The sequence below is a fragment of the Rhinolophus ferrumequinum genome, chromosome 3 (assembly GCF_004115265.2).
Source record: "Rhinolophus ferrumequinum isolate MPI-CBG mRhiFer1 chromosome 3, mRhiFer1_v1.p, whole genome shotgun sequence".
Taxonomy (NCBI): Eukaryota; Metazoa; Chordata; class Mammalia; order Chiroptera; family Rhinolophidae; genus Rhinolophus; species Rhinolophus ferrumequinum.
The window spans coordinates 21,315,449-21,437,344 of NC_046286.1; the positions used below are offsets into that span (position 1 = coordinate 21,315,449).

Here is a 121,896-nt window from a genome sequence, read left to right on the forward strand (position 1 = left end):
AATCATGACGTCTTTTAGGTTGATTTTAGTTGACTGATCAACATACTTTTATTATATAGCAATGGTATCTGAATTGTCTGGATGGCACTGCTCATTATTAGAAGGAGCACAGTTCTGCTCATATGTCATTTTCTCTTATTTTCACGAAGTGGGTCTTAGCCTTCAGGGAAGACTAAGTGTCCATATTGATTTAATTTATATCATAGGAAGCATAACTATAAAATGAGAGTGTTACAAGAAAAAGCTGGTCTATATGATTTTCATAAATCCTTTATGGATCAAGGTGGAGAATAAATAAAGCACGTATTTATTTAAATGACTAAAAAACACATTTTGATAAATTGAGATGATGTATGTTCATGGTTCTTTTAAACTATAAATCATCGCACAAATGTAAAGCATTGTCACAACCTGAGGAAAGGCTGTTTGTGAGCCTCCTCTGGGCTTGACCTCACCTATTTCTGTTTTTTTTGGAGAAGGAGAGTGTAAAGCACAGGCAGAGGCCTGGAAAAAGATAGGTTCAGTGGCAAGTGCTAGTTTTGATTGGGTCCCTCTGAAGTTCAGATACTTTACAGTCTCATTTCTATCAACCCGATAATTTATGTATTGTTTATCCAAACAAAGCACTCACACGGTAGGCTTTCTTCTGGCTGGTTAACTGTTAACTTGAGAAAGGAGTATTGACAATGGCTAACGCCTAATGTGTAGTTTTTTGCAGTACAGAAAGATCTTGCCGCTACATTAATCCACAATTTTTTTCTACAGCTTTTTGAGGGTGACAGTTTTCATCTTTTTTGTAGAAATAAAGAAAATGAATATTGGAGTTAATATGATTCACCCAAGATCTCATCCCTCGTAGCGGCAGAGGCAAAACTTCAATGCAAAATGATAAATTCTTTACACCACCCCCACATGAGAAATAGTGTTTGGCTCATTTCCACTGAGGCAAAATGTTGTTCAATATTTCACTCATCATTCACACATCTATTAGGAGATTGAGAAAAACAGAAAAGCAGATGAAACTCAAATTGCTCATTTGTAACTTCTCTGAATGGAGCAGATTAAAATCTTTGTAACGTGAAATTTTGGATTGCTCACATCCTATTACAATCTGTGGAGCTGAATAAATGATTATAATTAATATAAAGCAGGGGAAAGTGTTTTTTCTTTCAGCTACGACTGACTAGTTACCAACCTTCCCACAGATAATGATTATAATGATGGGTGAAATAATAAAAAAAAAAAAAAATGAAAAACTATCTGAAGGTATTGGAGAGTGACCAAAAAGCAAGCAGAAACTGAAGAGAGTCTATGCTTGGAAAGAAGGAATAACAGTGGGTGAGTTTTCTGTTTTTATGGCTTTGACAAGCATAGTCACTTTTCTCCACTACATAGAACAGATAAAATTTAATGTATAAATTGATCAGCTAATGTTTAGAGAAGTCTGACTGTCTTGAGCAACCAAAGATCAGAGTTGGGGTGACCATGGTAACTGGAAAGTGAGAGGGGGAAACCTTAGAAGGGGTTGAGTGAGAGTGCAAACTCCAAATTTTGCATATAAACTTTATCCATATCTCTGGCTGATCCCTTAATTATGCACGTACAGTTCAGCTCCCAAGCAGCTCAGTAAAGAATGACATAACTGAAAACAAAATTTCAGCTGCCCTCCACCACAGAGAAAATCAGACGCTATAGACTGAATATCTGTGTCCTCCACCCCAAATTTATATATTTAAATGTAATCCCTAAGTGATGGTATTTGGAGGTAAGGTCTTTAGAAAGTGGTGAACGGAATTACTGCCCTTAAAGAAGAGACCTCTTGTCCCCTTCTAATATGTGAGGACACAGTGAAGACCATCATCTATGACCAAGGAGGTGGGTCCTCACCTGACACCAAATTTACTGATGCTTTATTTAATCTTGGACCTCCCAGCATCCAGACACTGTGAGAAATAAATTTCTATTGTTTGTAGGTCACCCAGTGTATAGTATTTTTGTTACAGCAGCCTGATTGGACTAAGACTCAAGAATTTGGAGTTTGATTTCACTCAAGCTGACTGAACACTAAACTAAAACAAAACAAAAAATTAACACTCTTTGGAATAATATAATAGAATCCAGAGATCCTATCACTCATAATGTCCAGGAGGTAATTCAAAGTCACTAGGCATATGAAAAGACAGACGCACATTTAAAACAAAAGGCACTCAAGGGGACTAACTCTGAGATGACCCAGGTGTTGGCATTAGTATACAAGGGGTTTAAAGTCAGCTATTATAACTATGACCAGGTATGTAATGGAACATATATACTCAAAGAACAAACAAATAGGAAATCCCAGCAAAGAAACTACATAATAAAAAAGAACCAAGTGGAAATTCTATAGCTAAAAAATACACTATCTAAAGTTGTATTTCACAGTATCTTGAGATGATAGAATCTTAATAGTATCTTGAGAAGGTAGAAGAAAGAACCAGCAAATTTGAACCTAGATCAGAGAGTGCCAAACCTATACAGAGAGTGCCAAAAAATGTATACACATTTTAAGAAAGGAAAAAAACTATTAAAATTGTAACAGTCAATGTACAATGGTAACAAAAGATAGCAAGGCATGTTTGACTTCTGTAATTACAAGAGGTGCTCAAAGTGGTTACCATCAGTGTAATTTTAATAGTTTTTTTTTCCTTTCTTAAAATGTGTATACATTTATTGGGCACCCTCTGTATATTATCCAATTTGAAAAACAAAGAGAAGCAAACAATGGGAGAAGAGCAGAACTTCAATTATCGGTGGAACAATACCAAAAAGTCTAACATCTGTAAAACTGGAGTATCAAAGGGAAAATGGGGCAAAAAATTTGGGGGAATCAATTTTGAGGCTAAAAATATCCCACATTTGGGGAGTTATGTTTTTAGTCAAGATTCAATAAACTGCAATCAAGATAAATACAGACATATAATAATAAAATTGCTAAAAAAAAAAGGCAAAGAGAAAATATTGAAAGAAGACAGAAAAAATGACACATTACATACAAGTTAGTACCAATTTGAGTATTGCTGATTTCTCATAAGAAACAATGGAGATCAGAAGAAAATGGATCATTTTTAGAGTCCTGAAAGAATATATTGTCAATCTAGAATTCTATATCCACTGAAAATGTCCTTAAAGAATTAAGATGAAATAAAGACACTTCAGATTAAACTAAGAGAATTGCTGCCAACTCATCTTTCCTGAAAGGTGAAAATTAATGAAATCAGGTAGGAATGAAGAATACTGGAAATAGTAAATATGTGAGTAATATAAAATACTATTTTTTTACCTTATTTCTTTAGAATACATATGAATGTTTAAAGAAAAATTATAAAATGTTGTTGTGGAGTTTACAACATATGTAAATGCAATACATATAAAAACTATAACATCAAGGACCAGAGAGGTGGCAAATTGGACCTGGGATAATTACAAAGGTCTTATGATGTTTTACATGAATTGGTATATTTACCCTAAATAAACTGAAAATTTAAGGATGCATATTGTAATCCCTAGAACAACGACTACAACTAGCCAATAGACAAATTGGGATTATAAAACATATTTATTTACTCAAAAGATGGTGGGAAAGGAAAACAGAGGAACAAAAATAAAGTAGCACAAACAAAACAAATAATAAAATAGAAGACTTAATCCAATCATATCGATAATTATATTAAATGTAAATGGGCTAAATGTTCCAAATAAAAAACAGAGGATGGAGGATAGAATTTTAATGGTAACAAGAAATTAAAGATATTTAAGGTGGTGACTTTGGTTCTGAGACAAAGATAGAAGTTGATTATGTAGACCAATCAGGAGACATTAGGAGACGGGAATGGTTGGGGTCATCCAGAAGGCTGGCTGACACAGTGAATAGTGATCTACTGATTGAACTGATGTGTGCCTGACACTCTGCTAAGCACTTTATTTACATTATCTCATTTAATCTTGGTAACAAGCCATGGACCATTTTTCTCACTTAAGATGGTGAAATTGAGGCTTATAAAAGTTAAGTAACTCATCCAATTCTACAAAGCTGTAGGTGGCAGAGCCAAAGTCCAAAGCCAGACCTCTCTAATTCCAAAAGTTGTGAAAAATGGTTCACACTGAAAATGAATGAATTGTACTACTCCAAAAAGAAATTGATTTAGACGGTCTTAAATTTTGTTTATGTTTAGTGTCAAACTCATTTGTATATGGGAAAGAAACTAGAAATTATATCAATAGGGAAGGCTTAAAATTCTTTAGGAGGATAAAGAATTCATTCCCTATTTTCCATTTGACAAGGTGTTTTCATTTTTATCTCTCCTACCAGTTAATGTTTCAGTCTTGGCAGATCCTTGGAAACAACGAAAGTCAAGAATTCTGCCACTGATTTCCCTTAAAGTCAACACAAGTTTGCTGATCCTTTAGTGTGCAGAAGGCACTGTGGTAGTTGCAGGAATTGAGAAAGCAAGTTTCTGTTGTCCAAGAGGTCACAGTCTCCTAGGGATTAAGGTAATACAAAAATAATCATAACACAAGGAAGTGTAAGCACCATGGAGAGGCACACAGGGAATGCTTACTGAGGTTTGAATTTTTACACAGATTAGTCACATCTTTAAAACACATTTGGTGTTTATTAAAATAACCTAGTGTGATAACCCTCTGTAAGTCAACAGATTAAGATGAGGGAGCCAGGCCTTCTTTATTTTTATTTTTGTTAAAGCAGTTGGAAAACTTGTAAAGACAGTGACTTGCTTACCATGGCAGATTCAGTCTCTCAGTCAGGAACCCCAATTTTCCACTAAGGTGGCACAAAATGGGTTTCTGGAATGCAAGAATGAAGGAAGAGCGGCTAAGTTTCAAAGTCCAGCTAGCCTTTCCTGAGAATGTAGGAATCACAACAGGACAAACAAGAGAGGGCAAAGTGGGTAGGTCAGTGGAGCTTAGGGATTGCCTGGGTTTAGAGTTAAGGTGATAATGCTGGTGTAGAAATGAAAAGGACAAGGCAGTAGGTATTCAGACCCACCCTCACTGATTGGGAAGAAAGGAGCCTTCCTAGTAGAGTTGAAATGATGAAGAGTCCCTCGCTCACTTACCCCAGGGAAACTGTCCTGTGCACAGTTGGAACTAGGAGGAGTCTGTGGAGCCACACACCCAGGGTGCCAAAAAAACTGTATGTACATTTTTAAGAGATGTTATCTACGCTCAAGCAGTAGTTCTCTGTAATCAGAAGTGTCTGGATGTTGATGGTAACCACTTGGAGCACCTCTTGTCATTGCAGAAGTCAAATGTGACTTGAATTCATCTTTTGTTATCAGTATATATTGAGTATTACAATTTTAATAGTTTTTTCCTTTCTTAAAATGTGTATACATTTTTTGGCACCCTCTGTACGCCTTGCGTAAACTAGTTTCAGACCAAAATTTAATTTGGCCACTGAGCATGCTCAGCTTTCAGTCTTCTATAGAAACGTGGATTCTGTGGCTCCAGATTTTAGCTTCGGCAGCTGGCAGAGGGTGCGGTGGGGTGGAATAGGGGTGGCAGAGGCCACAGGTGGAATCTGGTGTTTGAATACACTTGAAGGGGAAAGTGTGAGGACTAGCCGGCAGCCTGGAGGGGAGTAAGAGTAGACCCCGAGAAATAATCCAGCAATGTGACTGGCTTTGATCTGGTCGGCAACCCTTTTGGAAGGAACCCGTTTGCTTATCCTGAGACAGTGCGACACAAAGAGTTACAGGTGAAGGGGAGCAATTCAGGATTCTGGCCCTAGTCCTTGGGTATGAACCAGGTCGAGAGAACATTCCTTCCAGGGTCTTCCCAGCTACTCCTTCTTGGTTCGCAATCTACCCTTTTCAAGGGACTGGGTGTCGGTGCAGACAGCAGGAGCCGGATGGAGGGCGCTCACCAGGCAGGCTCTGCGCGACCTGCCCCACCTCCCCGGTTTATGCCTCCACACCAGCCCAGACTACTCGCCAGGGGCAAGCTCCCATTTACCAGCACATTTTTACGTTTGGGCTCCTGATGGGGTGCATCCACACATATGGGAATCTCACAGATTCTCTGACTCCTATGCTTTTGGTGGTATGGGGAGGAGGATTTCCTTTCATTAGATATATAAACAATGATTACTGAAGATGTGGTCCCAGGTTACAGAGCCTGCAGGCGGTGCCCGCGGACCAGAGGCCAAGGCAAGGGCCCGGCCGCGGTGTGGGGCTCACACTCCGGGCGCTTCTGTGAACGGTGGGCACACCACTGGCCAAGAAAGCAGAGCCAGGGCTGTGGAGACTCCTCAAAAGCACGCGGCATCCCGTAGCTTGGAGCGCCCACTGCGCACAAGGTACGCTTCGGGGCGGTCCTGCCTGACCCCGGAAGAGAAAGTTGTTTTGGGGAAGGGGAGCAAGGAGAGGAGAGTTAAGTAAAACTAAAAATCACCGTTGTCCTGCTCCCCTCAGACTGCGTCTCCTCAGCCTGATCTTTGTACCAGTCTCCCATCGAGTCTGACTTCCTCAGAGGCACCGATGCTCCTTAAGTCCCAATTTGAGTTGGGGGACAGCGAGCGCTGGGCCCACAGGTTCCTCGCCCCTCTCCGGATCCAGGTCGCCGGGAAAACCCGGAGCGGAGCATCCCCGGGCCGGGAGACGCCCTCGGCGCGCGCTCACTGGCGCGCATGCTCAGTCGCGCGGCGGCAGCGAGTAGGAAGCTCTGCGCGGCGGTAGCAGCGGCGACAGCAGCTAGACTGGAGGGTGGGAGGGGACGCACCGGTTGGCGGGCGGGGGCGCTGGGACGAGGCTTTGGCTCCCGCCCGAGGTTCGTGGGAGCGTTTCGGACCGCGAAGCTCCGCGCGAGCCGCGAGAGAGCCCGGGAGCCGACGAGCGCGGAGTGGGCAGCTGGCGGAGCGGAGCCGCCGGGCGGAGCGGGCTTGGAGCCCGTGTCTCCGCGGCTCGGGACCCGGCGGCGGGGCGGCGATGTTCCAGTGCATCCCCCTGTGGCGGTGCAACCGTCATGTGGAGACCATCGACAAGCGCCACTGCTCGCTGGTCTGTGTCCCAGAGGAGATTTACCGCTACGCCCGCAGCCTTGAGGAGCTCCTGCTGGACGCCAACCAGCTCCGCGAGCTGCCGGAGGTGAGTGGCCGCCTCACCTGAGCGCCGCCCTGGGGGAGCGCCGGGAGCCTGGCCAGCCCTTGCCCCCTCCGCACCCCGCTCCACTTGTCCCCTTCCCTCTCCACTTGTTCCCTTTTCCTTCTCCAGACCCGGCCAGCAGGTCCCACAGGAACCACCTCTACCTGCATTCACCTGCTTCTTTCTCCTTTTACCTCCCCCCCCCCTTCCCCGCTGGTAAAAGTTTCTTTCCCATTTTATACAGACGACTTGATGTTTTCCAAGTAGTCACCTAGAGCTGGCGCGATTTGGGGAAACATTCTCATCTGGCTGAGGAGTTTAGAGACCACGTCTAGGTACTAAGACCTGGCGCTTGTGCCGGGTCAGGTAGGGAGCCAGGTGGCTCGGGCTGTTTCCTGCTGGAAGGACCGAGCCCGGCATCCCGCTCCCGGGGCCAGGCCCCTCACCCCACATTCCCCGACCACTAGGCGAGGAGTGTCTCGTATTTGGCCAGGGCAGGGCCGGGAGGAGGCAGGCACTGCGCGAGTGAGCCGCGCTATCTCGGCATCTTGCGAGGAATGTGCTCCGGGCCTTAGCGCGGGTGAGGAGGGCTCGTCAGAGCTGTGGCTTGGCCGGCCTGCCTTGGCCCCCGGAGCGGCCGCGAGGTTGGGGGTGGGGTGCGGGAGGACAGCAGCGCCTGGAGAGCGGGGGGCAGGTGCCCAGGTGCCCGCCGCGTGGGCCCTGCCCGCGTGGACCTGTTGTGTGGAAGCCGCCGCGGTGACTGTCAGCGGAGGCTCTGCCCGGCGGGCCAGCCGTGCAGCCGCCGCTCCCGCAGCCGCCGCTGTCAGCCTGCTGACTTCTGTCCTAGCAGTGATGCGTTACTTCTTTAGAGTTGTTTACACAAATCGATCATATGCCGTGGGTGAACTTGTCAAGCCACTCGTGCTGACGGTGCTTTCCCGGAGGGTCGGGGACTGCAAACTTTTAACCTTTCGAGCGTGTCTCAGGGACTTAGCTTGAGTGACCCTGAAGGAAGAAAGTATCGCAAATCCAGGGGTGTGCAGGAAGTCAATGTGCGAGAATCCAAAGGTGTGCAGGAAGTAGGGAGGCTTCTGGGAGTGGAGGAGAGGAGCTGAAGGCCTGAGCGTTGGGACGCAGATAGGGTTCTTGTCCTTTCGTTAACCCAAAGTCAAGACATTGTCACAAAAACACGAATCAATTGTTCTGGCTTGTTAGAATGACCTGATACGTTCTCCATCGCTGACGGTGTTTTTAAAAGCAGAACTCAGTGTTTTTCTCAATATTTAAAGTGTCGTTATTCTTCTTGGATTAATTTTCCTTGGTTCATGTGGAATTGATTGGATGGTTTGCTTTATGTAATCCTGGGGATTATCCTCACTGGGTTCTTTGCAAACCCCCCACCACCCCAGACTTTATTTAGCTCAGAGGCAGAAAATTCATCTAGTTCCCTCAGGCATTTATTATTTTGCAGGCATTTTCAAACACATGGTTTTGTCTGGACGTTAGCGTCCTTAAATTTGACATAAAAGTCATAATCTCACTTACTGCCTTAAATTGTAATAAGTTTTAGGTTGCTATCATCAGAAATATAAAATGTGTAATTTAATACTATTCAAGGGCTTCAGACTGAAGTTATTAAAGATTGAGTGAAAAGTTGTTCAACTAGAAGTGTTTCAGTGCTCTGTGGTATTTTTGTTTGTTTGTTTTTCTTTTGTAGAACTGGAAAATTTCCTTTGGATTGGCTTTTCATTCCCTTCTGCAGAGGTTGTGGGTTTTCCTGTAATGTTGGGGAATTCAACTTGGTATGGGAATTATGGGTTTTGGAAATGTCAGGTATTTCTACTGGTCCTAAATTGAAACTTCTCAGGAGCTCAAAACACAGTCTGATAGCACTCTGTAAATACCATAAATAACACACTTTTCAAAGGCTAAAGGTGGTCTTGCTTATGGGTAATTATTTCTCCTACAGCTCTTAAATTAGTTTTGTAGTTTTTAAGGTGGTATGAAATCTGATTCTGACTTATTGTGTGCATTGGCAGCATGAGTGTGTACAAGTCAGATACAAACAACCACGTTGAAAGCACAGATAGGTTATTCACAGTTATAGCCTTTCCTTGGGCCATCCGTTGCTTCACCTTTTGAGATCTAACTTATCAACACTGCTCACTGCTGTCCTCGTCCCCTCCCACAACCTCTGTCTCCTTACCTGCCACATCACCAGTCGCTCTCTCTTGTTGACAACCCTCCAAAGTCCTTGTGGTGGTGGCCATACCAGCTGTAATTTGTTTGGAAGCACAGCCAAAGGGGGTGTCCTTTACCCCCTACCTCAATAGCAAAGATAATGAAAAGTATCCCCTTTCCTCCACTGAAAGATCTGCAACCTCTGATTTGCTCCAACCCCCTCATTTTACAAATTGAGACTCAGAACTGAAGTGACTTTCAGGGCTGCCCAGCTGGTTAGATGCAGTCACTGATCGTCCCCTTGTACGTGTGTCCACCAACTGTAACAGCTCTGTCCTACCTGCCAGGAATCTGGCCTCACCCCCATCATACCCTCAGTTATTTAGCCCCTCCCCGTTTTACGCATGTCATTAAAACTGGTCTCAGTCAAACATTTATTGACCCTCCATTATCTGCTAGTTGTTGGAAACAGAGATGAAGGAAGGGATGATTCCTATAAGCTATTCACAGCTGTGTGGGGACACAGATGGCTTTAATATGGATGAGGTGACTGTGGGGTGGAGTGAGCACTACACTTACCAAACCTGATGGTTACTTACGGAATCTAACCTTCCGCTGAACCTGCACCGACCGTCCTCCGCAGTGGTTCCACCTTGTGACAGCTTCTCAGTGCTGCTGTTCCAGAGGGAGGGTTTAGAACACTCATCTTTAGTCGGGCCCCGGTTGGGTAATAGTCTCACCATCCCTTTCCCGGTCACCTACTCCCCTCACCTCCTCCAGCTCGATCCCTTTGGGATGGGTGTTAACAGAGACAGTCTGACTTCAGGTGCCCACGTGTTTTTGCTCACTTTTGTGAACACAGAGCTGGGCATCCAGTAGGTCCTGCTCAATAAACAGCTGTTTATCTGTGGAATGGATGTTGGTGAGTTTGATACAAATTTCCCCCTGCTTCTTTCTTTTCCCTTAAGCATGTCACTGCTCCAGCATCTATGCTTTTCTGATACAGTCAGAAAATATTACAGTCGAAAGTGCCTTCAGAAGTAACGATCGTCTAGTGGTGAAGTTGTTTTGTCTTCCTCGGCAAGATCTTGCCTGCCCCTCTGTACTTCCTCTGTGCGTTTGATGTCATCAGTTTTTCCCCTCAGTGTGCACTGGTTCTCGAATACCTTCAAATATGTACATTTTACTGTCATCTCTCTAGCACCGGTGCAGTGCCTCGTCTAATAGGCAGCAGATGTTTCAAGTGAATGCTTTCAAACCTTTATAGCTCACACGTTGGTTTCATTGTGTCACCTCCTTTTTATTAGCGTTCAGTTCGAGTTCTTTCTATGATTACCAGGTGACATTTCAGATAACCTGCCCCTGCCTGTCATCCTTTCTTACATCCTGCTTTATTCTTTTTCCTCACGCATAGAACACGTGTCACTCCCTAACTCCAGAGTATATACTTGCTCACTTTTTCTTTGTCTCCCCAACTAGATTGAACCTAAGCTCCATGAGAGCAGGAAGGCTAATGTTTCTGGCTGAACTAGGACAGTATCTGGTACCTAGTGGGTACTCATGTGCTTGGTGCATGAATGATTCCTTGCGTGCTGTCCTGGGTAGACCGCCCGTTTCTGAGCCATCACAGTGCCGCTTCCGAAAGTCCGACTCCTGCTGTACACCAATCTATTGGAATTAGTAGTGACAAAGTCCGTCACAACTCGATGATCTTCTCTTGCCAGTGTTTGTTCTCTGTCTCTTCTGTGCCAGACATTTTTGACTTTATATTTTTGAAATAATTTTTAGGCACTGTAAACATAATTTCTCTGACTGTGACTTCGATATCTCCAGCTGGGATCTGTTAAAGAGTATATCCATCCCCACTTGGAATAAGTCCCTTTTGCCTTAAACCCACTGTGTTTCATTTGAGGTCTTGTCTTCTGACCTGGCTTGTCTTCTCACTGGTTCCATTTCTGCAGGATGAGAGACACATTCTTCCTGTCTCACAGGTCCATGGATTTACCTTCTTCTCTCCATTCATCTTGTCACTAAATCTTATGTCTTGTCATTTCTTCCTTCAAAATGGCATCTTTCTGCTCTCATCTCTCGCTCCCACGTGGCTGGATTCCTGCTGTCCGTTGCTGGTTGTCTTCTTCTGAGGCTCTTAGGGCTTGTCCTGAAGGAGCGGGGAGCCGGGGCGCTCAGATCAAGTCAAATGCTGCTTCATCACTTGGATGCTTTCTTCAAGCCTTGGTTTCCTTATGTGTTATAGTCATGCCTCCTTCATAGGGTTACTCTGGGGATTAAAGAGAGAGTGTATGCAAAGCACTTATGGTTAGGTCTAAGATGGCTAAGATCTTTCTGGATACTGTGACAAGACATTTATTGTAAACCATTGTTTCCTAAACTGGAGTTTGAGGACATTTTTCTGGGAGGTTATAAGTTATTTTTTAAAACCAGAATTACATTGTTCATATTCTTTTAAAGAATTTTAAAAATCATAGATTCTGTACTATCTCAAGGACTTTACAAATGAGTCGTGCCATGAGGTTTTATTGCCTATGTTTGATTGAGTACTCCTTTGATTGTCTGTAGCTAAGGGGAAAAACAGATGTGAACTTGATGCAGAAATCATGTGTTTGGGTCAAATGATGGCTGGAAATTGCACGAACAAAGGTTTCATGGCAGTTTGTTAGAGAAGAGTGATGAATAGCTGAAGGGGTCAGAGCCCACGGCGGTGCAGGCCTGCAGAATTGCCAGGAACCTGCCCTGAGGTAGTGTTGTACTTAATACATTGTGGGCAGCCATGCACTGTGTAAAATGGCATCGTCATCATATGTCACGTTAAAGATTTTTAAATTGCTTCCCCTGATCGTTTTGTAAGAGTTCAGCATAGGGAGTACATACCTCGTTTTAGGTTTGGACATACTTAAATAACATTATAATAAAAATAATTTAAGGCAAAGCTTAGGAGTCAGGGATCCAAGAGAGTCCTTTGGCTTTATAGTGGTGATCTGTGCATTTCCCAAGTTAAGGAAACAGGTCTCATTTCTCAGATATACTGTTGTTATCACACAATTGGGCACTTGATTGTTTTCTGATTCTTTTATGTGTTGGTATAACCTCCTTCCTCCACTCCTGTCCCTTTCCCCCTCCACCTCCTACACTTTACAAGCGAGGAAACTGAGACCTAGAGAAGTGGTAAACTTAGAGCCTCTTTAATTAAGAAACATTTAATGAGTATCTGCTGCATATTAATAATAATTGTAATAGCCATCACTTACTGAGATTTTACTGAGCTCCAAACATTGTATTAAGTACTCTACATAAATTATTTTCCTTAAACTGAATAACAATTCACTTTAGCCATTATAATTTCAGTTTTGCAAATGGGGAAACTGAGACTTAATTGAGAAAATTATTCGAGAGGCTTGCTTAAGAAACTTGGTCAAGGTCAGGGAGTGAGCATTTGATTCTAGCTGTGCCTGTGCCTGTGGCACCTGGGCGCCCCCCGGGGAGTGAGGGCACCTAGCAGTGAGTGCCACGCGTGCTTAGGAGGGAGCCTCTGCAGAGCCCAGTGAGGTGTCCCTTTTAGGTGCCACATGTTCTGTGGGGAGCAGAGGGAAGGCTTTAGAGGCGGTAAGATTTACACTAGACTGAAGGGGGGAAGCACGTTGTTGTCAAAACCAGTCCTTTCTAGGTGGCTAGAATGAGGGGGTGCCTGAGCGGCCGGGAGTTTTGCTGAGGAGATAGATGAGCCCTGTCCTGGAGGCAGAGGTGGCCTGTGGGTGGTGTGGAAGCAGAGGGGCAGTACAGTTAGATCTCTGTTTTAGAACGATGACTCTGGGCCAGGGCAGAGAATGCATGCAGGGCAGCCTGTCAGGAGCCCGCTCCGCTGGGCAAGGCCAGAGGAAAGCGTACCCGCCTGTGGGGGCACGGGGGATGGCCCACCCGCCATGGTAACCCTGGGCGGCTCTGGTCCAGTGCCACTCTCCGTGTTGTGCTGGTCATCTGGGGGGCCCTTTGTCCGTTCTTGGGGGACACTAGTCTGAGGCGTTTATTTCCTTTCTTTGGACATGTTTTCCTCGATAGTGGGGTGTGCCTGAATGGAGGTTTTGAATTGCTCAGTAAGACATAGTGAGTTTTATATGTAGGCCTTGGCTCGAGGGGGAACGATGGACAGCCGGAGGTGCTACGGATGGGAAAAGTTTGTTCATTTTGGGGTTTCAGGTAACTGTGATCATCGAGCTTATAAAAATGCACCCTCAGTAGTACTGGTAACCCTGTGGGTTCCAGTTTTCTGAGTAAAATGTTTCTGGGCTGTGTGTGTACTGTCTCATGGATTTGAGTTTCATCACCCTCTGCTGATGCTTTGAAAGACTGATACTTAGAGCATTTTTGTTGTTCAAGAGTAACTTGGAAGTCAGTCATCGCTGGCGTGTCTTTTTAAGTAAGTAGCTCAATTCTTTGAGAAAAAGTAAAGCTGTTCACTTCTTAAAACTTTTCTAGAGTTGAAATGGTCGAGTCATGCTGGTAAAATAGCACAATGAGCCTGCCCTCCCCTTTTCCCGGGGGCTTCCAGTGAGAAGGGGACATTCCTCCCCGCATTGCAACCTTCCAGTGCATTATCGTCTCTGCCAGAATTTGCAGTTTCTGTACTGTCCTAAGTAGGTACTTGGGATTTCCTTAAAAAGGACCCTTTACCACAGACTTGAAATTTGGGGGTAAAGTGTAGCTGATAGTTGTGCAAAAGGGTCAGAAATAGCAATGTAAACATGTCCTAGCAGTGATGACAACAGTGGCAGCTCTGGTCTCGTGGTGCCATAGAGCAGAGGCGTAGGGCGCTGCGGGGGAGGGTGCAGTGCGTGTTGCAGGCTTCTCTCTCTGCTCACAAGTCTGGGGCAAGTTGGCTGGTTTTAGAACTCTGCCCAGGACACAAGGCGAGAAATGTGTGTCCTCTGCTTCATGCGATAGTTCTGAGGGACGGTGAGATCACGGGCCAGATCTCAGTAAATGCATAGAAGAAACTTTTGCATGTCCATTTACTTTCTCTTGGGTATTATTTAGTGGACAGGAATGGTAATTTACTATTGCATGTGGTATTTTAGAAGCTCTAATGGTGTGTGTGTGTGTGTGTGTGTGTGTGTGTGTGTGTGGTATAAAATACTTTGAACTCTGAGAAATAAGATGCAATATGAAAAAAAATGTATTTTTGCTCATCATTATTTTGAAGGACTTTCTTATCGAGGCTATAACTTCTAGATTCCAGAGAAGTTGACTCAATTGGAGGACATTTGGTATTTCTATTTCCAAGAACCGCAAGGAATGGGTTTGTCATGTGGTGGGTGGAAGGAGGTGTTGCACCTAATTACAGCGTGTTCCAGACTGATTCCTAGATAGCGCGGCTGGATGGAGAGGAGTCTGTCTACTGGACCGCCCCACTCACCTTTCTCTCCACCACCCACACCCACGTCCTGGGAAAAGATCAGCAGGAGAGGCTACCTGCCGACTTGCGGTGGAAAGTTGGAGCTGCAGTCGGATGGACAGTTGTGGTGGCCGGGAAGTAGTTTCCCCGCCTCTGAGGATGCGAGCTGGGCTCTGGCTGCTTGGTTTGGAAGATGCTTCACTGAGAAGATGCTGAGAGCTCTGAGGCTGTGAGTGCAACGGGCCTGGCTTTGGACGATGAGGTAGCCTTGTTTGTACCGCATGACAGGAGTGATACGTGTTGGATGCTTAAAATAATTCAAAGAATTTTTAAAAAGTGACGTTTTCCTTGATTCTCTCGAAGTGATACCAGCCATTAACAATTTTAGAAGGTATCCTGATTAATTTGTTTTTTCTCTTCGCAAACCATCTTATATTTATTATTGTTAAAAGGAAAAGAGGACCCCTGCTGTATAAATTGCCTTGCTACTTACTGTTTTTACTTTATACTGTGTCTTGGATATCTTCCATAGCAGTATGTATATGTGTATTTTAGCTTTGCTGCTGGTGCTGTAGTATTCCAAAGTTTTGCATATACCATCATCGATGTATTTAACTGTTTTCCTATAAGCAGACATTTAAATTGTTCCTAATGTTTTGCAATGATGAGCCAAGCTGGATTAAATGTTCTTGTACACATTACTTTGTACACCTGTGCAAATTGTTCTTTATGATAAACTCCAAGAAGCGTAATTGTTAGATGAAAGGGTATACACTTTACACATTTTAACAGGTGTTGCTAGATTGTCAAAAAATTTTTTTTTGGTAAATCTGAGTTGAATAGAGGTCTAGAGATTAGAAATCTACCCACTTTACAGCTAAGGAAATGAAAATGGGGAGAGGTAAAGTGATGTGTCAAAGCAAAAATGGAAACATGGGCTGTTAACTTCCCCAACTCCTGACGCCAAGTCCTGTGGTGTTTCTGGGGGCTGGAAAAGTAGGCCTGGAGCCTGGCTCTGTCCTCTCTGCTGCCTTTATCTTCGACTGTGACTCCTGCCCATCGGTCTGGAAAAGGCATCAGGTAGGCTTTCCGCAGTTAATCAGATATTTGTCCAGGTCTTTGGAAGTCTGACATCTGATTCTTACCTTCAAGTAGCCTACACTCTTTAGTCGGGGAGACGAATTTCACATAATTCCTCACGCAGCTGAGTGCCACATGGGTCTACAAGCCAAGAGTTGCAGTGGACCCTCGGAGCAGGCTTGTTGGAGTGTCAGGAGAGCAGGACTCTGGTTTTCACTGCAGGTAGCTTGTGTTACGGAGCAGACACCCACACTCGGGGTTCTGTTTCTGGAGCAGGGGGCAGGACAGGAGGCCGGATGTGAGGGGGCACGAAGCGTGAGCATCGAGATTGGTGTGATGACTGTGGACCTAGCTCTTCCCCCGTCCCTTCTACTAAAGTGTTGGCTTAAGCCCAATGTCTTGCTTGCAGAGAACGTCCGTATAATGGTTAGGAAACTGACCTCTTCGTGTGACACCTCGGACAAGTAACTCAGCCTCACTGTGCCTCAGTTTGCTCATCTGTAAACAGAAGGTAGTAATAGTCCCTACCTCATGAAGGGGTGTGAAGAGGAAATGAGTTAATGTATAAAATACTGGGAACAGTGCCTGTTATATAGAGAGAACCAAGTAAAGTTTGATCGTTGTCAGCGTTACTGACTGTTTTGTGGCAGAGGCCCAAACGCCTCGTTCAGGTCTCCTTCAAATCCTTCCTCAGTACTTGGTTGGAATGATCTTTTCTAAAACACTCACGTGAAGGGTGACTTCCTGCTGCAGTGGCTTTTCACACCCGCAGGATACGACCTGGCAATATTTTTGTCCTCTGCCTACCACTTCCGCCTTATCTCCCGTCTCTTTCCAACTTGAACCTTGTGTTTCAGCAACAATTTAGCTGCCCTTAGTTACCGATATATCATTTCATGCTTCTGAGTCTTCATTTTTCTTACTCTGTGTACTGTCACTTACTCTTTCTTTACTTTTTGCCTGGCTCATTGTTCTCCATCCCATGGGACCCAGTTTAGGAGATCACGTTCCTTCGGGAAGTCTTCCCTTACCTGTCTCTGGTCTCTGGGGAGACCTGTGTCATTACTCTTCCCTCTTTGTAATTATCTCTGTCCCCCATCAAAGCGAGTTCCTTAAAGCCACACACCTTTTCTTTGCATTCCTGCTGCCCTAACAGGGTGGTTGGCACAGAGCAGACGTTTAATACATATTTGAGCAGCATTCTTGGGGAAGTTTGCAGCCCTGCCGGGGAGCGGATTTATAAGTCAGTTTGGGCCAGACCTGTAAAGCAGAGCTTGACGATTACTCCGGGAAGAGCTGAGCTTCTGCACTCTTTGCATGAATGGGTGGCTTCATGCTGGCGTGAAGTCAGTGCCGGCCTGGGTGTCAGCCCCGAGTTCTTATCCTTGCTCTGTCCAACACTAGCATTGTGACCTTGGGCAAATCACATCATCTCTTGAGCCTCAGTTTCCTTATCTAAGTGATAAAGGGATGCTGTCAAGGTCCCTTTGAGTTCTGACATCCTTGGATGCCAATTTTATGCAATGTTCTGACTTGATGCGACAACCCTAACCTGAGGAGGATGGTCCCTCACTGGTGCACGTGCTCTGTGAGGTTGCTCTGTGACGCTTAGTAGAACCACAAGTCTAGGCTTAATTATTATAATCAAGGATTCAGTAATAAGGAGAAGCTGTTCCAAATACTTACCCTCTTGTGGTCGGTTGTTGATTCCCAGAACCAATTAAGGGAAAATGATCAGCAGATTTTCTTTGGTTAACACACACACACACACACACACACACTCACACTCACACACCCCACCCCCTGACACACCAACAACCTTTGAACACTGCATTTTTTCACCCTGTGTCAGTTGCGTTTTCCCAGCTTTTAGAAGGGGAGTAAAACAGGCAACTTGGCTAGGATTTTTTGTCTCCTTATTAAATGAACTCAAGCAATTCAGAGGTGGTTGTTGGAAACTTTCACTTTGGGTTGATTTGAGTGCCTGAGAGACACTCAAATCAACCCAAAGTGAAAGGATTTTGGGGATTTCGGATTAAGAGTGCCTATGGGTTAATAACAGACGGAGGTGGCTTTTAAAGGAGTCCATTAGAATGGAGGCTAGGCTTTCTCCTCTCCTGCTGAGCGGTTGGCCTCCTGACTAGATGTTGGTGTCAGGTTTCCCAGGCAGCACAGTTCAGGAGTGGGGACCAGGGATAGACCCTCTCTCCTCCTTCCCTTATTCACCTCGCATATTGGTGTGTGCTGACCGGGCTTCAGGCATACTTCTATGGAGCAAGGCAGGTATCTGGCCTTGTCCTTATGGAGCTACCATTCTAAGTAAATGCGACGGCCAGTAAATGCATAAGCAAATAAGAATTTGAGGTAGTAACAACATCTGTTAAGAAAAAAACAAAACGGGAATGTGGTAGAGCGTGCCACGAGGTTTCTTTGTAACTCCGGGAAGGCCTCCTGGAGGAGGGGCCATTTGCCCGGACGCAGTACGGCAGCCATGTGAATACGGCAGCGGTCCCTGCAAAGGCTCCGGGATGAGCTCGGTGAGTGTGTGAGCAGAAAGAAGGCCAGCGCCGCTGGAACACTTCGTATGACAGGGAGAGCAGGAGGAAATCAAGGTGAAGATGTGGTGAGGCTTGGAGAACCCCGCTGAGGAGTTTGGATTCTTTTCATCCATTGAAGTATGAGGCCGGGGGCCATTATCCCATAAGATGTCTGCTTTATGCTTTAGAAAGGTCCCTCTGCCTGCTGGTTAGAGGTTAGTGTGTAGGAACGAAGAGTACAAGGAAGTGGGGAGACCGGGAGAGGAGGCTTTTCACTGAAAGGGTCTCTGAAGGGCTGATGGTGGCGTAGACGAAGGTGGTAGCAATGAGTAATGAGTTACATCGCGGGGGTAAAGTCCACAAGACCTGCTGATGTGTTGGATTTAGGTGTTTGGTTTTATCAATTGGGGGGATGGCAGAGCCATTTACTGGCTTAGGGAGGGCTGGTACAGGGAATAGAACAGTGTAGGGACGGGTAAGTACTTGAGTTGGGGAAATGGCGAACGTTTTTGTGAGACCGAGAACTTAGGAGAGGAAGCCTGGCAATGATATTGTAGTAAAGACAGCAAACATTTTTTGAGCAGCATGCCTTGCACTCTTGTGAACACTTGCCATGATTCACCCATTTAATCCTCACAGCAATCATAACTGCCTTTTACATAAAAAGCTTTGTTTTACCATTGAGGACACTGCTGGGGCACAGAGAGATGGATTAACTCGCTAAGGTCACACAGCTAGTCAGTAGCAGAGCTGGGGGGTAAGGCTGAGGTGGGCTGGGTTGAGAGCCATTCTTCCTAACAACTGGGCCTTCCTTCCTCAAGGTCAAACGTGGGGAGACCATGCGGCCTGCACCGAAAGCCACCTGATGAGCCCGAAGTTGTGTCTGTTCTGTGAAAGGGACCAGAGACATTCATGATTGTCTTCCTTATTTTTGCATCATTAAGGAAGAGTACTGAGCTGAAATATCATTTTAAGAATGAGGTCACCAGATAGCAATGTGCTCATTCAAGCATAATCTTTCAGAGAAGGTTAGTGGTACCCATGCTTGGGTGCTGGATGCTTTACCTTCAGTAAGTCACTTGTGTCTGTATCCTAGCTCACCTTTAAAGGCACATCTGTTTGGGGAACAGAGGGAAGTCGTACTGCATATGATGAGCCCTGATTTTATCATAGCGGTACCACCATTGTAATTCTGCTCATCACTATTCTGCGGTTACACTGTTTGTCTGTGCTCAAAGCATGATAGCAAGGGATTATTAGCTGATGAGACAATTTAGACTTGACTTAAAGGTCAGTATTATAAAGAGGTTCTAATGTACTGTTTGGAACTGTGCATGTATCGGTTCTGCTGCAAATGGGTGCTAATAAGATTACGTTAATAGGAAATACGCATTTTACAATAGACTTGCCTTACCTGGTATCATGTTACAGTTGTTTCCATACCTCGATTCTCGGTAACTTCCTTCTAAAACGGCAAGGGGAGGGAGGGGGGAAGTAGTAACCATACACCCTGCACTTCTGGTAAGTAGTGATACACAGAGGCCAGGAGAAAGCTTACCTGGCCCCTGCACTTCAACCGTACCCCTCCCCACCCCGCTTCGGTGCCTTACTGTTTAAAAAGACAGTGTGTGTAAAGATGTTTTGTAAGGTAAATATAGCAGAGGGTTCTTGCTTGTGATGTGCAGTTTATAGGGTCTTTTAAAATGCATATGTTTGAAAGTGTTTTATTTCATTTTTCACGTTTAGGCCCCAAGTAAGTTTGGTCCAAGAGCCGTGTTAGGTAACCTGTGGTTTCAGTTCAAACTGGTAGTTTCCTCTTATAGAGCGAGGGTTCAGCCCTGGAGAAATAGAGGAATGTATGTATGTGGATATTCTTGACTGCAAATAACATCTCCATGTCAAATGCCTCGCAGAGGCACTCAGTGGTCTCACGTATCGGGAAGGCTGCGGACGGTGGTTTTAGGGTTGGTTAACCATGCTGGGCACTGGTGACTTCTGTGGGGCTTGAGGGGCCGCTTCCCTGCTGTCACCCCTCACAGGGGACAGCCTGAGGGAAAGCGTAGGCAGAGGAACAGGGCCAGGCGTTTTCTTCTTCTGCTTTTTTTTCCTTCTCCATAGTGGGAGGCAGAGAAGCAAGGAGGGCATAGAGTAGGAATAAAGGGGTTGGGAATGGGTGTGGGGTGCAGCGTCTGCTGCAAGAAAAAGGGAAGACACAGTGTGAGCCTGCCTGGTTCTTAGAGACACCCTTCTCTCCCATCAGTCAGTAGTAGCTGTTATGTCTCTGTCTAGTTTAACCCTCTGTCTTCTGCCAAAAACACAGGCACCATCTGCTCAGGAAAAGTCTCTAGCAGGAATGAGTCTGTTTCAAAGTTTTCTTATAAAAAACACACAAAAAAACCCAAAAAAAACCAGCTTGTACATGTCCACACTTCCCCTAGGTTGGTAGAAAGATTCAATTACCGAGTTTCCTTTTTTTCTAAGTTGTTCAGTTCTGATGTACTTCTCATTGTTAGCAGTGATGTCATGTGTCCCAGACCTCTGTGCCTTTGTTAGTGCTGTGTGCTCTGCCGAGAAGAGCAGATGCCGCCGCCTCTGTGAAGCCCTCCCAGCTCATGCAGTTGACGAGGGTCAGACGTGGCCCCGCAGCTGTTTGTTTCCCTTGGTGTCATCGCGGGCTACTTTATGTGTCTCTGTTCCCAGGTATCAGGCAGTTCCTTATGCACAGGAATTGCTTAAAAACAGTCTGTTGTGTTGAAAAACGATGTATTTTTTGTTCAAATGCATAAGCCCTCAGCTGTTTCTCACTGTGTCTCACCCCTCCCCTTTCGTGCCGCGGCGGACTGAGTTATTCCGAGGGGCTGCTGACCGACCGTCGGGCCTCAGTCTCGGTCCGTCTGCGGCAGTGTCTCCTGGAGGAGCCGTGTGTAGCCGCAGAGCCGGGCCTGTCACTCACACTTGCTTCTGTCCACCTGACGGGGAGGGCTGCGCCCCGCAGGCAGCAGGAGCCCAGAAGGTAGCACGTCGTTAGTCATGGTGACAGAAGGACAGCCCCTGTCCCTCGGGCCTCTTAGAGGTGTTCACCAGGAGTAAAAAGGCCAGAAGGCAGCAAGTGTCTCTGACGGGCCTGGGCTGCCCACACCCTGCAGAGCCTGCCCCCTCCTGGGAAGAGGGGAAGGAAGCCCAGGCTACTACCATTTTGAAGAGACCAACAGCAGCTCTTTCCTGACTGCCTCCAGGAGTCCAGACGGAGGACGAGGCACTTAGACAGCGTTTGTTTGGTCCTAACGTCAACCTTATGTGGGAGGGTTTTTAAAAGTCCTGTGTTACCCGTGGGAACATGAGACCCAGCCCAGGCCTGAGGTCACTCAGGTGGGAAATGACCTCGCTCCGCTCGGTGGGTCAGACTCCAGGGGCTGGGGCTGAGGCTTTTCGTGCGCTGCGCTGTTTGGCGGAGCCCGTCCAGGGGCGGCCTGGAGGCCTGCGTGCCGTTCGCGTGCATTCGAGGCCTGCTGTGTGTGTGAGGCACTGGGGATACACAAGTGTGTGACGGGACCTGCCTTTAGGGGTCAGGGCTTAGTGAGGGCCTCAGGCACCTGAGCACATGGTGTGGAGGCCGGGTTTGCAGCCTGCAGCAGGGCTTCCTGGAGTTGGAGGGCACAGCGGTGCGTTGTGGGCCGCCTGGGGTTTAAGGAGAGGGTGTCGGGGGACAGGCAGCCGTGAATGCCGAGTCAAGGCACTTGGCCTTTGCTTTGTAGGTGGAGATGTGCCCTCAACAGAGGCTGAGTCCAGCAGTGCCTCGTCAGACTCGAATTGAGAGAGCTCAGCCTCCTGGCAGTTTGTCATGGATATGAGGGGAACAAGGTTGGAGAGGGGGAGTCTGTTTCGGAGGCAGAAGGGGCACGATGGGTGGCTGAGTGGCTTGGACATGGAGAGGCTGGTGGTTGCGGGGGTCAAGGGTAACAGCTGAGTTTTCAGTTTGAGTGAGTGGGTGCCACCCTCAGAACGGGAGGAGCAAAGGCATGGATATGTGTGGATAAATAAAAGATGAAGCCTGGTGGCTTTAGTTTTCTCAGGGAAGGATGAGATAGGTAGTCCACAGTCCACGTAGTCCACGGGCAAGGAAGGGGTGCCTCTGGGGTGGCGAAGGTGGGAGGGCCCTAAGGGCATTGCTGGTCGGTCGGCGTGAACTTCTTGTGGTGCCAGACTCCTCCTCCTGTCTTCTTTCTTCTCCTTCTTCTTCTTTCTTCTTCTCCTTCTCCTCCTCCTCCTCCTCCTCCTCCTCCTCCTCCTCCTCCTCCACTTCCTCCTCCTTCTCCCCCCTCTTTCTTTTTTCCTCTTTCTTCTTCCTTCTCCTCCTCCTTTTGTTTTTCCTCTAGGGTCCTCAGCTACATGGGCCAAGGATAGAGAAAGGTGGATTTTTGGCCCCGGCTCCATCTCCAGCCAAGAGCGTAGCAGGATAAGAGGGTTTGAGTCAACTGAGGTACCCGATGCGGTTTAGGCAGAGAAGGGAGGGAGTTCCAGCACGGCGGTGGGTGGTCGGAGAGAAAATAGTGGGGAGAAGGCCGTGGGAGAGGTCACGGCCAGATCCGGAATATTGGAGTCGAACATGCGTGAGAGGAAACAGCCCTGGATGAGCTCAGTATTCCAGGGTGTGACCCGGGAGTGGATGGTGACACACAGTGGGTGTGGAGAGCATCAGCCTTAAGGACACCCCAGTTACTTGGCCATCAGGAGCCAGGGCCCTGTGGCAGGGCAGGTGGGCGGTGTAAGATGAAGAGGACTAACTGCAGACGAGCCCGTGGTGAACCGAAGGGCGCATGGCCAGCCCAGCACGGTCGGGGGCCTGTGGACCTGCTGTGACTGCCTCACTCAGTGCTTTTTGGTTTTTTGTTTTTGGGAAATCAAGATTTTTATGTGACCTCTTGATTTTTAGTTGTTGACGTCTTATTCCACGATTTACAGCGCAGGCTGTGGGCTGTATGACCCAAGTGTGTCGATTAGCTTTGGCTGTGGGCTGCCTGCTTGCGCCCTCTGCTCTCCAAACTCCTTGACAGTTCCTAGGACGGTGGCAGGAGGTAGGAATTGGATCCCAGCGTCTTGGTAACACCTTACCTTCCTGGTCACCCCATTCATCTTGGAAGATGGAGGTTTTAAAGATAAAGAGCTAACTAGCTAATTAGTTTTCTCAGTGGGAGCTAATAGGAGACGATAGTAATCTGACGCCTGTGGCTCGAATGAACTGCAGATGGTGATAAAACGTCTGCCGGCTCCTTTTCAGACGCCTGCATCCTGACTCCTTAGTCCCTCACTGGCGGGCTCTCTTAGTTTCTTCTTCTGCTGCTTCTTCGTTTATGTCTTGATTCGGACTTCCTCATTTGCTTACTCAAGCATTTTCTTTACTTCACGCTTTTTTCCTCATCTCTTCTTTCTGTATTTTCGGCTCCATCTCCAGTTCATTTTCTTACAGGGTTCAGCTCGACTTAGTTGGTTCAAGTCATGGGTAAATCAAATTCTTCTTTCGGTATTTATTCAATACAATTTCATATTCTGTTTTCTTTGGTTTTAAATTTGGCGAATTCACTGTGTGAGTGGTGGTTACTGTTAGTGAAACTTAGGCACTTGGCACTGCCAAAGGCATGTTGTGCTGCTCTTCAAGTTAATCACTCTGTGGGTTTTACTCCAATTTCAAAATACTGTTTATCCTCGGGTCGCCTACACATAGCTTTGACCGTCACATGAGTTTGCAAATCTTTGTCCTTTTGAAAAGGTATGTTTGATGTTTGGGACAGGCTAAGATCTAAGTCTAAAGAATAAGGTTCCCGATAGATCGATGTGGGAAATACCACAGTTCTCTGAAAAAAGGAGATGAAGCCCTGACACTGTCTGTTGTCAACACTGGTCCCCAGCGTATTTCCAGACAGGGAGTGCACAGGTGTTTGAACAGCGGGGCCTGCTTGGGTCTGTCACTGGTCCCCCTACATTTTCAGCACGCCTCCAAAGACTTTGCTTCCAGACACACTGTATTTAAGTTTTCCCATAATGGGCTACCAGTTAAGTTTTCCCATCTCCAAACACATTTTAGTTAGACTTTTATCTAATTAGTTCTTTGGAGCTAGACGTGCAGTGTTGGCCTTTGCAATACTAAAGTAGACTTGGAGATCTTCATTACTGTCTTTCTGGGCCTGCTGAGCTCTGGGAACTCGAGGTTAGGAACCATGGGGGTCTCGGTTCCCTAAGGGATGATGTTAAAGACGATGTGTGTGTCTGGATGCCGGCACGATTGTTGAACAGCTCGGACACACCTCAAGCTCATTGCCAAACCTGTGTATGTGCACCTGTTGTCTCTCTGTTGAAGAACCGGACTGCTTTTCTCTGGCCGGTCACTGGCGGAGGCGCCACAGTGGTTTACACTTGGCACTTGATCAGATGCCTCTGGGGCGTTCTTTGAAAACATAAGGATTCTGGAGCTCCAGCTCCAGAGATGCTGATACCTTTACCTGGGGGTGGGGCGGTAGGTGGGGCCAGGAATCTGTAGTTTTAGCAGGAGCGCAGGTGAGTGATGCTGGTCCCTGGGCTACTGAGAACGCTGTGTGGTGGGCATTGGGTTAAAAGGACCTACGTTCATGTCCTGCCCCTGCTGACAAAGCAGTCTTGCAAAGTTGCTTAAAGTTTCTGAGCCTCGGTTTTCTGAGCCTTCGTTCCGTGAGAATGGTGACGCCATCGAGGGAGGTGGTTGAGAGCATTGCAGTCGATACTCATAAAACACCCAGCTCTGTGTGGCTCGTATTGTTCATTCCCTCCAGGTGTACATAAAGGGTCCTCCAGCCTACTGGGAATCTCTGAGATATTCGTCAGAGGGAGTGTATACGTAACCCCGGGGGACAAGGATCACGTTATACCTTCCCCTGTGCCCTAGAGAGCGGGACTGTGCGGGGTGCCCCCCTGTTCTGTTTACCACTGGTGTCGGGTGCAGCATGTGGCTCCTCGTCATGAGAGGCCGCCACGGACCCCTCCGCGGGCCACAGTGTGAGCTGAGCCTTCGTCTTGTTCTTTCTTCTGTCCTCCCTCAGGGCTTCCTCTCCCGCCTGCCTGCCTGTGTACACACACACAGCTGAGCCTGTCCTGAGGAGCTGTGGCTGAGGCCTAGCTCAGGTCCAGTCCTCTCAGGTCCTTGGACAAACGTGGTGACAGTTGTCGATACATCTGGCCTGCCAAGGCCCAGGGACGGTCCAGCCTGTGAGACTTGGCCTCCGCTCATGGTGCTGTAGGGAAGTGAAGTATCAGTGTCAGCGGATAAACCTGGGTGAAGCTCTCCCTGCCCTGTGTCCACACACACAGGAGACAGGGTTCCCTGTGCACAGACAGCCGTCCCTGTGAAACCTTTTGTTTTGGCCGAGGTAATCTTGGTCTTCCTGGAAGATAGGCAGGCTAGTTTTTGCAAAATGTTTTATTTTTGTTTTTAATGCTAGCACTGAAAAATCATGCCTTGGTTTTGGCCCATGGTGCTGTCAAAACAAAACACTTCCTGTATCCAGGATATAAGCAGGTTTAACGAGTACCCAAGCCTGTTTCTGCCTTTAGTTTTCTCTCCTCTTTGTAACTTTTGAAGTGGAATAACGCTGCATTCTTTTCTTGCTAATCATTTAAAATTTTAATTGAAAGTTTTGCTTTTATAATGTGAGCTCCTTTGGCAAATGCATGAAGGTGTGTCTAATGTAATTCTAGTTTCAGAAGCAGTTTTTCAGTGAAAGAGGCTTTAATCTTCAATGCCTCTGATGCTGGGCTATTTATTAGATATTTTTAGCATACAAATTATGGTGAGCACGGTACCAACGGGCACATTTTTTTTCTTCTTTGGTATGTTTCCTTTTTCTTGGTTTGGTAATTATATTTGAGATAATTTAGGCTTGGACTACAAAATAGATGTTGGGTCTATCTTCTCTCCTTATTACACAGTGATAATTCTGTGTTCATTACATGACAGAATATATAGATGTATTTTAGAAAGCAGTCCTCTTGCTATCTCTGCCAACAGGCCCTTGAATCTTGTACGAAGGAAATGTGGGGAAGGAGAAATCATTGAGATGGAAATTCTAAGTGCCTGGTGACTGCAGATATCAGTGAAAAGCCCTTTTGTGTTCATTTTGAGTTACTAAAATCAAAATTGAGCTAAATTTGTAGTCATTGCTCTTGAATATAGCTTTATTACAAAAGAATATATAAATAGTATGTTAAAGTTCCGGTATTCAAAATTTTAAGTATTTTCAAGGTACTTTGTAAATGAGCTATTTCTTTGACAGTAACATCATGAGAATCTTTCCTGTTCTTTCTGATTACTCTGCTCCTTTTCTTGTGAATGCTTTTATATGCTGAACAATCTGAAACAGTTTGAACGCCCTCTAAAAATCCAGTTCTCTTGCCCTTCAAAAACATTTCAACACATTAGTTTCATGTCATAGATTAAGACAAAAAAGGTAGCTTTAGCCAGAATTTTAATTACTGCTTCAACTTTTAAGCTAAAAAAACTTATTTGGGTTGATATTTTTGATACTGGCAGGCGATTTTTGGGAGCAGTTTTTGTTTGGTTTGGTTTTTGCCTCTGACTATGAAAATGGTATTGAGCCCATTTTGGAAACCCCGTGACGTATGAAGAAATGTTTATAAAGAGGCAGAAGAAAAAAGTCACCCCATAATCCCATCTAAGATTCCAACCCCTAATTTCAAATCAGAGGTAGTGAATGTCTAATGCCTCACCTGCATACCAGCTCCTACTGCGCCTCGGGGGCATGTTTTACCCCTGAGCGTCCCAGCTGCCACCTGGCACTGTGAATGTCTGGCACACAGGCCTTTTCTCTGCTGGACTCTGAGCTCCTTGACGGAGGGGGCTACCTTAACTTTTGTATCCTAGAATCTAGAGTAATGGAGGTACTCAAAAATGGTTGCGTTTACATTAAATTCTATGCATTTTGATTTCACATCATCTAGTTGCATACTAGCCAGTGCTGTATGGTCAGTCCAGATACTCCTCGGCTTATGATGGGCTTCTACCCCAACAAACCCATCGTGTACATTGAAAATACCGTAAGTCCATAATACGTTTAATACACCTAACCTACTGAGCACGCCATAGCTTAGCCTAGCCAGCCTTAAACGTGCTCAGAACATTTATATTAGACTACATTTGGGCAACATCATATAACACAAAGCCTATTGTATAATAAAGCGTTGAATATCTCATGTAATTTAGTAGGTGCACCATGATAAACTTGAAAAATCGAAAGTTTTTCAAGTGGACCATCATAAGCCGGGAACCACCTATACTTAGTTTTTGAAATGTTTACAAATATTTTAAAAAGCATTTTATATTTTGAATGTATAATATATAGATATGATAAAACGTTAAGACAACACAGTGTGCAGTGAAAAGTAGGTATCTCTTTTGTCCCTTTCCAGGCCCGCACTTCCCTTCAGAGGAGAACAATGCTGTTTGATTATTTTGTGTCTTTCCAGAGATAGTTTGTGGCTATACGAGCATTAATACAATGATCTTTTTAAAAGCCTGCCTTTGGGACAGAGGGCGGTGGTGACATGTGAATGGAATGGCCCTTTTGGAGGCCATTCTAGCCGTATCTGTTAAAACTGAAAATCTAGCCCGACAATTCTAGTTCTGACATTCTGTTTTAAAAATAGAAATACCAGTGTGTCAAGATATATATGGAAGGATTTTTATTAATGCATATTTGTGGTGGCAAAAAAAAAAAGAAAAAAAGAAGAAAAAGAAAAAAAAAGGAAAAGGAAGTAAAGTCAGTGCCTGTCAGGGAAATGTTGATTTATTGTGACGCACGCAAGCTGTGGCCACGGCACAGTCCTTTACAAAGGTGAGGGAGAGCTTTGTCAGTCAGCTGTCACAGAGGACATTTCTTGATGTAGTTTTATTATATATAAGAAAAGAAAGATGCAGATACGTACACTATCTCCTTGTACATTATCTAGCTCCTTTTTACAGAAGAGTGATAAATTCTGTATATGACTCTGAGTGAGTGTGTGTGTGTGTGTGTGTGAGAGAGAGTGTGAGTGTGTGTGATGTTATGAGCACAGAGAAAGACACAGGGAAGTGAAAAATGCTTTCTAAATTAAGTTTCCTCTTCTTTGTAAACATGCCCTTGATTCTTTCCTGAAATAGGCATCCTGGTAATTGAAGTGATTTACCAATTCTACTTCCTTTCACTTCTAGCAAATGGCAGTGGGCACTTAAATCCTCACTTAATCTCATTTCAGAAATGCTTTTTATCTTTTGGGGTATGACTCATCCAAGGCAGAGCGGAGGAACTCATGTGGGGCAGGTAGCTGATTGCTTGGGCACAGCACCTGTCTTGGGTTTGAAGTTGGGGGGGACAGTGACCCTGCCAGGAATTGTGAGTATGGGCCCACAGAGGACTGGACAGGTAACTGCACTGCAGGCTGAGAGGCTGGGGAAGTGGCAGCAGTGACCCACCTGGGGGATGATCAGAGCCTGGATGAAAGCTCTGTAGGATCGGAAAAAGGAATTGTGGGAGCTGTGGGAAAGAGAGGCAATGAAAGGTCAGACAATAATGGGATGTCTTGCCAGAAAGGTGAGTTAAGTGGCAGAGTGATGAGATGGTGAAGGTCAAAAATGGAAAGGCAGTTGGGAGAAATGCTGTTCAGATCTCTTCTCTGGTTTTACATCTGAAAACATCTCTTGGTTGCCGTTCATCCTAAAAGGGCGCCTTGGAAAGTACTTGAAAAAGTCATTATGTCCCTGCCCTTTCTCCACAGAAGTGCCTAAGTGCTAACGGAGAGTCTACATTGAGCAGAACCCTAAATTGTGTAGTTTTGGATTCAGAAGTTCCCTTAGCTGCTCAGACACCTGAAAGGAGTCCTCACCCTCCTCTCTGCACCAAAGAAATATGAAGTCGCATGGAAGGGAGGAGCGCAGCACATGGTCTGCAAGTGTTTGAAGGATGTCTGCCACCATTCTCTGCCCTTGAATTTACCCGGCCTCCCTACCCACTTCTGTATAGTCTAGTGTTGAATTAAAATTTTTTAGTTCACTTATTTTGCCAGTTATGCTTCTATAGAGATGTTACATTTTGTCAAAGTCCTTTTTTAAATGCAGTACCCCAAATGAGACGATCAGCCAGGACAGAGAACCATCCCTTCCCTCAGTCTGGGCATAATATTTTAATGAATGCAGTCTTAGATCACATAAATGAATATAACTGTTGGATTCATATTGAGCTTATAGTTAATATGTCTAGTTTCGGAAATGCAAGTCTTGGACTCATATTAAGCTTTAGAGTTAAATCTGTCCCCAGGTCTGTCTTGTTCATGCATGCTGCCTTTGGGCCAAGTCTCCATTTTAGTTTTTTTGGATCCAAATGAAAGACTACATTTCTCAAGGCTAAATTTAATTTCACTGGATTAGCACATTAGCTCTGCTGTAGCTGCCTTTAAAGAGATGTCCCCCTTCGCCCCCCCAGATTTTCATACAAATTAATGGCTAGTTTCAGGACCCCTGAAAAATGAAATAAATGTGTCATCAAATGGAAAGAAGGTGGAAGCTAGAGACTGAATTTAGATTCCTGTTCTGCTATTTGCTGGTTTTGACCTTCAGTAAATTATTCAACCTCTTTGAACTTCCATCCCCATACCATTTTCTTGGTATAAAATGGAAAAACCTCTATCTCACAGGCTTGTTATAAAGGTAAGGGAGCATCTTACCTTTACAAGTACGAGATGCTTGTAAAGCATCTCGTACTGAGCTTTGTACATAGTAGGCACACTGCCAATGAATATCAGTTAATATCATTAATTCAAGTCTTCAACAGTGTGAAGTCGGGCATCATATGCTATGGTCATCCCAGCAGGCAGGTAAGGAGCCTCCTGGTCAGAATTCTTTGACTAGTTTTGAATCCCCCCGTTTATCCTTCAGCCCGTGTCTCTCCATTCTGGCCAGGATACCCTAAGAGGTGTCATCACACGCCTTGGTGGATTCGAGATGCTCTATTTAAGGACATAGGAAATTATTCATGATATATTATTATATGTAAAAGGCAAGACATTGAAGTTTATATGTAGGGAAATCACAACTTGGTAAAAAAATTTTTTTAAGTGAATTAAATACGACCAGGGGAGAAGAGAACCAGAAAACACATGAGAATGTGAACACTTATTTCAGGGGGACCATGGGCTACCACTTGTGTGTCTCAGTGGCCACTGCATAGAGGGTCTCTTTAAGGATCTGTTGACCTATTTGTTCTTTTTCCAGGTTGCCAGAGCTTGTTTTCTCTTAGTTGTTCAGAGAATACTTAAGAATCTATTACCTGCACCAAGCTTTCTTTGAACAATTGAAAGCCAAAAAAAATTTCTTTTCTTTACTTTGCGCCTGCTGTAATAAGCAGAGTTCACTGTTCTGCTTTCAGTGCCGAAAATCGTTTGTGTTAATGCTGTATATCATTTGAGTGCTCTTTGGGTTCCAGTGTGTCTGCCTTGGACCCCGAGCAACTTGCTTTGCTAGCATCTGTTTTTTCTCTATGGACAGAGACGAATATGACTCTCCTGGGCCTCAGTGGAGCAGTCACATAAATATTACCGGTTATGTTTTATGACGGTGATAGACAAATATAATCCAGGCTGGATTCATTATTATTATATTCATTTTCCTCCTTTGTTCTTAAAAGAAATGAAAACAGTTTTCAGGGACCCTGCAAGTATCCTGCAGGGATACTTGTGCCTCCTCTGCCTGAAGGCTAAGTGGCCTGGTTCAGGGACCCCATCGTGCCCGTCACCGAGAGCTGCCCACACTTTGAGGTGACAAGATTTATGATGGCGGCGCTTCTCCCTCATGTATCCTTATTTACTCTGAGACTATTGGATGGTCCTGAATACCAGCTGAAAAGTAATTTCTTGCTTTTCTTAATACATTCTCTGTACTCTTTCTCAGGCTATTGTGCCTTGATAATCTTTCACAAATTCCCTGTAGAATTCTCTGCACTGTTACAAAGATGGCTGCAAAAGGGGCATTTTTTTCATTCACTGCTCTAGTCCATGTTATCAGCTGCATTGTGAGACTGACTTTGGAAAGATAGTGGGGTTAATGCTTTGTTTTCTAATGCGAGCTTTTAAAGTGTGTGTGTGTGTGTGTGTGTGTGTGTGTGTGTGTGTGTTGTGAGATTGTTCTGTTTTTCTTCCTTTTTGAATGGGGCCCATCAAAAGTATTTGGGGTTTGTCAATGACTATTTTGAAATAAAACTTGTTAGAGAAAATATAATTACTGTACTTGTCACGAATTGAGAGACCGTTTCTCTTTGTTCTTACCCCAGCTGGATATTTCTAGGTTCTGTAAGAACAGCTCATCCACCGTTCAAGTGTCAGGTGGCTAGTAAGGAGTACAGATACTTGACAAGAAGAACATACCAATCAAGGGAGGAAAATTGCAGAGGAGTTGGGGAGGAGAAGCAATAGCGAAGGCTTCAGATGCCAGAGAGAGACCAAGGAATGTGGTTGAAACTTGCCTCTCAAGTGTTTAAACAGATGGGCAACGCTAAAATAAAGGCCCACAAAAAAACCAGAGAAAGTACACTTGAATGGGGTGTACCCTTGGAAGGAAAGAGGTCAGGGGGAAGTAAGATGAGATTTCTTCCATCAGTCTTCCTATAGCTTAGCCCAGGAAGGTAGTGTTGACATTTTTAGAGCCAGGAATGTTGTTGGCATTTCCATTTTCCTCATAAGTAAGTGACTTGGAGCAGTGAAAACATGTCTTCCTAGAGGTGGCCACAGAGGGAGAGACTCCAGTGCCCATGTGGCTGCCGGGCAGTTGGCCAGGTCCTTCTTAGACGCATGGACAGCGAGTGGTTGGTTCCCATTTTGACTGTGGTTCACTCAGGATTGTTAGACAAATGGCCACCTCATCTGTCACTGGCAAAATACTGAAATCTCATTGACTGTAACTAAATTCTCTCTCACTTCATTTATCCGTTATAGGTTCTTGTGGAATATGCTTCTTCTTAATGTGAGGGAAGGATGGCTGTACGAAGAATGCGTTTTGTGTGACTTCTTGTGTTTGCAGACGTTTAACCCACGCATGTACTCTTGGGAGGTGTGAACGCGTTCCCAGCGGTGGGAAGGCTGAGCCTGGTTAAGGTGTGAGCCTCCCAAGTGCGAGAACGGGTGTTTGAGCACATGCTGGCGGATGACACCTCCCTGTGGCGCCTTCAGCTCAGCCACAACAACCATACAAAAATAGATTGGATACTAGGGTGCGTCTCCAAGTTCCGACGTTAAGGGTTTTGGAATTCTCCGTTTACCCTGATCCTCGCTCACTGCGCTCGCCTGAGAGTTAGAGCTGGGGCCGGGCTGCTCCCGGTCGGGGGCATCACGGGGCTTCCCTCCGACGTGCCATTCCCGCTCACATTCGAGAGACAGAGCAAGTCGTCCATTAGCGTGGAAAATAGTGATAGGAGTCAGTTAAAATTCTATGTTTGAAAGGAGTTTGTAATTCATGAGGAGAGGACCTGAGCCCTTGGAGCACCTACTGTATCGCAGCGTGTGTCCTTTTGAAAAAGCCAGGTTGATGATACTGTCTTGCCAGACTCCTTTCCCCTTCCTTCCAGTACCCATGAAAAGTAGGGCTATGTTTTTCTACCTAATTTGGTCAGTGCTTCCTTTATTTTTCTTCTCATTCTCAGGGGGTTGGGGGTTGACATCACGTTCTAACTTTTTGGATGCCATCTTCTGACCCCAGATACCCTGTATATTGCTTTGCTGCTTCTTGCGAATACTGTACTTGGTGCTAGCTAGTTATGGGCCGAAGGACATGTCTGTCACAAGCTTCTATCTAAGAACCTGGGTAAACTTTGGGTGGAAGGCAGACAATGAAGGGAAATTGAACTTGTAGAATCTCAGGGTCAAGAAGGCACTTTCTAAATCAACCACCTATCTGATGTGTCAGTTCCCTTCATAAAACCACACGACGTAAGTAGTCATTTGGCGTGTGCTAGAAGAGAGAATTTACTATATACCCAGAAGTCCCTGTCACATTTTAGTTCAACAGATAGAAGGATATTTTTCTTCCTTTAGTTTCCTGCTATTGGGTCATATCGAGCAAGTCCAATTCTTTTACCCCTGAGACAGGCCTTCGCATATTCATAGGCCATTTGACATTCCCTGCCATCTTCTAACTTCCTTTCATTTTTCTCATGGGCTATGACCAAATCTCAACAGTAGCCTTGCTGTTCCGGTTACTCGGTACCGAGCGTGTTCCAGGATCACGTGCAATGCTCATTTTTGCCTGGCAAGCGTGCGCGGGGAAAGAGCGCGGGGACTTTGCTTAGACGTTGGATTTGTGCGGTTCTTAGGTGCACCTGATAATGGCAGTAGGTTCCAAGCAGAGAAGGGATATACTTTGGAGGTGGCGTTTGGTGAGTCTGTGCAGAGGAAGACCTCTTTGAAACGCGGTTCTGAGATTTGGCCGCCTTACCCTAAAAAATATACTTACACAGAAATCTGCTAATTTGGGCAGCCAGTCCGTCTTCTCTGTCCGAGGACCTGGATGCCATGTTAGCCTCTCCCGCTGCTGTGCAGCAAGCTCTCGCTGCTGACACTGTTTTGTAAGTTAACATTGGAAATTGGCAGACAAGTCATTGGTATGGAAAACAGGGAGTGTCATAAACATTAAAGATGTGCTTTCATTTCCTGGAGGTGTGGACACCGGGTAGAGGACACTCTCCAAAGTTGACAGTGGCTTCAGAAAAAAGTATTCAACCAATAGCACGGGAAATTGTACCATGTCAGCCTCCAGAGGTAGAGGTGCCAGTGAGGAGCTGGAAGACCTTCATGCGACGAGGAAGGGAGCTGAACTCATGTCGGGTGTCCTCTGACCAGCTGGTTTCCATGGCTTTAAAACCACGTCTACACCTGTGTCCCCCAGACTTGGCTGCCTATCAGAGTCACCTGGGGAACTTTATAAACCAACATGCAGCGGTCCCCTGCGGCCTGCTGGATCAAACTCTCTGAGGGTGGAGTCCAGGAATCTGAGGCTTGTGCATGAAATGTTATATCATGAACATTTAATACCACAGATGTACTGTGGACCACAAACCATTGTAATGGCTAAGACTTTTTAAACACCCCTCCGTTGGTTTTCACCTCATTGGGGACTGCCTGTCCTTGTGAAGAATGCATGCTTTAACTGTGGCCCTACCTCACAGGAGGTATCCCTGGCTTCCCCTGGGTGATTCTGATATGCAGCCAGAATGGAGGCCCAGTGATCACACTCAATGTTTCCAAAACTTGCTTGATCAAAAGAATTAGCTGGGAGCACTTGTGAAGCCATCAGATCCCCAAGCCCTTCCACTTGGAGCTTATGCCTTACCAGGTGTGAGGTGGGGCCTAGGAATCCATATGCTTAATGATTGCCCCATTAATTCTTAACGTTTGGTGGGTTTGGTTTTCTGCGTTCTCATGCAAAAGCTGCTCCTTCCCTCCATTTTCCTGACGAGGGGTTGTGGGTTGGAGATGGGGTAGCTTACCAAGCATAGATGCACTCTCAATATCCTGAGTTGGAACTTAGAATTCATTTTCTAATACTCATTCTAATAAAGAACAGTAAAAATAGTGTCGTGCCACTTCCCCGGACGACTGCACATCAAGTATCTGTGGTGGAGCAGGACTGTGGTCGGTGTCCCGAGGGCACAGTGGTACGTGTAACGTGCTTTAACCTCACGGGGTTTATTCATGTAGTGAAGGAGCAGAGATGAAACGCCTCGGAGAAGCAGTTCACATTTTATCCAGGAGATTGGGTAGAAAGGCTTCTGAGAGGTGGTGGCGTTGGAGGGTGAGTAAGATGTTGATAGCCAGAGAAAGGCATTGGGAGCAGTGAGGGCATGATGCCTAGAAGATGAGTCACTGGGGCCAGAACGTGGGGTGCACGGGCCTGTGGCTGTGGGAACTGGAGTTAGAAAGGCCACTGGTGTAGCTGTGGGGCAGAGGTGAGACAGGACGTTGGACTCGCAGCCAGAGAGGCTGGGTTTCAGGTGTGGCTCTGATGCCATACGTGTCCTGTTGCCTTTCTGAAGTTCACTTCTTAGTGACTGATTGCTCACCGGGCAGTTGTGTGGGTGCCGTGAGATAAGACAGGGCACCTATAAAAATGTCGATGATGTCATCAGAATGTGCCCCGGTTAGGAGAGCACTGCCTGTGAGGCTAAGGGGTTTGTACTTTGTTCCAGAACCAGGGGTCAGGCATCGGAAAGCTTTGAGAAGGCAGGTCTAGCGTGCTGAGGGTCACGTAAACCGTTGTAGGCTTCCCTGGAAGTTTAACACAGCGTGCCACGTTGTTCCTGGGCATGCGGGAATACTTTCCGAATGTCCAACTCTGACCTATAAATGAATGTTTGGAGCATAACCCACCGGGGAGTCGGAGGCTCTCAGTTCAAAGGCCAAGAAGACAAAACATGGACAATTTGTGTCACCTGCTTGCCTTCCTTTTTCATAATTAGAATGTCAGGCTGCTCGCACTGCAAGGGAGCCCAGAGATCTAGTTGAGTCGTTTGCCACCTTGAGTGCTCCAAGCTTTGCTACCTGTTCTTCACACGGCCAAGGCGAGTCGTCTCCTGTGCACAGCTGTCCCCTCCACCTTGTTTCCTTCTGTGCTCAGGACAGGCCCACCCCTGACGTCCTGATTTTGTTTTCACTCTCTGGATTACTGAGCTTCCCTGAAATCCTTCCTGCCCTTTCAAGTGTTTTTGGTTTTGTTTTTGTTTTTTTGTTTTTTTGCTTTATTTTGTTTTTAATGATTTGATTAGTGTGAAATGCTTGTTAACATATACTTGCCATGTCATGATAGTAACTTGGTACTTGACATACTGTGGGTTGTTGGACTTGCTACCTAGTCTTTAAGGTCTCTTCTTGAGGTTCCTTAATCATTTGGTCCCAGCAGTCTGTTGATTTATGTGTCTGATGTCTTTTTTTGTCTGTGGTCCTTCTCTGCTTTTGAAAAGGACACTTAAAATTCTTGTTTACTACTTAGCTCTGTCTTAACAATATACTCCCAGTGGCAGCAAGATGTTAGAAGTTGATCTAAATTTCGTACACTTGAAAACTCTTATAACTTGGATATATATGAGTGTGTATTATGTGGTGGTATAATAGTAATCATTATAGCTAACATTTATTAAGCATTTTTCGTATGCCAGGCACTGTTAATACTTTACCTGTCCACGTAATTGTCACTGCTATTCTATAAGGGATAGGTACTATTATTACCCTTGTTTCACACATGTAGAAACTGAGGCACAGAGAGGTTAAGCAACTGTATGAGGTCACACACCCAGCCAGTAAATTGAAGTGCTGGGATTACAGACTTTAGGTTCCACAATGCTTCCTTGCCTTTGCTGTTTGAAATAGACAGGTAGGGGCTTTGGACATGAGTCTGAATCCTGGCCTGACACATCTGTGTAAACTGGGCCCAGGGTATAGCCTCTTTGTGCTTCAGTTTCGTTATTTGTGAAATCAGTAGCTGCCTGGGTCAGGGTTGTTTTTAAGAATAAATGAGATAATAAATGCAGAGCCCCTAGCCTTGTACCTGGCACATTAGAGACATTTCTTATTATTTTAGAGCTACTTTTGTAAAAAGTCAAGTGTTGGATAGTTTTTGAAAATTAGACTTTCAAAGTCTACTCTAGTAATGTAGCATTATTAATTTAAAATTGCTTTAATCCATGCATATAAGATATTCTTTCTTAAAAGAAGTCTTTGATGCATCCTTAGCCAGGAACGCCAGGCTGTGGAGGATGCTTTCCAGAGAGCATTGTTGGCTGTGGTACCAGGTCAGGGTCGGGCCCCAGTGGTGATAATGATAAGTCATTAGTGAGCCGTGACATGGGTGATCGAATTCACACACATCTGGGTGAAAAACTGGACTCTCGGCTACAAGGAGGAGGCCAGGGAAGTGGGAGCACAGAGCTGTTGGGACCAGAGTGCTGCTATCTCCGTTTTAAAAATGCCCTGGGAACTTACGGGACTGGCTCATGCCATTTCGTGTGGTCACTTGGGAGTGATTGCTTGTTTTCTGGAAGTCCAGGAACTGAAGGAATGCTGTTGCCGCTCATTCTTTACTTTGGGACTCAGGTTTGGGAGTATCCCGTAGGATTTCTACATTCCCTGTTTCTCGAATCTTCTTTCTGATCACGTCACAAAGAGAGATTTCCGACTGAGAACCCTTGAGGTGACATGCGGGATAAATACTTAGTATATGTAGCCTTTATCCCGAAGAACCAGCTGGTCAGCAACGCAAGCATGCTGCCAGAACTGCTCTGAAGAGCTTGGTCACAAGGGAAGAATCATGTCTTTAGCTGCTGTGGTTAGCAAGTGAAGTGGCTTGTGTGGCCTGCAGGCCACCATCCAGCATTGCGGTACATTCTTATATTAAACGGAGGCTAGGAATGTCCGTGTGGACGCTTACCTCAGTGGCTGGTAAACAGCAACAATAAACTTTAAAGAATGTCAAAAAGAGCAGCTTCGAGAAGTGTCTGCGAGAGGGCCTTGCCTTTCCTCTTAACAAAGAAAGCAGACTCGTTAGACGTTAACATTTAATCTCATGGAACTGCAGACCCTGGAAGTCCAGCGTTTGCTCCTGGGCGCTCATGGGTTCTCGTGTTCCTCAGACAGTAGAGCAATTCAGAAAGTCTTCGACATCAGGCCTTGTGTTTTTGGTTCTTCATCTGGATTAATATTAGAATTTAATATTTGGTTCAGTGCATGGAACTGAAATGTGGTGATCAGCAGGAGCTCTGTTTTGTTTTTGTGTAACTGTTTGTGAGTTGCTAGGGGATCGCCTCAGTTTTTCCCATCTTGCTTTTCATTTAACTGTGTTGGTCAGCCAGTAGGAAACTGTGAATTCAGTGTGTGTGAGACATTTAAATATGAGAGAAGATTTATTTTGAAGATGCAAGGCCGCTCCTACAGGAGCTAGAAACACTGGGAACACAAGGCCTCCTGGGGGGAGAGACACGCTTCTCCTCAAGCTACTAAATTGCGCAAGTTTACCCTAAATTGTTATTATAGAAGTGTGAAAATATATACGAGTATTGTGGCTCATGTGTATTTAGAATATACTAGACAATGTTTTGGGGGCAAGTTAAACTCCACTCTGCAGTGGTCATTATATTTCTAAATGCTAGAAATCTGGGCCTAACAGTGACTTAGTCTGCAAAGACCAAGTTTCCTATTTAAATGGTTTGTAGTCTTGTGGGACTTCAGGAGGAAGGCATGGGATGCTTGGATTCTATGTTCTGTTAGTGTTTGCTCTAGTCAACTGCTTGACAATGCACGTCTTCCTCTTTTGGAGCAGTGCTGTGCCTATTCCTTGAAACGCTCTCCAAAATAAATTCAGTAGCACCGTGACTGCCCCTGCCAGGCTGAACCCGTGAGCAGTTTGTTAGAGATGGGTTCTTGGCTGCACTGTGTCCTATTAACTCGTTCGTCAGGCCCCTCTCCTGCCCTTCAAGCACTTGATCATGGTTTGAAATAGTTCGGTCGTCTTCCACGTTACTGAGACCAAGAGACAAAGTCCTTCTCTTTCCACTTTTACTTATGATTGGTATACCCTAAAAGCGCCATTAAATGTTGCCTTAGAAAATTACGGGCCATTCTTGCAATGATGGTAACCTGGTCACTCAGATTAATTTTCCAAGTGCTGTGTCATTTCTTGCTTGCTCCATTTCTTGCTTGCTGTCCAGAAAGATCAAACCTTGGCTAGGAGTATGCATTTATCACGTTAGGAGATGAAGGACGTTAAGTAATAGGCAGTCCAAGTTATTCTGTTCATCCCAGGGCAGGACTCATCCGTGCTGCCCATGTCTTTTTTCTTAACTGAGCCTGTTACTTCAGAAGAAGTCAGGATTGATCCAAAGGTTGATGTATTTCCTGTGAAAATTCTGAAGCCATCCTCCTAACACGGTTTCTCTGAATAATCTGTGCTTATTTGATGTCTCCTAGGAGTCTTTGATCTCACTGGCTGTGGCATGACTGACCATAAAACAGCCTAATTGACTTTTTTTTTCCCCCTGAAGGAACATAACAGATGTAGTTTATGATGACAAGAGACATTTATTATCCTTTCATAGCATTTTGTGCCTCATTTATTATGATTCACTTTCTCCCTCATATTTTAATTTCTGGTCTACCTGTCTTGTGTCAGCTCCTGGCTGTCCCCTGAGAGTAAGGACTACATCTCATTTGAAGATTTTTTTCGTCCACTTTCAAAACCGTGCACGTACCTAGTAGGCACATTATATATGTGGTGCTTGTTACTGCTATTAGCTTGAATAAATTGTATCGAATCCAAGACAATGACCACCAAACAAATGCTTTCCTGAGTACAATATATGAAAAATTCAACCTTATTGAAAAATCCTGTGTCAAAATGTAAGACCACTTTAGTAAATCTAATTGAATATCTGTTTGTTTCCTTATTGGAAGAACTTTTTTTTTTGGGTATGTAGAGTGGTTTTTTTTACCTCCATCCTTTCAAGTTTTGCTTGAAGATACAGTTGGTTCAGGTTTGAAGGAAAACAAACATCTCTTTCATGAGATAAATAGAATCTTTGGTTTTCTGGGGTTTAGAATCATCAATACTCAGGAGTTGGATGATCATCAGTCCCTGGGCTTAAGGTCTTTTTTCTCACCAAATTTACCTTTTAAAGAATGTCTTTCTCTAAATTCCTATTACATTTTTAAAAGCAAAATAAGGATTATAGTGTATATGCAATTTTTACATTCCTTTTTCATAACCCTAGAACACGTGTAATTTTCATATCATTAAACATTCTCCGGAAACATAATTTTAAATGGCTATGATTTTAAAAACATGATTTTTAAGTTCATTGCTTGAATTAATTATCCTGTGTTTAATCCTGAGAACAATGAAATTCTAAACAGCAATGGAAATGAAAGCTTATCGTGAGTCATAATATGGAAGAATGTTAGAAATAATATCCAGCAAATGAAGCCAGACACAAAAGAATACGTACCTCATTCCACTTACATAATGTTGAAGAAAAAGCACTGAAACTAAATAATTTTTCTTAGAGATGCATACAGAGATTTCAAAAACTATAAAGAAAAGCAAAGAAGTGATTACTATGAAACCAGGTTGGCGATTCGTATAAAATCCAGGTGTGAGGTAGCGGATTAGCGTCAGGAAGGACCTGCGGGGGCTTTAGGCGTCCTGGCAATGTTCACTTTCTTAACCGGAGTGGTACTTACAGGCGTTCACTTTGTAATTGGTTATAAGCTGCACATTTACACATGATGCACTTTTCTATACATGTGCTTACTTCAAAATAAGAAACGTTTTTTAAACTACTTGCTAACCAGGAAGGAAGACCCTAGACAGTTAGCACCAAAGAGGTCAAATTCTTTAACTCATCAGAGTGAATGAGAATGAAACCAATGGTACATCTAAAGGAAGAGGAGAAGTAAAGTGGTCATTGTGACTAAAACAACACATCAGTCACTGTAATGGTCCTGCCACTATGATACAGCCATCAGCCTTTATGGAGAGGTGCTCTGTGCTTGGCAGTGAACTTTCCATGGGTTACATTCTTGAATCATCTCAGTGTTGCCACTGATGCCTGTATCATTTAATGTTTGTTTTTTACACAAGGAAACAGAAGACCAGAGCAGTCAAGTGGTTCACTCAGGGATGGTCCCATTGCACACCTCTTTAACTAGAACACACTTAAAAAAGTGTTTTATTGACACTTATTTCATCAGTAGTTCTTATTTTTGAGTGTTTGCTCAAACCCTTTTGAATTCCATTTCTGGATGTGACATATGATTATTTTAATTCTCTGCTTTGACGACTATTGATGGGACTTTGGGTTATTTACAGTGTGGGGCCATCATGAATACTGCTGGGAAGCACGTTCTTGTGTGCTAGACTAACGGGCGGGAGTTTCTCTTTTTTTAAGGTGTATACCTAAGAGTAGAATTTCTCTGACCATGAAACAGAGTCACAGTCACTTTTCATGAGGCTTATAGAAAAGAACATTGTCAGATGATATAAATGGTTATACTTGAATGAGTATTCATCTTACCTCGTGCTGCAACCATTGGTTGCCCATATCTGTATCGAGGAGCTTGACCAAAGAGGCAGGTGAGCCCACTAGGGAGAGCAGTGGGAAGGTGGTAAGAGTTCTGTGGGATGGAAGGGGGTCAACATTCTGTTGAAGGGTCAGAATGTCTCCAGAAGGGAAATCCGTGAGTCAAGTTGGTGTCGTTATAGCATGGAGTCAGTTTTCAGGAGTTTCATAACTCCTGTTGTCCTCTAGGAGAATCTATAACCATGGATCATGTCTTCTCTACATTATGGTGGAGAACTTGGGGGCGGGGGAACAAGTGACTGATCCATATAGTAATAAAAAGAGGACATAGCTCTTTTAGGACTGAGATTTCCTTATGTCCCTTTCTAAGAAGGAGGGGAGTACTAACGCCGTATCAAAGGAGAAGGGAAAAGAATCTTGTCAAAAATGGAGAATGGGAAAAGGAAACATTTTGTTCAGCCAAAGCAAAGACTCTGTATCTACTGAAAACAATGGCGGCTATAAGAAGATTGTGGTGTCGCCTAGCAAGCCAAGGCAATTTGGGTTTCTTTGCTGATGATTGTACAGAATGTGCTCTAAGCGGGCCAGGGTGCTGTAATCACACATGGTATAGTTGAAGAATGGTGTCTGTGTGTTCCATCACATGACCGCTCTGTGCTGAGGCGTCCTGCCAAAACAGCTACACGGATTGTTCTTCATGTGCCCTGGCTAATCTCAGCGACAAGGCCGAGGGGGTTGGAATTGTGGAGTTTTCTCCCTGACTATCTGAGGAAGTTGAAAACTTGAGGATTTCATAAAGTCTTAGTAGCGTGGTGTCGGTTTCATAAGAAAATAGTTGATTTAAAGCATTTGGATGCCAAATTAAGATCCCATCAGGATAATGAGGGAAGGATGGAGGAATTACTGTTAGCATTTTGGGATCCTGTCAGATAGGGTTGTTCTTACATCTGGTTGTGCTTCCCAAGTTGAATAAAGTAGTGTTTGTGACAGGCTCTATTCGAGGATGTTTTTAACATGCAGAACAAAACTTAAACTTGCTTGCTGTCATGATTTCTACTGGATGTGGGGATTTGTGGTCTGTCGTGTCCACAGACATAAAACTAACTATCATTTATTCACCGTAGATCTAAGTACCTTATTGACTTGATTTCTTCTTGTAGTACTTCTGAGTGATCCCTGGATGTATGGAATTTGTGATGGTTTTTGTGCTGTTGCTATTATGCCTTTCCTGGAAAAGAAAGTGAGCTTTTCATGCTTGAGTAAACACATTGATGCATTATGAAACTGTCAGACTCTGAACAATTGGCATAAGCTCAATTATTCAAATATGTGACTCTTTTGAATGGCTTTTGTGTCAGCTAATGCTTTAGTACAACCAGCATAAAGAAATTTCAATACCTTTCCTTAAGAAATTAAATCTCTACTGTGTGATGAAAGAAACTCACAGGATTACAGGATGGGTCCTTTTGTTGATCACCTTCATTACCATATACAGCTAATTGGTACCATTTGATTTGCTGAGTTTCATACTAGATTTTATTTTAAAATATCTTTCTTTTTTGATAAAAAAATACTTTGAAGTTGTTTATGCATTTTCCTTATCACCGAGCATAACTATTTTCCCCTATGTTTTCTTCCTGTCAACATACACACCATGTGTTTTTATCTGCAATTTTGTTTTCTTTTTAAGTTATATTTGCATTGTAAATCTTTTTCAAGTACTGTGGCCTTTATAGTAACCATTTTTGTTGCTTCCTTACTATGGAATTGTTTATTAACATGCTAGTCATTTCCCTTATTTGACATGTATGTTTCCAGTTTTTCATTTTTACTGGTAATAATGTGGAGACAGTGTGCATTGTAGCTTGTTTTCTTGCTTTCAGTTATATGACAAGGACAGTGTTCAAAAGTATCATCATGTCAGTGGACTTGCAAACTCACATTTTTCACACCGCCCAACTGCTTTCCAAAAGACGGTGCCTTCTTTTCGATTATAGAAGTATACAGTCCTTTTTGCCAAATCAATTAAGTTTACTAAAAAGATGAAGCTCCTTAAATATTAGCATCCTTCAAAATTATCCTTTGGTGCACCCTGTTATCTTACTGGAGACTCTTTTCCTTTGTAAATTCAGTTTGTATTTTTAGCAAAGTAATAGATGAAAATAGTTTTTAAAAATACAATAAGCCATGCAGTGTGAGCGTGAAGAACTCAGCCGCCTCTGCCGTCCCGTTTCCCACTGCCGTTTCTGGCTGTGAGAACCGTCCGCTCTTGGATGTTTCTACTGATACTTGCGTACGCCTGCGACATGGCTCGTTTTTCCAGTTTGATTATTTTTTTTTTCACTTTATGGTTATCTATTGATTTCCTTCTGTGGTAGATGAGGCCTTAGCTCTTACTGTTTCTGTCCTATCCTTTCAATATTGACCTAGCACATTTTGGTTTTATCAATACATAGATATTAAAATATTTATAACTGTAAATATTGTTCATAACCAAATCTTACGTTGATATTATGATTATATCTTCATACACTTTATTTCTCTAGGAAATTAATAGCTTCCTTCGTTTTTTTCCCTTGCTTTGTTTTGTCTATTCCAGTTTCTAATTTATCACCAAACATTCCTGTTTCTAATTTATCACCAAACAAATCTTCTCATTATTTCCAAACACATCAGGTGATCCCTTAGATATGTTTTTTGTTGCTGTTGTTCAAAAGTTTCCTCTGAGAACCTTCACACTTTTTTCATTGTGGGCTGGTTGCTCTTAAGGCCTGCTTGCTGGGCTGGCATCTTGGAATTCCCTTCACTAACTTATCCTGGGCATTTCCATTGTCTCTCTGTTCTGTTGATTATCTGATTTGTGGGTCTCAGATCCTACTCTTTCTAGATTTACTTCCACATTTTGGTGGATTCCTAAGAAAGGTTTAAGGAAGATAAATTTTTTTGAGACCATGCATATCTGAAAATGTCTTTATTCTGTCATCATACTTGATCGATAGTTTGGCTGGTGGACAGTTTTAGGTTGGGAATGATGTTTTTTGGAATTTTGAAGGCATTGCCCCATTGCCTTCCTACTTTCAAGGCTGCTGTTGAATCCAATGCCCTCGGGTTCCCAATAATTTGTTATGATCACCTTCCTCCCACCCCCTGGTCTCTGGAGGCTTTGAGAATCTTCTTCTTTCCGTAGGTCTGAAATTCTATAATATTTCTTGGTACATGTCTTTTTTCATTCATTTTATTGGCCCTGTCGTGGGTCCTTTCAAACTGGAAATGAATGTTCTGCAGTCCCGTTTTCTCTCTCTCTAGTACCTATTAATTGGATGTAGTACCTTGTAGACTGGATCCCCTAATTTTCCTGTCTTTTCTCTGTCTCATTCCTTTATCTCACTGTCTTTTTATTTTTCCTTCTGAGGGATTTTGTTAACTTTATTTTCACTTCTTTTATTAGATTCTTTTATTGATGCTACAATATTTTTTAATTCCTAAGAGCTTATTTCTTTGAAGCTTGTTTTTTCATGACATCATGTTGCTTCATTTTTCTCTTATTTCTCGGAGGGTATGAATCATATTTTTTGGTTGATGAAGTTTTTTCTGCTCCCTGCATCACATTTGCTTCTTCTAAGTTGTGTGCACCTGTACACTTTCTTTTTTGCATGTTAGGGGCTTTCTTCAAGTGTCTGGAGAACCAAGGCTCTTTTTAAATGAGAGATGCAGGCACTTGAAGAAATAAAAAAAGATGATAGAAACTGTGTACATGGTTGGGGCTTGTAATGTGGTGCATCTGTGCAGTATAATCTGCATCTGTAGGTCTGTTCTCATGTCTGGGAGCCAGGTTGCGGGGAGAAGCAGGTGGGATTTCACTGAGCAGGCTGTGTGACTCAGTTCTTCCGTTTTCAGTGGGGTGCCTCACCCCTGCCCTCAGCTGTGCTTAGAGTCAACTCTTCTAAAAAGTTCCAGTTTTCTGCCTTGGTATGCAGGGTAGAGAAGAGAATATGGGGACCTAACTACACATACGCGTATCTATTTTTTCAAATAGTTCTCCTTCCTTCAGAGGTACCTGGACCTAATTTCTTATTGGTTATTCATTCCACAGGCTTAAATTTCAGCTTTGTTTTGATTGTTTTGTTACCATTTGTTCATTTGTTTTCTAGCTTCAAGACTTTTTTTGCACATCTAGTTTGCTTTCTTATTCCCTCTCATTTTCAATTGTATTCATGAGTGTATGCCATATTTTTATATAGTGCATATCCATGATTATATACATTTTTTTGTGTCATTTTAGTACAGTTTTTAAAGGGGTTGGGGAAAAAAGGAATGTGCTCAGTCTCTTATGGTTAATGGAAGTACCCAGTAAGGACTCTTTTTCCGATTTGTCAATATAATTTTTTTGTTTACCACACATTTGGGAATATTTATATATTTTCTGATGCAGAGTAATTCCTTTAAAAAATGTCTTTAAAATATTTTATTTTCATTTTCACATATGTTTGTTTAACATTGCAGATTTAACATCAATTTTCATGAGTAGAAAATAGACCACCTACTGGATAGCTTAAAGGAGTACTTATTATTTTCGCTGAGTTGCTTATTCATTTTAAAAAAAAACTTTTAATTTTGAGATAATTATAGATGAGTAAGGGAGTTGCAAAAATAGTACAGAGACGTCTTCTGTCCTGGTTAATCCCATGCTAACATCTTCATGTGACTCTAGTACAGTCTCAAAATCGGGAAAGTGATACTAATGCAATCCTCATTAATTCTTAAGAGACATTGTTTTACATTTCATATTGGACAAAAATTTTACGTTGCAAATACATGTGAGACCTATGTGCAACTATTTTGTTTTTCAGCAATTCTTCCAGTTAGTCAAATTACGAAAGCTTGGACTTAGTGACAATGAAATTCAGCGACTGCCTCCAGAAATAGCCAACTTCATGCAGCTGGTGGAACTTGATGTGTCCCGAAACGGTAAGAAAAAGACTCCACTGGAGCTGACCGTTCGTCTCTTCTGATGCTGGCGGTGATTTTTAATAAGTATAACTGAATAAAGTTACTGGAGGTGCTTTTCCTGAGGGTTATGGGAAAGCTATGACTAAAATTTGGGATGAAATTAATGCCATTGTTGGATAGTTTAGTCAACTGATAGGTGATTACCAAACGCTTTTTACAGCACAGTTTTTAAACGATAACTTTCTCAAAGTAGCTTCTATCTGACTCAGAGTTAGAGAGTTGTCTGGGAAATTGTGTCATCTAGCCCCCTCATTTTACCAAACGTGACTTGAAGGTGGGTGGCGTGGTCATTTGCCCGGTGCTTGGGGGCTGCTGAGGCGAGGGGACGCTGGGTTCTCCTGTGGCTCGGTTGCCTGGCGTGTTCCCATGATAATCTGCCTTCCTGCAGTGAGCAGACCTGCGTGCTATTCAGGCATGTGCTGCCTGTTTTGCTTACTTCTAATTAGGCCACTGGTGGGTCTGCCCACTGGAGTTCATGGTATATTTGTGAGTTTATTTTGATTTCCAGATTTCACTATAATGTTACTTCATTTTTATTGAACATTCTAATAGGGTATTGGTGTCCTGTTTAACCTTTCACGTTTGAAGGAGTACACTGGTTTAACCTTGTGTCGCATAGCACCCAGCGTGCTCCCTGAGTGGGTTGGTCCTCCTGCGTGTTATCGCCTGTTTGGTTAATTACGTTAAGTGGCAGCTCCCTGTGGTCCTATCTTTAGTGACGGGATTCACTTCTTGCAAGGACTCTGGTGTGATTTCCTCAGGATAGGCCCCGGGATCATCCGAATTATTTATAAAAATGGTAACCTTTTCCTTTCTCTCATATTACGTGCCTGTTGTTTTGAAGACAAATTAAAATTGATTTTTATTTAGTGCTTATTAGATAACTCAGATATTTTAATCACAACATAATCTATACTTTCTTTTTTCCCCCAGTAGCTGTGGTATGAACTGTGATATTAGCTGCCTTTTTAGTCTCGATGTGGCCTCTTCTTCATATCCTTAGTTATAGGGATTCTAGTCAGCTAGTCTTCAGATGATTCCAGAGGTTGATTGTTCTATAATTTATTTGTAATTTTGGTGTGATCCTGTAGGCATAGTGTTTACTTAATCTGCTATCTTGGACCTCAATCCTAATTTACATATCTGTTTTGTTTTGTGTTTTTAAACAAAAATTATTTTACCCCTTACTTTTAACAGCTTTTATATTGTTGTCATCTAACAGATCTCATAAACTGGAAGTTGTCTTTAGGCCAAGCCATATGTTTTTGGCATAGGGTCGGTCTACTTTTATTTTTCATGAGAATTATTTCTTATCTTGAAGAATTATTTCTTACCTGGAAAAAGTGGAAAAAAATTGATTTGGTGTGTGTGGGGGCATGTTTTATGGTGGCTTATTTACTTGTAGGGGACCCAGATCTGCCTAGGTAAAGGGGATTTGATTGTAAGGATGGGGGTGGAACTGACATTCCAAAAGCATTGTCTTGGGGCTCACGTATGACATCATCTTAGGGGTTTCATTGCCTCTGTCTGATAGTTGGTGTGTTTGCTTCTGTGTGTGGGTCCTCTGTTCTTCTCCCCCCGCTGACCTGCTCTCTTGGACCTGGCCCCTCTAGAACCAGTTCGTTGCGGTCTTTCTCCATGTACTTTCTGGCTTCCGCACCTACTGTGGCATCTGCTTGCCAGTGACAAATTTCTCAGTGAGGAATGAGTGACCCAGTCAGTTCATCTTTTTGAGCCAACCAGAAACCATAAGCTGCAGGTTGTTACACACTCTGAAGATTGGCTGCCCTGGGACAGGGGTGGCAGGCGGCACAAAGCGTGGCCTGCCCCTCAGCACAGACCTTGTTCACGAGCAGCTTCCCTGACACTCGTGTACGTGGAGCCGGTGTCTGACGCCAGAATTGCTTCTAAGGCTCTCCTGTGTCACACTTACGTAAGGCATACATAACCAAAACTGCTTTTTTTTTTAGCAATTGTCTCGGTTGTAAAGGGTGGCTGGCTAGTAACTCTAAGGAAACAGTGACTTTGTAAAATGGTCACTGAACTCATACAATCTGAAGAAATAAAATGGCGATTTTGAAATTGGCATTAGAAAGGAAAATAAGCAGGGGTCTAGAAATAGTTGAGAAGGAGAAGTATTGGCTCTAATTATTTGGAAGGAGAGAAAACGGAGGTTGGAAGTTCCAGGCCCATTATTGACTCGAACGAGGTGGGACGCTCTGTAGAAAGTCAGCATCGTCAGCCGCCAGTTTCACCAGCTGCCACATCAGTGATTTCTTTTCAGACGTCCACAGCTGGAAAGAAGGGCTACATGCCTGCTCCCATGTGTCCATTTATATCTTCCAGCAGGTTTGTAAAAGAAACTTTCACCGAAGTCACAAAAAAGTGTCCTCTCCTTGGGATAACTACCTGCCTCTTTTTTATCTTGTCCTTGTTTTCAACCTTTCTTTCTGCACGTTGATGGAGTTTTGTGATGGATCCTACAGATCTTTCACCTTCTCTATCGGGATCTTTTAGGAATGCTGAGGGGGACTTAACTGCCCCCTTCCACTGGCAGCACCTTGCACTGGCTCAGTATTGTGAGGGGTGTGTGTGTGCGTGTGGTGTGGATAGTGGACAGCATGGAGGAGGATGGCAGGTTCAGGGCTTTTTTCGACGTTGTGAAAAAACCTGCACAGACAGATGGCAGCAGAAAAGGGGCACCGTTTACTATAACCAATAGGAACATGGGTCTTCTGCTATTTCCAGGTGAGGCAAATCTCGCCCGTGCTACCTCTGTCATTTTTTTGCAAATGAAAATCACATTAATGTGCATTTCCTGAGTAGGTAAATACAGGTGACAAAGTGTGCCGTCTGAGAGTCAGTGTGAGCACCCCTGCTTTGTGGGTGCAGGCGTGGGTGAGAGTTTGGGGCTGCAGACGGGAGGCCGCTATGGGCCGCAAGCCTTCTCTTGCCCCAGCTGAGGCTGCCCACTCTGTGATCAGAGCTTGTTCATGGAGTCCTGGGGTAGGAGCAGTGCCAGAGCCAGGGCTGGACCTTTATCGGTTTCTTTAATTCCTGATTTTCCGGATAGCCTGGCTGGCCCATAAAGAAGGAAGGCAGGATGTTGGTATCACACCACTCACGTTCATTGGATCAGTGCTTGTCGAACTTGAACGTGCAACGGATCACTAAAGGATGCTGTTAAAATGCAGATTCTGACTCAGTCGGGCTGGAGTGGGGCTGGAGGTTCTGCATGGTTGAGAGTCTCCCAGGGAACGCCGACCCCGCCCGTCCCCTGACCACACTGTGTGGCAGGGTCGTAGACATCACCACCCGCAAGTCTGTTACTGATGTTCCTCCAGCAGCTTCGTGCAGTTCTGAGCACAAATTCGCTCGGCTCGGCAGCCCCACACTTTCCCACGTGGAAGGTGGGAAGCCTTCGGGATGTGCCTGGGGAAAGGTGAGGTGCTAGAGCTGACCTAAGCTCCAGTTGGCTTTGACTCCAAGGGCAAAATTAGACCTTTCCTGATGTTCCCCTGGCTCAGGGGAGGGAGCAAAAGCAAAGTTTGTGTTTCTCTCCAAATAAATCTGTAAATGAGGAGGAGAGAAGTTTTTACAGGCTCATTTCCTAGGCCAAGAAGAGCTGCCAAGACCTCCAAACCCTGACTTTTGTGGCTTTGTTTTCTGATATTTCAGGCATGAAGTCAAGGGAATTGTGTGTTGTGTTAGAAAAGAGAAGAGTGAGGTTAGGGAGGAAGAGCGCTTTGCCTGACGGGTTATACACAGGCGGTGGGGACGTTTTCTGAGGGAAAAGCAGAGAGGCTTGGCATGAGCACAGTGTGTATAATTTTGTCCCCGGAATGGCTAGATGTGCTCAGCAGAGAGGACTCTGGGTAGGAGCCTGCGCCCTGCCACTTCCGCCCCCCCCCCCCCCCCCCCCCCCGCCGCCGCCTGACTTTGGACAGGTCCCTCCTGATGGTGCCGGCCCTTGTTCTGTGAAGGAATGGGACGACGCCTGCTGCCTCACAAGCCAGTAAGAGGCCAGGAAAGTGACAGATTTCTCATGTCCCAACTTGGTGGATTATGTTTTAAAATCAGGCAAATAGTGAAACATATGGGATAAAAGAAACTAAGTGTTTCTCCTAACATAGGTTAAAGGATGGAGTATACGAAATTGGTATCTGAATGTGCTGTTAAAATGTCTTAAAAAAGCCCATAGGCTTTGAATTAAGGTCCGAAGCAGTTTTCTGTGGTGAAACACATATTCTTTAATGCCTGGACTTGATGTCTGTTTTCTCTGCTCACTGATTCTTAGCTGTTCGAGGAAAATTACTCTGGATATGTGAGAAGAGTTATTACCCTATAGTACTGTCTTGTTGTCCAAGAATCTAGGGCAGACTTTCTTAATGAATCATGAATCTGTCTGAAGGGTTAGTAATTTGAATTTTATAGTCTGTGCTGTAATTTGACTTACATCACAGTACTAGATGATTATGTATTTAGTTCGGTTTTTCCCAAAGTGTAAGTCAGGCATAGACCACTAGTACTGCTAGAGATGATTTTAAGTGGTACTGTAAAACAGCAGTTTTTCAGATTGAATTGTGGTGAGAAGTTATCCTTTTAAAAAAGATTCCTTTTGGATTGCCTTCTGTAAAATTTAATAACACTGTATTGTATTTGTCTTCTCTATCTAGGTGTGACAGCTCTTTTTTATGTTTATGATTTAAAGAAATGTGCTTCCTTTGAAAATACATCTTACTTAGACTTAAAAAGGCAATTTAAAAGAATGAGGTAAATAATACAGAACATACGTGCTATTCCACAGCGGCAAAAATTAGGAAGGTGCTTAGGGAGGCTTCCGGAACACTGATTAGTATTAGCTTCCCATGCCAGTGAGGTCATGAGATCATTTCACTTCTAGGACAAGTCGTGCTGCATGCAGAACAAATGGCCAGAGATTGCATACCCTGGCTAATTACTTCGCAAACTTGAGTTAACAAGACAGTAAAAGATAGTTTTAGTACAAATCATCGCTTGCACCCGGACAGCCCTTCGGAGTAAGCATATGAATAGCCTGTCTACCAGTCGGCTCGTCGTCCGCCAGGTCTCGAAGCTAGACTGTGATGAAAGGCCTGGGTTAGTCGTCCTCTGTACAACCACGAGATACGCGTCAGTGGTCTGTGGCTCTGGGTATTTAATCAAACCTAAAGCCAAATTTTGACGCCTGCTGAAATGACCTCGTATAACATCAAGTCTTGGTGTTTCTGAGTATGGGCATCAAAAAAAGCTGTTTCTGGCAAGCAATAAATCCAGTGTACCTAAAAGCCTTCTTAGTTAGTTATGAATAGTTAGCTTTTTCTTTCTTTCTTTTTTTTTAATAACTCCATATACCCATGCCACAAGTGTGGCAGAGGCCAGTTTTTACCTGTGCAGACTTCAGACTTGCCACAGTCAAGCCACTGTTCTCTCCTTTCGCACTGCCTAATTTGGGTCCAAGTTCAGTGCTCTGTGGAGCATGCTGCTTCGGTGGCTGGACTCAGTGTTACAGTAGGGGAGTTCGTGACTGTTAAAATATTACAGGAGGCATCCAGCGAGGGAAGCCCCACTGGAAGCCACTGTACCTTATGGTTGGAGAGCAGACTGTTTGCAACCCCGTGTTTGCCTTCTTGCCTTTGCAAGTACTGTCACTGTCCTATTATGAGCCCATTCTCTGTCTTAACTTTTACATTTTCTTTTGTCTGGAAGTGTTAATATAGAAAAAATTATAGTTGCCTTCTACTCACATTTTAATTCCAGATAACATTAATTATTTTTAAAGTGGAGGTGGAAAGAAAGTGGGCTTTTGTGATGTTTTCTAATCACCTTTCCATGCTACAAACAGTTTTTTTCGGGGAGCATTTTTAAAAGTTTAGAAACCATTTTAAACACTGAAAATGTTGGGATAAAGTTTACATATAGATCTCTCCTACCTGGTTTGGACTATAAAGAAACGTCAATGATTTTATAGCAAATAAACCTGAAAATTCATCACAATTTCGTGTTACAAATTGTTAAATCAGAAGGGAAATTTTTACAACAATGCTAGTGCTCAAAATGTTTTCGGAACTCTTTCAGATTTTTAGTGTCTTATTTTGCTTATCTTCAGACCAGTAGTTTCACTTTTCAGAGTGGATTGGTTATTATAAACAAACAAACATTATTCAGTTCCAACTTAGGTATGTAACCAGGACACTGAAAATCTCATGTTACTCAAAATCTGCTTCAGATAGTAATTTTAAAAATATAAAAGAGTAAACTGTTGTTACTTTTTCTTGTCTTAATATGGTTAATTTTCTCTTATCAGAAAATGGTGACTGTGCTGAATAAGTTGTAGGTTTATATAACTTTGTCTACTGCCTTTTTTTCTTTTTAATTAGCAGGTTTGTAATAGAGATGGTAACCTCTAGAGTTTGAGAACAGTACCTCTGACTATGTTTTTTAGGTCAACAAGCTCTTCAGTTAGTCCCAGCTTCTCTAAGTGCTTTGTCTGTTTTAAGTACCTGCTTATCTTCTTCCCTCCTCCCTCCCGGCTTCATTCATTCATTCATTCATTCAATCTTTACACGCTGTGTTCTGTTAGATGCTGACTTTCCAAAACAATGGTGGGTTTACACAGAACAGGCTAAGTTAGAGAGGCAGAAATGACTGCAGTGGCTTCTGCTGAAATAAAACAAAACCCCAACGTGTGGGATGACAGTTTCTACTTGCTTTTTCATTAGGCAATTTTTGTAGGTATCGGTTTGACAGTTTCCAACCCTGAACCTGACTGAGAATGAGCAGCCATATTGCTTCCTTTTGATTTCGAGGTTACCTATTTTGTCACATGAATCTGGCCTGAGCCGTGATGCAGAGCCTCCAGGCAGCTGAAGGCCGGGTGGTGACAGCAACAGGCTGCTGTGACTGCAAACAGTGCTCTGAGCTTATTAAGCTGGAACAGACACATCTTAGAAAGGGATGAAGTTGCCAGGAAGGAAAGAGTGAATAAGTAGTATGGAGAACTGCAACTTGAGGATTATATATAGAAATGATTTAATTTTTACATTAACCCTGTAAGTGTTGAATAAATCCTCAATCTAACATATCTGCTCAAAGCTAATTCTGAATTATGATTTTGACTTTTTATTCCATTTGAAAAGGCCTTGGACCCTGGACCTTTTTTTTTTTTTTTTTTAATGCTTTTGGTTATTAACTATAGCTCAGAATTATTCATATGTTTTACTTCAAGCAAAATTTATTGAGCAATTACTATAGTTGGTTAAGGCTCTTCTATCTGAAGTCTTCTATCCCTTGAGGTAAATCTATAGGCACAACAGATGTGTAAGGAACTGCACATTCACGCCTGTTACACTGTTACACTATATAAGTAAAGTACTCAGGGCATGCACAGGAGAGTCAGGATCTGTAACTGATTTGAAAGAGGCTTGAAGTTGGAATGGGTTTGAAGTTGAAATCAAGACGTGCTTAAAAATTCTCCTACTTTAGTTGCACATTCGGAGGGTGTTAAAGAGTGGATTTCTTAGTTGAGTGTCATTGTTATTGGAAATTTTTTTGCAAATGTTTGTAATAGATTTACAGATTCAACAGTGTCATTAAAAATGCAAATATCCCAGTGCTTGTCTGTTAGATATTCACTGAAAATCTTAAAATTCATCAAAAATCAAAGAAGCAGCACGCCGTATATAACAATAAGAACTAAAACTATATGAGTTGTCGTGGGATTCTTTCTTTTGTTGTACAGCTGACTCCTATTGTGTTGTAAAAGATTCGATTTGCCAGGTGAAACGCTAAGCTCTGTGCATTAGGCAAGATAGACAAAGTACTGATTTTTTTTTTAAGTGCCCAAATCTGAAGGGCTCACTCAATGAGCAACTTTATATTACTGCTCAACTTATAGTCCAGTGTGTGTGGTGTGTGTGTACGTGTGTGTGTGTTTGTGTGTGTGTGTGTGTGTGTGTGTGTGTGTCATAGAGTGGGGAGCTGGGTGGTGAGAGGCTCTACTCTATACAGTTAAGGATCCAGGCTCGTTCCTTTCTGTGACGCTACGTATTCATTCAACTAGTGGATTCCAAGTTCCTTGTAGGAGACGGAGAAAATGGGGGATTGTGCATGGGCGAGCTTATGGGCCATGTCAGGAAGTGGTCTACACATTTCCATTCATGTTCTATCGGCCAATGTTATGTCCCCAACTTAACGGAAAGGAGCTGGGAAATAAATGCAGCTAACTGTTCTACGTGAAGAAGAGAAACCTGGCTGTTGGTCAGGCAATAGCTTCCTCTGTTTCAACTGGCATTTAATGGAATACTGGAGTTGTATGACTTTATGTCACTGATCACACACAGGCCTAATAAACACACACACACACACACACACACACACACACACACGATTCTGTTGTACTGTCACAACCTTACAGCTAATGACACATTTATAAGAAATTCAGATGCATGCCCAAAGAGGGCAGGGTAGCCTTTCTTTCCACAGACATAGAATAACGTGATTGATGGACACCAATTTGCTAATACTTATCATAGAACCTATGTAAGTATGCATGATGCTTTGTTTTTATTTTACATTTTTGGAAACTGTTTAAAGTATGTTTTGAAAATTACAGTTTTGTGTTTGAGGAATGGTTGTTGAAGCACTTGTTCTAGGCAACATGGGATCCTTCAAGGTTTTCCAGGCAAGTGTCACCATCTTGGACAATTTACTTAATCTCTATGTGCCATGTGTAAAGTGGAGGTTACAATAGCACCTACCGTGTTTCCCTGAAAATAAGGCCTAGCCAGACCATCAGCTCTAATGCGTCTTTTGGAGCAAAAATTAACATAAGAACCCGGTCTTATATTATATTATACCTGGTTTTATAGTAAGATAAGAATTATTGTGACTCTTCAAAGAGACTGTGTATGTCAAGTACTTAGAACAATAGTACTTGCACAAGGATGAACAGCTGCTGTAATTAATCCTGTCTTTCATTTTGGGTCATGGAGATCTGAACGAGGACTGTGAGTGTGGGCAGAGAGGGCGGGGAGAGGACACAAGCAGGTGGGAAGGATAGAACGATACAGGTGAGGGAGGTGTGTACCTGAGGTGATGATGTCTAGATGCTTCGTAACCGGATGCCAGGCGCTGTGCTTTTCATCACATGTGTATTTCATCTAATCCACACACAAATCCCGTGAGATGAGTAGAAGCACCTCAGGATGAGTGATGAGGAAACTGAGGCCTGAAGAAGTTGTGATGTGCCCCCAAATCACACTTGTAGTCAGTGGTGAAACTGAAATAAGAAAGCCAGCGGAGTGGCACTTTTAATTATTTTTGGAGCATATTGAAGATGATAAAGGTAGGGCTGATGGTTTTAGTCTGTGTTAGAGGAAGGATGTAGATGGTATTCTAACTAGATACTCTCTGAATTTGGAGGTGAAAACAGGAAAAAGTCCTCCTAAGATTTAAACTCATACAAATCTACAAAGTGAATGAATTAAACCATCTGTAGAAGTGGCTCATCCTAAGAGGTGGCTTTTAAATCTTTTATGGCCAGAAATGGAATATCATCTAGTGAAAGATAGTAGGGCTTTCTCAGCAAGGTCTGATGTAATACTTCTAAGGCAGTTGTTGTGCTGTCTGGGCAAAAGATCGGTGCTTTGCCAGAAGTGTAGAACAAGGAAAGCCAAAAACGAAGATTGTTTGGGGTTTTACCTTCGAAAGAAAAATAGATTGGACCACATGAAGGTCACTGGTCCTAAGGAAGCAGGTGTAGCCCGCCCTTATGGAACTGCCTTTGTCACCTCTGATTGCTAATGGTTAAGAATGTCCCATGTTCTTTTCTCTGGGTGTGAATATTCACCAAGTGCTGTGGTGGGTCGGTTCATTGTCAATATGGACTTTGATACGATGACATGTGGACATCAGTACCCAGTCCCATCAGCATGTAGATTGGTCGCTTGATTCCATGTGAAGTTTCTTAGTGTGGCACACGTTTTCATGGCCTTATCTTCTCTGAGCAGACTGTCACTAACCTGGCAACTTGATGGCTCTTACCTGGTTAACCCGCCAAGGTTCATCTCACCTGTGAGGCTCTGTCTGGAGCAGCCAGCAAGTTTCCCTCTTTGGGACACTTCTTTGCAACATTGAGTAGCACCAGTTAGCAGGTTTCCTTTTTTTCTTGCTGTAGAAAAAGTGAATTACATTTGACCTATCCTGAGAAGACTAGGAAAAGCACCTTGAGAAAGGTAGAGAAACAAATTATTAGGATCATTTCTTTCCCACTTCTGTATTTTAAAGCATATGTTCACTGTTGAGAATTAATAGCAGTGAAACAAAAAAAAAAATTGTTGAAAAACCAAGAGATCTATGGAAATCTTTATCATCAGAGTATTTATTGGATGCTTAACGCTGTACCACCTATAAGACTAAGCACTTCAGGTATTATCTCCCCTAATCCTTAAACCGTCTCCAAGAAGTAAGCTTGTATCCTCTTACAGGTGAGAAAACCCAATCGCGAGTTCAAAACTTTGTTTTTGGTTGCATGGCTAGTGAGTAATAGAGCTGGTATTTGATCCCAGGTTTGTTAGACTCCAAAATCACAATTCTGTCTCCCCAATATTAAAATCTATATTCTACTACCTAGAAATAATCATCATTAATGTTTTGTGTATTTTTTAAATCTTCTTTTTTCCTTCATGAACTGTGTCACAAAATTGGAAATGTACAACACGTAGGTAGCTCTCTCTTTTATTCACTTAACATAGGTTGTGAACAGTTCCCATACCATTATTGTTAAATACTGAAGTGTTTTAAAAAGGCAGATTAATCAATAACTCTTACTCTTTTTGTCTTTCTGGAGAACATATGAAAGACGGACAATAAAGTTTGCGAACTTAATTGTCCGACTTTCGCATGTACTGATCTAGGACTCTAACTCCAACAGGAAGCCCTTAGGTTTCAAAGGTAGGGTTGGTAGAGAGAACTGACAAGACGGGAATTTCCAGAAGTCCATGATAAGTTAAAAGTCAACCAGACAGAGTGAAGAAAGAGGTGAGTCAGCAGTTTAGAAGTCTCTCCCTGATTTAGGATTCATGTGTTGAAATTAGTCAGGGAGGCACAGTTACCCCCTTGGGCGATAGTTACAGAGGGCCATTTGGAAGGAATGTGGGCAGAAGCAGACCGAGCATAAATGCTCAGCTGCCCTTAAGGTGCCGTGAAGCAGTCGGTTCTGTTTCCCTAACATATGTTTTGTTTGTGAAGGTGCTTGGTGAAAGTACCACTGCACAGTAATAGTGGACGTCTTCAAGTGTTTAACTTTGTCGTTCAACCTTTGTTTGACGGTGTCGCAGTGTTAAAGCACAGGCCTTCTTCCATTCAGTGAGGCTGATGAGTGCTGGGTCAAGACGAACAAGTGGGTCTGAGCACGTGAGACGCCCGTGGGAGGGCCAGGGGCTAATAACCTGACACATGCCCAACACAAAGGGCAGCGCAGAGCCCGGGGGAGGATGGAGTAACCCCAGAGAAGCCAAGGCGACTGACGTCTCTCTGCAGAGGCCTAAACTAAGTCGGAGGCAGCTAGTCCCCACAGGGACCGAGTGGGTCATTGGCATTCCGCACGTCCTCAGTAAAGGGACCGTGGCCAGTGTCACTGGCAGCAGCGGAGAGAACACAGCGTGGCAGGGACCTAGGCCACTCTGAAGTTAGCTGGAAGTTGAATGGAGTGCCTGGGAATGTGCTTTATCACAATCCCAGGGAGCACCTTTGCTCCAAGAAGCCCCTATGTGCTTTCCCTACACGCCTTTTAGATCCTCACTCAATCCGGGGCCTTGCACATTGGTAAAGAGAAGGAACAGTCAGCTCCTGCTGCCTCTCTCCATCCAGGGCCCCGCCTTTGGTTTTGGCACGGACTGGCGGCCTTTAGGTTTGCCTCATTGGAGCATGGCAAAGAGATCTCTCCGCAGGTCCCGGCATTTCCTGAGTAGATGCTTTGGTCTTCTGGAGAACTCCTTACTCCTGCGCTCTTTCCTATGCTAGCAACTGTTCCGACCTTCCTTGGGAATCCAAGCGGGAAGAGATAAGCTCATAGAAATGTTCTAAATGAAGGAAGGCAGCGTATTTCATTATGAAAAGCACAGCAAAGCACTAGTGAAGTCTTGGCTAGAATGTATGTTTCACTGAAATACAGGACATGGCAGCAGGAACAGAGTTTTAGAATGAATTGTATTCATTTCTTGAATATTTAACCAACACCAGGTATTTGAGTTCTGTGCGAGGAGCCAGAGATAGCAAGTTAGTTTAGTGATGGCTCCCGAGGAATTTAGGGTACACAGATGGAAGGACCAGATCCATCTGTGACGACAGGACAGTGTGGAAAGTCCCGTCTCAGAGGTAAGCCTGGAGGAGGCTGGGGGGTGGCTGTGTGTCTCCGTCATTCCTGGGAAGGATGACATTTACTCAAGCTCTGAGGAGCAGGTAGCAGGTAGAGACAAACAAGTGCAGGAAGGACATTTCTGGGTGGATGAAACAGCATGAGTGTGTGTCTGAAGGTTTGGAATAGCCTGGTGAATGCGCGGGAGACAAGCTCTTGCTGGAGTGCATGGTGAGAGATGAAGCTGGAGGTGATGGCAGTGAGCTCACCAAGGTCCTGTGTGCTCAGCTAAGCGATGTTGTCTCGAAAGCTGAGGGGAGCCCCGGCAGGGTTTCCAACAGGGGAATGGCTCCCACATCCCCATGGCACTAGCAGGGGGCACGGAGTTGATGGCGGGCAGCTTGCAGGAGGCCAGGTGTCCATGTTGAGGGTGGGAGGACTGGAGAGGGAAACAAGAAAAAGGAGGTGCTGGACCAGGCATGAGGGTGACAGGTGGGAAGCTTGCCGATGTGCAGGGGGAGGGCGAGTGAGAGGTCTGGGTGTGGGAGAAACTCCCACTTCCCACCCCAGGAGAGCTAGGAGACACGAAGGAAGGATTAGGTCTGAGGGGAAACGATGAGACGCCTTTGCATACCTAAGCGGGGGCGTTCAGTAGGCAGCTGAATGCAAGGGTCTGAGGCTCCAGGGAGAACTTGAGCAGGAGATGGAGTTTGGCGAGTCATCCACGTGCAGGTGATGGGTGAACCTACGGGTATGAATGAGGTCACTCGAGGACGGGAGGATGTGGAGTTGGGAGGGCAGATGAGCACGCAGAATCCCATCGTTTAAGGGAAAGCAGAGGATTCTGAGAAGGAACAGCAGGAGGGTTTGTCAGCAGTGTAGACTGGTATTGTAGGAAAGGCCGAGCAAGAGAATAGCGGAGCAGTGTCATCATGTTAAGCATCACGGAGACCATCGATCCCATCCATGGCCTGGAACTAAAGCTTGCAAATTAATGGAAGAAGACGTCATGGGTAGAACTGTCCAGAAACAGGCGGGAGAGGCAGGACCTTGGGCAGCAGCATCGGCAAAGGACTGATCGAAAGGAACTTGAGAGAGGCTGGGAAGGAGCAGGCAGAGACACAGAAGGATGGTGAGAGCTTCAGCATGGACCCAAAGGCGGGGTGGGGGCACACCCAGGAAGACCGCCGTGTGACATGGGGCGGAATGGTCAATAAATGCGCTCGGAAAAGTTCCCTTTGCATTTGGCATCTGAAAGGTCACCTGTGACAGCAAACGCGGTATGAAGTGGTTTACAGCACACACGGAGAGAGCAAAGGAAGGCTTGAAAAACACCAGCCATCACCATTTCCTGGAGGAAACAGCCACAGTCACGGTTTCCTGCTGGACCTGCCAGTTCTCTGGGATGTGAGCGATTATGATGGTGGTGTATGTCCTGCACAGCGAGCTGTGATCTAATTAATGGAGGAATTTCATAACTGCCCGGTCACAATGTGTACGTGTTTGGTCAGTGTCTGGCGTGGGAATGAGCCACAGGCGTTGCTGCCCCCGCAGTGAGGCAGACCCAGGGGGCAGAAGGTGGGGGCAGTGAGTCACCGATATTCTTTTTCTGGAGTCTGGTCATTAGCTATGATTGGGACCAGAGTGGACTCTGGACATTTTAAGCCTGGTTATTCCCTGTTAAAGGATGAGGAACACAGACAGATAATGTGCCCGCTTCCATAATTGCAGTGACCCATTGTGTTTCCAGGTTTATTTCACCTTGGGATGTTTTTGAATTATAAAAGCAATATATGGTCATAAAAAGTCAATGGAGGCAAGATAAGGAAGAGTCAGCAACCTGCCCTTCCTACTTCCAGACTCTCCCCACCTTGGCTGAGGTCGCCAGTATTGGGTGTCACACTGCATTGGGCTTGTTTTTATGATCCCTTTCTTACTCACTGGATTTTGAGGTCGATACTGTGCTTCTCTTATTCACCGTTGTCTCCTTACCTTCTGCCACAGAGCCTGACATAAATATTATGGGCTATTAAATATTAGTTGCTTAAATATTCGGAGAAATGCATGAATGAATAGGGTGATCTCTTAGGCGTTGCCCTGGGGACTGTTGCTTCCATCCCTTCCATTGTCACTTCAGAGAGAAAGTGGATACAAGAGGAGAGCACCCATTTTTGTGACCTTTTGATTTGTAGGAGCTCCTATTACATGGATAGTGCTGTCTAACTAGGTATAGGATCTGCAGCCCCTTGGTCCAACCTAGAGGTGCAGATTTCTTGAATTATGTGAATAAAGTTAATTCAGAATCTGGTAGATGCCTGGCTGAGAAAAAATCAGACATGACAGGCTCCCATGGAATTACAAGATTTGATATTTATAATGCATTTTGCGTTCTTAAAAAGCACATTGGAACTTCTGCATTAAATCCAACAGTCTGGAAACTTCTGTCGTGCATTCTCTGAATGCATGTCAGACACTGGGGTGTTATCACAAGTATGGCAGAAGGAAGAATCCTGTCCAAGAGACGACAAGCTGCAGTCTACTCCCAGAGACGTTCACACCATGTGGGCAAAACCATATGTGTAGGTTTAAGAGGGAGGATGGAGAAAAAGATGACAAAGTTCAGTGAATCAGGGTGCCTTGCTGATCCTGAGACCACAGAAGAAGAGACTTTGAGGTATGATGAGAGCAAGAATTCTTTCCACCTAGAAATTTAGACTTTGGATTATGGTCTTTCTGGCCTGAACTTGGAGCAGTATTTCTCCCAGTGGTCTCTGCGACTGCCCATATTAGAATCCTTGTTAAAATTGCTTATTCCACCTGACCCAAGGACCATGTAATCAGAATATGCAAATCGGGGTCCCAGAGTCTGCATTTTCATCTCTAGGGAAACTCATGTAAGTTAGCATGGGAGCTACGAGCTACGCACACAAGAACATAACGGCCGAACACCCGCTCATGGAGGTCAAGATCCTAAACAGCATTTTGGCCAAAAGGATGTCTTTACAGTCTGACCTTTCTTGTCTTCAGCCAAATCCATGGAATAATGGCTTAAGTATAGAAACTGGTTTTTGTCTAGTTCAAAATTCAAGTATGTATAATAATAACCCGATCACTCCTCCGCAAAAGCAAACATTTCATCTTCTCTCTCCGTTTTTACCCTAAACTTGGATGGGGTGGGACCTGTGAGGATTGCTTTAGGACCTGGAAATAGAACCAAACTTTCATAATATATCATCTTCAGAGCGAGATTCAGCTGAAACACAGAGTATATTTCATACTGTGTTAAACTTTCTGTGATTCAAGAAACAGCATTGGTTCTGCACGATTTTCTCCAAACATTGAGTTACGAGAAATACTTAAAATTGTAAGAGAGAACTTCAAAACATTCATCCAGTGGCAAAGCTAGAAGAATATATATGCACGCTTCATAAGATGAATACTTTAAGGGGATAATACCAATTTGAATGTAGAAGTTCTGTTGTGTTTCTTTTTATGGAGTTACAAGCATCATAAATATCAATAGTTTTTCATCTGTCAGTTGACAACTTACAATTTTTAAAGTCCTTAAGCTCTTTTTCTACAGTATTTCTTTGAATAATATAAACATGTTTTTGAATACAATTTTTAGAATTCTTTTGCATTCTATTTTCTAGTTTAACCTCTTTTTTTAAGGGTGCTTTTGAAAAAGTGTACTTGCATTACAGGTAGAAGGAATTCTGAAAACATTGACTTTATTTGAAAATGGGAAGGAGGCAGTTAAAGTAGACGCAAACAGTTCCCCTTTTCATCTTTCCCCACCTCTTTCCTCCACTCCTTCCATCATCTTCAACTGAACAAAACAGCTTTCCCTTGTTACAGTGCTATTCTACCTCCCATGGGAGGCAGGCTCACAAAGCCTTCAGCGCACACAGCCTTTAAGTGTGGGCTCTGTGCCAGTCGAAGAGCGGAAATAGCTTTATTGTGGAGGTAAATTGTGGGTGGGAGCTACGAGTAGTTGTCGGATAACACACTCAAGAGACCAGGGGTCATCAACAGTGGTTCTTAACCTGGATGTGTGTCAGGTTCGGCTCAGGTAGTTTTTGTTTGTTTGTTTTGTGGGTTTTTTTGTTTTTTATTATTTAATATTGCCCAAATCCCACCCCAGGCTGACTTACTGGAATCTCAAGTGGTGATGGACCCAGACAATTCTGATATGCAGTCAGGGCCAAGAACCAATCAAGTTGACTGCCTCAGTGGCTCTCAGCGGTGGCCTTAAGACGCTCTTTGTCTGAATCTCCAGGAGTGCTGGGTTAACATGCAGATTTCTCCTCTAGACCCTGGACCTGGTGAATCAGTTGCTAACAGTGGGGCCAACCTTTTCACCGTGTAAGCATGTTAGGTAATTCTTCTGTTCTCTGAGATATGAGTGTCATGCGGGGTCTCTGGTCCCGCTCCCGCACAAGAATGCGGGACGTGGTGAGGCCAAAAAGGAACAGCCACAGAGCCACAGGTAGGGGGCTCATACCACTATATTCTCGATGGCGGCTGGTCAGGACACAAAAGCAAACATCTGCAAGTACCCCAATAGGTGTCTTTCTGCACCCCAGTCTCACTGGCAGCTGGGTAAGACACAGGAAGTAGGATCAACACGATCCGCAATCCACAATCCACTTGCTAATCGTACTGGCCGCAATCCGCGTTTGCTAGTGCAGCCACAGCAGTTATACCAGTGGCTAATGGCTCACTGGTTACAGCTGATGGCCAACTAGTCACATCTGACAGCCGTCTACTACCCGAGCCAGCACCCCTCCACGTGAGGCCGAGAGCCTGGAAACTGCTCTCTGGGACTCTGTCCCCACAATGCGAATCCCCAGCCTCTGGATACTCAGTGGTTTTATTAGACCTGGTTTAGGGATGTGTACTGGCAAAAGCTGGCGAGGACTGGTGCGAATCAGCGTTCTGGCTGGTTTATCTGTGCCGAACAGTTTCCCCCTGAGCTTCTGGAGAACCGGACTGTTCTCTTGTGGCCTGCACCCTCTCCTCTGTCTGTGCTTTACCCAGAGAGTGTTTCTGGGAGTCTGAATGACTCATTCTGTCCTGTGGTTGAGTCTGTCAGCTGACACACACTGTGCCTGGTGTGGACGTGTGAGAGGCAAACACTGAATATAGTAGGAGGTTTATCCCGGATGACAAGAATCACAGATTCTGTTGGAAAGATGAGGTGTACTTAAAAAGGTAGCACAAGACAGCATGGAGTCAGGCCCACAGAATCATGCAAAGGAGTAGGGCTGACCACAGGGGCTCCTGTGCAGTTCAGACAGGGAAAGATTCTTATGGCCGAGGGAAACAGAGATTTGGGGGAAAGTTGAAGACTTCATTTCTGGATCAGAACATTCATTTATCAGAAGACTTCATTTTCCTGGATTTCTATACATAAATACCAGTAGTTGTAATTTTGTCCGTATCATATGGAGATAATTAAAATGAGCTGTAATTTTGAGTGAATGTTGAAGTAGCCGATGAGTACAAATATTGTTTTTTAGTTTTTGGCGTTTAGTTGCTGTTATCTTGAGGTTTAAGAAGACATTATTGAAAATCATACATATTTTTTGAGGGGAGGAGGGTAAGTAAAAAGAATGACTGACTGTCCACATATTTCCCTCATCCCATTATTCCGTAGGAAAGCCAACATTTAATATTCTGCTACTCTTTTTCACTTTTTTTTTTTTTTTTGGTGAATCAGGATCTTGTACCTCAAGTCATGCTTGTGTTTCTTTAGCCAACTCTGCTGGGGAGGAAAAGCTGAGGCGTAAAGGTTGTTTTGGTAATTGTGGCCAGATTTCGGGGAAAACCTTCTGAACTGGGAAAGCTCTTTGCTGCTAGCAAAGCGCCTGGACTCTAAAATAAGACTTAGACAAAGGGTCCCTCTGTCCCATCTTCCATCCTGCTCCGTGCAGAGCGACCCACCTCAGCCTTTCTTCTCTGCATTGTGTTCGTGCTCGTCTTCCCTTCACAAACCCTGGGAAGGCTGCTAGGGTGGAATTACGTCTACAAGGTTAGCTGCCTCCTGGGTGCGTCTGTGGTGGTTGGAATAATGTGATAAATGGGATGATGTCTCTGAGAACAATCTGCATTTAGCTCTTTTCCCCCCTTGCACATCCAGAAGAACAGCTGTGGCAGCAAATGCAGACTTGGATCATGTATTCGTATTTAGTCTTGTTTGACAATCCCAGATATTTTTAAGCAGGATTGAGTCAGGCAACCAGCAGCATAACATTCAGACTGCCGTAATGAGCCAGCCTGTTTGGCACACAAGGACCTTGTTTTACCCGAGTAGTAAATAATTCTAAATGAAGCAATACGAAGTACTGAGTGTGCCCAAAGTCACAATTTTCCGTATTTCACTGTGGCCTGTCAACATCTCCTCTCACACGATTGCTCTGTTCACTGCTAGTTGTTTCTTTTTTTGTAACATTTGAATTCTATCTTTGGCTACGTCTCTATTCATGGTTTTTGTACATAATGGGATCCTACATTCCACGCCAGTGTGACCCTCCCGTTGTCCTGCCCTCCCTCCCTCCATGAAACATTGCCTCGTTAGATGCAGTGATTCTTTTGTTTTTGCCGGGAATGTTTCTTACTGTGGCAACTCATTTCCTTTTGAAGACATGGGATTTTGTCATTCACCTCTGCTGCGATTGGTGGATCTCCTCCCCTGAGACTGCGCTCAATTTATGGGCCTTCTTACACCGTGCAGCCTGCTGCTCCTATGCTCCTCTCCGTCCCTTCCACCTAGCCAGGTCCTGAAGCCTTCACTCTCTTGTTCTCTCCTGACGCCGCGCGCTGCCCTCCTCGTCGATTTCTGAGCACATGTCGGAATGAGCTTCCACCGCTCTCTTCCGTCCCACTTCTAACTGCCTCTCTGGGAACTCTGCAGATACTCCAAACAAACAAATCGAGCCCAAACACAATGACCTTATTCTCCTAAGCTCTAAACCCCTCTTCTCCTCCTGTAATTGCCAGACATTTTGAAGGCATACTCTACCCAGGTTCTCAGGCTTTTAGATTTAATGGAGCAGGATAATTTTTATTTATTTATTTTTTAATGGGGTTGTCACACAGGCTTGCTAACTATTTTGATAAGAAAAAAACATCTCTGTCAATTTTGTAGAAGACAAAGGGATTTCAGCATCCCCAGTCAGGATATAATCTCTGATTCAGCTACAGTCCTTTTAAATAATTGAGCTTCATGATCTGAAAACTGGATCATTTTCTTTCCATTTTCCTCGTCTTACCAACCATGAATATTGCGTCGCAGACTGGACTTTGGCAGCTACTGTTCTATACCCGCCTCCCCTTTCTCCACGGGCTTCTCAGCCTTGGCGGTTTGGCTCCCCTCAGACCACTCTGTTCACGTGCTCTCAAAGGTGACAGCACATTCCCAGTCGTGAAGTCCCCACCTTCTTTACCTGTTGGTTGCCATGTTGACCAACCTTCTCAGGGACACTCTGCTCCCTTGTCTTCTTGGCTCTGCTCCCACAGTTCTCTTCGCCTCTGCCTGTTGGGTGCCCCCTGTCCCCATAACAAGAGACCCACTCGCTTTCTCTCCCTTCAGACCACTCGTCACCCCATCTCTGTGTAGAAGGACTGCCGAGTGGTATCTGAGAACCTCAGGCTTGTGTTTGCCTCCCCGTCGCCGTGTGCGTCGCTTCTGGCATCTCTGATTCCAGCACGTTTCGAGCTGATTGAATTGGACTCTCCAAGATCCTCAACAGGTACTGCACCGTCTTCCTCGGCCGGGAGGCAGGCGAACTGAGGTTACATTTCCAAGCTCTTCCCTTCCACACGTCAGCAGAGTGACCTTGGAGAATGGAATGTTCTGCCTCTGTTAGTGGGACTGCTGCTGTCTGCCCCGTATCCGCTGTAAGGATTAGCGGGGATGTTGGCACCATGCCGGTCACGACACCTGGTGTATGTATAACAGGCCGTTCTTACTTGCAGCCTCACAGTCAGGTGGTACAGCAGGGCTTGGGCGGAGGGTACCTTTTTCCCTCCCGAGCCAGACCTGTCACGTTTCCTGGTCCCAGTCTGTCCCCTGCTATTCTCTCAGTGCACGAGACTTTCCACTTGTGTCTGAGGTAACTGTCAGGTGACTAATTCCAAGAGGCTTCTCTGAGCACGATGCCATCATGTAGCAATTTCTAATCTTCATCTAACGTAGAAGTATTGTGCTAAAAAGTATCAAGTGTCTCTGGTTGGAAGGAGGGGTGTGTGTGTGTGTGTGTGTGTGTGTGTGTGTGTGTAAGCGCATGTGTGTGCATGCACCCCTGATACCCTGCCAGCCGGGGGGAGCCTCGCTGTACTTTTTCTTCTTCCCAGGAGTTGCTGTAGCGTGTGGAGAATTCGGTGTGTGAGCAACAATATTACTCCACTGAGTGACTTCCTCTTAGGACTGGGGGGGGCAGCGTTGGATGGGAAGAAGAGCAAGTTCTTCATAATCTTGTGTTTTGCTCTTGCGTCATCCACAGCATTTTAACATTTTTAAATATAGAAAGTGCTCAGTATAAATGTTGCTAGTTTCCATGAGAAGGAAAACCCAAGCGGACTTCACTTGTAGGTCAGGTCTGACACATTTTCTCTCTTTGAACCAGAAAGACAAATGTAACTAAACTCTAATTGGGAAGTTGTTCATCTTTGCCCAGGTCTTGAAGTGGCTTATTGACCGTCGAGGCAGAGTTTAGGGAAGGCAGGCGGTCTCCTATCCACGTGTACACTTGTGAGCTGCCGGATTCCTGTTTGAGCCGTCTCTGCCCCTGGATCTCTTTGCAGGGCGGTTCATGGGCTGCCTTTCGTTGTGATGGTGCCATTTGTTTAAGCTGTTGTTTTTCATTTGTCTTTGATTTGGTTTAACGTCAGTGACGTGGCACTGAGGTTCCATCCTCAAATTCTTGGCCATTCATGCAGTTACACATTTCTTTGTCCAAGACTGGATACTAAGAACAGGGGACTTATTTAAAGACTCAGTTCTTGCTACACTGAAAGAGTTCGTGATGTTTTTTTCCCTCTGGTCTGAGTGTTTGTTGGGGATGAGAGGAGAGCAGGAAAACCTATGCCCCAAACTCCACATGTTAACATAAAATGTGACCCACACTTAACAAAACCAACCTGTACTTTGTTGGGGGGTTGCCTTCCTCTCCCCTCTTTAGCCCTTTGCAGTTGTGTACTTTACCAAGTTACCATGTAAACGGTCTCATTCTGCCTCTCAGTAGCCCTGGTGGGTGGATGAAGTGGAGGTTCCGACCTCAGTGAAGTGAGGAGGCTGGCCCGGAGTCTGTGTTGTGATTGCAGGCCCGGAGCAGTGTGGATGTTTCCCGAAAGCCTGCTGAGGGGCTGCAGTGTGGTCGCAGTGGGGAAGACAGTGGGGGGCAATCCAGGTCTGATCCCTGAGCTAGGGGAGCAGCTAGAGGGGGAGCAACATACTGAGTCCATTTCTATAGTGTGATACACTTTTGAACAAAATGCTTCAAAGAACAAAGGTTGGGCACTAGGGGAGGCCTAATCTGTTTGAGGGAATTCAGGGAAGATTTAATTGACGGTTTATGACACCATATTGCCTTTTTCTTGATAGTGCTAATTACATCCCCCCTTCTCTTTTAGGAGCTACATTAAGTGAGAAATAACTATGAAACATTTTAATATTATGTACTTAATCAAATACTCTTCTTAATTTCAATACTGAATCGTAATTTAAAGTTGGTCAAGATTAGCCACACCACAGAATTACATTTTAAAGCTTCTTTTTTGTTATTTTGATATTTTTATGTTATCTTGAAAATAAAAGATTAGTTTGGCTTTGTTTAATCAGAAGATTTAGGTAAAGAAAAAGTTGAAATCTATTGTAAGAGGTCAGACGGGCCTGGCCCCCCTTCCGTCGGGCTGCTGGAGACTCAGAGGCAGCGTCATCCTTGGCTTACACAAGTGGCACATGCCAGGGTAGCAGCAGGGCATGTGGGTTGAGTTTTGTGGTTTCTCTTGACCTTACTCATGCTTTTTAGAGACAACATAACTTTATGGTGCAGAGGGCACGTTCTGGGGTAAGAAAGCCCAGGTGTAAATCCTGGCCCCACTTCGTAGCCGTGTGTGTACACTCGGCGAGGCCCTTCCCACTGGGTGCCTCCATCCTTCTTTCAGAGAGTGGACACGAGAACGGTAACTTGTGTAGAGTTGTGACAATTTAGATGGGTTAATTCATGCAAAGTGCTGAGAATCATGCCTGCCATTGAGGACTTGCTCAGTAAGCCTCAGCTGTTGGCTGTTTTTCCGTCACACGTTTCTAGGTAAAGGGTCCTCAGAGGGCAGTGAGGCTGGAACCAGGGGAAAGAAAGTGTCTGTGCTTGGACTGCACCCGGGACCCCGACCTTGCTAGCGCTTTGTACTCATTAAGCTCACACAGTGGGGATGGTGGAGCTGAAGGTAGTCCTGTGTTAAATAAGAAACTGTCCATATAATATGTCCTGAGGTTAAAATGTTGTTCTTTGCAGTTTTACAGAAAGACCAATGAATAGATGGAGGTCATCATGTGCTTTCTTTAAGCATTTCTAATCACCTTTAACTTCATTTTCTAATGCTGTCAGAAGGTATGCGGTCATCTTAGAGAATAGCCACGAAAACATGCAGGACGTGTTTTCTTAGCGTTTCGTGGTGCTCTCGGTGGAGAGAACCTGGCCGTATAACTTATTAACATCAGTTAGGTCTTGAACCCAGGAGAAGAGATACTATTTGTATAGAACAAGAATAAATGCCAGCGGGGAATTAATTTATTCAGGAAGAACTTATTGTGCTATGCCCGGAGCTCTGATCGTAGACAAAATGGGCTGTCTGTGCACAGCCCTCCACAAAAGGAATGTCCGGGAAGTTTCCAAACTCACACATATGTGGAAGAACCTGAGAGGGCGCTTGGTCCAGTCTGTCTCCATCCCCAGAAAGGCCCTAAAACGGCGATAGCTTCTGAGGAAAGGATGTGGTCCAGCAGGAGAATCCTGGGCATAGCTCCAATTCCCCAGAAAAGAATGTGGACTGCAGCCTATGTGTTTTTTGGGGGAGGGGAAGAGGGTAGGAGGAGGTGGACTCTCAGCTTGATGTGTTTGTTAAACATGAATGCCAAGAAGTGAGCGCCAGGAAGGGCAGGGAGTGTCCCTTTAAATCGTTTTTTAAATGACAGTAGCTGTGGTGAAAGCTGTGTGCTGCCTCAGAAGCCCTTGGGCTAATGCAGCCAGGATTGTTGTCTGCCCGGTGGGTGGTGCTGAAAAAGAGCTTTGCACTGAGAGCTGAAGGCTGATCATCTATTTCCTGTATCCTGGCTGTAATAATGGTTATATTGGTAAACTACAGATTTGGTACTTTATTTCTGAAGTACAACTACGTATGTCTCACTAATTCAAAGCAATTCTGATTCAGAAATAATGCTAGCTTAGAATGGCTCTGAATTCAAGGCTCTCTTAAGACAGTTACAGGGAAAGGATTACTTAATTTTACAATCATTCTCAGACATTTTATAAAAATTAAATTTTATACTTTTATTCTTGGACACACGGGAGACAAAAACAGTTGAATTAATGACAAATATGACTAAAAATTATTTTAGTTTCACCTTATATAGAAGTTTGAACTGAATGTTGGCAAGTAGAAGTTTCGGAGTACATTCCTTAAACACTAGAAAATACCATTATTTCTAATATTTGTATGTAAATAGATGTTTATTCAAGGCTTAATCATTATTATTGTATAATTATAATTTATGATATAATTATATATGAGGTCTGACAATTAAGTTCGCAAACTCATCCTAGAAAAAATGCTACATACCTCATTGCTGAATATCACTATGGTCACCTTTGAAGTACTCCCCTTGGGAAGTTATGCACCAACACCAGGACCTCGTCCACCCTTCAAAGCAATTTTGGAACTCTTTTCCTGGAATGGCCATGAGAGCTGTCGTCGTATTAGCCTTCATGTCCTGAATGTCATAAAAATATCTCCTTTCAATATTTCCTTTATCTTCAGGTAAAGAAAGAAGTCATTGGGGGCCAGATCAGGTGAGCAGGGAGGGTGTTCCAATACAGTTATTTGTTTACTGGCTCAAAACTCCCTCACAGACAGTGCTGTGTGAGCTGGTGCATTGTCGTGATGCAAGAGCCATGAATTGTTGGCGAAAAGTTCAGGTCGTCTAATTTTTTCACGCAGCCTTTCAGCACTTCCAAATAGTAAACTTGGTTAGCTGTTTGTCCAGTTGGTGCAAATTCATAATGAATAATCCCTCTGATATCAAAAACAGTTAGCAACATCTTAGCAACAGGTTCGCAAACTTAATTGTCAGACCTCGGATAAAAACTCCCCGGGACCTGAAGTAGTGGCAGAAGAAGGTGCCAATGGAGAGCACAGGCCAACCAGCACCTTTCAGACCGAGACAGAACACAGCATGTCATTGCCTCACTTGCCTGTGTAGATAGCAGTGCTCATCCTGTGACGATTTCATGTATGTTCATTCATTCTTAAGCAGGGCAGTGCCTGAGCCAGTGTGCGCGGGCCGGCGCTCAGTGAGGGAGGCCGTAATGATGGGCAAGCCGCTTTACCCTTCTGAGCCTCAGTGTCCATTTTGTACAATTATCTGTAAATTAAAATAATTTCTATCTAGATTAAGGTAAAACGTGTACAAGGATCTCCCAGTGTATTTGTACCTCAGGACCCACAAATGTTTGTGTGTCTTAAAAATCCATTACCGACTCAACTGTGGGCAATGTGTAGCTATTATCTTTATGAAACTAGGATTGCAGTGTTTGCTCTTTGCTACCTTATATGACCGTGCAAGGCAGAGAATAGTGAGGAGCATGTTCCCACAAATTTAAATCTGAACTAACAGCTTTTATGTAGCTGCTGATTATCTCGTGGCTGTAGGACCAAGGCGGCCCTTTTTCCTTTTATTTCTCCCTTCTCACTGCCACCCCCAATTTAGAAATATTAGGTATGTTTTGGCTCAGCTTGCATTTGTCCAACTGGTGGAAGAAACAGCATGGGACAAAGGAGAACCTTTTCTATTTTAGCCCTTCTTAATGTTAATGTGTCCAAAATAAATGGATTTTTGAAATTAAATACTATAAACTCACCTTTAAAGCCCTAAAAACTATAACCTCAGCTTTCGTATCAAGAGAAGGAGGAACTTAAAAAAACAATTTTGGTCATTTCAGAATCACAGTACTTAATTGCCAGTAAACATGGAGAAAATATTCGGCTTCAGTAGCAATAAAAGGAATATAAAACAAAATAATGCCAGACTGTTTTACCAATAACACTTGCAGTTTTTAAAATGTAAGAGAAAGAAAGGAGGGGGAGAGATGTTGAATCGGGCACTCTGTACAGGCTGAGGGAAGTATCAATATGTGTAACTTTCCCCCCCTCTGAGGCAATTTAACAATATTTATCAAGTGCTGTAGAGACACAGTAATTACACTTCTGGGAGCTTAGCCTAAAAAAATAATCAGAAATGAACATAATATAACATCAGGAACTCGGCAACACCCTAAATGTCCAACAACAGGGGATTGATTAAATAAAATATGAAACCATATGCAGTGGACTCTTCTGCTGTTAAGAATGGCAAAGTATTTGGAACAATAATGGCAGAGAAAAAAGTTTGTAATATAATATAAAGTGAAAAAACCCAAGTCAGCGTGAACCTAGTATTTGGAAATATAATGTATTTATGCACACATTGGGTGTGTATGTATGTGTGTGTGTGTGTGTGTGTATTTGTGTGTGTGTGTGTTGTACATGAATGTAAACTAAAAAAATACATCAGAATAAAACTGTCTCTGGGTGAAGGGAATGTTGGTGGTTTTTATTTCATTTTTTTCTTTGGACTTTTCTGTATTTCCCAAATTGTTATGTTTACAACCAGAAGAAAATCTATAATTAATAATGTATACTTTATTTAGAATCCTCTGTACTGATATAGCCATATGAAAACCTAAAGAAAGAAAGCCTAATGGGAATTCCAACAGAATGCCATCTGTGACTTTTGATAGGCTGATGGGGCTTTGTATTTGTTGTTGGTATTTGTTGAATATTTCTTAATGTACTCCTGTTAAAAAGCACATTATCTTCTATTAAGAAAGCAAATTTAAAATAGATGTAGAAAAATCCTTTAGAAATCCATTCCACCTTTGAATAGAGGTCACAATTTCCAGGTATTCTCTGTGACTGTGGTCCATTTGAGGATGATGAAAACTTTTGACAATGGTGATAAATGATAGCTTTTTTGTTTGTTTTTTTTTGCTCCTACAGATATTCCTGAAATTCCAGAAAGCATCTCATTCTGCAAAGCACTACAGATAGCTGACTTCAGCGGAAACCCACTGACTAGGTAAACTTTCTGCTTGATTTTCTGTCTATAGGACTAAGGATATCTTTTTTGAGAACCAAGCAAAGAACACGGCCAGGGTACCCACCATCTTGGAGTTACCTGGATGGATTGCTGTCTTTATCAAGGATGGTTGACCTTCACTGATACTTATTTATAAATAGCTGTACAATGAAAGGCACACTGTGCTATTCATGGGTCAGTGAGAGGCTGAGGCCCAGTGGAGCGTACAAAAGAGAAGCGATGAATGCATTTCTGAAGCCATATGAAGAACTGAGTAGTTTATAAATCTCCTATTGATCCATCTAATCTTGTGGGCTAAGACTGAGCCCTAAACTCCCATCGGGCTTACCCCGTAGTATTCAAGAAGTCTTATTAGAGATATTTTTTTCACTCCAGGAACAAATCATATTTAAAATCTCATCTTTCCTCTAACTCTCCTTAAAAAGAACAACCTCAAAACTCTGACACCATTATTTCCTTACTTTAGCAATAGCTGTGAGGATTGCTGTAGGTTTATCCCTCCAGATAGAGCCACCTGTCACTATCTTATACTGAGTCCTGAATGTCCAAGCTTTGCCCTTCCTGCAGGTATGGCACTGCACGCTGCCTGGGCAGAGCTGAGTGGTTTATCAGGAGCCCCTCATTATGGCTCCCGGCTCCATCGGGAGCCCATACAGCAGTGCACAGCCTGCCCTCCACTTTGTTCTGGGCCAGGTGGGTCCATTTCTAAGATTCTCAAGACAGTGTAAGCAGCCTCATGAGAAAGGTACTCTTCTCTACCTTTTCTCCCCCTTAGGATATAGGAAAATAAAGATTAAATTAAAATTTGGGATTCATCTCACCCATTTCAAAATTGCCTGGGACTTGTGGGTATGGAGTGCTAGGGAATGCTTTGCATATCTGCTTATTTCCAAGAAGTAAATGTGTTTTTTCGAGTATTTCTGGCTTCCCTTTTTTGAATTTCAGTGATTAAGTTCCTAATGACATTTATTTATTTTTATGAAAAATAGTCATCTAGTAAGCTTTAACCTAATAGCTTTCTAACTCATCACTGTCCTCAAGTCTTCTGTTCTTTCTGAACCATCATCCATACAGTTGTCTCTCTTCTTCACACCTTTCAGTAACTCCTGTTCCTATAAGATGAAGCCCAAGCTTCTTGGTGGGCTGTGCAAACCTCCCCCCCCGCCCCCCGCCGACCTTGGTCTGTCTTTCCACCCTCATAGTCAGTTGTATTTATCATTGTATTTATCAGTTGCCTGTGTCAGACATCATGCTCTGCTGTAAGAAAGTGCTCGTAGGTCATTCATTTCACTCCTCCCTCTTTTCGATGATGCCCTCCATTTCCCCCTCCTTTGGGGTACAGTTTGAGCATCCCATGTCGTGATTAATCACCACGGCCTCCTCCTCCTCTGGTTGTCTGTAGTGCTCTGGGCACACTTATTTCCTAACACTTGAAACTGACGTTTAAGTTATTGCTCTGAGGAAGACTCCCCAACCAGACTGAGAGGGTTAACTTGTATCCCTCTGTTAGTTATTGTTGTGTCAACAGCCCTACTGTAATTTCTGGAATGGCGTAAGAACTCAATAAATGTTTGTTGAACCCAACTAAGCTACTTATCCTTAAGGCAGCTGGTAAGGTTAGGCAGCTGGGAAATATTCATTATGCTGCCCTTGAGTTTTCTTAACCATTCAATTGCTTAATCCCCTTTTCTACTTCTTTAGTTTTCCTTTGATAATGTCTGCTGACAAACGATTTTTACCATTGTCTCAAAACTCTCTCACCTAGAACACACCCACATTGTATGAGGATTTACTGGGATTTACCCTGGCCTCATATTTGGCAGGTTTCTTGAAGTAAAACCCTTTTAATTTGGCAAGTACACTGGTTTAAGAATTAAGACAGTATCTGTGAGTTAAAGGACCTTAAAAATCATTTAGCTTGGCCTGCTTATTTTATAAGGCTGAAGAAACTGAGGCTCAAAGAGGTTAAATGACCTTTCAAGATCATGCAGCTTCTGAGTAGCACCTCAGACTAGAATTCCTTTCTCTTAACATTGTGCTTCCTCAACACGTCATACCACTTTGGCTTTCAACCTTAACAGCCAGTAAAAAAAAAAAAGATGGAAGGAAGGAAGGAAAATCAGCCATTTAAAAATAAATTTTTCTTATATTTAAGGTCACTTTAGCTTGTTTTAAAAAATTATAAAATGACTTACACTTTCTGGTAAAAACTCAGGCATAAAAGATAAGTTGCATCTTTTCAATTATAAATAAAAAAATTTATCGCTGTTACGCTATGAAAGAGGTTTTAACTTTGTAAAAACCATTGCTAAGAATATGTTTCAATGATTATGAAAATTCCAATTAATACTCATTGTACAGGGCCTGGATTTGGTTTTGAACTTTGGAATTATCTACATTAAATGTCAAACAGGAACTTAGGATTCATTTGATTTTTTTAAAAGGAACCTGGAAAGAGGAAAGAAATGGAAGATTGTAATCTAGAGACTATCACTAAAGCAAGGAGTTTTCCCCTTAGCCCCCCCAAAATGAGTTATGTGTTCTGTTGTCTATATTAGTAGATTTATTAGGACCTTCAGCATTTTGGATGCAATGAGATCTTTTTTTCCTTCAGTTAGTTTTTTTTTTCCTTCCCTAAATACTGGTATCCATAGAAATATTGAAAGTAAACTTCCTTTGTAAGTTTTTTAAATAATTTATTTTGAAAACTCATTATTCAGTAGAGTGTAAGGGAAGTATAAAAAAATGTCCTTTTGTGTAGAACACAGTGAAAGATAATTATCTCAAGTGATTGGCATTTTAAGTCAAATTAAAAGAAAAATATTAAGAAAGTAGCACTTGGCTGTCAGCTGATCAATTCTAAGTAATCCATAGCTTTGCTCTGGGTATTATAAGCTACAGAAAAAATATATATATTAAGCAGTTGGCTTGTGTTTTATTATAATCTTGTGGACTTAAATTTCTCTGTATTTTCTACTAATCCATAAAGTGTTTTCACTCTTGGCACTTTTAGCTGCAGCGACCATCATTTTCTTTCATAGGGTTCTTAGTCTCAGAACATTTTTTCCCCTTTATTCTTAGAACTTGCGTATTTCTCCTCTTTAATTATTTCTGGATCACCCTATCAACAAGTATTTATCATGCCCTTGTACTTCTAGGTAGACCAGGTCCTTGTTGTTGTTTTTTTTTCCCTTATAAGTGTCTGATACATAAAAAGATGAGGCAAACATGCCATGCATACATAATGTAATTTTAGGAGGTTATTTCAATTAGCACGTAGAAGAAATAATAACAGTTATGTTTAGCATACACTATTCACTTTTATTTTTCAATTAACAAGTTTTGTTTGTTTGTTTCAGATTACCAGAAAGCTTTCCTGAATTGCAGAACTTGACGTGTCTTTCTGTAAATGACATCTCATTGCAGTCTCTACCTGAAAACATTGGCAAGTAAGTTTTTATGTCAAGTTTGTGTATATCAGGGCAAAACGGTGTTTATATCATCCACTCTGCCCTTCTGTCCTTATTCGGCTCTTATTTTTCTACTCAGAAAGACGTTTACCCAATTTTCAGTCTCACTCTCAAGAAAGACCATAGCCAGCCTCCTGTGTTTTTACATCCCATTGCCCCTACATTATAATGGTTAAAAAGGATGTTACTCCTTATGACTAGTGAGAACCTTAATTTGTTTGGATGTTCTCTTTAAATGAAGGATTCCAAAGTATTTAATTTGAGCAAAGTAGCATGTGTTGTATAGGTGGTTAGTAAATAGAAACTACCACTCACAGTAATTTTAAACCATGCCAGGGAGGAGAGCCAACGAGGGACTCCACTGAGAACGTAGAGTACATGCCCCCAAACAACAGCTGTGTCTGCCAGTGTGCGCACTGCAGACCTGAGATGGGAGTGAGGGTATTGTGTTTTTGGGAGAGTAACCTTGCAACTGGGAGAGGGATGCAATGGGAGGCACATTTCCATGTCGCTGCCTTCTAGTCGGGGAGGACGGCCGTGGCAAGAAATAAAATCCTTTGAAGAAAATACATGCTGGTGAATAAATGTTCTGTTATGCGTCCGCAGGGATAAATTAATTGCATTATCTTAGCAGATCTTTTCCACACCTCCAGGACATACAGTGGGTGCAATCAGGCCTATAGCTCGTGCTTCACCACTCAAGACAAAAGCCTAATGTGGCCAGCCGAGCCTGGCGGACCCGTCCCGTGTTCCTCAGTGTCCTGAAGGATTCCCTGGGGTTTCCCTGTCCTGCCTCAGTGCTAAGACTAGACAGAACCTTGCTTTTTGACAACTACAATGTTTCTGACAGATGTCTGTTCTGCAAAGTTTCTCTTTTTAGAGGTCTCCAGAAGTTTTTGACAGACAGCTGTGTCACCTCCTTTCCCTCCTATGTGGGCAGAAGACACCTGGCTGACTGTGTCCATGTTTTTCTGAGGCGCACGCTGTTGCCTTATTACCATTTTGCCAGTAGACTTGCTGATTAGGAATTGTGCCCTTCAGCTCTCAGGAGGGGAAGGAGGCAAGAAGCCCCCAGGATACCCTGAGTTTATGGTATCAGTTGCAGAGGAAACAGCAGTGTTTTATTGTGGATTTCATGCACTTACACTTCACTTTTGCTGTGTCAGGTTTCACATGTTTCTAATTCATGTAGTAGTCATTCAAATTCCCAAAGTGACGCCATCCTCCTCCTGCTCCTCAGGGTCTCTGGGATATAAGCCCCTTGCACCCACCCTCCCTTTCTTTCTCAGCCTATCACTGCCCTTCTAACCCCTGATTCATATATTTTTAAAAAGGTTTAATGTTGTGAGAGAAAAGATGTTCTTATTAAATCAGAGTGCCTCTCTCACTCCCCACTGCATTGTTTCAATGGAAAATGTTATTTAATAATCTTTTTAGAATAAATTACAATATTTTATATCCTATCTTTTCTGGTAATATCTGTACCTGTTTTTTGCCAACATTCAGGATTTCTCACGCCTCTTCATTTTCTATCAATAGTAAGGGTAGTGGCGGGGTGGGGAGGATTGTTAGTTTTGTTTTGATTTTAGCCTTAAGCAGCTTGTGTTACTGTTATAGCTTTATGTTTCCAAAAGAAAATGCCACTTTGAGCTTGAACTCTGTGGTGAATTATCACCCAAGAAGTAAGAATATTGGGGGCGGAGGGAGGGCGGGGGTCAGGTAAGTTCATCAACTGATTTTTTTTTTAGGTTAATTTGTGAAATTAAATGAGAAATAGAGTTTCCTGTTCCCGGTTCTTAATAATTTTTGTTACCATAGCAAGAGACCCCGTGATTTCTACCCATTGGATTTAAGATTTATGTATTATGGACACTAAAGCGATAGCCTGTTTGCAGTTGGTAGAAAGAAACAATCAAAGAACACACTCCTCTTTGGAGAAAGAAGTTTAGGCACCTCTGATGTCCTAGACCATGCTGAAAAGATACTTGAAAGTTGAATTGGGGAATTGTTGAGGAAGTCACATAAATGCATAAGTGTACTACATGTAAGAAAATCATTATTTGAAACTTCTCTCATGGAAAAGATCTTCTATTTCTCAAAAAAAATCCCAAATGGTTTCTTTAGAACATTTAACCAAATATTTAGTAACCAAACAAACATCTCACAATATGGTTTTATAAAGAAGGCACACATATTTGATATTCCAAAAAAATTGAAAAGGAAATGAAATGGCCACTGGAATGATTGATATTTCCTGTTATCTTTATGGATTCGGAGGTTGTGGCTTTTGCATAAATTAACCCTGCTCCTTTGGTTAAATGAGTCAGCCACCACCGTGTACGTCTTTTGAGCATGGGTGAAACCAGGACCTCCGTTTGTTCTTTTGGCCCGTAGCAAAGTATGTGGCATTAAGTACAAAAGCTATGGATTTCCCAAGGCCTCGGGCACCCTCAGGATGGGCAGGAGTGTCCAGCCTGGAGAAGAGAGCCACGCTTTTATGTAGGACAGACTTGCAGCACCTCTAAGCTGGGGCACCTGCAAGCATCTGCCCCATCGTGTGTTTGAGTTGCCCACAGTGAGTCTGAAGAATGTTTGGGAGATGATGACCGAATTGGAACTGGAGTAGGGCTTCCCTGATCCCCGTTCCCGTGTTTTTGCACTACTGCCCCTACCATCACCATAAGACAGTGCCCCGGGCCCTTGGGGCTCAGTAACTTTTTCTTACCGCCTCTAGAGATACCTCATAGTTCTGTTTATTAAGTAGTTAGGTCCAAACAACTTGATAAGTGTTTTTCTAACAACCTAGTAATTGTTTGAAAAAGTGATACACACAAGTTGAAAGAATAAATATTTTTATCTCATTCTTAAATATCCCCAGTCATTTGCTGGAGGATGTAATTACCTGTTGGCCACTGCTCAGCTGCTCAAACTGCACGCCGTTTCCTTTGCTACATTGCTTTTTCACCTGATACCTGCCGTTTATCACAGCAGTTGCTGAAAACACTGCTTGCAAAGATACAATGACCTGCTCTCAAATGTGACACTGGACTACCTGAACTAGTAGTTCCCACGTGACTGGCAGACCTTGAGTCTTGCTGTCTCTTTCAAGTGTAATATTCCATGGTGCTTCTTCTGTAGGCTTGCTGCAGCTTCCCCGGGCAACTCGGTGCACAATAGCCATCCGTGTCGCTGTCTCGAATACTGGGGTGCACACACTGTTTGGAATACCTGGGCGCACACAGCATCAGCCTTTGGTGTGTGGGAAGACACTGGCGCCACGCTGGTTTCTGTGCTTCAGTGCACCGCGAAGCACCGTGTTCACGTCCTATACTGCATGGCTTCCCACCAGGGAACCCTCAGTGTGCTTACTCTGCCTGATAAAGCAAGTCTCTCAAATAACAGGAGCTTTATAACACTTTGTAATGAGACAAGGAAAGATCATGAAACTCTATTGAACCACACAGAGGGGTACTGGCTACCTTGCACAAAATCACCTGTTTTTCTTTCACTCAAAGTGTCCCAGATTTGCTGACTCTTTTCTGTGATGGCGCATCAGCACTCGGGTCCTTCCAAGTAGAGGTGATGTTTAACACTGAGAAACTAACTCGCCTTCAGTGGGCTTTCTAAAACCCTTTTGTTAAAAATACAAAATGGCAACACCTCCTCTTTAGTCTTCCTGAGCAAGCGAATGACATCAGGGAAGGTGGTAGTTTATCAGCTGAATTTCAACAAAGACCTTTCCATAATCAGAAGAAATTTTTGAAAAGTAGTAGGCTGATTTAACAAATGCAGGTGATGATGTTCTTTTGGATCAGCGTAACTGTGTGACGCATCCTTTCCATCTATTAAAGCCATTAAGCCAAATATCAAAACAATTTAGAAACAACTGTTTTGTACTCAAAGGTAAAACGAAAGATTTAATCCGTAACACCGTATTTTCAATCCCATTGCTCTTACTAATGAGAGTCAACAGATTTTTGGGTCTTTAATAAAATATGTTTTGTTTTATCCCCTACTTAAAATGTTTTGATTTTATGTACAATTTATAATAATATGCAATGTATCAGCACATAGTAACATCTATATATTTTTAAAGTAAATATACAGATTGTGAAGGTATACTCTTAAATGTGCTTAGAATCTTATGTTTGGGAGTCAAGCTCCAGATCTGGGTTCTCAAACTCGGCTTTGTCAGGCCCCCGGGATTCCACTGAAGTCCCTCCAGGGCATTGTGCAGTGAGAACAGAGCTCTGGTGGGTGGTCCCTGCTCATTCCTGTTTTAGTCAGCGCAGCTCTATTATTAGCTTTCACATTTTTTTCTGTTGGTGTTGCATATAATATTTGCTTTACAAAAGTCTGCTGCAAATATTTTTCAGGTTAAGTTTGGAGACCACTGTATGAGACGCTTGATCGTACTTGTTTATTGTACCAGCATGCATTGGGGAGTTTTTACGGTTTTGAGCCCTGCTCAAGCCAAGCAAAAAGCTTCGAAGCCTTTCATGAAAGTGAACTTTAAAAATTCTTACCCGCCTCCTCTTTTCAAACTGGCTGAGGGTTTTCCTTACTTAATGATTGAAAACTCTACCTCTTTTGTCAAGCCTTCTCCAGTGATTGGCAGAGGTGAAATAGATCCCCAATTTGCAGGTTCCCTGACCTTACCCTTCACATCCCACACAATAAGTAAGCACTTGAGTCCTTTGTACACAGAAGTCTGGTTGTGTAGTGTTTGTGTGTATGTGATTAGTGAGTGCACCTGGAGCACCTTGTACCCTGAAACAGTGGGGGGTGTCAGTGGGATGATTCTCTTTGTGTTTATGCTGAACTTGGCGTTGCTCTGACACACTGAACAAATATGTGGGACGAGGCACACAGTTACCTCCCACACTCTGGTGGGTTCCAACTTGCCATCATAGGTTCTGCAATCCAGCGAGGTTCTGGAAGCTTCGACCTAGAACCATGTTAGCCTGTTCTGACGCAGTCACTTTTTTGTCTTACTTAGTTTGTGTAAAAAGTTGATATAAAGAAGTAACTATGGAAGAAACACTGCTTTTTTTGCTCTAAAACCTTCTAATGAAGAATAATTATTGTCCATTAATATTGCTTAAATTTCCCCAATGTAAGGAGCTATTAGGGAGAGATTTTAAAAATATGTATTTGTAGGGAGAAAAAAAATATACCTCAATAGAAGAACTGGTAACCTTCTTCCTTTTAACAACAATTCTGACATTTATCACACCTTCCTTTTCTGTTTTTGTTGCTGGAAAGCTCAAAGCTAATTTCAGTGATCAGGGAGAGCAGCTGTATTAATTTCCATGTGGTGAAGGGACTTAAGGAATTGGAGGGAGAGGTGTTGCTGGCATTTCAATGGGGTGGGTGCCCTGTGAGACACATACTGTCGCATTGCAACATCTGTACTCATGAGGTTAGCATTGTGTGTAAAATGAGGACAAGTCATCTGCCCAGGGTTGTGTCATGGGTGCGTAGTAGAGCTGGGATTTAAACTTGAGTTCTTCTTTGAAGAAGCTGCATTTCCTTAACTGTGTGATGCCTCACGGTGAGCATATGTATTAGTTTCTTCCAGCTTTCACGTCCCTAATTTTTTATTTCATGAAACGTGTTGCATATTTGCACGTTTTGAAGACTTCTGTAAATCACTTTTAGAAAAATTTAGAGTAAAATTAAGTTAAATGACTTTCTGTATCACTGAAGATGCCAGTTAGCATTGGAAGGGGCAGCAGTAGAGGAGGAGAGAAGCGTTCTATAAGATCTTAGAGTCGAATTCCAAGTCTCGGGTAGCCTTTAAGAAAACTGTCTGCATAAAATTGATGATATGCCCTTGAAAACAGTGCCTAGTGAACAATGACTTTTTAATTTACTATCACTAAAAGCACTTGGAAGATTTCACTGGTAAAGACGGGAAGGATAGTTTTGCTTGAAGGAGTTTTCACATGTTGGTACGCTGTGTGAATGAATGTGTCTTCCAAAAGAGCATTTTAATATTGAAAATATTTTTATGGAGATCAGTTGTATCAATTTCTACTCAAGTAAATCACACACTGTAGTTTTTACTGTTAAAAAATGAGTTAGCCCAAAGATGGACATGATGTTTGTATATAGAGACTACTAAGCAACTCACAAAAACTATTAGAACTAATAAATTAATTTAGCAAGATTATGGGATACCAGATTTATATACAAAAATCAGTTGTATTTCTATATACTACCATTGAACAATCCAGAAATGAAATTAAGAAAACAATCCCATTATAAAGCACCAAAATAAATAAAATACTTAGAAATAAATTTAGCAGAAGAAATGTAGGCTACCTACGCTGCAAACTACAAAACATTGTTGAAAGAAGTGAAAGACTGAATAAATGGAAAGACCTCATTTGTTACGGAGTGAAAGACTTAATGTTGTTAAGATAGCAGTACTCCCCAAATTGGTCTACAGATTGAACTTAATCCCATCAAAATCCTAACTGGCTTTTTTATAGAAATTGATGAGTTGAACCTAAAATTCATACGGAAATATAACAGACCCAAAACAGTCAAAGCAATTTTAAAGAAGAAGAGCAAAGTTGGAGGACTCACACTTCAGATTTCAAAACTTAACTACAAAGCTGCAATCAAGACTGTGTGGTACTAGCATAAAGAGAGACATACAGATCAATGGAATAGAATTGGAAATTCAGAAATAAAACCTTGCATTTATGGTTAAATGATTTTGACAAGAGTGCTGAAACAATTCAGTGAGGAAAAATAGTCTTTTTAACAAATGCTTTTGAGATAACTGACCATCCACATGCCGAAGAATGAAGTTACACCCCTACTTCACACTATATGCAAAAAGTAACTCTAAATGGAATAGAGATCTAAATGTAAGAGCTAAAACTCTCATCAGAAAACAGTAGGGGTAAATCTTCGTGACATTGGATTTGGCATGGGTTTCTTCGATACGGCACCAAAAGCCCACACAACAAAAGGAAAAACAAATGGATAAATTGGACATAATCAAAATTAAAGACTTTTGTGCATCAGAGGGTACTATTAAGAAAGTGAAAAGACGACCTGCAGATGGGAGAAAATATTTGCAACTCATTTGCAAATCTGATTAGTGTCTTATATCTAGAATACATAAAGATGCCTTACAACACAACAATAAAAAGACAAGTAACCCAATTAAAAATGGGCAAAAGATTTGAGTAGACATTTGTCTAAAGAAAATATATACCGTATTTTGCCATGTATAATGCGCCCCCATGTATAATGCACACCCACATTTTTGGCCCAAACTTTCAGAGAAAAAAATTTCTCGTTTTAATTTTTTAATTCAAATTTTTATTTGTTTACATTTAGGTACTTTTTTTATAAAGGAATTTTAGCATTTATTTCTTAACATTATGGTACAAGAAATGTCATGTAACAAATAATTACAAAACACAAAAACAGATACAAGGTATAAGAAATTTTATGTACCAGTAACAAATTTATGATATTTGTGCATCATTGAAGGCCAAACACTCTTCGTCGTTGCAACTTCATCGTAAGTTCAGCAAAACCAATTATCATATTCCAGGGTATTATTTTGCATACGGATATTGTCATTGATTTCTAGAGTTACACTTTTAACTAATTAAGCATAAATAAAATAATCGAAAACATTTATATAGATATGGAATTAGTACTACCGTCTGTAATGTGCATCCTTATTTTTCCCTCACAAATTTGGTCAAAAAGTGTTCATTATACACGGCAAAATATGGCAAATGTCAATATGCACGTGAAAAAATGCTCAGCATCATTAGTCATCAGATAAACGCAAATGGAAACCACAGTGATGCACCGTGTTACACCCACTAGATGACTGTCATCAAAAATATGACCAAGTGTTGGTGAGGATGTGGCGAAATTGAAGCCCTCATATGTTGATGGTGGGAATGTAAAATGATGCAGCCCCTCATTTGAAGGAGCAGGTTCTTCCTCAAAAGTTGAATATAGTTACCATATGACCCAGCATTTTCACTCCTAGACATATAAACCCAAGAGAATTAAAAACACATGTCTGCAGAAAAATTTGTTCATGAATATTCATAGCAGCATTATTCATAATAGCCAAAAAGTAGAAACAACTCAAATTTTCATCAGTGGATGAACTGGTAAATAAAATGTGACATATCCATATAATGGAACATTATTCAGCCATGAAAAGTAATGAGGTACTGATACATGCTATGACATTGATAAACCTTAAAGACATTAAGTAAAAGAAGTCAGGCAGAAAACAGAAAAGGCCACATATTGTATGATTCTTTTTGTGGGGATCGAATCGGCAACCTTGGTGTTATTAGCACCATGTTCTAACCAACTGAGCTAACCGGCCACCCGAGTATGATTGCATGTACATGCAGTGTTCAGTATAGACAAATGCACGAAGAGAGAAATTAGATTAGTGGTTGCCAGTGGCCAGGGCAGGGGCTGGGGGTGGGTGGCAGGGTGAGTGTAAGGAATGACTTTTGATGGATATGAAGTTTCTTTTTGGGAGATGAAAATTTTCCGGAATTAGGTAGTGGTGGTGATGTACAACCTGTGAATATGCTAAGAACAACTGAATTGTGCACATTAAAAAAGGTGAATTTTATACTATGTAAAATAAATCTCAATGAAAAAAAGAAAAGGTTGGACCTTAGACTTGAAGCCTGGTACTGCTGAAAGATGATACTATACCAGGGAAACTGACCCAGTTTATTCTTACTGGAAATAGGCTGTAATATAGCCTTACGAGTAATGTGCTGAGGTCATTTTGTCTCAGTTACTCACACCTGGTGATCAGGCAGGTACACATAGCTAGAGCCCCCAAAGTATTCAGGTGATGAGAAGTAGAAGTGAAGGTTGGGAGGATACAGAAACCCCACTGGGAACTCAGGGAGAATTTTGAGGATCTGGGAAGCCTGTTTCCATCTGGCAGCATACTGCTTTGTCTTTACTTTGTGGATCTGTCTCCATGAGATCACATATCCTTGGCCATAAAAGAAACTAATATCGCCCCCTCCCCCGACAAAAAAAAAAAGTAAGTTAGTCTAAAATATCTACACATCTCTACTCTGTGTACTGAAATTTTTTACCCCTCAAAAAATAGCCTTTTTAAAGGATGAGGAATCTATGTAATGAAGTGGCACTGTGCCTAAAACCTAGTTGTCAGTCACTAAGTGGTTATTATGAATATACATTTAATTATGATAGTTTGCTAATAGAAGTAAAGCCAGTAGATCGGCTCTGGGTTCTCTGGCAGATTGAAGTAGAGCATGTGGGTCTGATTTTGTCTCTGCTACCCTTGGGGATGGTGACCTTAATTTGAGTGGGCTTGAAGTGAGTCACGTGACCCTTACTGTTACGGCCTCGTGCTAGGCTGCTTACCTAGATTGTATTAGTGCATGCTGCCTGAGAGGAATGAATCTTCTTTTTGAAAACTGTTATCATATTTAATGCTCTTTTTTGAGGCCTGGGAGTTTCTATAAAAAATATTTATTGTTTCAAAAGCAAAAATTAAAATTTTGAGAAAAATATCCAGAGCAAAGCCACTATAAGGAAGTTTGTAACCAGAGAGTTCTTAAATACTAATTGGTATTTTAAAATGCAGAAATATTATGAATGTTAAACAGCTCCCTTTATCCCCATCAATATTGTTTTCCTCAAATATCATTGCCATAAATGTTTATAGAGTTTATGTTTTGATGACTTTATAGTGTACTGCCTTTGTTTGCTTGGGCTACCTTAATTTATTTTATTCTTTACTTTCTTAATGATTTTGGCCACCAAAATCGAAAAGTAATCCAAGTGTATGAAAGAAGGTTTTTAAAAATATAGTGAAGAACAGATGTCAATTCTTTAAAGTAACCACTCACCCAGTCCCTGAAATAGAATCCTAAAAATACAGTTGGCCTACATTCTGACTTACAAAAGAGTATTACTTTTGTCCCTGCTATCATGAACTGTGTAAAACACTAAGCATTAGTGGGCTGAGGAGAAATGCTTCAACACACTCTGCCTACAGGAGTTATTAGGTTTTGTTTTAACCCTATTTGGTGGTAGAAAAGGTGGGAGTGATAGGGAGAATAGAAAATCATGTTTTTTTCTGGGAAGGAAGATGAGGTCATTCCAACAGTATCATGTAGAAGTATAATTTGCCAGAAATTAAAATTGAAGGGTAAAATAACTACTAATAGGGGAGTATGTTAAAAAAATACATGGTATGTATAGACAGCGAGATACTATGCAATTAAAAAAAACCTGCTGGTATATAAAAATAAGAAATGAGACAAAAATCTGTTATGTAAGGGAAACAAAGTACCAGATGTGTATTGGCTGCTACCTTTCATGTGAAAAAGAGAAGGAGAAGACTGTGTATTCATATTTGCTTGTCTTTGATGAAAGAAAACTCTGGATAAATGCAAAAGTAGCTAACAAAAAAGGTGACTTCCCGTAAGAAGGGTCTCGATGTTAGGAAACCAGATAGATGAGGGACACAGGTGGGAGGAAAACTTATTAATAAATACTTTATTATACATGTATATTAATGTATTATCTATTTACAAAGTTGACTTAAGAGAGACCACAGAAGATAGTGATTAAAAATGCAGATTCCTTAGTGAATCTGCCACCTACCTACCAATTGTGTGAGACCTTGTTCAGGTTCCCTCAGTGTGCGTTAGTTTTCTCATCCATAAAGTTAATTCCTAGAAAGCGCTTACAACAATATGTGTCATGTAGTAAGCTGCTGCTGTCATTATTAGTAGCAGGAATATTAAAGATTAGTAATTCTCAGGTTGCATCTCAAGTGTCTAATTTTTGCCACATTCGTAAAGGTATTAGAAATACCTGATACTTTTCTTTTGTCCTTGTGATACCATATTTTAACTGAAGTGGCTGATAAATGCATGTGAAGCTTGGACTTCCTTGTTTCTCTTAGCCTCATGTTAAGAGCCTGGCCTCTGAAGTAGACAGAATTGGGTTCATAATCCACTCACTCCAGCACTTCTCAGCACTGTGTTCTTTGTTAGGTGCTACGATAGATGCAATGATGTTTGTGTTGAATTGAATAGGTTACTTTGAAGGGGAAGGCACGGCCCTGAAGTCTTGAGTGAAGATGCTATATTCTGAAAGACGAGGAAGGGAAATCGTTCATTCATTCATTCACTTTTTTAGTAATGCTCTGGTCTAAATCTGCATTCAGGCAGACCCTGTTGTCCATCAGCTAGTACTAGAACAGACTGGAGAGCCACATTCTGGAGTAGGCTGGTAGGATTCTGCACTTGGCCTGGAATTACCCAAGGCGAGCTACTGATGAGAACCAAAGGCACAGTTTCATTCTAGAATCAGTTGATGGTCCTCTGCACTGAGAATGACTAGTCCTGAGATTTGGGCTCCTATGGGAGGTGGGAGTCTGTAGTAGTCAAAGCTCTTTCTTTGCTTTCTGTCCCTAGTTGTCCCATCAGTCACCAGGTATGGACAATGTGTGGTTAGTTACAAGTTGGTTAATGCCAGCAGCTCACCACCTACGGTAGGGCCTGTGCTTCAAGAAGTTTGCTGTCATCAGGTAACTCTTTGATTAATAGCATCTTGTAGAAATCTTTCAGAAGCCCCTGACTCCAGGGGTACACGCATGTAAGGTAGCTGGCTGTGCTTAGGGGCAAGGATTGGCTCAAAGAAATAGGGAGTGCACTGGCTCTGTTAGCCTGAAGGGAAAATATAGTATGCCCTAATTGCCATAGAAGGTATGATTATATTAATTTTAGGGCAAATTGAGATACAGTGGGGAAGCACCTCAGCCGAGCAAATCCAGCTCGTTGGTGAGGGACAGGCCAGGATTTGAGTCCGAGCCTTTGGTCTCACGCCTGCCTCCTTCTGCCCCCCACCCCCCCAGGCACATAGCATCTGAATATAATGTTTGAACTATTTATTTTAAATAGTTTAAAACTATGGAGAGAAGCATTACGTCAGAAAGCCAGTTAGTTTCTATACTTTGTTTTAAATGACTTTTGAATTTTGAAAGTTTCCCAAAATACAATATTTGTTGATGTTGTTATAACACCTGTGCATTCACATTTTCCCTCCTATCCAAAAACAGTAGAAACTAAGAGGTTTCGTAGTCAGACTCTTTTTACTAAACTGGATGTTATACTTGGATGTTAACATGATAAGAGTGGGAACTATGCATTTAACATAACGTTATTAAGTTCTATCCGTCCACATTTGTTGGCGTTTTCGCTCCAGCATGATTTGCTTTTAGTAACTGTTGGCCTATGGCTTTTACCCTCAAGTCACAATTTAAAGATCATTTAAAAATGTGTATAGTGTTTTTAAAATGACATAAACTAACAAAAATCCCAGTGTCCATAGTGTGGTTAAGAAGGGTAAGACATAAACGCACCCAAAATGGATAGGTGTTTTTAAAATTTAAAAAGCGAGAGTTCCAGAGAATGGGGGACCCTGAAGTACCCCAAGACAGCGAAGCCTGAGGGCAGGAGTTTTGGCTTTCGGCCAGATGTGAGTTGTGGCGTGTGCTTTCCAGTGAATCCTCGTTTTCCTCATTGTGTCTTCCATGTCCTGGTTGTTACTAATCAAGAGATGGGGTGTGTGAGGAACCCTCCTTAGCACCTCCTGCCACAGGTAACAGGCAGGTGCTCCCCAGCTCTCGTGTCTGAGGCAGGCAGGTGGCCTTGGTCACGGCCGCAGACCTTGGGAACACCAAGGCCTTGCTTGGTAACGTGCATTTGACGAGGCCCAGCACGTCAAGTTTGTGAAGCAAAACAGGGCTTTTTCTCCTTTTATTAGAGGATGTCTTTTGTGTGTCAACCTAGATGCGAAAGCAATGGAATGTTGCACAGATAAAACGACAGTTCTGTCAGTGATTTTTAAACTAGAAATGTGAAAATTTGAAACTAGAAGTGATTACCGCCTCCACAGTAAAATTGGCTAAGCGTTTGAAAACAAAGCCCTTTGTTTTGAAATCTTCTTTTTACAATTACTTTTACGATCTTACTTGTCACCCTTGTTACTGATTGCTTTTGGAAGTAGATAGTGGGGGATGTCCTCACTAACATTGTTACTTCCTCTATGTAAACACTTGGCCCAGAGAAAGTAGAACTAGATAGCTCCAGCTTCCCACCTGGTTACTCTTGGTTTTTGTGGTGTTTTTTGAGACTGTTGGCATTATATTCGTAATTACGTATTAGCAGGGATTTTGATTTAGAAGAAAATACATTCCAGAGAGATTTATATGTTTGCTCTTGCTTTAATCATGAAAACTATTATTCAGTTTTCTAATTGGAGGAGATACAGAAGATGTGCATTTCATAGTTTAATTAAAATACATTTTCAAGCAAACAGGCTTTCGGTAAGTATATCCTAGTCATGCAAATCAAGCTTACTTACATTCTCTAATGTTATGAAACCAGTGAGTGCCCATGATTCTGACTTTCAGGTTGGCAGGAGATTAGAGGATTAAGGCAGATTAGAGTGTTGGGATAATGTCTCACTCCTGAGTTCTCTGCACTCGTAACATGAAAATTCTCCAAATCTGGACATTACTATGTTGACATTAGCAAAAGCTTGGGTTTTCGATTGGTTTCGAGCTTGGTACAGAGCCCATTGGAGTAGCAGACGAATTAGGCATCTTCTGAATCAGTGTTGGGCCAGCTGATATTGCTTGGATGTTTTAGGTTCCTGGTGGTGCGGAGTGGCCACTGCCTCTGAAAATTCAACCCAGATAATCAGTGTCTCTTCACGGTGCTATGAGTAGGCATGGATTACACCTGAGAGGCAGAGAATCTGCAGGGTAGAGTACCATTCTGGGGTTTCATAGAAGTAAAAGCAACATTATTATTGTAGCTGCCATGGATTGAATCAGTCTGGTGTTCCAGGCACCACGTGAGGTGCGCTATTACGTCACCCCTAATGCATTGCAGTGGCGGTTATTTCCATAGCGCCGCTGCCACTTGCCCTCTGAGTTCATGGTCTTAGGTAGAGCACGTTGGCACTCTGGTGTGTGATGCCCACTACTTTCAGACAAGGGAGGTCTCTCGCTGATGTTTGCAAGAAGAACTCCGAGCTCCGTGAGATGAAAAGTGTTACTGTTTTTATAGGGACGGCACATTTTTGACATTCTAAAGTCTAGAAGCACATATTTGGCTTCTGTCTTGATCCCAAGAGTGGTTGTCTTTCAATGACTAGTGAGCTATTTTCACATATCAAGTGTACAAGGTGTTTGAATGAGGGTGCCTTATAGTGACGATACTACTCTTTTTATTTTAATATTAAAATTTGGGAGGTAGAGATTATATTGTTTTTAATGGGGGTGGTGGCGATACATAGTCTTCACCCGGGAAATAACATACACGGTTTTACTAAGAGTTGCTACTTGTTGAGTGTGTTTTGGGGGTGGGGGGTGGGGTGGAAGGGATAGGAAGAATCTCAGGAATTTTCCTTATACTTTTTTCTTTTGTTCATTTCTAGTCTTTATAACCTGGCTTCACTGGAACTGAGAGAGAATCTTCTTACGTATCTTCCTGAGTAAGTCTCTGGGGAAAATGAGGGGATTTTATACTGAATGAATTTCTTCAAGCATTAAAAAAAAATGTATTATACTATAGTATTTTGTCAAAAAGCGATTCTGTATTGTATAGAAAGCTTAGGAGATGCCAGCTTTCTCTTGATAGCCCATCCTATGCAATATTTACTGCATAAAATCCAAATGAATCTTATTTTTGAGAATTAGTTTAAGTGAGGAATACCACTTTGCTCAGCATTTCTAAGTACTAAGAGCTTTTTTTTTTTTTTTTTTTTTTTTTAATAGCTCTCTTACCCAGCTACGGAGACTAGAAGAACTTGATTTAGGAAACAATGAAATATATAATTTGGTAAGTCTATATTAAAGGGTGATTTGAATTTAACTTTTTCCTTAGTTATGATCACAAAATATTTGGGGGAAGCTCTGTGAGGATGCTTATAAACCAGTATTTCCACATATATAGCTTGGCAACATCAAAGAATGTGCTACAGTTCACACGGGTTATGAATTATGATTTAGGGGCGAGAAGGGTCAGGACTAGAGATGATGGGCCTAAGTGGAAACAACTGGCATTCTTGAAGAGTAATGGGGTGATTTTAGGAAGAGGGGCTTGATATTAGAGAAATACCCACAAACATCTCTGTGGTATCCAATAGTTAACTGTTGAAATATGATTCTTTCTTTTCAGTGAAGACTAAAAATGGAATCTTTGTTACCATAACATTGTTTTTTCTGTTGTTTTAGCCAGAATCAATCGGAGATCTCATACATCTAAAGGATCTCTGGTTGGATGGCAATCAGCTGTCAGAATTACCTCAGGTAAGTGGTTAATTTCACAGTGTCTCCCCCAAAACATAAAACAACAGCCACTGCCCTCATGTATTCCCTGCTTCTGCATGAAATTTTCAATAAAAGAGATCTTGAAAACCAAAGCATTGGTTGAAAAAGCACATTTGGAAAAATATGTTGAGCATTCATCATGCTATAATGCCATAGAAAAACTGAAAGCCTCAACCCACAATTTCTAAAGATAGTAAATATGTCCTTTAGTTTCTGAAGTCTTCATCCTTGCTACCCGTGTGGCTTACTTCAAGCCCTGCAAATTGGTGAATTAGCAGGCCCCTGATTCTGATGGTGCATACGTGTCTGCCGCTCTTTATGAGGTGCCAGGGGCTTTGGGATAGTTTTGACCACGTTTTGCTCTGTAATAATTGATGTAAAAGCAATGTGAAAAGTTTTTATTTAACATGTATTTTTTAAAGATTGCTTGTGGTTTAGCTAGCATGTCGTGGTATTCAGGTTTTCCCTACTGTTACCAAGTAGGAGAACCATGTTCCAAATGAAATGGAGTCTTGTAAAGACTTCTGAATACATAGTTGTCTTGTGGAGTCCCAGTAAGCAAGCCTGCCTTCTGGTTAATTGAAAGAGAAACCTAAACAAGCAAACAAGCAAACAACCACAAGTGGGCATTTTCCTCTTATTTTGTTTTCCTCCAACTATCATTGAATTTTATTCTTTGGTGTATCACACAGCCAGTCTTTAAAGTCAGAATATATTTCATGATGGTCTAGGTGTTTGTGTTTTAAAGTAATTCAGGTGCTCTCTCCCCAGCTATGTGAACCAGTCATGATGGGCTGTGCACTTCAGGTGCGGAATGCCATAGCAACACAGGGAAGTGTGCCACTGCGTTAGTGTTAAAGTATTTTAGTAAAGTACTAAAGTAAAAATTGTATTGCTGTAGTGATAGCACTGGAATTTCCATGACATCGTTACGACTGATGGAACTAACTAATTTGGGTCTATTTCTAATTTGAGGTCTTGGCTGCATTTAGGAAAAAGAAAGAACAGATCAACAACTGGTGTGGGTAAGGGTTTGATTAATACTTAGATTTCTCTAGAAAATTAGGAGAAATCCTGATGGAGAGAACTCTAGTTACTTTGGGAGTCACAGGGTTGGGGAAAGAGACCAGGGAGTTATCAGGAAAGTAATAAAGTATCAGCTATTATACATGAAAGGGAAGAGTATATGTGTGTGCAAATGTGCATAAATGATAATGTGCAAAATGCCACATCCTAAACACGAAGAAATTAAAATGCCAGTGATTGTGTTATAAATAGTTATTTAAACATCTCATTTGCTTCTCTTGTGTAAACTTCTATTAAATCAAGACTAAACACATCAGACGGTCTCAAATAATCAAAATTATTTTTCTTCCTTCATAAAAGAAAGAAAATGGTATAACAACATCGTTAAAAGGAATTAATGAAAAAGTAGAACATCCCGGGGTCTGGCATGAAATTAGTAGAAATGTAGCCTGGTTTGCTACAGACAGGGAATACAGGAGTGGGGTCATAGGATATATATTTGCGAGGAGATAAGCTGGAAAGAATAGATCAGATCAAATTAAATACAGATTGTACTTATGTAGACATCAGGGAGCCATGAGACTTTTTTGAGTAGAAGAGGTGGTCTGATTACATGACTAGAACTAGCTCTGTTTCCAGGAGGGAAACATGGAAGCACAGTTTGTAGAACAGACTTGCTTAGAAAGAGACCAAGAGGCAGAACTAACAGTTCAGGTGAGAGGGTAATGAGAGAGTGGGAATTTAATGGGGTGGCAGTGGAATGGAAAAGTGGAAGCAGTTATAATAGAGAAAATACGCATTTTGTGAATGGAAGGTAGCTCCTGAATAGACTGTTAGACTTATTGAGGTACTTGCCCCACTCCTGGAGAGACTGTTTTCCTTAAAAGTAGTATGCTTCTCTTTTCTGTTGCTGCTAAATGTGTCAGTGGGTCTATGTGGTCCGGTTCTGCGTCGATGTTTGTTGTACGTGTCACGGGAGATAAAAAGTGGATGGTTTCTTAACAGAGAAAATCTCTGGGTCATCCTGAAGTGTAAGCTGGTGACTAAGTGATTGGTTCCAGACTTGGAGAACTGGACTCCAGCCTCCTTCCCCACCATTTGTGTGACCTTAAAGTCATGTGTTGTGTCTTGGTACCTATCTTTTCATCTGTTAAGGGAATGATTCCTGCCTGAAGTTGGAGGGCTTGGCATCCCTCCCAGCCCCATGTCTGAAATTCATGCAGCTTCCCGTTTTCATTGGAAGGGGGTGTGGAAATTTACTCCTGCTTTCACATGTGGATAAAAGCTGAGGAAACATCCGTAGGACTGCTTTGGGATTTGATTGTGAAATATCACTGTGACAAATTCCTCTGTACTATGGCAGGTTTAAGCATGAGTTTCTTTTTCTGTGTCATTAATGTAGGAAATAGGAAATCTGAAGAACCTGCTGTGCTTAGATGTCTCTGAAAACAGGTTGGAAAGACTTCCTGAAGAAATCAGTGGCTTGACTTCATTAACGGATTTAGTCATTTCCCAGAATTTATTAGAAACAATTCCTGATGGCATTGGTAAGTACTGAAAACAACTAACTACTAAAGGTGCTGGCTTTTGTCTCCAGTGTTTGGAGGACACACTGATCCTTTGGTCACCACTGTCAGGTGCTGAGGAGGTGGCTCCTGTAGTCTCCTTGTTGCCTTTTTTTTTTTTTTTTAAGAGGGAAAGCAAAAAATATTCAATACAATTTAAGTTTCTCTCTATGCAAGTATTTCTGTTGCGCTGGTTTGGCAGCAATTATAGATATTATTACTTGTAAGTGTTGATTTATATCTACTTCATTCGCATCTTATGACTTTGGGAGGGATTAGGTCAGCTAACAGAATGTGTTTCAAGCATGTGAGCGATCGCTAAGAAATTTCTAATTGAGCATCCTAAGTAGTTTATGAGAAAATCACTTTGATCTAATTGCATGACTTAGGAAAGGCTGTTGAAGAGAGAATGGTATGCCGGAGTTGGGCCTTTTCTGGTACATTGAGAATAATCTTTTATGTTAACCATTCTGTGCTATTTCTGATTGTTTGCTTGTTTTAAAATTAGTCCAGGCATTTCCTTTACCATAAAGGAATTCAGTTCAGTTTGAGAAAATAAATGGAAACAGGGAAAATATCAACAGATATGGACTAGCAGCTCCACCAGAGCAAAGCTGCTTGGAAGGTGTAAGAAACTATATTTAACTGTATGGTTGTCATAGGATTGCTGTCTTTGACCTTCCTTTAACTTCTGTTCAAAATATCAAAAGAAGTTTTGGAAAGATTTTTCAGTAGTTGGAGAAGCTCTATGACAGAGGACCACTTCCTTTCTGGTATTTGGTCAAGATGAAAGTGGTAAGTGATCGCAGCAGCTCAGCAGGCATGTAGACCCTGCCTTTTGGTTCAGGCTGGGTGGGACGTTGATGGGGAGTTGGACTGTAGCTGGAGAATCATATACGGCACCTGAAAGCAGTTGTAGGGACTGGGGATGTTTTGTTGCGCGGATTAGGAAGAAATACGAGGCACGGGACGGCTGACTTCAAGCATTTGAAAGGCTGTCCTGGGAGAAGGAGAAGCAGAGTTACCTTGTTTCCCCGAAAATGAGACCTAGACAGGCCATCAGCTCTAATGCGTCTTTTGGAGCAAAAATTAATATAAGACCCGGTCTTGTATAGTATACTGTGTTATATAAGACCGGGTCTTATATTAGAATAAGACCAAGTACTATTATATTAATATTATATTACAGTATATTATATTATATTTATATTATGTTACATAAGACCAGGTCTTACATTAATTTTTGCTCCAAAAGATGCATTAGAGCTGATGGTCCGGCTAAGTCTTATTTTCGGGGAAACACGGTATTACATCTTCCAGTTCAGATGGGTGAAATGAAAGGATTTTAGATCTCAATTTGATTTAAGAAAGAGCTTTAAAAGAAATATTTGTTACAAATCAGTCTGGGCTGCGTAGTAAAGAGATGAGTGTCCTGTCACTAGAAATATTCCAGGGGAGGCTGCGAGACCACTTGCCAGTAACATTGTTAAGGAGACCTCTCTGCTGGGGAGAGACGTGTCAGGTGTGCGGTTCAGCAAGCATGCAGAGAACGCGGCTCCTGCCAGTGAGGACGGTGGAAGCCCTCTGGCGACAGTGTTAGTGGGGTATTCATTATGCTAAATAAAGAGCTTATCAGCAGTTTGTTCTTCTCCTTTGCCCTGTAGGGCCACAGAAGGCAAATTAATCCTTTCAACATTTCCCTTTCTCCAGCTTTATATCTCTTTTAAGGTAGAGGCTGCTTTCTGATATTACTGGGGAAAGTGTTGTTACCTGCCAGCCATTCTTAGTAGATACCAAAGGACATCTGCTCTCTGGCCTCCGTCTCCTGAGCTGTAGTTGAAAATGAGAATCTGACTGATTTAGGAGTTCCTTCATTCGCTGGGGACTATCAGGAGGCTGCAGTAAACCCATTCTTTTTTTCCTTGGCTGGAGGGCATCGCCAGTAAGTCCAGTCTTCCTGTCCGGAGTGAAATAGCCTTAGTCCTTAATGTGGCGTCTCAGATGACCATCTTATGCTGCACATATAGAGATACTTCATTATAGGAATCTTCACTAAGTCATTTCATTTATAGGTCATAGAATAAACTGCACTTCATTATTTTTTGGTTTTAGTAAGGATGAGTCTTGGAGTAACATGAAAGCCTCTCCTCTCTCCTTGGGTCTCGAACCATCTCGTGTTTTTAAAGATCCATTAAGAGCCAGCTGTTTGTTTTTCCTTAACATTTCTGGCTCGGATACGATATTTTTAGGTAGTGGCTTTTAAAACGATTTGCTTCTAATTGCTGACTGTTTTTGATGCTCTGAACAAATTATTTTAACCCTCAACTTGATCTAAATGAGAATGATAGTTTCATAATATGAAAAGCTGGGTGAGGGGAAAATGAATAACTGTTTAAAACAAAAAAGACAGGAGATACCAAGTGATGATTAGGAAAACAGTTGTAACTAATGAGTTTAAATAATGCTTTTACAGGAAAATTAAAGAAACTGTCAATCTTGAAGGTGGATCAGAACAGACTAACACAGTTGCCTGAAACAGTCGGGGACTGTGAAAGCCTCACTGAATTAGTTCTTACAGAAAACCGGCTCCTGGTGAGTGTGGCTGACATTCCAATGGCTATTTATAGTGTGGTTTCTATATTATAAAGACCTATTAGGATAGGCTCTACTTATTTGTGATTTGAGTGGACTAAATGGAAATTTCCTTATGCTACAACTGAAAAAGGGACGTGCGAAGCAAGTACATGGCATAAAGATGATCATTTTTTTAACCTGCTTAAGTGAAGAAAATGGTGTTGAGGTTCCCCTGTCGGAATGTGTATGCCACTTACGGTACTGACATAACAGGGAAGGAACCGACACATCACAGGCTCCCCAGTGAGGTGTAGGGAAAAGCCAGTGGCGGTGGGTGTGCTGATACTTCTGCCGTGGTATCCAAGGACCGCCAGCGGAAACACTGTTCTCTCTGGGTTCTTTGAGCAAATGGGAAGCGTGGGAGAGAAAAGGAAGAGATGGTGGTTGGTCAGGGAAAGCCTTGGTGGGGCTGCGGGGAGGAATGTCCTTCGGGAGAAGCCAGAGCGTGATATCTGCTGGGCTTTGACCTATGAGCTCAGCCCATCCTAGAAATTGGGGTGGAGGTGACTGCAGGCATGCTGCAGGGGACCAGGCGTCCCGTCCTACTGAGGGCTGAGTCCTTGGCATGGTGGGTCAGCCCGGGGACAGCAACTCTCAGCAGCCTTCTCACTTCCTGCTGCCACCTCTGCTTTCATCAGTCCTTAAGTTGTCCCTTCCTCTTCTCCTTTCTCTCCTTGTTGCCACTATTTTTTCTTCAAGTTTACTTTCCTACCATTCTCTTTTCTTTTTGCTGTCTTCGTTTTGTCATTTGATTTTTTTTACCCTACTTTTCCTTCTCCTTGTTCCTCTTTCTTTCCTTTTCTCCTTTCTCTATAAAAAGAGTAAGTAATGCTCTTCAGGTGAAAAGAGCCAAGGAAGACAGCAAGCACTGATCAAAGACGCAGAGTTGGTGAAGGAGGCCGCAGCCGCTCTCCTCCAGCAACTCCACACGCAGGTGTGGTGGCGGTGACCAGATCTTCCCGCCCTGCTGTGTGGTTTTAGGCTTAAAAACAGCAATCATAACAATTTAAAAAATAACACTCACCCTCGAATTCCATGAGAGTGTTGAAGACCCCCTGTGTGTGCCCAGGCCTGGTTCTGGTTTGGTCCTGGGCTCCCCCCACCAGCCTCCACCATCACTGTTCTCATGCCCTGCCCAGCACTCTGGCTTCCACCGTCATCTAAGCTGCCGTCTCAGTGAGGTTTCTCGCAGGTGCAGGCAGGGAAGGGATGAGGGTCTTTAAATTCTCACTTTCTGCTATTGAAGAGCCTTCATTACCTCTTTACGAGGTGTTTCTCTGTTCCCAAGAAAAATGCAAAATATTCAATTCCACATTCCCCAAGTGAGCTTTACAAACACGTGATATTCAAGAAGAACTATTATTTTCGTTACTGGGTGAGATTATGTTCTTTAAGTCTTTGAAAAGATCTGTTTTTACTGTGAGCCATGTTAAAAATATGTGTTAATAATAAAAATGTTATTTTAACAGACCTTACCTAAGAGCATTGGAAAGCTTAAGAAATTGAGCAACTTGAATGCAGACAGAAATAAATTAATGTCTTTACCAAAAGAGGTACGTGCTTTTAAAAAATAATAAAATAATAATCGTAAAGAATTAATAATACACAAGGTATCAAAACTGTCAAATACTTTTAAAAGGCTTATGTGGTGCTTTTTAAAGGTATGAACTCTCATCCGTGACGGTAGAGATGGTTGGAGGAATTATATCAAAGAATAATCATCAGTAACATTAAAGAGAGTAGGTGGGTCTCTTTCTTTTAAGAGACAGACTGATGCTTCGGCCTTGACCTACAGAAAATGGTGACACCATTGACAGAAATGGGTGATTTGGGAGTTTGGCAGAGAAAGTGGAAGACTTTGGGTTTGACTAAGTTTAATGTGAAGTTAAACTGCCCGTTGAAATTATGAAATAGATCATTTTATAAAATAGCCATTGAAATTATAAAATAGATCTTGATGCAACCCTGTTCCTGGGCAGAGACTGCCTGGGCAGCGCTCACATCCGGGAGAGTGAATGAAGTCTTCACAAATGCACTCACGTGGAGGAGGGCAAAGGGAAGCTACAGCCAGATCCATTTTTTATGTGTCAGGGCTTCCAGTGGGAGAGAAGACAGTCGTCGCCCATGGTGGAGAGTAGCTGCCTGGCTTAGAGGCATTTGCCTTCTGGCAGGGAAGTGAAAATGCAGAGAAGGAGAAGGAAGCCCCCAGCAGCTCAAACCAGGAGGCAGCTAGTGTGCTGTTTATAACGAACGCCTCCTTTCTGTTTGGAACTAGGAGACCTGGATTGGAGATGGGTAGTATTGAGCTTGCGTTTTTATTAGCAGTCGCCTAAAACTAAGTTTAAGCCACCTTTTTCCCTTCATCTAGTGTCGGTGAGTCCCTCCCCTTTGTCAGGGCGTCACATTAAAAAGTATGGTATTGTGTGGTCTGATGCCTGGCCAGGTGCTGTTTCCTTCGTATTTCTCTGTTTTCACCCGTTCCACCATCTGTCTTGGAATAATTTCAAAGCTGCCATCCAACCAGCCAGAATGTGAGGGGTTCTTGTTTTCCTAGGGTACTTCTCAGGGTGTCCGAACTTGGCCCGGTTTCTTCTTTCTGTTCCTGATCTTGATGCTCTGGCCTCCCTGCCCCCGTCTGCTCCCCGGATAAGACGGCCAACACACCTGAGTAGAAGTGGGAGGTATTTCTTACAGTGTGACCATGTTTTGATACATCCTTAATCTGAACACTGGCACTGAAATAAAACTGTTTCCAACAGAAAGTGTACCTCTCAGCTTAACTGGGACACAACTAAGAGATCCTGCTAATCAAAACATTTTGGTTCCAGTCTCTAAGGGATAAACCAAAACACAGAGCTAAACATTATTCTGAACATGAGTTTTACTCTTGTTGAATAGCACATGTGGATGGGTAGTTGACTGGACACATAACCACAGGTACTGAGAAGGAGTAAAGGTTCATCACTTTCTTGCTCAATGCCTCGTCCTGTACTAGGGTGTTTTCATGTATGTTACTTCGTTGAATCCTCACAACAGCTTTGGAGGTCGCAAGGATTTCCGCATTTCACAGATGAGGAAACTGAGGCCAGTAAGAAGCTTTTCTTACCAGGACTCACCCAGGAGCTGGGAGTGGGTAGGACTGGGCTGCAAAGATATATCTCCCAATAGCCAGCTCACTGCCCTTGGCACTGGCCAGTAACAGCTTGGCCACTCAGCTGATACAGATTCCGCCCGACCTTTTCATCTATGTGACCTTGAAGTACAGCAGGACCTTGATTTGGTAAAGAAAGGTCAAATTATCTTTTAATTTGGACATTTTAGAAAATTAATACATTTTAGGACTATTTTCAAGGTAAATGCCTAAGAGAACCCTTTTAAGTGTAATGATAGTCCCCAGTTTCACCACCCACTCCCCACTTTTCTCTGCCTCTCTTTTGATTCTTTCAAAGGAACACATTCTAGACAGGGACATTAGAATTTTATTTTTGTAAAACTATCACCATCATTTTGGCATCATTCCTGTTTCACTCTAAGAGAATGAAACTTGTTCTCCATGTATCTTTCATGAGGGTTATACCTAGTGTGTGCTGTATGTCTGCATAAATTATTAGAAACAGCTTTTCGTGATTTGACAAGTGAAAGTATTGTGAAAACATTTCCAGCTTCAAAGCACTTCAGTTAGCTGTCACGTTTTGTCCATTTTCTGAGAATTTCTGATTGGTTTTCTGGCATCGAGAGTTTGGTAAAGGAATAAAGTCTGTGCCTGTTCCTTCAGCTGTCTGATAAAGCAGACACTGTTTAGGCTTTTAAGGACCTGCATCTTTTCTAGCACACCTTCCCTCCTGCTCACACACACTCAGCTTCCAGAGTAGGAAATGCACTGAACACATGTCGCCAATTCTGCTGCGGGTCACAGCGTGGTAACCCAGCAGAAATGGTGGAGTGCTTGCCTCTGACCATCAGGGCTGAGCTGCCAAGCCACTGAGGGCCTCCTGACCTCGAATTGCGTCATGTTGGTTTGGGCAGCACTGTCGTACCATGAGTCCTCTGTGCAGTGAGCATGGGAGGGGGGTGTGTGGGTGTGTGTGTGTGTGTGTGTGTGTGTGTGTCTTAAGCCCAGGGACTGTGTGTGTGTGTGTACTTGCTCAGCCTCCAAGCTTGATACCATTTGATCAAATCCTGCACTTTCCTGATTGGATTCTTTTCTTCCAAAACTTTATTACTTTCTCTTGAACAATTACGTTGCATGCATGACATAGCTCAACAGAAGTGCTGACCAATTCAATTTACATGCCAAAAATCCATAGTTGTATCAATTGCCATTGGTCTGGTGTGCTGTGTAGTTCTTCCTATCTTTTGTCTTCGTTTTTGTTTTTAATTTGAGAGTACTGTATAGTGTCAGTTTTATAGCACAGCTTCTTAGTCTATAGCAGCATTTATTTACATTTTTTCCCCCAAGTTGTTGAGGGGAAAATGTTTGTACTGTGTAGGTCACAATAATAGATTTTGTGTGTTTTGTGGTGTTATTAGTAGTAAACATTTGCAAATCAACGAATGTCTCTTGTTTTCTTAATTGTTAGCTGCTTGGAAATTTAGCAAAGTCAGGTAAACTTGTTATCTTGTAAGTATTGTTCAGACCACAGTTGCATCTCTAACTTTCATTTGCTTCGTAAATGCATGAAGATTCAAATTGGCTGACTGCTTTGTGTGTATTTCATTGTAAAATATTGGACATTTTCCTCTAAACTCAGTTTGTTTGTTTTTTAAATGACTGCATGGCCTGGAACCTTATTTTGTTATGTGTTTGTCAGATTTGTTCAGATTATTCTCTATCAAAAGAATGCTTTTCTGTGAATTACATTTTAAGTTTCAGAAACTCTGAAAGGCATAACTTGGCAGCTCATCTGTCTTTTCTAAATTCTAGTTTGTTGGCACGATTCTGTCTCTAATGGAAAGGCTAGATTTGCTTTATTTGCTACATGTGGCATGCTTCTGATTTTTCAAACAACTCATTTGTATCTTTTATTTCTCGTCCTGTTGCTTAAGTATGTATGCTTGTGGGAAAAGGAGGCTCCCTAAAAATCTCATATTTTTTGTGGAGGGAAGAATTGAGGAGAAGAAACTGTGTTGTAGTGTGACTTGTGGATAGACAGGGAGCTGTTATATATATATGATCATGGGTACGATGAAAGACAGCCAGTAACTTCATAATGTTCTCCAGCCAAAAGTTAGGTTTAAACAATCTGGACCCTAACAAGTTTCTGGCTGGAAGAAACTGAACATATTTCCAAGTTTAGACTCCAGTTTTTTGTTTCCATTAAGTCAAAATGAAAGTGACCCTAACTACATTACAACTCTCCAGTCAAATGAGACAAGATAGGTTTTGCAGACCGTTTATCAAGGCTTTTTTTAATCAGGCAATCTGTAAACATTAATGACCCATAAGTATTTTTGTGATATTCAGAAATGTCTGAGGTGGTTGAATGTTCATTTTGTGGATAGCTTTCTACCTTCTTATTATTAACAATTTAAAATTATTTTAGTGTGAGTTTCCATCACATTATGAATGAATTGTTATTAAATAAAAGAGATAATATAAGTTAAAACCTAAATATACGAGAAGAAAATATAGCTGGCTGTTGGATTTCAAGATGAAGAAGGCATTCCTAAGCATAGAAGAGGAAATAAGTCATAAAAGAAACAGTTGATGGATTTGTCTATATGGAAATTAGATTTTTGATCTTTAAGAAGTTAAAGAGCCTGAGGGCATGGGGACATTGGCAATATTACAAATGAAGGGAGTCTCTCCTTACTCTGTTTGAAATTCTTTCACATCATTGAGAAAAAGATTGTTCCTACTATAGAAAAGTAGGCAAAAGTAAAAGCAAAGAACCCCCTACAAGAACCAGTAAGTAATTCACAGAAGAAAAATAGAGATGGCTATAAGTATGAAAAAATTTTAGCCCCATCTGTATTCATAGAAATGTTAACGAAAGCATTTTGATCTATCAAATTTTCAAGGTTAAAAACAAATAATAATGATACTAAATTTTGGCAAGGGTACAAGAAAGTGCATATTAGCATGGAAGTATACATTATTATGGCTTCTGGGGTAGAGAAGATGATATTATTAAAAACTTGAAAAGCGTTTATGCCCTTTGATTCTGCAGTTCCACTTCTAGGACTTTTATCCTAAGAAAACAATTACGGACCCCCACTAAGAAGGATGTACAGGAATATTTTTCACAGCAGATATAGGACCAGCTAACAAGTTCCAGACAACGTGCCAAGCAGTACAGGGGCTGCTAGCACGTGCCAGGCACTGTTCACTTTCATGCCTAATTTCCACAACAGTTCTGTGAGATATAGGCAAATCATTATCAACATCTAACAGATTGTGAAACTAAGGCAGAGGGGTTAAGTAACTTGTCCAAGATCACACAGCAAGAAATGGCAGAACTAACAGTGTCTAATATGGGTGATTTGTTCAGTAATCTGTGGTACTCTGTAGAATAAAATAGTTCTGTGGCCAATAAAAATCCTTTTAGAAATATAATGATGTGGGAAAACGTGCTTGCTGTCTTATGTAAGCACAGGTGCTAAAGATCAGAGTGTGGGCCCTAATTTTGTCGAAGCGTGTATGTATGATCACAGGTGCGTGGTGAGAATCCTGAAAGATTGTACCTCAAACTGTTAAATACTGATGATCCTTTGTGGTAGAAGATTTGGCTTGAGTTATTTTCTCACTGTTCTTTCGTGTGTGTGTGTGTGTGTGTGTGTGTGTGTGTGTGTATAAATGGTTTTTATTTTCCAGTCAACATAAGTTACTTTTGTACAGTTAGAAAAGAAGAATGCCATAGCTGTTACTGGGTATTTTCATGTCAGTCAGTGGCCCAACAATTCAGGGAGTCCCAAAGCCACATGATTTCCAAAATATTTGTGAAGTAGGGAACATTTAAATAATATGCGACAGATGATGCTGGAAAAGGCAAAAAATAGTCTTTGGTTTCTAAAATTACACATCATAGAGGGTGGCCCGTTAGCTCAGTTGGTTAGAGAGTGGTGCTGGTAGCACCAAGGTTGCCTGTTCGATTCCCACATGGGCCACTGTGAGCTGCACTCTCCTTAAAAAAAAAAAAAAAAAAAAAAAATTAATTAAAATAAATTTAAAAAAATAAAATAAAATAACACATCATATTATTTCTGTTCAAATTGTATTTTGACCAGATTTTGCTTATCGTACATTTTTCTTTTTGCCAATGATGTGTGGGTTCAGTTCTATTGCAAACAATATCGAAAGGAAGATACTGAAGGCAAATCCAAGAGCCTTTATACTTAAGACAGGAATTCACACAGAGGAATATAGGCAGAGAAAGGTAGGATTTCTCTTTGAGTCACTGAATCTGTCTGATTATCTCTTCGAGGGTAATATAACCTGCAGGCAATTAATACTTAGCGGAAGTTGACCTTGGTAAAGGTTTTCTTAATGGTCTATAAGTCCCAGCTCCTTGAGATGGATTAGATAGATCAGTGCCAAACAGGCAAGGACAGTATCATCTTAAAAGACACGAGACAGCTCAACAAGGTTACTCACTTATATTCTGGAATTCTCAGAGGATCCAAGTCCAATCCCTTGTATTCTGGGAAGGTGCTATTATGTGCTTTAAGGGAGGGTTAAAAATATCAGCTTCCTACCTTACTGGTCATAAGTATTTAAACAGTGACTCTGCTTCCCGGAATTTCTGAGTGATAGAGACATTTTATCCTGATGGCCACTAAACAACCTGGAAACTCTGCTTCCTGAACCCAAAAGAGAAAGCAAAAATCCATATGAATGATATGTATAATACAATACTCAACTCATGTCAGTTCTTCACTGGTGTAAACACAAAATGTCATTGTGATACATGGTCAGGGAGACAGTTTTTTAAGAAGTTCGGTCGGGTTCAGGCATGAGCGCACCAGGATCAGCGTAGGAGGCACGCGAGTGCTGACGGAACTTTTCATTTCGATAAAATGAAAACAATAACTGCCACATCTATGTGGCATCAGCAGTTGACAGGTTCTGTGATAGGTGCTAAATTATATTTGTGGTTTCATTGAATTTAATCTTTATTGTTACTTTGGGGTAAAGTAATGTATGAAATAAACCCCCAAACCGTAGGACCGAGCCTGCATTCTCACCCGTCTGTGTGATCTCAAAAGCGTGCACTCCCTCCATCGCACCTCCTTCCTCTCTGACATCTATGAAGAACTGTATCTTTTGAGTTACGGTTTTGAATGCTTAATAATCTTTTCTAAAAGCCGGAGTTTTGGGCCATTCCTTCCTGACTGATTTGGAAAGCGGGCTCTGTTTGTGTGAATGCCTGCCTGGGACAGCGTGTGCCCCTGACAGGAGATGAAGGCGTGCCTAGCGCGCTGCAGCAACACAGGCTCTGTGTTGGCAGTGTTTTCCAAAAACCATAGACAACAGCGATCAGGAGGTTGCTCTGCCTGCTGGGACAGCCCAGATGCCTCAGTGGCTCTCATACGATCGTTCCCCACCCCTTGACCTCGCACATGGGTGTGAGACTGGAGTGGGAAAGGAGAAAAGAAAAAAAATGTATAAAGGAGACTGTGACCACAGTAGACAAGTCACACACTCCATTGGGAGTTCCCCTTATTCTCCCAAAAGACTTCAGGGATGTTCACTTGTCCAGAACGTTTATTGCTCCCACAACTTTTCGAGCCCTCTCTGATGTACTACAATTCGTTAATTAATGAGCTCTTGTGACTATGTAGTGCATGCACATGATACGGATTGAGTGTTCCCATGGTGTAGCAGCAGTAGGGCCCCCAAAACAGATATCCTCCAGGTGGCTGGGGCCGCAGACAGTTTCGTGGCAAAGTGCCCCAAATCACGATTCAGTCTTGGCTGTCGACACCCTCCAGGAGCCTCTTGTCCCATCAGGAGGGTCACGTGTGTGAATAACTGATATGATCTGCTTTGCCTCCCCGGAGGGGGCTGGCGGGGTTGGGGGTTGGGGGCCCTCTCAGCCATGTGCTGACGTGGAAGGCCTCCCACAAGGCTCACAGGCACCACGGAACCCAGACCCCAGTGCAGACACCCCTCCGGGGGCGCGTCGTCTCCATGAGGACTGGGTATTCCTTGTCCTGGGTAGATCTTTGTTGGGATCATTTAAATGTATTAGAGAGAATAGAATTGAGTTGATCTTGAGAAGGTCCAGGGTTTTGATTTCTTTCCTTCAGTGATATTCCCGGGCATCTGACTAAAACTGATGATTGCCGTCGCCAAAGGCAGCATGACTGCCTCGCCCCAGAAAAGATCCTGTCTCACATCTTTATAGAACCTAAGAGAGGCCACTCTAGTGATTCTTACTGGGAAAAAAAAGAACAGTTTTGTGGTCTCCTTTGCTACACATAGATGCAGGTAATAACTTGCCGTGACAGCCTTTTAGCAGTACGTACATTAACAAATATAAGCGTATAAACATACCTAAGTGAGAAATGTTGGTAGGTAGATAGCCTACAGGTGAGTAGATAGGATGGGTACTGTACTTGCCAAGTACCCTGGTTGTATGTAAATGGACAACTTATACAGGGGCTCAGTCAGAGATCTGTCAGAGGATTTGTATAGACTGTAATTATGAAAGAAGTGCAGAGAGCAATGTATCAGGATGGATCATGGGGTTCTGGAAAGGCTTCGTGGAGTACAGGATGTTTAGCTAAGGTTGAATGATTGGTAAGATTTAGAAAGACAAAAGGAAGAAGGGCATTTACTTGTATGAGAAACAGTTGAACCAAAAACAGAAGATGTGTCATAGTGCATAAACCAGTTTTGCTGGGATGGGAAATGTGAATACTGGGAAGTAAAGGGGACATCTTTTTATATGTCTGCGTGTTTTCCAGGTGACCAGAGACCGTTGTTAGTCCATGTTTCCTTATATATGTTTATTTTTCTTTTACGTCCATTATGGTTAAATACTGTGGTTACAAATATTATTTCAAAAATCTGCATGTGAACTCCAAAGGGAAGACATAAGGTTGTTCATAAAGGTAATTATGTAGCAATTCCATAAATATGCAGTCTGCTTTTTAAGATAGACATATACCAAACACATACATAAGTAGAACAGGGCAGAAGGCATGTTCAGACATCATGGAAGATTCAAGCCTTTTGCCCCTCCTCAAGTAGAGAAGGCTCCGGAGTATTTTTCCATGCGTCAGAGAGACATCAGTCGGTTCTTTCATGAGCCTTTTCTAGCAATCAGGGTTAGTCCGGCCAGGAAGAATGTGGTCCTGTATGGCGTCTGCAGGATGTTGTGTCTGGGATCCAGTTAGGTTTCCACCCCCTAGTGCAGCTTTCCTGACTGGAGAAACCACAACTGATTTGTTCGAGAATCATTGAATTTTTTTGTGTTTATGTTCTTCGTTGAAGAGGAGACTTACACAAAGCCCAATTACCTTTGAATTGCTTCTTGTTGTTGTTGTTGTTTTTAAAAAGGGAAATAATCAAATTTGGTGTGGATGTAGGTATTAACATATGCTTTTACCAGCAGGTCATAGCTGAGGAGATTAATGTATGTGTTTACCAAATTCACTCTTGGCTGAAATGTTGATTGTTTTTCTTTTGTTCCATTGGTCAAAGGAAAATGAATTTACCAAATTACGTTGTGAATGAAAGCTACTAAAAAATGTATGGTGGAAATTAATGTACTCTATCATATATCCCTTCCCCTTTTTTATTTATAAATTGGAACACTGAGAACACTGAATTTAATGTAATGATCTGGTCTTCAAAGGTGCGTGTGTGTGTGTGTGTGTGTGTGTGTGTGTGTGTGTGTGTGTGTGTGAGAGAGAGAGAGAGAGAGAGAGAAAGATTTGGCCTAACTTTTGAAACTTGGAATTCTGAAACTCCCTTATTACCGAATAATATTTGTCTGGACCTGTGTAGCTTGGTTAACATATTTAAAAGATGTAGTTGCATTAGATGGCAGTGGAAAATGATTCCTTTCCAGAATGAAACTTTTAAACTGTATTGTTTATTTTCTTGATTTAATTGAGAACATGTGTGTTTAATGTTTTGTAGAGATTTTAGTGAACATATTGGACTACTCAGTGTTTTGTATGATTTAAATTAATCGTAGTTGGTCATAGTGAGACTTAAAATCATGTGGTATAATTTTATGCATTCTTTTCATGCCATTTGATAAATAGGATACTCCAGCCCCACCCCAATCTCTCCAAAAAACCTGGAAAAAAGATGTATTTTCTTTCCAATTATAGATTGGCGGGTGCTGCAGCCTCACTGTATTCTGCGTGCGTGACAATAGACTAACTCGGATACCTGCCGAGATGTCGCAGGCGACAGAGCTCCATGTCCTGGATGTGGCAGGGAACAGGTAAGCCTGTCCTGTTTTGCTTTGCTTGAGAGAGAGAAACGAATGTCCATGTGACTTTACCAAGCATCTTTGTCATCTTGCCTCGCTCCATCCTACAGAATATATACCGATTAGTCAAATGACCCAGGCCCCAGGAAGTGTTTAGTCTAGGTGCTGGCGTGGCTGAGTCCAAAGGAGTAGAGAAGGTCAGGGACAGCTCGAGCGTGGGCTACTTTGCAATTTCGGTGGACGCTTCTGTAGTACAGTGTGCAGTAGCGCAATGAAGGAAGGGAAGGACCACTGCCTGAGAACTGGGAGACGTAGGTTTCACCTCAACTTTTTTTTTTTTTTAATTTTATTGGGTAATATTGGGGGAACAGTGTGTTTCTCCAGGACCTATTAGCTCCAAGTGGTTGTCCTTCAGTCTAGTTGTGGAGGGCGCAGCTCAGCTCCAAGTCCAGTCACAATTTTCAGTCTTCAATCTAGTTGCAGGGGGCTCAGCCCACCATCCCACGTGGAAATTGAACCAGCAACCTTGTTGTTCAGAGCTCGTGCTCTTAACCAACTGAGCCATCCGGCCGCCCCTCCAGCAGCTCAGTGGCAGCTCATTTTCTTCAATCTAGTTGTGGAGGGTGCAGCTCACTGGCCCATGTGGGAATCGAACCGGCAACCTTGCTGTTCAGAGTTCGTGCTCTCACCAACTGAGCCGTCCGGCTGCCCCTCACCTCAACTTTTATAACTAGCTTTTGTAAGTCATTGTGGACTTCACAGTTTCCTTCTCTGAAAAATGAGGTTGAATGAGTTTGAACCAGATTTGAACCAGGGTCTTGATATGCTGTGCTGGTGACTCTGAACCCTCTGAAATTATAAACCCTCTAAAGATTGTATTCAGGGACACTTTTCTGGCCAGAAGATCCACAGCTAATAGTAGAATTGCTAAATGATTCATAATCCAAAGAAAAGCGAAGAGCCATCAGACTGGTGTCCCCAAGGTCACAGCAGTGACATTTCTCAAGTTCTGGGGTCAGAGGTTGTATTGGGCTACTTCCCAGTTTCTGGAATATGCCTTCCCTTCACCTTTGTAGAATATAGGTTTGTTTCAGCCACTCTGAATTAACGTCATCACCTCACCTGGCATCTGCAGTTTCTTCCCCCTGAGCCTACACAAGCTATTCTTTCCAGCTGGAACCCTCTGCTCTATCCCACCACTTTTATTCTTCATCACTCATGCTTTTATTGTCTCCAGGAAGCATTCTTCTCTCTGAGTCTGCATCTTTTAATTACCCCTAACATAGCACTCGCAGCACCGTAGGATAATTGTCTGTTTACATGTGTGTCACCCTCCTAAATCTAAAGTTACCTAAAGTTGGATGTTACAGTTTATGTGTCATTGTATCATTCGTCCCTTCTCAGTACCTGATACGTAACAGATGCCTGGTAAATACCTGTCGACCGAATGAAAATGTTCGTTTTGCAGAATGAACAGCAGGCCACTTTGAAATGCCTTATAGCACAGGCTACATTGCCAAGAGGGATGCAAAAAAATGCTTTTGAGTATTATATAGTTAGATAGGAGGGAAGGTGCTAAACCGGGGAAAGATGAGCAGTGATTTTAAACGGCGAATACCAGTGATCTGAAGAGTGTTTAAGGGATTGTGTCCTACGTGCTGATTCGCTGGTCGTTAGGTCAGGCTCAAGCCGCATTTGTCATTCTCCCTAATGGATTAGAGACAGCAGTGCTATACACACAGCAGTACTCAGCAGGAATGTGGAGGTGAGTTATGGCCTTAGGGACTGCTCACCTTTTTAAAGTTAGTGCTTTCAGGACATCTTGATAGATTCTGAAGATCCCTAACTTGTGACTGAAAACCTCAGGATTAATTTGAGTTGAACGTTGCCTCTCTGCTGAACTAAGGCTGACATGAGACTTACAGCTTGAGAAGGGTGATTCTTTCCTGACCTCTCCCCTCCAGCCGTGACTCCAAACCTGGCCTGGTTCTTGCCACACTGGGGAGCATGAATTTGCACCACTAAGTCTTGAGTGGAAAGACAGCTTGGATGTCTAAACACTGGTTTTCACAGGAGTGAAGTCTTCATTCTTCAGTTCTCGGAAGAAGGGAGAGTTAGGTTTTTATTATGCTTGGGCTGGGGCAGAGAAAACCCAATTAAAAGGTCGAGTTGCATAGCTGTCATCTGATTCAGTTAAGTGTGTCATTTAGCCCATGTATATATATAGATTCATAACCAAATTGTAAGCCTCTTAAAATATATAATTGGTACTTATTTTAAAGTATCAGTATAGAAACTAATAAAAAAATGGGGGGTGCCACCATGTCATCTCTTTAGCTTGCAGAAATGTCACACCATGGGAAAGCAGACCAAATTTTCTGTCTCTTTTCTCAAGGATATAAAAATAGCAAATGGCACAAGGAGACTACATCTTAATTTCCAAAAACTTTTTTTGACAAGTTTGATAGGATAAATTACAGCAAGGATAACTATAAAATGCCACTTGGAAACTAAGTATCAAACCTTCTAGTACAGTAATGGTGGAGGTGTCTGGTATTATGAGCCACCCATACTCACAGAATACACATTTCTTTAATTTTTAGACTCTCTTCCATAGGAATATCTACCAAATACACAAAGTTGGGTATTTGAGGATCTTCCTTGCAGTATTAGTAGTACCAAATACTAAAACTAGTAGCTGTCAATGGGGAAATAGTTTATGCCTTTAAATTTTATAATCCAAAAATTAAATAAAAAATAATTTAGAAATATCACCTCATATCTGTTAGAATGGCTATTACCAAAAGACAAGCAATAAAAAATGTTGGTGAGGATGTGGAGAAAAGGGAACCCTTGTGCACTGCTGGTGGGAATGTAAATTGGTGCAGCCACTATGGAAAACAGTACGGAGGTTCCTCAAAAAATTAAAAATAGAACTACCATATGATCCAGAAATCCCACTTCTGGGATTCAAAGGAAATGAAAACAGGATATGAAAGAGATATCTGGACTCCTATGTTCATTGCAGCATTATTCACAATAGCCAAGATATGGAAATAACCTAAGAATCTATCAGTAGATGAATGGATAAAGACGATATGGGGTGTGTGTGTGTGTGTGGTGTGTGTGTGTGTGTGTGTGTGTGATGGAATATTATTCAGCCATGAGAAAGAAGGGAATCCTGCCATTTGTGAAAACATGAATAGACCTTGAGGGCATGAAATAAATCAGACAGAGAAAGACAAGTTCTGTATGATCTTACTTATACGTAGAATCTAAAAAAGTTGCATTCATAGAAACAGAAGAGTGATGGTTGCCAGGGTCTGTGGGGGGTAAGGGAAGTGGGGAGATGTTGGTCAAATGGTACAAACTTTGTGTTAAAAGATGAATAAGTTCTGGGGATCCAATGTACAACATGGTGACTATAGTTAATAGTACTGTATTATATACTTGAAAGTTGCTAAGAGAGTAGATCTTAAATGTTCTCACCATACACCAAAAAAATAAATAAATAATTATGTGAGGTAATGGAAATGTTAATTAAACATACTGTCATAATCATTTCACAATACATAAATGTATCAAATCATCACATTGCACACCTTAAACTTACACAATGTTATATGTCAATTATATCTCAATAAAGCTGGGAAAAATAAAAAAAATAAAAGGCAAAACACAACATAACAGTATAGCTGTACTGTGGAATACTAAGCGGGTAAGAATGAGGTGTTTCTCTGTGTAGTGACACAGGAGGAGGCCCATGATACCGAGTAAAAGAGCAAGTGTACATAGTACTCTCATTTTTTGTTTCATGCTTAAAAAAACCTTCCCTGTGCAGTACACTAAAGTATTAGTAGTAGTTCTCTCCCTAGAGGTTACAGGGGGCTTTCACTTTAGATATTTGGTATTATTTAAATCTTGTCACTGATTACGTTCCCTATTTATATATATCTTTAAACATTTTTGAAAACTTCGCTTAAAACTGAAAATTCTAGTAGGAGGTAACAAACAGATGAAACACTTACTTATTTTTAGATTTTTATTTTTTTAACTTTTATTTATTTTAAATGTGTTTTTCCAGGACCCATCAGCTCCAAGTCAAGTAGTTGTTTCACTCTAGTTGTGGAGGGCACAGCTCTCACTAACCCATGCGGGGATAGAACCGGCAACCTTGTTGTTAAGAGCACCTCGCTCTAACCAGCTGAGCTAACTGGCCGCCCCCAGATGAAACATTTAATTGCAAGAAGTATGCGAGCATAGTTGAACTTAGTATTGCATGAATCAGTAGGCCACCTTTAGTTGTTGAATAAATTTGACAATGCAGTTACTATAGTAGCTCAGAGACGGGCAAAGTCATTTTAGGCAGGGTTGGTCATGGGCATAACTGGAAATGAGAGCCTCACATTTTGCTTGTTCATTTGCTTTATCTTTGCACTGGTGATGTAAATAGTAAGTGCAGGCCTTTTATTTCCAGGGAGATGTGGTCCTAAGTAGCACATGGAAATGTGTACAAATGGGGAGGTTTTTTCTTATGTCAATTCTGTAGTGTACAGAAGGTATCAGAATAAACCAAAAATGTATCATTTGCTCCTCTGGAAAGCAGGGATTCTCCACTTGTATCTGGGATGGGTCACCCAAGAGAAACAGAGGAGTGTGTGTGTCTTTTTTCCCTCCAGGCTGAAGAGAGTCAGTGAGGGCTGGCCCACCCAGCCTGCAGCATATGTGTGCAGACGGGGTCTGTTTTTCTCTGTGACACCATAGGAGTCCCTCTGTCCACAAAACACTGGTGAACAAGCTGGTGTGTGGTGTGTCCTCTGTCAGCTACAGCCGTATTCGAGCTGATACTTTGATCCTTTGCAGGAAAACGGGTGTTTTAGATAACAAATTAATCTTACATGGCTTGGTTGAATGTGATTATAAAATCTGTTATTACAGAGTCTAGTAACTTATTTTCGCTTTTACCATATGATTTATCATCCTTAGAAGCTGTTATTTATTATTGATGCTTTGTTTAGCATTTTATTTATATCTTTGCTTTAACATTGAGCTAGGAAGCCAGTTATGAGTCTGAGAAGGTACGTGATGGGGTTTGAGTATCTGTGTTTTGTGCTGGCTTTCGAATCTTGATTTTCTTTTTTTTTTATGCTCGTGAAGTAGAGATGCTGACTATAGATTTCTTGCCCAAAGCCTTGAAACTTTATACATTCTGGAGGATGTTAGCTTAACCCCTTTTTAAAAAGAAATAGGAACAAACTTTCAAAAGAAATTATCCTTTTGTTCAATAAAATGAAGAGTGTGATGTACTTTGAGCTTTCACAGTATGTTAGGATAGTCTTTTTTTAAAATCCCTGTCACAGTGCCTGGCAAATACATGTCTTATATCTTTCAACTTCCTTGCCTTGAATATGACAACCTACAGGCAGAGGAAGAAGTCATTTGTTGTATAAGCATAAGAGATTTCACTGTCTGTCCCACTCGAAGAACCAATACCTTAGAGTAAGAAGTGGAGTTGTGGATCTGCTATTCCCTCAGATCCCCTGGGGCATTCTTCTCATGGTATGAGCATGTATATCACTGTACTGGGTGGATTCTGGGATATAAAAATACATATTTGTTATCCAGTTTGGCCTTCATTAGTGAAATACTATCGTGTACAATACATAGGGTCTTTTCAAGGATACTTTAACATACGCAGTTCTCATGGCTGCATTGACTTTAGAAGCTAGCTCCCACATAAGGTACAATTCCACTGTACTTTGTACTGCACCCCTTACGTATGTGCAGGATGCATCAGTGTTTACTGGACTCATTGTTAGGAAAAGAAAATATTTTCTCATCTTCACAACTCTTACATTGGAAATCTTTTGCAAAACATATTATTCTTCTGAAAAGTTTGTTAACAGTGCATTTGTTAATACTCTCTATACACGTTGATAATTTTTCATTTCATTTGTTAAAGTAACTTAACCGATTTGTGCTTACATTTTACTTTAGTTTTATACTATCAGAGTACAACTTCTCTTCATATCTCTACATAGAGTTCTAATGTATTTCCCATAAGTCTGGCAATTCAAACTGGTATACAGGCATACCTTGGAGATATTGCGGGTTTGGTTCCAAACCACTGCAATGAAATGAGTATCACAATAAAGGAAGTTGTAATTTTTTTGCTGGTGGAAGGTTTTGCTTTCAATCTGTAAAAAACGCACCGTCTGTGGAGAGTGACAAAGCCGACAGAGCACAGTGAAACATGGTGTGCTTGTGTATGTCTAATAATGCACTATTGATCTGTTGGTCAGATGTATAGGTCGATATCCTACACATGGTAACTGGAAATAGGTGTACTATTTCATAAAATAAAGAACCCCAGGAATACATGCTGTCCTATTATTGCTTATCATTAATGCACCAGAGATTTCTTTTAAGAAAGTGTGCTTTATATAGCAGTTAACAGAATGTGATTAGCTTAGTATTATCTAGCTTATGAAGTCAGTTCTACGATTGATCCATAATTTAATACACATTAGAGTGAGATGAGAGTGAAAATACTTGGTCATAACCTTAGGTATAACCTTACCTAAGGTTTCTGGTATCAACAGAGGTTTGGTTGTTTTCAAAGTGACTCAGTAGACGTGGGTAAAAAAGCACTGGTTTTTACTAAAGCAGCGTTTTCACCCGAGGCACTATTAGTGCATTTGGGGCCGGATAATGCTTTGTCGTGCGGGCTGTGCCATGCAGTGTAGGATGTTTAGCAGCATCCCTGGCCTCTACCCACTAGATACCAGTAGCACCCCCTAAAATGTCCACAGACATTGCCGGATGTCCCCCGGGGCCAAATCCCCCCTGGTTGAGAACCCCTGCACTAAAGTCATCTTTGCCAAACGCCACGTGCATGTGGCTTCCGGTGCTGGTCTCTACTGGATAGAACTAACTGTTTGCAGCCACGCTGTGAAATATTGGTGCAAACATACATACAAAACTAGTCTTTAGGTATCACGTTACAGTTTCAAAGTGCTTTAATAGATGCTATTTTATCTGAAACCGAAACAATCTGATGTGGGTATTAATTATCATGTAGGAGTCTGAGAAGTGGAAGCTTCTAAAAATTGAAAGATAAAAGTTTAAGATAGAATACCTAAAATAATCTCCTGAGAGAAAGCAAATGGAGTCCATCCATGAAAAAAACGTTTACTAGTCATTAACTGCCACTGAAATTCTTCAGCGCCGCACACATCTCTTTCCTCTTGTCCGCATATGCCAGGTGTGACTGGGCACAGGTAATCCCCGCAGGCTCGTCCCAGCCATGTCGGGAAAGCTGTCGCTGTTGCCTGAGAACTCTGGCTTCCGGGTCCTTCCACAGGCACACTGGCTTTGTTTTTCTCATTCAATGGAAACCTCCTAGTACAAAACTGAATCATGTATTCCATAATTTCCTCATTTTTTTGCCCCATGGTCTGGAGGTGCTGATGATCTAGGTGACAGCAGAAAGGGGAAGCCCAGTAACCTAGTGAAGAGTCTGCTTGCAAGGAGTAAATCAAGTGTTTTATTGTAAACATAATATCTTTTAAAATATTGAACCCAATCCCAGGAAATTGTTTGTTTTTTCTATTTTGCTTGCTTGAAATTGATTAATTACAAAATTTGAGACCCCTATACCTCCTTCTGTTTTAAATTAGGTTGTTGCATCTGCCCTTATCTCTGACGGCCTTGAAGCTGAAAGCTTTGTGGTTATCTGACAACCAGTCCCAGCCCCTGCTCACGTTCCAGACGGACATGGACCCCACCACAGGAGAGAAGATTCTAACCTGTGTCTTACTTCCTCAGCTGCCTTCTGAACCCACTTGCCAAGGTGAGTTTAAGGACCTTAGTCACTTGGCCCTGAACGTTAGTAGGAGCTAATATCTATCCATAAGACCTTTTACTCTCATGTGGGTCTGTATTTTGTCCAATCCGCCCCTGGAGCAGTGCGGGTGAAGTCATCGGGGGTCACCTCTGGGAAGGCGCCCCTGCATCTTTGCAGGAAAAGTGCTACTTGTACCTGTTTATTGCGGCTGAACTTCAACAGCCTTTTGGTTTTGAATGATAGCTAGGGATGCAAGTACAAGTACTCCTAAAAAGGGTAACAGGGTCCCTGAAAATCCAAAGTGATGGTTTGGAGGATCCGTATAGAGCACCACTGGCAAACTTTGCTTTTTAAGCCATTGAGTTGTTTTGAGTCATTGTACCTTTGCTTTGTAAATTATGTGTGTGCTTTGTTTTTTTAAAAAAAATATTCAAACTAACACCAAATTTCTATTATAAATCCTTTGCTGAGAGCTGGTTTTGATAGAAGAGAACTAGAGAGTGCTCGGGAAGAAGGAGAGCCCCTAAGTAGACGGGCCCCAAAGCCACGTTGCCAATCGCAGCCTTGTCAGATGAACATTTAAGACCCAAAGAGGAAAATGTGGTAGAACGTATCACTACGGAGACATGTGCAGCCACATCACTGTCATAAGAAGGGTTTTGACGTTAATGTATAGAAAAGAATCCTGGGAAAGGACTCCATAAATTGTTTAATTCCATAAGGAATAGTAAACACATTAATTTAGCAGATACTTTCTGTGATCCTCACATATAATTACGCATCATGGACAAGGAAGGGCAGCTGTGCCCCAGACCTTTTTCTTTTTGTGTTTAATTTTTAAAATGACTAGCGAGCAGTCGCCAGCCCTGGAAGCCGAGCTCCCTGCTGACGTGTCTTTGTCGTGACAGAGAACCTGCCCCGCTGTGGCGCGCTGGAGAGCCTGGTGAGTGACGTCTCGGATGAGGCCTGGAATGAACGCGCCGTAAACAGAATCAGTGCCATCCGATTTTTGGAGGACGAAAAAGATGAAGAAGACAATGAAACGGTATGGAAAAGGGGACGCGTGGTCCCCGTGGAAGTTCAAAATTTAAAAGCCTTCTAAGGTTGAGAATGGCCGCTTGTAAGGATTTCTTGTCTTTTCAAATAGTCTGTTCTCTGTTTTGCCTCCAGCATTTAAGAATTTTTTTTTTTTGGAGCCAAAACTGGGTACTTCTACGGTAGGTACTGATTCACCAAAGGTACATAAGGCAAATGGAACTTTTGTGGTCTTTTTGTTTGAATCGTTCCTGGTGCTTCTTTCCCTTCATTTGTGATAATTCCCATCCTATCCCCACTGTTTTCTTAAAATTGATTGGGAATTTTTCATTTTTTGGTGTTTCCAGTGAATTCCGCCTCTTCCCACCCTCCACCCCTATTTATAACTCATGGTGACTCCGTTCACATTTCATGGTATGGCTGAGCCTGCCTTCCCTTGTGCCGGACTGCGCTCTTCTTCACCTAACCATTCTTCTCTTCGCCTTTGTGCAGAGCCCCTGTGATCTTAGTTGGATTACTGAAGGAGTTATCATTCAGAAATCAGGAATAGATGTGAAAGTACCTCTTGGCTTTCTTTTCACCCACACTGGAAAGTGTCTCTCAGCTGCCCCAAGTCTCCAGGAGCCAGTGGCCACTCTTGGAATCTTCCTCCAAGTTGACTTTGGCTTCGTAAACTCCTTGCCAATTGAGATTTTCATAAGCAGAGCTGAGGGGGAGTATTTGCAGTCCTCAAAACAAAGGATGGATTGTAAATTAAATATCATATGTAGTCTTTGTTATTCCAGCTGTCACCGAATGGGATTTTATCCACTTAAAAGTAGTAGAGTGCAAAATAGGAATTAGGCATGACAAAATCACTTCAGTATAAATGACTCTTTAATGCTCACCTCATGGTTTCTTCGAGTGTGATCATTTCACCAGTTGCTTCCTTGCCTCTGTCGTGCTCTTATTAGCCTACTTTAGTTCCTCCTGAAACTCCTGGACAGACCATTTAAAAGATCTAAATGCTGTTTTATGAGCTGAAGAGCATGTGACGTGAAATGATTTAATTTTTAAAATATTGCCCCTAGTCTGTTACATCCCTTCTAGCACTGTAGTCTTTATTAAAAGAATATGAACTTTCTCCAGTAGGTCATGTAAATAAATAGCACACACAGCAGCAAAATAAGAAAAGAAGTCCTTCTCCCTTGCTTCCCTTTTTCTTCCGCTCCCATGCCTCCAGGCTAGAAAGAAGCCAGAACCACTTTGGGTAATAGTAGAATATTATAGTGATTTTAATTTATAATTTTTTTACCCGTTCACTTTTTTCTTCCTCCATACCCCACAATTATATCTTGTAAATCTGTCATTTTTCTTCTCACAGTTCGTGGAACTTTATTTTTATCACACACGCATCTCAGATTTTAAAACGTATTCTTTTATTCTGGAAGTTATCCTCTATCTTGACTAGGTAACTTATGTACAACACTTCCGTCGTCCATTAACTACTAGGAAGCAGTGGGTAAACGCTCATATATTCAAGGAGATCTTTTCCATCCGCTCTAACTCATCATCTATGAGAAACGAAGGTTTGTATTGGAATGTGACATGTTGGAAAAAGTAATGGAATAAAACCGAAACACTCACTCCACACCGTTTGTTTTCAGAGAACACTTCAGAGGCGAGCCACTCCACACCCAGGGGAGTTAAAGAGTATGAAAAAGACAGTGGAGAATTTACGGAACGACATGAATGCTGCTAAAGGACTGGATTCAAATAAAAACGAGGTCAATCATGCTATTGACCGAGTGACCACTTCCGTGTAGACTTTCACCTCCACGTTTTACCTCCTGAGTCTTCCCCTGCTGTTGAGCTGTTCCTGTCTTCTGAGGAGGCTCATGCAGTCTTCGTCTTCACCGGAACCCCGCACGTCGCCTCCCACGTCGCCTGTTGGGACGCTGCTGTCTCCAGGGAAGTGCCTTACTCTAACCAGTCAACCAGTGGTCTCCCGGCATGAGTTTTTCTTCTTTTCCTAAATTTTGGTTGTTTGTACTAAGTGGAATACACTACTGTAAACACTTGACCTTCATTTTTGTCTTATGTTGGGGCAGGGAGAGCAGGAAGGAGAATTTGTATCCTCCTCCCTCCCCTGAATTGCTGGGACATTGCTCGGACACGTTTTCTTAGACCTACTGATGAGAGATAGTTTTATGTATGGGGAAAAAAATCGATACTTTTTTAAATCTTTTTGGCAGCTCAGATGGTGTACATTTAAAAATTTGTATAGGTTATTTCGTAACAAAAAAATACGTATTTCTTTTTCGTTATTTTATCTTGAGAACGGTACATATTTTAGTATTTGTGCAGAAAAAAATAAACACACTCCTAAAGTATTTGTTTTCATTTGTACCATCCACTGTGCCTTACTGTATCCTGTGTCCTATCAAAGCAGTTGTAAGCCGTGGCATCCTTGAGCAGTGAGATGAGACAAGGAATGTAGTACTTGTTAAAGCAGTGTTGGATTTTAATCAGCGATCTACCTGGTGAATTTATTTTTAACCAAAAAAGAAGAGTTACCACCGATTTGTAAATTATATTGGATGATTTTTTTTTTTAAAGATGAACCAAAGGATTAGGCTGCTAATATTTCATTTCTTACACTTTAACTTTCATAAATGAATTTCTTAAATGAGTGCAGTGTCTGATTGTACCTACTTGGAACATGCGTGCCGTTTGTAAAATAAAATAGAGTGGAAAAGCACAGAAAGAGAAAACTGGTTCAGAAATTCAGTGGGTAAATAAATTATGTACTGCAAAAGAAAGTATGGTTTTTACTGAAGAAAGCTTTAAAAGTTTTATATTGAAATGTAAAACCACAATAAAGCAAAATAACCTACAACCATATTAGAAATGTCGCTATCTTTATAAGTGCAATTGAATTTGTAAATAGAGTGAATCAAAGTGTAACAACATATTGCTTCAATTTTTAATTTTAATTCTAATTTAAGGGACATGGGGTATGTTTTGGTGTGTGTCCATTGATTTTTTTTTTTTTTTTTTTTTTTTTTTGTATTATGTGATAAAAGAGAAATGAGAAGTGCCAGTCACTCTGTGGTGTCTAGGAAAATCATGTTGTTGGTTTTTTGTTTCCTCTCCATGAAATAAAGTCACCCTGGACATTAGCCCGACAGCTTTTTAAAATTAATTATCACCTTGCGTATTCAAACGATAGCAGGTAGCCAAGTTCTTTGACAACATGCTCCCTTTCTTCCATTAAATATCAAAACTACTCGTCAGTGTTGAGTTCACTGCCTGAGGGACCCTCATTCACTCGTCCTTCTACACAGGACAGAACCCCAAATTGCCTTCAGCTCGTATAACTTCGGGTTGTGGCATCTGGCCAATTGGACTCCTTAGAAACCTTCTTTCAGTCAACCAAATACGATACCTTCTTTTACTACTATGCATTTACTTCTTGAGTTGACTCTGTTTTTAAGTTGTTCGTATCTATGTATATATTTTAAAACTTTATTGAATTGAAAGTGTATGGCACATAAGTGGTTTGGGGGTAGTCGGTTTTATATCTTGCTCCCGAAGCTCCCATTTTCTTTTCTCCATTTTAAGATTTTGGCATACGCTGTTTTGTTTTATAAAAATGATGCCGCTAACTCATAGGCTGATGGATAAGCAAATTGGTTTTATTTAAGGAGAGTTATCTTGACCCCGAAGAACAAATAGAACTTGCATAGTTTTTGTTTGTTTGTTTTCATCTAAAGCCCATACTTTACTACTCAGTTTATCATGGCTTTAGTGGAATAGAGGTAGACAGAATAGAGCGTGTGTTTTAATTTTTCTAGGAAATTGTGTGTACCTAGTTATCGTTTCCTTTCACCTGTGTCCTGTACATCACATTCACCTGGGTTTTTCGTTTGTTTTGTTTTTTTTGTTTTCAGTTTTTGGGGTTTCGTTTACTCTCCCTCCCTTGAGAGGGAAAAGTTACTTTTATCTTAATCGTTTATTCCGGGTGACATTGCAGTGCTCTTTACCATCAGTATGCTGGGACCAGACTTTCAGCTTCACCATGGAAACCACACCCATCTATCACACCCAACTCGAGCACATGCCAGCCTTTTCATTGTAGGGAAAACTTCATTACGTGAAAGGACACCTTCCCCTTATGAAGCTAGTGCCAGAAGTTCCTGACCTTTTCCGAGGGGAGCAGGTTATATAGCACTGTTAGCCCCGGGTCCCCCATTTCCCAGTCTGG

At 42.4% G+C, this 121,896-nt stretch overlaps 1 protein-coding gene across 1 annotated transcript; it reads left to right on the forward strand.

Moving 5' to 3' along the window:
• Positions 1 to 6,718: 6,718 nt before the first annotated feature.
• On the forward strand, positions 6,719 to 120,526 carry LRRC1 (leucine rich repeat containing 1). Its single transcript, XM_033103184.1, has 14 exons — positions 6,719 to 7,142; positions 46,321 to 46,438; positions 73,176 to 73,254; positions 76,635 to 76,724; positions 91,260 to 91,316; positions 91,600 to 91,663; positions 92,059 to 92,133; positions 94,583 to 94,727; positions 97,219 to 97,337; positions 98,849 to 98,932; positions 108,666 to 108,781; positions 116,449 to 116,621; positions 117,524 to 117,660; positions 119,297 to 120,526. Exons 1-14 carry the CDS (start codon positions 6,984 to 6,986, stop codon positions 119,453 to 119,455), a joined length of 1,575 nt encoding a protein of 524 aa, XP_032959075.1. The 5' UTR covers positions 6,719 to 6,983; the 3' UTR covers positions 119,456 to 120,526.
• Positions 120,527 to 121,896: the final 1,370 nt, after the last annotated feature.

Coding starts and splice junctions, on each gene's coding strand:
- LRRC1 (XM_033103184.1), top strand. CDS start 6,984: ATGTTCCAGTGCATCCCCCTGTGGCGGTGCAACCGTCATGTGGAGACC. Junction 97,338..98,848: donor TTACAGAAAACCGGCTCCTG/GTGAGTGTGGCT, acceptor TTATTTTAACAG/ACCTTACCTAAGAGCATTGG. Junction 108,782..116,448: donor CTGGATGTGGCAGGGAACAG/GTAAGCCTGTCC, acceptor GTTTTAAATTAG/GTTGTTGCATCTGCCCTTAT.